Source organism: Carassius carassius, chromosome 20, assembly GCF_963082965.1.
Source record: "Carassius carassius chromosome 20, fCarCar2.1, whole genome shotgun sequence".
NCBI lineage: Eukaryota > Metazoa > Chordata > Actinopteri > Cypriniformes > Cyprinidae > Carassius > Carassius carassius.
Genome location: NC_081774.1, coordinates 32,882,995 through 33,027,173, shown reverse-complemented (window position 1 = coordinate 33,027,173; position 144,179 = coordinate 32,882,995). Strand labels below are relative to the sequence as shown.

The 144,179-nt window shown below is 40.8% G+C and overlaps 3 protein-coding genes and 1 pseudogene across 5 annotated transcripts; 1 reads left to right on the top strand and 3 right to left on the bottom strand.

The window, feature by feature from the left end:
• The first annotated feature begins 1,223 nt into the window (after nt 1–1,223).
• Nucleotides 1,224–4,264, top strand: cldn1 (claudin 1). Its single transcript, XM_059502610.1, has 4 exons — nt 1,224–1,519; nt 2,779–2,943; nt 3,886–3,970; nt 4,079–4,264. The coding sequence occupies exons 1-4, from the start codon at nt 1,297–1,299 to the stop codon at nt 4,233–4,235; spliced, it is 630 nt and encodes a 209-aa protein (XP_059358593.1). The 5' UTR covers nt 1,224–1,296; the 3' UTR covers nt 4,236–4,264.
• Nucleotides 4,265–34,444: 30,180 nt separating this feature from the next.
• On the bottom strand, nt 34,445–47,767 carry LOC132096919 (angiopoietin-related protein 1-like). The gene is made up of 5 exons (XM_059502609.1): nt 47,688–47,767; nt 43,505–44,325; nt 42,382–42,575; nt 35,706–35,976; nt 34,445–35,465 (listed from the first exon to the last, which is right to left on the bottom strand). The coding sequence occupies exons 2-5, from the start codon at nt 44,292–44,294 to the stop codon at nt 35,278–35,280; spliced, it is 1,443 nt and encodes a 480-aa protein (XP_059358592.1). The 5' UTR covers nt 44,295–44,325; nt 47,688–47,767; the 3' UTR covers nt 34,445–35,277.
• A 10,886-nt stretch (nt 47,768–58,653) lies between these two features.
• On the bottom strand, nt 58,654–63,265 carry LOC132096918 (insulin-like growth factor-binding protein 1; annotated as a pseudogene).
• A 12,205-nt stretch (nt 63,266–75,470) lies between these two features.
• On the bottom strand, nt 75,471–139,001 carry LOC132096917 (adenylate cyclase type 1-like). 3 transcript variants are annotated; one of them, XM_059502605.1, is made up of 21 exons: nt 138,095–139,001; nt 108,068–108,217; nt 106,206–106,324; nt 97,160–97,271; nt 90,291–90,418; nt 88,728–88,886; nt 88,496–88,637; nt 85,523–85,549; nt 83,455–83,610; nt 83,126–83,320; nt 80,159–80,256; nt 79,685–79,769; nt 79,182–79,271; nt 78,608–78,867; nt 78,354–78,480; nt 77,693–77,809; nt 77,469–77,615; nt 77,173–77,271; nt 76,976–77,090; nt 76,720–76,844; nt 75,471–76,131 (listed from the first exon to the last, which is right to left on the bottom strand). In XM_059502605.1, exons 1-21 carry the CDS (start codon nt 138,905–138,907, stop codon nt 75,892–75,894), a joined length of 3,504 nt encoding a protein of 1,167 aa, XP_059358588.1. In that variant the 5' UTR covers nt 138,908–139,001; the 3' UTR covers nt 75,471–75,891. The 3 variants fall into 3 exon arrangements, with proteins under 3 accessions (XP_059358588.1, XP_059358589.1, XP_059358590.1); XM_059502606.1 differs by lacking the exon at nt 85,523–85,549; XM_059502607.1 differs by lacking the exon at nt 85,523–85,549 and having other exon boundaries at nt 83,455–83,529.
• Between the last annotated feature and the right edge of the window lie 5,178 nt (nt 139,002–144,179).

Sequence of the window (144,179 nt, the reverse complement as noted above, 5' to 3'; positions counted from 1 at the left end):
TCTGGGGCTCTAGTTGTCCTGGTCTCCGCTGTCTTTCAGGGATGTAGAGGTCCTTTCTAGGTGCTGATCCAGCATCTGGTCTGGATACGTACTGGATCCGGGTGACTGCAGTGACCCTCTGATCTGGACACAGACTGGATCTGGTGGCTACGGTGACCTCGGAACAAGAGAGAAACAGACTAATATTAGCGTAGATGCCATTCTTCTAATGATGTAGCAAGTACATAGGGTGTTATGGGAAGTGTTTCCGGTTCCGGTTTACCTAATTAATGCAGCCTAAAAATCCTTTAACGGATTTGGATAATAAAAGCATATTAGTATGTTATGTGTATGCCAGGTTAAATAGATGGGTCTTTAATCTAGATTTAAACTGCAAGAGTGTGTCTGCCTCCCGAACAATGTTAGGTAGGTTATTCCAGAGTTTGGGCACCAAATAGGAAAAGGATCTGACGCCCGCAGTTGATTTTGATATTCTAGGTATTATCAAATTGCCTGAGTTTTGAGAACGTAGCAGACGTAGAGGATTATAATGTAAAAGGAGCTCATTCAAATACTGAGGTGCTAAACCATTCAGGGCTTTATAAGTAATAAGCAATATTTTAAAATCTATACGATGCTTGATAGGGAGCCAGTGCAGTGTTGACAGGACCGGGCTAATATGGTCATACTTCCTGGTTCTAGTAAGAACTCTTGCTGCTGCATTTTGGACTAGCTGTAGTTTGTTTACTAAGCGTGCAGAACAACCACCCAATAAAGCATTACAATAATCTAACCTTGAGGTCATAAATGCATGGATTAACATTTCTGCATTTGACATCAGGAACATAATGGGGGGGGGGGGGGAGCAAAGGGGGCGTGCCTCTAGTCTCTGGACCACCCCCCTGAGCACGGCCCTGATGGGAAACATAATAATAAAGTTGTTTGATTTCATTTTTCATCATATCTTCGCAAGATCGTGTTAAAATAATCATAGCAGTTGGTAATTTTCTCATATAGCATATGATATTATAGAGCATTTCATTTTATTTGATTATTATATAATTATTAATTAATATCATTATTTTTTTTATTTTTTTCCCACGGTCTAAAGAAGAATAAGTTAGTTATATTACTGCTACAAGCTTAAAACTCTGAGTGTATGTGTGTGAAAGTGTTTGGAGGAGGAGCGTGAGGATCTTCAGGAGGAGCTTCAGCGCTGGTGAGGAGGAGGAGGAGGAGGAGGAGGAGGATGCTGGAGGAGTTTCGTAGCGGCTCTCACTCACTCCAGCAGCTGTTACTCCACACATCACTCCAGCAATGGCCAACGCAGGGCTGCAGCTCCTCGGATACTCTTTGGCTTTTCTGGGTCTCCTGGGTCTCATCGCATCCACGGCCATGTCTGAGTGGAAGATGTCCTCATACGCCGGAGACAACATCATCACTGCGCAGGCCGTGTATGAGGGGCTCTGGCGCTCCTGTGTGTATCAGAGCACCGGACAGATGCAGTGCAAAGTCTACGACTCCTTACTGAAGCTGCCAGGTATGTGTGTGTGTGTGTGTGTGTGTGTGTGTGTGTGTGTGTGCGTGTGTGTGTGTGTGTGTGTGTGTGTGTGTGTGTGTGTGTGTGACCCGCTTCTTGTCCAGACAAGTCAAGCGAATAGCACAAATTCTTTAGCAGATGTTTAACACGATTACTGAAAAACCTCAAGATGTAAAAGTTAAAAGTTAAGATGGAGCTGTATTTGTGTAACAAAATGTGAATACAAAAAAATATGTTTTTATATTTTCAAAGAAAATATTTACACACTTCTCAGAGTCAGAAGATATGGTTACTGGCATCATGGACATGTCTTAAAATATAATATAAATCAGGTTATATCAGTTATTAGAGTTATCCAAAACTAAACCCATTAAAAAAAATTCTGATTTTCATTACTGAAATAAAATATGCAAACTTAAACTAATTTTATTTTAGCTAACTGTCAATGTAATGTTTCTCATTTAGTTTTAACTTGATGTACTTAAATTACTAATACTGAAAAAAAAACTATATAGACATTTAAAAACAAAAACAAACAAAAAAAGAATAAAAACAGAACTAAAACTTTAACTGCAACAAATAAAAATTAATAAAACAAACTATATAAAATAACTAAATCAAAATCTTAAGAACTATAATATTATAATAGTAATACTTTACTATATAGTAAAGATTATTTGTAAAGCATAGTATATAATTTGATAGACATTTTCATTTTAGAGAAACATTGAACATCTTTATGAATGTATCAAATATACACTTGTAAAATCGCTTTAAAATGATCATCTTTTGCATTTCTCCTATTTAATACAAAATAATGTCACATTTCATATTACTGAATGAATCGAATATCAAAATCACATAATTAGTGACAATCTTACTTTTGATTAAGCAGTGCATTTACATTTTAAACCCAGAGTGTTCATGAGTAAGCTGATGTGATGTTATTACATTGCTATGTTATGCTATGTTATGCTATGTTATGTCTTTTGTTGTGACATGAGGCCAAATATGGTACTCAGTATTCACACACACACACACACACACACACACACACACACACACACACACACACACACAAACACACACACACACACACCTGATGCCTCGCTCAAGGGTAGCCGTGTTATGGTTATTGAGGGTTCAAGAGAGCATTGTTATGTTATGTCATGTTGTGTTATGTTGTGTTGTGTTATGTTGGTTATGTTATATTGGTTATGTTATGTTATGTCATATTATGTTATGTGTGTGTGTCTCAGGAGAGGTTCAGGGGGCTCGTGGTTTCATGATCACCTCCATCTTGCTGTGTGGCATCGGTCTGCTGGTCGCTGCCGTCGGCATGAAGTGCACCACCTGTCTGTCTGATGAAAAGGAACAGAAGAACAAAGTGGCTGTGGCTGGAGGAGCTCTCTTCATCATCGCAGATATGTTGCTATTCATCTCTGTAGCATCTACGCAATAAAACTGAGGCAACCATTACCACTCGGTTTGTGAGGGTGGATTTCATCAGATGTGTTGAGTAAAGATAAAATATGACACACTTAATGAAATTATGCAAGACTTCCAAACATTATGGGGAAGTCATGGTTATGGGGCAAGTCGTGGCCTAATGGTTAGAGAGTTGGACTTGCAATCGAAGGGTTGTGAGTTCGAGTCTTGGGCTGGCAGGAATTGTAGGTGGAGTGAGTGCATGTACAGTTCTCTCTCCACCTTCAATACCACGACTTAGGTGCCCTTGAGCAAGGCATCGAACCCCCAACTGCTCCCCGGGCGCCGCAGCATAAATGGCTGCCCACTGCTCCGGGTGTGTGCTCACAGTGTGTGTGTGTGTGTTCACTGCTCTGTGTGTGTGCACTTTGGATGGGTTAAATGCAGAGCACGAATTCTGAGTATGGGTCACCATACTTGGCTGAATGTCATGTCACTTTCACTTTTTCAATGCATTACACAACTAATTATTTACTTAGTATTACTTATAAAAAGTGAGTAATGTGAAATCATTTTGGTTATTATTTGTTTCAAATGGCAGAAGATCCAATGAACAGGAAAGAAGTTACATAGCAGCACAGCTAATGCTGAATTTAGCCCAAATTCACATATCTGATCACAGCCCATCCACACACTCCAGTCTTCAGCACAATATAGCATTAAACATGACACAAACTCTTTTAAATGTCAGACCAGCAATTGAGTACCGACACTCATCAAAATGTCTACTTTTGTGTTTAACAGACGTTTTGAACTTGAGTAAATGATGACAGATTTTTTTTTTGGTGAATAATCACCTTAACAAAGTAATTAAACTATTAAAATAGGTTTATTCCTGTGCAGCATGTTTATGTCAGATCTCTTCTTTTTTTCTACAAGGGTTTGCGCTCTTGTTGCCACCAGCTGGTATGGAGACAATATAAGGCGTAGGTTTTTTGATCCATTTACTCCTACAAATTCAAGGTGAGTGTGAGGAGTTAACACTGTTATTGATGTAGTAATGTCTAATGTGGTGTGGTTGAATGCTGCGGTGAGGTGGATGTAGTGAGCTGATGTTGGTGGTGTTCACAGATATGAGTTCGGGAAGGCTCTGTACGTGGGCTGGGGCGCGTCGGCTCTGACCCTCATCGGCGGGATCATGCTCTGCTGTAACTGTGGGAGTAAACCCGTGGGAAAATCCTACCCGCCTCCTCTCGCCGCAGGAAAACCTGGAACCGACCGCGTGTGAATCCAGTCACTAGCAGCTCATGAACACTGCAGCATCTCTTTCTGCTAGTGATGTGCCAAGCAGCTTTGGCTTCCTTGATTTATGAACTGTTTAATTACTAAAACTTCTAATATGGTATTAAAAGACTAGATAAGCTCTATCAATGTTTTCAATATTCAATAAAATGTCTTGAAAAAATGCATTTTCTGCACTGATGTTATTGTAAAAAACATTATTGGGTAACTAGATAGTAAAGTTTGTGGTCAAACTTTAAGTTGGCTTGAATAAGCCTGGCCAGAAAGTTTGAAAAATTTAGAAAGTTTGAAAAGTTTAAAAAGTTTAAAAAGATTTAAAAGTTTGAAAAGTTAAGAAGTTTATAAAAGAAAGTGATAAACATATTGCTAGCATTAAAAGCAAGTGACTACCATGTCATTAACATGATTAGCAAAGTTGCTAGCATGTTGCTACCATTATTAGCAAGTTGTTAGCATTATTAGCATGTTGCTAGCAGGTTTCTTGTATGTTGCTAACATGTTTCTAGCATGATTAGCATGTTCCTAGTATGTTGGTAACATGTTTATAGCATGATTATCATGCGACTAGCATGTTGCTGGCATGATTAGAATGTTGTTAGCATTTTTCTAGCATGATTATCATGTTGCTAACATGTTGCTAGCATGTTTCTAGCATGATTAGCATGCGACTAGCATGTCTCTAGCATGATTAGCATGTTGTTAGCATGTTTCTAGCATGATTCAGAAGTGACTAACATGTCGCTAGCATGTTTGTAGCATGATTAGCAAGTGACTGGCATGCCACTTGCATGTTACTAGCATGTTCCTAGCATGACTAGCATGTTGCTAACATGTTTCTAGCATGATTATAATGCTGCTAGCATTTCGCTAGCATGTTGTTGGCATGCTTAGCATGTTGCTAGCATGTTGTTAACATGATAAGCATGTGGCTAGCATGTTTCTAGCATGATTAGCATGTGGCTAGCATGTTTCTAGCATGATTAGCATGTGGCTAGCATGTTTCTACCATTTTTCTAGCATGATTAACAAGTGACTAGCATGTTGCTAGCATGTTTGTAGCATGATTACCAAGTGACTAGCATGTCGCTAGCATGTTACTAGCATGTTCTTAGCATGATTAGCATGTTTCTAGCATGTTGCTAACATGTTTATAGTAGGATTAGCATGTTGTTAACATTTCGCTACCATGTTGTTGGGATGATTATCATTTTGCTAGCATGTTGTTAGCATGATAAGCATGTGGCTAGCATGTTCCTAGCATGATTAGCATGTGGCTAGCATGTTTCTAGCGTGATTAGCATGAGGCTAGCATGTTTCTAACATTTTTCTAGCATGGTTACCAAGTGACTAGCATATCGCTAGCATGTTTGTAGCATGATTAGCAAGTGACTAGCATGTCACTAGCATGCTACTAGCATGTTCCTAGCATGACTAGCATGTTGTTAACATGTTTCTAGCATGATTATCATGCTGCTAGCATGTTGTTGGCATGCTTAGCATGTTGCTAGCATGTTGTTAACATGATAAGCATGTGGCTAGCATGTTTCTAGCATGATTAGCATGTGGCTAGCATGTTTCTAGCATGATTAGCATGTGGCTAGCATGTTTCTACCATTTTTCTAGTATGATTAACAAGTGACTAGCATGTCGCTAGCATGTTTGTAGCATGATTAGCAAGTGACTAGCATGTCGCTAGCATGTTACTAGCATGTTCCTAGCATGATTAGCATGTTTCTAGCATGTTGCTAGCATGTTTATAGTAGGATTAGCATGTTGTTAACATTTCGCTAGCATGTTGTTGGGATGATTAGCATGTTGCTAGCATGTTGTTAGCATGATTAGCATGTTGCTAGCATGTTTCTAGCATGATTACCATGTGGCTAGCATGTCTCTAGCATGATTAGCATGTTGGTAGCATGTTTCTAGCATTTTTCTAGCATGATTAGCAAGTGACTAGCATGTCTCTAGCATGTTTAGCATGAATATCAAGTGACTATTATGTTGCTAGTATGTTCCTAGCATGATTAGCATGTTGTTAACATGTTTCAAGCATGATTAGCATGTTGCTAACATGTTCCTAGCATGATTATCATGTTGGTAGCATGTTTCTAGCATGATAAGCATGTTGCTAACATTTCACTAACATTTTGCTAGCATGATTAGCATGTTGCTAGCATGTTTATAACATGATTAGCATGTCTGTAGCATGTAGCTAGCATACGTAGCAAGTGACTAACATGCTGTTAGCATGACTAGCATGTATCTAACATGTTGTTAGCATGACTAGCATGTCTGTAGCATGTTTCTAACATGTTTTTTGCATGATTAACAAAGTGACTAGCATTTTGTTAGCATGAATAGCAAAGTGACTAGTATTTTGTTAACATGATTAGCAAGTGACTAGCATGTTTCTAGCATGACTAGCAAGTGAGTAGCATGTTGCTAGCATGACTAGCAAGTGACTAGCATGTTTCTATGCTAATCCAGGTAAAAACAGTTGATTCAGTTAGAAACAAGCTAAGACCAGCATGACAGTGGCCAAAACAACTTTAAAACCATGTTAAAAGCATGTTTCTAACCTTATTATCAAGTTACTAACATGTTGTTAACATGTTTCTATGATAATCTAGCTAATACCAGTTGATTCACTAAAGAAAACCAGCTAAAACCAGCTAAGACCACCTAAGGCCAGCGTGACAGTGGCCAAAACCACATTAAAACCATGTTAGAAGTGTGTTTATAGTCTGATTAACAAGTAACTAGCATGTTATTAACATTTTTCTATACTAAACCAGCTAAAACCAGTTTATTCAGTAAAGAAAACTAGCTAAGACCAGATAAGGCCAGCGTGACAGTGGCCAAAACCACTTTAAAACCATGTTAAAGGCATGTTTCTAGCCTGATTAGTGAGTAACTAGCATGTTGTTAGCATGTTTCTATGCTAATCCAGCCAAAACCAGCTAAACCAGTGGATTCAGTAAAAACCAGCTAAAACCCAGCTAAGACCAGCGTGAGAGTGGTCAAAACCACTTAAAAACCAGTTTGGGAGACTAGCCAAAACAACTGATCATCTTAGGCTGGTTTTAGCTGTATTCTCAGTAGAGAGTTTTTAAGGTTTGCTATGGTAGTAGACAGCTTAAATACATTTTAAGTCTTATTTTGTAAAAGTTTGTACCCCCTCAATGAAAGTCTATGGGATTTAAGGTGGTTTTGGTAGTCTGGTTTACGAAAACCATAAGTCGGATCAGTTAGAAAAGATATAGCAACCCGAGTCAGACCAGTCTGAAGGTCTGACCCGAGTTTGGTGGTTCTAGCTTGAAAGCTCTAGGAGTATGGGATTTAAATCCTGCCATGATTCAAAACTGAAAATAAAGTTCTGAAAGGTTGAAACTAAGTGTTCGAAAACTCAAAATCTTACAAAAAAAAGTTTTGCAAGATCGAAAAATAAGATTTGCAAGCTTGCAAAATGTAAAAAAATTAAAATATCTCTGCAAACGTTTTTCAGATTTCCTTCTTCAGAACTGCAACATTTTTTTTACGATGTTGTGCAATCATTTTTTCAGAGTTTCGAATTTGTCACTGTTCTGGCAGTGTATAGTTTGCTTTCAAGATTTGAAACCTTGTAAATAGTGTTCTGAAATCTGGTGTGCGAATAGGTGAAAAAAAGTTTTGAAACTCTGAAAACCGAGGTTCGAAAGGGCGAAACTTATTACATTACATTACATTTGTCCTCCTATTGTAGACAATTTTTTCAGAGCTGAGTTTACAACACCCACTTTGCGGAGATACGCCCACACAGTTGCGAGCTTGCGACTCACGTGATTTGTGGCAGCGTTGTCACGCAGCTCTGCTCTGAAACTCTGAAACTCAGACTGAGCGAAAATGAAGCTTCGCAACCTCGCAACTAAAAAAAAAGCCTGGAGGGAGGGCCTTCTGCTCTTGGCCAATGCTTTGCTGTCTGCTGACGTACAGTCCAATCACAAGTCGTATTTACTGGAAAGGTGGGATTGACCGACTGCTCCGCCAATGACAAAAGCGCACAGGATACGCAAAATAAATGGACCCAAAATTAAAAAAAAGGTTACCGACTTGTCGCTGGAATTCACCATACAATTGCGAGTAGCCACTGAGTTTACCACTGATAGGCCGTCGGTGCATCAGTATACACACTCACCTCACTTTCCTCAGCTGGCGACTCACTTTCCTCACGCAGCGAACGACTCACTTTCCTCACGACTCACTTTCCTCACGCAGTGGACCACTGACTCTCTCTTCATGTAGAGACCGAATATTACAATTAAAGTGACTTCTATAGTGCATCCAAAAGAATATTTAGATATTATATTTTAATATTCAGAAAGGTGTACAGTGTATTTTTTACTTTCATTAAAATATTTCAGTAAAATTATAAATAATTGCCTATTACAAATTTATGGATGCATGGTTAACTTTTTTCTGCAATCACTATAGGCTATATGTATTGAGACATTTTAAAATCTATATTTTGTAAAAATAATAAAAAATAAACCTGAATTATGATCTAAATATCTGTATTTTCATATATTATATAAGTAGTATATATATAAAATATAAGTATATATATAACATAAATAAATAGGCTAATAAATATATAATGTTTAAAATAAATGATAAACTATTTGTTCACCACCACATCACTAAAATGTATACTGTGTTAAGGAAGAAAAAAAAAAGTAATTTCCCAGCAGAAACATCATTCATGTTATATTGTGTTTCTATGGGAGTGTTGATACTGTGTGTGTGTGAGAGAGAGTGCTTTCTGCATTGAGGATATTCTGTAGTCTCAGACCTTCGTTTGGGTACATCTTTACTGGATTGTCTGTACTCAATCTTTATCCATCTTCAAGAATCAGCTTAAAACACATCTCTTCCAAATTTATTTGACACTCTAACTTTAACACTCACTATTCTTAAAAAAAGAATAATATTAGGCTTTCTAATCTTTTGTATTCTATCGGTTTTCTTTTATTATACAATTAACAAAGTCAAAAAAGACCTCTAACACTAGCTTGCTCTATTCTTTTTCTATTCTATCTGTTTTCTTTTTTTCTTTATTATATTTTTTAAAAGCCTTTGTTACGTGTAAGCTAACTTACTATAGCACTTGTATATCATTGCTCTTTTGTTGTTTTTTATTGCTTCCATTGTCCTCATACGCTGTTTGTGACGGATTGAGAGAGGATAGAGCTGACATTTTGAGTCACCGACTTTGCAAAAACCCAACAAAAACACGTCCTAAGAGTCCAAAAGCATTCACTGCGCAATGAAGCCTGTTAGAATTAATAAATACAGTTAGAATGTCCTTATAATTCAAGCAATGAAAAAAAATGTTTTACGTTTTTACATACATTGAACATTAAGCAATTCTTGAGTATCAGCACATGTGTGCGAGCACAAATGTGCTATTAATTTTATAGCTACAACAGTGCATAGTAAGGGGCCAAGTTCGCGCGCTCAAGTTCGTTATTTCCAATGTAGCTTCCATTATGCGCGCTCATAATGGAAGCGACGCTGTCGCGACGCGCTCGTTTTTTCCAGGCGCGTCCGCCCCGCATCGAGTTAAAAACATCTCAACTTTTCAGAATGCCGCAAGCGCACCGCGGGTCATGTGACAAGAACTAACCAATCAGCTTCATCCTTTCCCGAAAAAACGTTGAAAGCTCAGCCAAGATGAAGGAACAGCTGACCATAGCTGTGTATGGATTGCCATTTTGAAATAAATTTAGTAGCAGAGCTACTGCAAGCGACTTTTAGTGCTGCAAATTCATTTATCCTTTGCTGAAATTTACGCGTCTTCATGGAGAGAGCGCGTCATGGTTGCTTAGCAACGGCAGACGCATCAGGGGCGCAACTGTCCGAGCGCTTCGGATAGAAGGAGAAAGTGGCGCGACTAGCGTTTTCCACGCGTTTTTAGGCACGACATGTGAACGGCCCTTAACACGGTGTTTTGTTCCTTGAATTCATCAGATTTTCAACGAATCAAGTGAGCCAGTGATTCAACAGTCCATTCAAATGGACTCTCTTGTTTCCTTTCTAATAGAATCAGCCGTTTTGAACGAAAAGTTTGATTTGAACTAGGGCTGTCACGATATTAGATTTTTCATATCACGTTTATTGTGGCCATAAGAATTCACGATGTCGATATATCGTGATATCTATAGAAACCTTGGGGTGGGGAAGATATCAGTCAAATTATTTTTTACTTTGTTTATTGAGTTTTTCTTTTTCACCCAACGAGCATAATATTGATACTGAAAAACGCAGGGCACAAGACTCTGGCTTTCTCCGTCTTCTTTGAAGCTCTTATGAAATAACAAGAGAGAAAATACTGTCAAGTTCAACAGTATGATGAATAAATATTAATGGTAACACTTTACAATAAGATGCCATTTGTTAACATTAATGTATTAACGAACATGAATGAACAATGAACAATATATTTATTACACAATTTATTAATCTTTGTTACTGTTAATAAAAATCAAGTTATTCAATGTTCATGTTCATAGTACATTAATGTTTACAAACACAACTTGTGATTTTAACAATGCATTAGTAAATGCTGAAATTAACATGAACTAAGATTAATAAATGCTGTGGAAATATTGTTCATTATTATTTATGTTATTTATATATGTTAACTAATGTAATTAACTAAAGTTAACTAATGAACCTTATTGAAGAATGACCACAGATGAGGCATTAAGTGCATGGCACTGTGACCAACTTAACATTTTACAGAGTTTAATGTAGCAATGTGGTCGCTCAGTTTTTCAAGATCCATTTTAATCGTGTAACTGTTCATAGATTTGAACAAAGAAAGAAATGAAGTGTTACTACGCACAGGCCGTATTGATTGCAAATACAAAAATAAGACGAGTAAAGAAAACGCGGTACTTTTTAAAATAATCACCCTTTACTTAAGTATATGAACACAGAATATACTATTTTTATTTGCGAGGTTCGCTCAGTCTGAGTTTCAGAGTTTCAGAGCAGAGCTGCGTGACAACGCTGCCACAAATCACGTGAGTCGCAAGCTCGCAACTGTGTGGGCGTATCTCCGCAAAGTGGGTGTTGTAAACTCAGCTCTGAAAAAATTGTCTACAATAGGAGGACAAATGTAATGTAGGAGGACGAAGGGGGAAGTCGTGGCCTAATGGTTAGAGCGTCGGACTCCCAATCGAAAGGTTGTGAGTTCGAGTCCCGGGCCGGCAGGAATTGTGGGTGGGGGGAGTGCATGTACAGTTCTCTCTCCACCTTCAATACCACGACTTAGGTGCCCTTGAGCAAGGCACCGAACCCCCAACTGCTCCCCGGGCGCCGCAGCATAAATGATGAACACTGCTCCGGGTGTGTGCTCACAGTGTGTGTGTGTGTTCACTGCTCTGTGTGTGTGCACTTTGGATGGGTTAAATGCAGAGCACAAATTCTGAGTATGGGTCACCATACTTGGCTGAATGTCACTTCACTCACTCACTTAATGTAATGTAATAAGTTTTGCCCTTTCGAACCTCGGTTTTCAGAGTTTCAAAACTTTTTTTCACCTATTCGCACACCAGATTTCATAACACTATTTACAAGGTTTCAAATCTTGAAAACAAACTATACACTGCCAGAACAGTGACAAATTCGAAACTCTGAAAAAATGATTGCACAACACCATAAAAAAGAGTGTTGCAGTTCTGAAGAAGGAAAACTCAAAAACTAAATTATGTTTGCAGAGATTAAATTTTTTTACCAATTTGCAAGCCTGCAAAGCTCTGTTTTCAGAGTTTCAAAACTTTTTTTCACCTATTCGCACACCAGTTTTCAGATCACCATTTACAAGGTTTCAAACCTGGAAAACAAACTAATACAGTGGGAGAACACTGACAAATTTGAAACTCTGAAAAAATCTTTGCGCAACATCGTAAAAAAAATGTTGCAGTTCTGAAGAAGTAAATCTCGATCCCACTTTATATTAAGTGGCCTTAACAACTATGTACTTACATGGCAAATTAAGCATTTGATACAATGTACTTATAATATACTTACCTGTATTTACATTGTACTTACATTTTAAGTACCTGCTTGATTTATTTGTAGTTACTGTAGTGCAGTTACATTTGTAAGTACACACCATAATTGCATATTGTAACTACAATTGTTACTACGGAACACTTTCTGTTAATTTTTGGGGGGCTGTGTTTTTACACATATAAAACATTATTGTTCATGCCTACTTGTGTGTGGATACTTATTATTCAAACCATTTAATAGTCAAGGTGTTTGCCAAGTGCAATGTGTAAAGGCTTCATAATAACACACACTTGCCCTGCTCACTCTAAAGTCCCTACTTCAAGGGCGCCGTCCTTCCAAGGGAATAGGGCATAGGGATGACCACTTCCATTTGGAATTTGCCCATGACCCGTTCAGTACGAATAGACATACCTTCACACCTCTATTTGTACAGCATGTATTAATCTCAGTAGATGTTAGTTAAAATGCTCTCTTTCATGTTAATTCACAGAACATTAACCAAGGTTGTCAGATGCAACATTTGATCTTAAAAATGTATTAACTAATGTGTACTTACACTGAAAATACACAAAAACTGACCCCTTAAAATAAAGTGTGAAACCCAAAACAACAACAACAACAACAACAAAAAACTAATAATATATATTTGTATTTATTTATTTCATATAATAATATAATTTCATTTACTTTACTTGTGAATTTAATTTATTTTGTCTGTTTCAGAACACGTTTTTGCAGCTGAGCATTTACTATATGTAAAATTAAATAAAAATCTAAATACTTTGAACAATGCACATGTATGCATTTTATTTCATTTAAAAAAATACTTTACCTTGAATGTAGTTACATAACCCTTTCATATTTTCTAGCGGAAGTTCTCATAGCTGGGAAAACCTCTATAGTGGTGAATGAGAGACTACATTAAATATATGTTTTATCACAATAGTGTTTATACAAGAGGGTAAAAAATTGAACGAATTTGATACGATTACGATGCTGATGACCATTAATCAATTTTGATCTCTTGATTCACTATCAATTCACATGAATAGGCCTACTGTACTTACTTTTCTTGGGTTAAATTCCGTATTTTCTTGCATTAATATGCCTCTTTGCATTGAATTTAAAACCCTTTCCCCATTTAACCTTAAATACTACACTAATTGTATTAGGCTATACATAATAACAGAAAATAGGATACAATTCATAACAAAAACGGTTGATCTGCATGTTTGTCTTCCGCGTAATAATCAATGCATGTGTGTCTCACGCACAATTTGTGAGAGTTAGCAACCCTGCTTTGTCATCGTTGACACAAAAAAAGCCTTCACCTGATGAACATGTTCATCAGTCATAATGCCCTTAATTAAATTAACACTGTTTTTAAACAGTTAGGCCCTGTGTCCACCAAAGCGTTTTTAGGCAGTGAGCGCTTTACGAGTGAGTTTTAGACCTGTGAGCGCTTGAGGGCGCTTTTTGTTGACTACGCTTTTTTTTCAGTTGAGACCACTGATCTATATAGTATATCTATATTATAGATCAGTGGTTGAGATGCGTTGGTTGCTATGATACAGAATAAACGCTAAACTGTTACTTGTATCTGATTTGGTAAATCATTTTTTTCTGACTAAAATGCTCTGGATGGTCAGAAACCAGCAATATTAATTTATATAAAATTTTTCTCGTTGTTGCGCTTGTTGACACCATGGACAGTCGATGTAACAAATAACAGTTGTGACAGTTGATTGGTGTGGAATTTGCCCCGCCCCTCCTGCACTCTGATTGGTCAGCTGACTAGAAAGTGCCAGTGATGAGCGCATCGTTTTATCCAAAGTTGAACATTCTTCAACTCTCGGCGCGAGAAAAAAAAGCCCAATGCTCAGCGCTCAGTGCGAATAAGATGCTCAGCGCTTGGCACGCTCATGGCGTTTTAAAAAAACGTGGCACTCCCATTGAGAACAGCTGAAAAAATACTCTAGCTGCAGGGAAAAACGCTTTGGTGGACACGCGGCCTTAAGGTTACTAGATTTAAAATTATTTTTAATTCAGAATGGGTGCAATGCTAGCTTTTTTTAGTTAGATGGCTAATTTACAACTAACAATCCGATAGTGAGCTAGCATCATAAGATAAAAAAAAACAACTATTGACAGACCAAGATTATAATAAAAGTGACTGTCCGATTCTAGGATAAACACTTATGCAGTGGCAGTAAATTAGGTGTACCAAACAATCATAAAACAAATAAATATTATCTTACCATCGTGAGGTAAAATGATGAGGAAGGAACACTCTTTCAGCCAATCACACAGTGACGTTGCGCCCGCAGTCTGTAAATTCCTTCAGAAAACAGCGTGTGGCGCACTTGAGCATATTTTCAGATGCACATCTTATTTGAAGTAGCTTTTTATGGGAGCGGCAGCGCAAAACTTTGATAAAAAAATAGATAAGGCTATGTCAAATATTGTTTCTATTTTAGTTTTAATGAAAAACCATGGGACCCCCCAAGGTCATTTTTTGGGCCTTATGGGGGGTCCCTTGATGCTTATGGGGGGTCCCGGACCCCCCCAGCCCCCCCCTCAATTTGAACACTGCTTACACTGAAAATAGACAAAAACTGACCGCTTAAAATAAAGTGTGGAACCTGCGTTGGTACCCGGGAACTTATGTGTAGTTACACTTAAAATACAAAAAAAACTGTCCACTTAAAATAAAGTGTGGAACCTGCGTTGGTACCCGGGAACTTATGTGTAGTTACACTTAAAATACAAAAAAAACTGTCCACTTAAAATAAAGTGTGGAACCTGCGTTGGTACCCGGGAACTAATGCGAAGTTACACTGAAAATACACAAAAACTGACCACTAAAGTGTGGAACCTGCGTTGGTACCGAGGACCTAATGGGTACCAACGCAGGTTCCACACTTTATTTTAAGTGGTCAGTTTTTGTATATTTTCAGTGTAACTACACATTAGTTCCCGGGTACCAACGCAGGTTTCGGACCCTTTCTGTGAACACTTTACAATAAGTTTTCATTCGTTAACAATATTCCACAGCATTTATTAAGGTTAGTTAATGTTAATCTCAGCATTTATTAATACATTTTTAAGATCAAATGTTGCATCTGACAACCTTGGTTAATGTTCTGTGAATTAACATGAAAGAGAGCATTTTAACTAACATCTACTGAGATTAATACATGCTGTACAAATAGAGGTGTGAAGGTATGTCTATTCGTACTGAACGGGTCATGGGCAAATTCCAAATGGAAGTGGTCATCCCTATGCCCTATTCCCTTGGAAGGACGGCGCCCTTGAAGTAGGGACTTTAGAGTGAGCAGGACAAGTGTGTGTTATTATGAAGCCTTTACACATTGCACTTGGCAAACACCTTGACTATTAAATGGTTTGAATAATAAGTATCCACACACAAGTAGGCATGAACAATAATGTTTTATATGTGTAAAAACACAGCCCCCCAAAAATTTAAAATTATTTTTCAAGCCAACTTAATAACTCTTGGCCTTAAGCTGAAGTGTCACTGGCTTCCTGTTTGCCATTGGTCAGTCACACTGATAGCTCCACCCCCAACTCAAATCATTGGTTGAGTCGTTAGCTATGATTCAATTCAAATTAAACTTGTGTTCAAAATAGTTAAAATAATTTAACTATTAGGAGGCTTTTGTTACCGCAAATCTATGGCTAGGACAGGTCAAACTGAAGGCTGGAGAATGATAGGAGCAGTAGGCACATCATCGGAGACCTTCTGACTCTGTCTATCACTGCTGTTAGCAAGTTGTTTGGGAAAAGACTAAATAAACTACACTTTTGTCATAAGCAAGCAGTAGGCGGCAGGCAAAACATGTATTACTCTACATACATCCTCTGACTAGCATCAGACTGGCGAGTTTGTGATCGTTAGATCCACGTGAAGCTAGCGTGAGACTTAAAAGAGACATTAGGTCCCCAGTGAACGGATAATTGAAAGTATAGTGTGTCCGAGATAATCAAATATCAAAATTGATACATAATCAACCTTTGTGATCAGTGTTTAAATAGAAACATTGTCTAAATTTAATGATCACATGAAATTGGAGTCAGATTGAGCATGGAGCTAGACTAGGATTTAAACTAAATCCTGATAAATTCAGAAGCGCAAGTAAAAGACCGAATACGCATTAAACCTACGACCAGGCCGCTGGATTCTGCTATTTGGGCTGGTGGGTGGATCCTTACAAAATCATTACTTACTGGTAAATGGAGCAAATTATCACTGATAATAAAAAGTTGCTACATCCGATGAAGACTGTGACCTCTCCTCCCACATAATAAATGAAGAAAGGAAAATAAAGAAACAACCGCTGTAGTGTTTTCTTCTGTTTAGATGCCTGATGCTTGAACACAATCGTGTATAATTACACCAAATAATTTTAATGACAGACTCTAGCTCAGGCATGTCAGAATTATTATTTAATTACAACATTTGAGATGGTGTGTGATGAGATTTATTTGCTGGTTAGTCTAGTAATCCAATCATATAATTTGTTGAGACAAAGTCTCTTGAGCCTTTTGTTAAGCATCCAGCAATTTATCTGGTAAATGTTTCTGTAGTATGTCTATTTTTGTTAAATACAAGAATAATACAATGATGCTGTATTATTTTTTTAATAAAAAAACCATAACCCTCAGTTGAGTGCATGAGTTCTTTTTTTCATCTAGGTGTTTACACCATTCTTTTAAGCATGCATCATAATTTACATAAAAATATGTGGATGGAAACACAGTTAGTGTGACGGTGTTGGGCTGATCGTAATACAGAATTACAAACTACAAATGACTTTGAACATCAATCCAAGACAGAGGAAATGATCTGTACATCCAAAACTATGTCATCCTCTTCATGTTTTCACTCACTATCAGCAGATGTTTGGTTGATAAAGGTTCTCATGGAGTAGTCTGTGTTCCAGCTATTTGTTCTCTGACGTGTGTGTTTGTTTGAACATGCTCTGGATTGAACCTGCATAGACCTGCACCACATTCCTCACACAGTATCCATCAGAACTGAAGATCAACAGAGTTATAATGCAAATATGTTCTCCAGCATCTCTTCATGGACGCGAGACTGGAGGAACAGAACTGTGTTTCTGGAGAAACAGACGTGACTCAGGTCTATCCACACCAGAAACCACAGCATCAGCACAAACAAACAAAAGCACACGTCTGTTTGTGAATGTTTGTCTATCGGTGTGTTTAATGTGTTTGATGGCTTTAGATCACTCTCCTCTGACGGCTCTGGGACTCTTACCTGTCCATTACACTGACTAGACTCTGATTTCATCAGAACTAAATCTCAATCTGCTCGCACCAGTCAATTTTCTGACAATCATCCAAATGAGCCATGAGTGACATCTGATCACAGTAGTGTCTGTATTTTGTCTTTGCTTTTGCCAGTGTTTTCATTATGGATTAAATCAGGTTTCACAAACCCCCGGTGGCTGGCGACGGTACTGTAGGGGTTTGTGAGTTTATAAAAAGCTTATTATTAATTAAATGGGAAATTGGTGCAAAATGGACAAATGATCACAAAAGCAAATCTTACTATTAGAATGAAAACAAAATGTATATATATATATATATATATATATATATATATATATATATATATATATATATATATATTCATAAAATAATGTGGTGTTTGTGGACTCAGAGTATTTATTTCTATAACATATGTAGCCTGATGTTCTTTAAAACTTTGCATCTGTGTGATCTGATGTGTTTAATATCTATTGGGAAATGTTTTGTATACTCAGTTATCCCGTTATTATATTATCAGCTCACAGCTGCACAGCTTTCATGTTTCTGATAACAGATAAAACTGCTTCTGTTGCACACACACACACTAATGCATGCCACGTTAAAATCGTACGTCTACAGTGCGAGAAGCAAACAATTTCTCAGCGTGAAAGAAGCGAGAAGCGAGTGAAAGACATTATGGTAAGTAGAGATTCAAAAGTTATCATTCATTGTTTATGTTCGGGAGTTTTTGAGTTTCATGAAAGGTGAAAAATAAAAGAGCTCATATTGGAAAATACGCAACACGGTTTTCGCCTCAGAAACGGAGGTCTTAACTGCCTTATCTGCACTGTTTGAGGTGTTAATAGACAGTTATGGTTAGGGTTACAGTACATGTACGTATGATAATTTGTTATCTTATTTTTCACGGTTAAACTGAATGTACGTTAGTTTCCTAAAGGAAACAGCGTTAATTATTTTGACACTATTGAAGTGGTAATTGTTAAATTTAATGTTTTGTTTGAATATTTCAGACTTGTTGAGTTTGTGTCTTCATTGTGTCCATCCCAGGAGTTAACTAACGTTACACAGGAAGATGAAATTGTAAGAAGTTTTGCTTATAAGAGAGAATACAGTATTCTACATCTGAAACTGCTGAGCCTGGGAAGGATTTGGACTATATTACTGACCTGATACATTGTTCACATCATACTGTCATTCTTAAAAACAAAACAAATCATCATTTGCCTGTGTGTGTGTGTGTGTGAAATATTAACATTTATTGTTTTTCAGATCAGCTGCTATAGAAGACAAACTGAAATCTGAGTGCAGAGACAAGTAAAAGGAATATTAAGTATATTTTAATATCGTATCGTATCGTGTCCACCAGCTCTGTCTCCATATTCGGTCCTCACCTCGACTCTGTGTGTTGTCAGAACTATGATGCTCTGGGTGTGTGCCATGAGCCAAACACCACCATCATCATCATCATCATCATCATCATCATCATCATCCTCCTCCCATCACCATCCCTTCACCAGATCATGTCATCATCTCCACACTTCTGCCTCTCAACGTCTCCTCATCCACCTCCATCCCTCTCTATTCTGTTGCTTGAACTTTATTATCTTCAGTCTTTCACTTCTGCACTTTATCAGTAAAGCTTTTTTTTTTTTTTCAGAAAAAATGCATTGTAATTTTTATTTATTGATTGATGTAAAAATCTGGGCCCGGTTCCCCAAAACGTTCTTAACGCTAAGTAGTTCTTAACCTATTCCTTAACCTCTCTCTTAACATTATGGCACAATTCCCGACACGTTCGTACGCTAAGTATATTTTCTGTAAGTCACACTTTCGTAAGGTTGGTCTGGACCATTCGTAAGCTCTCTCTTAGCGTTGTTTGAGCTCAAGACGCTACTGTACAGCAGTCTTTAGAAATCAGCGCGGCGCAGTACAAGTCAAACTATGGTATGCTGACAATGTTGTAGCTCAACAATGCTTTTATGTAATGGACATTTTAAGACTAATAATAAAATATGTTCGCAATGGATACAGGCCTATTTATGAAGTTGACTTTATGTGGTATCAGAACTAATATGGTGATAATTAGCCTAGGCTATTTCGTAATGTCAAAGCCTTTAAATTGGCAATCACTTTTGATAATTAAAATCTGGCAAACAATTTGGCACTAAATGGCTAAGATCTATAAATGGGTAAGCATTGTGGTGTCCAGTAAACGATCAACTATGGCAGCGATCCAACGTGTCCTTGTATTGAATCAAAGATGGAGCCGGACACGGAGCCGTTTAGTCCATGTCAATTTTTATTTCTGCAAAATTTAAGACCTTCTGACATTTTGCCTGATGTGGCTATATTAAAAAAAATTTGCCTCCCAAGACAAGTCATTATGGAGCGGCTGGACCTTCTCAGACCTGTGCTTGCCAGGCTAATGCGGGGGTGTTTAGCTTTAAGCCCTGAAGCCCAGCTGCTTACAACGCTAAGGTTTTTTGCTACAGAGAGCTTCATCGAGGTCGTGGGAGAGGGCTACGGTCTAAGCTAGGTGCCATTTTATACGTTGCGTCCTGACCATATTCTGTTTCTAACTCTCTCTCTCTGTTCATAGGTTGCTTTTTATTGAAAACATTAACCAATGGCAATCAATACCGCATTAAACAAAAGGAACTGCAGCTGCTTGCCAATCAATTCTGATTGTAAAGTACCTTACCATTAATATAAAAGTGTAGTATATAATTTTTACAAGTCGTTAAACCCATGTCAAGAAGCGGCAGAAGTGGCACAATGGGATAAGGAGGGTGGATGATTAGCGAGGGATACCCGGTTCATCTAAACGTCACAACATATGAATATATTACTGACCATTTGATAATTTAATTTAATCCGAATTCTGCATTCATTATTGTGTGATGAACTGATTTACTGTTTGTGACATTGTCGTTCATTTCTCTGTCAGGGAGTTTGTGGGGTGGTCTAGAATCTCCCGCTAACGTGCTGAGCACTGTCATTATAGAGAAACTGGCCTGTTTGGCCGTGCGTGTGATTTTTATATGCTTCTTTGACAACCTTGATGTGAGAGTGCATGTTTCGTGTATCGTTTTTTTTGTATTGAATATTCTTTGTCTTTTCCCTTCAGAATCTGGGGCCATCCGTGGTTCCTGAAGTCTTCTGGGTGTGGTGGTGGTTTGATTGACAGTCTGCAGTGTTCACAGTGAGTGTAGTGTTGTGAGAGAGCACGAGTGGTTGCAGTGTTGATCTGATAGCCAGGACAAATTCCCCAGGTTCTGAAGTGGTGTGTGTGTGTGTGTGTGTGTGTGTGTAATGTGTGACGTGTCTGGTTTTAAGATTCTTTATTAAAAAGTGTGTTAAGTAAATTATGCTTTTTCAATAAACTGTACTTTCACCATTGTCTGGTATCTGACTCAGCCATTGCGTACCTGTGTGCTTTATGTACTCAAACTATTTCTGGGTTCCCGGATTACATCTGGGTGGCGTAGTCGGAATTCACCTAAAGTCTCAAACTGCCACATTTGGCGTATAGTCGGCAGGGTGTTGTGGCTGTCGGACAGATTCAGACACGGTGATTGTTTTTTTCGTTTGTTTTTGTGTGTGTTTTGTACGAGTGGTGACAATACAGTGGATTTGTCTGGTAAGTGCCCCCCCTATAGTATTTAATTATGGAGGCTGAATTACAGGAAATGAGAGAGCTTGTGATTCAGTTAAAGGCTGACAATGAGAGACTGCGACAGGAGCGGGCACCGGTTGAGTTGCTTGATCCTAGCGCAGCCTCTGGTAGTGCTTCGCGACCGGTAACACCTAGTTCCGTCGACTCAAATGTTGGTACCGTCAAACGCTTCGTGTTCGTGCCGCGAGAACGCCGTTGTCCAAAATTCAACGGTAGATCTGGTATAGGCGTTGAAGAATGGATCGAAGAAGCAGAGGCGTGTATGCGCATACGGACCATGACTGTTGTTGAAAAAGCTTTTTTTTTTGTTCGATCATCTCGAAGGAGAGGCTAGAGACGAAATTAAATATCGACCAAGTAGGGATAGAGATGACCCAATAAAAATAATTTCAGCACTGCGCGAGCTGTATGGTTGTGCAGTATCGTATGTTGCACTTCAAGAGGCTTTTTACTCGCGGCGACAATTGGAGGGAGAAACGTTACAAGAATTTTCCCTGGTACTTTTGGGTCTGTTCGATAAACTTAAACAACAGTCACCGCATGCTATTTTGAATGCAGATGTCATAGTGAGGGATCAATTCATTGAATGTGTGTTGGATAATGCGTTACGCCGAGAATTAAAACAGCTAGTGCGGCGTCAGCCTGCTGCAACCCTTTTGGAGGTTCGAAAGGAAGCCATTCGCTGGGAACGAGAGGGGATGTCAGGCGGTGCTAGGGGCCGGAGTCAATCGGCACCTTTGGTGCACGGGAATCAATTTGGGGTTCAAGGCGATATGGGGATAAATTCCGAACATGGGAAGCGTTCATCAGAATTAGGTGAATTACGGGAAATGTTGCAGCAGCAGCAAAAGCAAATTGATCAACTTACTCAGGTTCTAGCCCGTAGCCAAAGCCCCCAGTTTCGCGGTCGTTCACCACGTTTTGCATCTCTGGTTTGCCGACGGTGTCAGCAGCCTGGTCATTTTGCTCGAGATTGTACTCGGCAATTTCACCCTCCTGGCCCTCCAACTCATCCCCCCGTTGACTCGTTATCCAGCGGCATGAAATCTGGCTTCTCCAACCCGTCGGAAAACTAGTCCCCACCGGGCTGCAGAGCCACAGTCCGGTTGGGTTTACGAATGGCTCTCGTATCTTTTCTGATGGTCTCTCCACGTCGCGTCTCCTCTTGCCCACACCTTGTTGTTAAGATCGGGGGTGTCTCAGTGCCCTGCCTGATAGATACTGGCTCCATGGTATCAACCACTACAGAGAGTTGTTTTAGGTCGTGTTTTGAACCATGGGGCCAGGATCGGTTGCAGTCATGCCACTGGTTGCGCCTCAGAGCCGCCAATGGACTGGAAATTCCATACATTGGGTATATGGAATTAGACATTGGACTGTGTGGTCGCACCATATCCGGTTGTGGAATACTGGTAGTTCGCGACCCCCCAGGCGCTAATCCGAGTACTCCGGGTATTCTGGGGATGAATGTTCTTAGTCGTTGCTATAGTGAGCTCTTCGGACAACACGGAGCAGCCTTATTCGATCTACCATTAGTAGCGCGGGATGTGGGATTATCCCAGGCCTTCCAAGCCTGTCAAAAGGTGGATGGCGTTCTTCCATGCGAAGGTAATACCAAAATCCGTGGCCGTCGAGTGTGTCGGGTTCCCGGTGGCACTCTGAAATTTGTAGCTGCTACGTGCTCGTCCGTGTTTAGTGGTAAGACCGTGTTATTTGAGCCCCTTGAGACCGGGTTACCCGTGGGCTTATTAGCCTCTCCGTCTTTAGTGCGCGTGAGCGGGGGTACAGTTTTGGTACCCGTGGTTAATGTCAGTATAATTGACGCGGTTTTATATCCTACAACAATCCTAGGTAAGCTGCAGGAGGTGTATTTTGTGGATCCTCCGGTAGGGTTGAAGGAGGTTTCGACTGATACTGCTAGGCTCGTGACCTGTGATGGGATTGCTGTGTCAGAGGCGGGATGCGTTGACAAGGTAGAACTGCAAGGGTTGTGGGACGAAGAGCAGGAACAGGTGAGGGCTCTCCTTTGGGAGTTCCAGAGTGTGTTCTCCACTGGCGAGGGAGACCTTGGTTGCACTAACCTGTTGTCTCACGACATCCCTCTATTGGATGAAACTCCAGTCCGACAACGCTATAGACGAATCCCCCCATCTGAATATGAGTTGGTTAAGACCCATATTGGTCAGCTTTTGGATGCACAAGTGATCAAGGAGAGATGCAGTCCATATGCCTCCCCGGTAGTATTGGTAAAGAAGAAGGACGGTAGCCTGCGCTTATGCGTAGACTACCGTCAACTCAATTCTAAGACTCGAAGAGACTCGTTTCCGCTGCCCCGAATCGAGGAAACATTGGATTCTTTAACAGGGGCCCGCTGGTTCACTACATTAGATCTGGCCAGCGGGTACAATCAGGTCCCTGTTACTGAATCCGATCGCTATAAGACCGCCTTTTGCACACCCTTTGGGTTATACGAATGGAATCGTATGCCCTTTGGCCTGTGCAATACACCCGGTACCTTCCAGCGTTTGATGGAGCGGCTCTTTGGCGACCAGCGTCATCAGTCTGTCTTATTGTATCTTGACGACATTATCGTGTACTCCTCATCGGTCCAAACCCATCTGCAGAGGTTGAGGATGGTGCTGGCTCGCCTGCGAGCCGCTGGCCTCAAAGTGAAGCTGGAAAAATGCGCGTTCTTTAAGGAAAAGGTGCAGTACTTGGGACATGTCATATCGTCCCAGGGAGTAGCTACGGACCCAGGAAAGGTGGAGGCCGTAGCACAGTGGCCTTGTCCTAAGACTGTGTCAGAGCTGCGGACCTTTCTGGGGTTTGTTAGCTACTATAGGCGGTTTGTAGAAGGGTTTGCTCAGGTAGCAGCTCCGTTACATCGGCTGGTAACTGAGGCAAATAAAGGGAAGGGGAGTAGTCGGAGGCAGGAATTAGCGCCATGGTGGTCAGAACAATGCGATCAAGCGTTCCACACTTTGAAGCAGAAACTCACTACCGCGCCGGTTCTTGCTTATGCGGATTTTAAACTTCCGTTTATCTTAGAGATTGACGCCAGCCATGTAGGGCTGGGGGCAGTGCTTTCACAAGAGGTCGATGGTAAGGTGAGGCCAGTGGCTTATGCTAGCCGAAGTCTTCGACCAGCAGAGCGTAATACTGCCACATACAGTTCGATGCGGCTTGAGTTTTTGGCCTTAAAATGGGCTATGGGGGAAAAATTTCGCGAATACTTGCTGGGTCATCGATGTATTGTCCGGACCGACAACAATCCACTGAGCCACCTAGCCACTGCAAAATTGGGCGCCACCGAACAGCGATGGGCAGCCAAATTAGCGGCTTTTGATTTTGTAGTGCAGTATCGATCGGGTAGGTCTAATCAAAATGCGGACGCATTATCACGGTTACCTTCGGTGGAACAGTCCACTGGGGATAATAGCCAGTCAGGTATGCTGGTTCCTGAGCTGCTGCGGCGCGCAGCGGGTGTAGGCCCAATTGGATCCACTGCGGTGAGAGCTGTGCAGGCTATGCCAGCTCGATCCGGGCCAGAATTGGTGGCCCTACAGGAGGAGGACCCGGTTATTAGTGTAGCCCTTAGGTATTGGCGTCAAGGGCAAGGCCCAGGGCCTCAGGAGAGACGATTTTTACCTAATCTGGTGCTAATATTACTTCGGCAGTGGGACCGTCTACAAGAACAGGAAGGTCTGGTATTATATCGAAGGGTCCGTCGTCCCGATGGTGGTGAGGAGGTGCTCCAACTGGTGCTGCCCGCTGTGTTACAAGCAGAGGTACTGACCCAATTACATCAGGGCCATGGGCACCAGGGCATCGAACGCACCCTGGAGTTAGTGCGACAACGATGCTACTGGCCAGGGATGTCTGCTGACGTAACCCAATGGGTACAGCAGTGCGAGCGGTGTCAACAGGCCAAGGGGGCTGCACCAGTTGCTCGGAGTTATATGGCACACTTGTTGGCCTCTCGTCCAAATGAGATCGTGGCCCTTGACTTCACAGTCTTGGAACCCTCTCATTCTGGGCAAGAAAACGTACTTGTGATGACAGACGTTTTTAGCAAGTTTACGATGGCAGTCCCTACTCGGGATCAACAGGTAACACCACTCCCCACCAAGCCACTGGAGAAGCCCCTTACTATTTGATGTTTGGGCAGGAACCTAGATTGCCGGTGGATTTCCTGCTGGGTCGGGTGCAGGAGCCGGTGGCTGGTAGGGTCCATCATTGGGTGGAAGAGCATCAATCTCGGCTTCAAGTAGCTTTTGATGGCGCCCGTGAGCGGTTGCAAGCGGCAGCCCAACATCGTAAGGCTAAGCACGATCGCCAAGTAAGGGAACAGCCATTATCCAAGGGTCAACTGGTCTATCTGCGCGAGCATGGGTTCGTGGGACGTCATAAGATCCAGGACCTTTGGAGCTCGACGGTATATCAGGTAGTCAAGACTCCACGAGATGGCGGGTCAGTGTATACAATTGCACCGGTACAGGACCTTGAGAAGGTTCGTCATGTTCACCGGGCGTCCTTGAAACCTCGTAATCAGACCAATCCAGCCTGTATTGAGCCCTTAGTAGGGCAGGTCGAACCATCATCCCCCCTGGAGATAGAAGACGAGCTGGATGACGGGGACTTGGCCCGTGTGGTGGTAGAGGCCCCGTCGGGTACTCAAGGAGGTGTAGAGGGGGGTAGAGCCCGCTTGGAGGCCAGGGTCAGTCTAGCTCCGGAAGTGGAAGAATCCACTGGCCAGCCTTTAGTGGGAGGACATGGCGCTGACCCTCGGTTAGAGTTGGAGCTTATAGCTTCGGGGCCGTCCGCTTCATTAGGGGATGCCCCAAGAAGAATGGGCCGTGTTGGGGCAGTTCAGCACTCCAATCGGCACCACTTGCCGCGAGCGGCAGGAAGTGAAGTCCATCAGATTTCTGCCAGTTCTGGTTTGGACCTGGCCTGGTTCAGACCGTGGGACCAGTAGTTTTTTTTTTCTCATCGTCAGGACTACGATGACTAATGGGGGGGTAGATTCTGGTGATGTTATCAGCCATCACGGGGTTAATTCCCAAATATGGCGTTTCCGCGAGGATAAAAGGAGATGCGACGGACATCTGGGTGAGCGTTTATTCCGTTTCTGGGAAGTGACGTCACTTTCGGGGCGCCGGTTTCGGTTCAGGAGGTAAGGGCTTTTTGCATCTAACGCATCTTGAATGTTCGGATCAGGAAGGGTGATTTTGGGACTCGTTTACCTTGCAGTGCGGCAGAGGAGACTAGCAGACACGAGAGGCAAACAGATATCACTACGAGTTTTTCTTTATTAGCACGTTATTGAGTGCATCGAGCACCGCGAGTCATTTACCACAGGTATGTGATATTCTCTTATGCCTAAGCTAACGATTAAAGTGGGAGGATCATCTCCTTAACTTAATGTTATATTTTAACAGCGATACAAGCGTGGAGGTGTTGCAGCAGGCTTGGCAGACCTTGAAGACTGACAGACGCTGTCGGCTCGCTACTTACTGACTGTTTATCTATTTGTGATACTAAACGACCCTGAAGTGGATGGGGTGGCGTTTCACGTATAAATTACCGTGTTCGCCCTCATTTCCGTCTCTTGCTCCAACTGTCTACTACTATCTGAGACGCTGTATTCTATTTCAACAGTGTGACTGCTTCCATCCGGTTGCGGACTGTATTCAAGCCGATCGAAGCACGCGTCGGATATTTCTAAAATCGATCCTTAATGTGACAGTATTCCTCGACTGTTGAACTGAGGTTGGGGGGAAATAATTGCACACTGACAAATTCTCTACGTCACCCTTGTATTTATTTAGTTTATATATGGGTGTTTAATCCGAATTCTGCATTCATTATTGTGTGATGAACTGATTTACTGTTTGTGACATTGTCGTTCATTTCTCTGTCAGGGAGTTTGTGGGGTGGTCTAGAATCTCCCGCTAACGTGCTGAGCACTGTCATTATAGAGAAACTGGCCTGTTTGGCCGTGCGTGCGATTTTTATATGCTTCTTTGACAACCTTGATGTGAGAGTGCATGTTTCGTGTATCGTTTTTTTTTGTATTGAATATTCTTTGTCTTTTCCCTTCAGAATCTGGGGCCATCCGTGGTTCCTGAAGTCTTCTGGGTGTGGTGGTGGTTTGATTGACAGTCTGCAGTGTTCACAGTGAGTGTAGTGTTGTGAGAGAGCACGAGTGGTTGCAGTGTTGATCTGATAGCCAGGACAAATTCCCCAGGTTCTGAAGTGGTGTGTGTGTGTGTGTGTGTGTGTGTCTGTGTGTGTGTGTAATGTGTGACGTGTCTGGTTTTAAGATTCTTTATTAAAAAGTGTGTTAAGTAAATTATGCTTTTTCAATAAACTGTTTGTACTTTCACCATTGTCTGGTATCTGACTCAGCCATTGCGTACCTGTGTGCTTTATGTACTCAAACTATTTCTGGGTTCCCGGATTACATCTGGGTGGCGTAGTCGGAATTCACCTAAAGTCTCAAACTGCCACATAAAGAAGAACTGCACCCGCTATTAGCAGCATTAGAGCTAACGTTAGCATCAAGCTACATCAGACAATTTATGAAATTATTAGTACACTCTTTCTCAAAACTCACTTTAAACCCCGATCGAGTGTTTGTAATAACTTCCTTTTGATATCTCATGTGGAATTTGGTCATTTACTGTTGTTAAAATATGCTATTTATAGCCTTTTACATCGCTGCACAAGTTAGCATTTCTTATGGTTTTCAAAATGCCTCAAATCTCAAGCAAATCACATAGAAAGCATATCCTTTCATAATTGTGAGTTTATTATCTTTGGTCTTTGTGTGTAAAAGTGTTTATCTGTGTTTGTTATATGTACACAGAAGTAAACAGGAACTGCATCACTAGATGACGGGGCGTGATGAGATGTACAATATGATTGAGATTTTTACCAACTAATCATCTTCTGTCTGAGTCACAGCGTGAGCACGGAACAGTGTAAACACACAGAGAGCCCAGGGAACTGCTAAACTTCATCAGATCTCGTAAATCAGTGGAAAATAAATATAAATTATGATTCTGTCTGAAGAAATATGAAGTAAACATCAGTAAATATATCCATATATCTCCGCGGATATGCATCTTTGGTCTATAAATCCTTATTAACGCTGTTCAGTCTATGTGAACACAAACTGCTGCAGACTTGACTGAATATGAATGAGTGTTGAATTTCTATTCAAAATGTGGCATAATACAGATTTATTATTTTGCACTCCTGACATAAATTACTAAATAACTATCACTGCAACACTGTTTTATCAAAACATTGGTCAAATATCGAAGCTAAGGTCTTTAAACTTTCAATTGATGGACAGTTTGTCCAGATCAAGTAAGAGAGTGATGTTTAACGTGCTGTGAAAGTGAAACAGTAATAATCCGGGGCCGTTGACGATCTTTGACCGAAAAGGGGTTTTAACAACTACCATACTAACTATTAATAAGCAGCCAATTTGGAATTTATGGAGGGAAAATTCATACTTAATAGTGAATAAATGTTCCTTTTTCTGAAGTGTTACCCAAACACAAGAGGGCAGCAGAACATTTGCTTACTGTGCTCAGCACATTTGTTTGAAACACACTTTTAAACATGAATAAAAATTACAAAACATACAAATAAAAATAAAGAAAATATGGCTGCATGTGGCATAGATTATGATCTGTTAAAAGTGTTTTTGAGAGATTATATTGATGGCAGGCCTAGGTCTATCCATCATTACTACTTCCAAAATTGGAGAAAGGCATTTCTTTCACATGCTTCTACTGCACTATATTAGCACAATAGTCAGGCATTGTCTTACTATGTATAACACAAGTGAAACGTTCATATATTTAATTTCTCTGGTTACTGATGAGTGCAGGAAAGGAAGGACACCAGACTGTGTTTCTTATTCTTCTGTCATCAGATATCAGAAGCTTTACGACCAAAGTTCAAGAGTGAGCTAAACTGATAAGCGTCTCTGCGTACACATGCAGAATTAATACAATATTTATTTATAAAGCACATTTAAAAACAACCAAGGCTGACCAAAGTGCTGTACATAGCAGAGAATAAAATGCAGAGCAGTACAGGACAAAAGAAACAACTGAAAGAATAAAACAAAAGAAAAAATAAGCAGTAATCGTATCAGAATCAATGAGCATCAAAAGCAAAAGAAAACAAAAAAGTCTTTAAAGAAGATTTGAAGATGGAAACTGAAGGAGCCAGTCTGATATAGAGAGGCAGACTGTTCCAAAATTTTGGGCCTGCAGTCGCAAAAGCACAGTCGCCTCGTTTTTAAGCCTGGATATAGGCACGATGAGAAGGCAGTGATCGCTGGATCTCAAAGTACGAGAAGGAGTGTACGGACAGAGCAGATCAGTCAGGTACTGAGGGGCCAAATTGTTAAGAGCTTTATACACAAAAAGTAAAATTTTAAAATCAATTCTAAATTTAACAGGTAGCCAATGGAGTTTGAATAAGATAGGGGTGATCGACTCATACTTGCGTGCCCCAGTGAGAAGTCTAGCTGCTGCGTTTTGCACTAGCTGTAGGCGAGAGAGAGAAGACTGAGATAGACCAAAGTAAAGTGAATTACAGTAGTCTAGTCGTGATGTTACAAATGCGTGAGTCACTATTTGAAGATTACTCTGAGTTAAAAACGGTTTCACTTTAGAGTGTTGGCGGAGCTGAAAAAAGCATGACTTTACATCAGCACTGATCTGTTTCTCAAATTTTAAGTTGTGGTCAAACAGAAAGCCCAGATTTCTTGCGCAGTGGGTTTCATACGGTGCGACAGAACCACGCTCAACAGCAAACATACAGTTTTCCTTGGCCCCCGAAGATAATTATTTCAGTTTTATTTTCGTTTAGGTTTAAAAAGTTACTTGAAAGCCAAAGTTTAAGATCACTTAAACAGGCAAACAAGGGTTGTAGACCATTTTTATCATTATGTTTTAAAGGGAAATATATCTGAGTATCTTCGGCATACAAATGGAAGGATACTTCATATTTATTAAAGATGGAAGCCAGAGGTAACAGATACAGAATAAACAATATGGGGCCGAGGATTGATCCCTGTGGGACACCGCAGTTCAGAGGTACACTACTGGAAGATTGATGACCAATACGGACAATAAAACATCTGTTGTTCAGATAAGAGCGGAACCACTGCAAGACAACGCCTCGAAAGCCAACGGATGTCTCCAGACGTCGCAACAGGAACTCATGGTCAACTAAGGCAAATGCAGAACTCAAGTCTAATAAGACTAGGGCCATTGATTTCCCAGAGTCAGTTCCAATGAAAATATCACTTGACACTCTAAAAAGAGCAGATTCAGTACTGTGTAGAGCTTTAAAACCAGATTGAAACGTTTCATGGAGAGAATTTGCGGATAAATATGATTGTAGTTGAATCAGTACAACTCTCTCAAGGATCTTCGAAATAAAAGGTAGATTAGAAATAGGATGATAGTTAGAAAGTGCGGAAGGATCGAGATTAGTTTTTTTAAGATATGGCGTCACCACAGCAACTTTCAGACTGTTAGGGAAGGAACCAGTTGACAGGCATTTGTTAATTAAAAGTAACAGGCCCGGTCCAACTGTGTCCATAATTTGCCTATTAAAAGAAGGTGGAATAATATTCTGTGGACAGATAGTGGGTTTTAAGTGACCAACAATTTCATTACATGTGTCCAGATCAATCGAATCAAACTCAGACCAGATGGAAGAACATAATGGAACATCATGTGTATACACATGAGTTAGACAATTGAGATCTTAAAATTGTAACCTTATCAACAAATAACTTTGCAAAATTGTCACAGAGAGCAGTAGATGGCTCTAAGATGGGATGCACAGAGGGATTTAAAACAGAGTTAATAGTAGCAAAGAGAACTTGAGGTTTATGGCAATTATTAGAAATAAGTTCAGAAAAATGTTTGCATTTTGCAGACTTTGCAGCTTTCTGAAACACCTTATAGGCATTTTTCATTTTTCATACGAAACCTGCACATGGTCCTTTTTCCATTGGCGCTCCGCCTGTCTACATACCGGTCTAAGGGTATGTGTAGTGTCAGTGTGCCAGGGCACAGGTGCAGGCTTGTGACTTTTGTACCTCAAAGGTGCAATAGAATTCATGATATCTGCGCAGGTGGAATTAAAAAGATTAAGATGTACATTAGCATCCAGGTTATGCAGGGTAGAGACAGATTCCAGGCAGTTACGTACATCATGATAGGCTGTGGAAAAATCTTCACTAGAGCGTTGGGTAAGACAACGAGTTAAGCGTGCCAGCGATGGATTTTTAAGTGTGCGTCCAGTGAGAGGAACAGTAAAAAGTACAGGCATGTGGTCAGAGAAAGATGCGCTGTTGATTTCTATATTCAAAATAGAGAAACCATGGGTTAAAATCAAATCAAGGATGTGGCCATGGATATGTGTTGGACCAGAAACCCACTGAGTAAAGTCAAAAGACTCAATCATATTTAGAAATTCAGCTGAATATGGTTTGGAAGCACAGCAAACATGAATGTTGAAATCACCCAGCAGTAATATTTTGTCATGTTTGATAACTAGATCACCCATTAGAGCAGCAAGCTCACTTAGAAAGTCCTTATTTTGTTGAGGAGGACGATAAATTAGAGCTATGGCAATGGGGTTAACTAAGACTAATTGTAACAATTGCACCTCAAAACTGTGATAGGAGTCAGTAGGTAGAGATCGACAGTGAAGAGTGTTTTTAAAAACAGTAGCAAGACCTCCACCGCGGGCAGACAAACGCGGGGAGTTTAAGAAGTGACAGCCGCGAGGCACCAGTTCCGAAAACGGAGATAACTCGCCGGGCTTTGTCCAAGTCTCAGTAACACACAAGAAATCCAGGGTTTGAGAGGCAAAAAAGTCATTTAAAATGAAAGTTTTGTTTACCAGAGACCGGGCGTTAATGAGAGCGAACTTCAGCCACGATGAAACAGATGCTGGCTGTGTTTCTCGGCACAGCGAAAGAAGGTTGTGAAGATTAGCTCCACCACGGCCAAGGTGACTGTAAATCCGAGCAGGTGCAGAGAGGAATCCGGGTATAATAGGGCGCAGCCATCGAAGAGGGCCAGCAGTAAAACTGCGTGCAAACTCAGATCCCCGCCGAAGCAAGGCAAGCCGCGGATGGCGAATCGGCAAGAGGGCTGATCTGAGTCGTACAGAGATGCCTCCGCGTTTGCCGCGCCTTCTCCGGCGTCTCTGGCGTGGTAGATCGACCTGGAGCTGGCACAGGTATGCAGGGGGGAGAGATGGACAGGGTGGAAGCTCGAAACGTGGTCCACAAACATCGTACCTAACGTTAGGCCAGGCAGTGACCTTGCTACGGATGTTTAAAAGTGATAAACGGTCATAGACCAATATAGCATTACAATATAAAACTAAATGAGACATATATAAAAACATAGCAGGTACAAGAGATAGCAACAAGGCGGTCTGCAGACGGCATGCCAAAGACATCGGCGCCATCTTGTTCCTTCAATTAACAAATGTCTCGTTGGACTTTCCAGCTTCCAAAGAGACCAGGGGGAATTTTGACGTAAGGTTTTTCGCAGCATCTTTTTCAGATTGAGTTCTTTTCCACTCTGAGCTCACAGAATGACTTCCTTCAGATGTCCAGGACAGGTGTGTGGTCTCTGAATGTGGGCCAAAGATGTCACCTTCACCCACAAGCACCTCGTGAGAGAGCAGTCCCAGCACATGAACCGCTCTACAGGTCCTGGTCAAACGGTGCGACCGCCAGTCAGACTTCAGGCCCGGCTCACGCTATGCCAGCGCTGAAAGAAGTCTTTTCCTTCAGGCCGAGAAACCAGAGGAGTTTCTGGAAACGTTGAATCACACTGGCTCCCTGTGTGCTTCAGGGAGGTGCTAATGCACCCAACACGTTTATGTTAATTTGAGGTTTGTATTTATGGATCTGGATGCTCTATACGGCTGTGAGAGTGATTTAGAGTATGTGCTGCATACAGACAGGAGGAACATGACTGTGCTACAAAATACAGTTTACTGCTGTGAATAAGTGAAAATGTATATGAACTGTGCATTTAACTTGATGCTTTTACCAAGTGCATCGTTTTTCTCCAGTCCTACTTCTGCTACAGCACTAAGTGACCAGATGGACCGTTTTCATTTGTTGAACCAGAAAACAGAGTCTCATCTACAGACCAGAAGACCAGGAGTTACTCTTTTAATGCCAGACTGGAGGGAAACCACCCAGAATGACCAAAAACATACATGTTCCACACAACGAGATGAACAAACACTGCGATGAAAAAAGGCAAATTAAAGAGCAGAATCTATAAACATTGGCTAATTTTTTTCTTCATTTATATGGCAATAAACACTCCATAAAGATTTATTAAAGTTGTTATGGTGGTGCGCTATTGGTCTCTTGGCTGTTTCTTTGTCTATTTGTTCATCATTTTGAGAAGAAGCTGTTAAAAGTTTTATTGTGTGGCTGAACTGAAAGTATTTGTAGTTTTCCACTCGTTGTTTGTCCATTCAGACACTGGGATAGATGTGGAGAATGATAGATGGATGGACTTTAAATCTGTGAGCCTTCCAGAAGACAAACAGCTGTTATTCTTGCTCCTTTCTGTTAGAGGAGCATTTTTTAGACCACAAACTGAGGTAAAAAAAAATGGACCCACTTTATATTAAGTGCCCTTAACTACTATATACTTACATTTTAAATAATATTTTAGTACAATGTACTTATTGTGTACTTACATGTTTTTACATTGTACTTATATAAAAAAACTACATGTTATTACATTTGTATTTAATTTCTGTAATTACATTTATAATTACACTGTTGACCCATACTTTACACCTTAACCCACCCTTAAACTTACCCATACCTCCAACCCTCTCCCTAACCTTACCCCTATCCCCCTCAATAGCAGCAAAAGTGTTTTACAATACAATATGAACACAATAAGTACATTGTACTTATTTTTTTTTATGTAAGTAAATAGTAGTTAAGGCCACCTAATATAAAGTGGGACCAAATATATATATATATATATATATATATATATATATATATATATATATATATATATATATATATATATTTATTTATTTATTTTTTTTTTCAAATGCCTTTTGTATCATGATTACAGCAGCAATGAAGCCAGCTAATTAACTGCAAAAGCAATAGATCCACAGTTTCATGCACTGATGAAGCAGAAGCTAATCTCAGCTAAAGTCAGTTAAACGTCTGCACAGAGAACATTAGCCAGTAGCTGGAGGAGGAAAAACACACAACAACCACAGACATTTGGCCTGTTTCCATCCAGCGGTCACTCTCACCCGCTCTCTCCCCATCCAGCGCCGTCTGGAGCCCAGCAATATGTTTCTCATTGTGCTTCTGTGCTCTGTTCTTCTGCCCCGTAACGTCTAAAAAGCCACCAAAATAAACGTGAGGTGGGAGAAACTGTGGTGTATGGAGGGCTGTGTTTCACCTAAATGTGTTTTAAATCCATGTTTGAACGAGTCTCGGTGTTTGATCCGATTGAGAGAATGATAGAAAGCGGCAAAACCTTTAAATTAAGCTTCCGATGTTAAATCAAAATCTTGTTAAATTACGTTCCCACTGGAAAGCTCATGATGCATTGCAAAAAAAATGCATTACTGTAAATACATTCATTTATACCAACAAACTTATTTTTTATGGGTTAAATTATGTAGAAATACCTCTTTAAAGTAGCACTTAGATGTAACACTTGTTGCCATGTAGTCATCACAGATGTCTTTTTAGGATTTATTTCTAATCATAAAAAAACCTTATCAAACATTGTTGTGGACATGGTTTGCTAAAATGTGCTCAAAGCATGACACTGAGAACATTGAAATAAAGTTTCAGCGATGATACACTTTCATTTGTTTCTCTGTCACATCATTTGTAAATCAGTCAGCTTCAGTCGATGGGTCTGATCATCATCCGCACAGACTTCATAGAGTAAAAGCCCCCTCCATAATCGGCCCAGAAGATGCCGTCCTGGAAGCGGCTGCGATAGACTCCTCCGGAGTACCACACACCGTTCAGATTGGTCTGACCGCAGGCGCTGTACCACCAGCCAGCCTTGTGGAAATGAGCACAGTTACCTGAGAGACAATCGAGAACCAGAGTCTCAGTCATGCTGCCTCTCAGTTAATGTACACTATATAGCCAAACATAGCCTACAGTAGTTAAACCTGTTCATTAGAAGGGGGTGTCCCAATACTTATAAATGTATAGTGTTTTCCTTGTAAACATGTCATTCTGAATGGTATGTAACTCAGTCTGAATGACCCATATTTTATAACGAAATGCCATAAACAATCTCACGTGTGGTGAAGGATCACCTGAGAAGGCGTCGTTGTCGTGGTCCAGTGTGGTGAACTGTTTGCCGTTGTGGCTGCTCAGTGAATCTCCAGCGTTGCCCTGATAGGTTCCCAGACGCAGACGGTACGACTGGCTCTCGGGCTCCAGGTAGAAGCTGCTATAGGACGCGTAAACCTTCTTCCCCATCCAGTCCTCCAGCTCCACCAGCAGCTTGTAGTCTTCCTGTTTACCCAGGTTATAGATGGTTTCCAGACCCAGCCAGTGTTCCCCGTCCACATCACCAAAGCCTTTCTGGAGGACAAGAAAAAGAGAGCTGAATGTAGCTTTTTACTGCTTTTACCACTGCATTTTACCTTGAAAATACCAGAAATACAAAGTAACCTCAGGCTTCATTGAACAACGGGGCTTTGGGCTGATGAGGGATGATAAAGACATCCCTGCTGATTTCAGCACATACTGCAGATGATTGTTATTATTTCACTACAGCAATAAGCTTGCGTGAGTTTAGTTACAGCGCAAACACACCTGCAACTGGAAAGTGTGTGATGTTTAGGAGGCTTTGCTGTGCGTGTGTGTGTGTGTGTGTGCTTGTGTGAGTGTGTGTGTGTGGGGGGCTCAGAATGAAAGAACTATTGGCACACGGGCATGAATGCAATCAAAACAAACGGACGTGACTCGCAGATCCTGAGAACGAGATCCAGCTGTTTAGGGGCTCCAAAGTCTTCTCCCTCCTGAGACACGTTCACCAACAACGTCAGTCTGATTCTCTGAGAGCCACACACAGAGGTTTGCTTGCTGAAGAAAATCATAGAGGTCTAACTCATATAATCGTTCAACTGTCTGTATAGAGTGCTGCGGGTATGAGATGTTTTTGTATGCCAAAACTTGGATACCAGTTGCAGTTTAGCACCTCCAGTTCCATCATCATGAAGTCAGTGTTTTTCTTTTTTCTTTTTTTTTCTTTTAAATTATGGATTTTTGGTTAAATGCCTGAAATGAGGTCTGTGTTGAACACAAGATCAAGATGTTTCCATGTTTTATTCTATGACATAAAATACATCATGATTTTTTAAAGATTTTACTTGTCTTAAGTGTCTGAATGCCATACAGATTAACTTATCTACTCTCTAGTCACTGTGTTTCAAATCAAAATATTCTTACACAAACTTCCAGAAATATTTGTCAAAGTTTAATGTTGGTGATGTTGAAGTCATGTGACTGTGGTGTAGTTTGTTTGATTGTTGTTTAGCCAATTGCCTTTAGGCTTAAAAAGTTGTGTTCATTTGTGAATATTATAATGTTGAACAAGCAACCCAGGTTCACTGAAAACATGTGCTTGTGGCAAAGTTTCTGCAGCATTGAATGTCTTATAGCATGTTTTGTGGAAGTTTAAGAGTTTTAGAGTAAAAAATTTTAAAAACATTTTAAAATGAAATGTCTCGTAAGTTGTGCTAAAACACGCACTCAATATGTGACTGTGGCCATGTTTTGAGCTGTTTTGTTGAACCATAGTTTCACATCATACCTACTACGTTAGTAAAGCCATACATGAGAAGCTGGATTGGCCATGCTTATGTTCAAAACTGCCTGTTTTCAAATTTTGCAGCATGCTAAAATCATAATATAGGTCATAATATAATATTTTGCATGGGACTGGGTAAAATGAGGCTTTATTAATAAAAAATTTGGACCTTAGGGGTTAGGGTTAGGGTTAGGTTAGGGTTAATTGTACCCTTGTTACCTGAGAAAGCGGAATGAGATGCTGCGCTGCTCAGCGCATTGGGAAACGTCTTATTTGTGACCAGCTGTGAATAATGTGTGTAACACGTCAATAAAATTGACACGGTGGTAATATATCCTCGGTTGATGATGTCATCGGGGACTCAGAGAGAAATATAGGGGACATTGCGCTGTCTGATGGGAGGTGAAGAGGTCCACCTCTGCTTTGTAAAAATTTTTCCAAATCTGTTTCACTACCTCTGGATGGAGTTTCCATTCCCCCATCGCTAGTGTCTGTTCAAACGCCCTGGAATGTAACCTGGTGTTGTCCACCCATACTAGGACATGACAGCCAGTCAAATTTCGAATTTGCGACACGACAGTCTTAACGATTAACATATTTCACTTGAACGCTTTGACTTGTACGGTTTAAGCCTCGAAGACCCAAGATTGGGTGCACTCCGCCACCCTTTTTGGGAACCAGGAAGTATCTGCTGTAATAGCCCGACTCTCTCCTTGGATGAGGAACATGTTCTATGGCCTCTTTGCCCAGAAGAGTCTGTAGCTCTCGAGACAGTACCTGCATCAGCTACGGTTTCACGGAAGTGGAGACCATGCCGTTGAAACGTGGAGGCTGGCGAATAAATTGGATCCTGTATCCTATCCGTACTGTGCTCAATACCCACGCAGAAATGCCTGCCAGAAGTTCCACGCTGCCAGACTCTCTGAGAGTGGTAACAATTTTAACATTTCCTTTTAAGGGGATGTTAGATGTTCCGTGTCCTGAACGACGGCAGGAAACACTGGAACATCTAACATCTTGCTGGAAAACCACCGCCCCCCGAAGCACAAGAAGTGGCGGGGATGGAGAGGTTTTGTGATGGTAACGGGGAGGGGCGAACACTCCCTTGTGCACCTAGAGCCACTAGCTCAGTGCCCTGAATCACCGGACCGGCAGGGGAAGACCGTACTAGCTGCTCTAGAGACCTCCGTAGAGGTAGTGAGCCCCTTAGCACTGCTAGTTTCCAGGCGGTAACTGAGGGAATTGCTCGCCGGAGATTGCTGCGCCCTGAAACACAGACAGGGTTGGCAGAACGATCTGTGGTGCCGATGGCCCCTCCCCTTGAGTGCGGTGAGGGAGGAAATGACGAATGCCTCTTCAGTGCCCATCAAATTAAGCCACAGATGCCTCCCCGTGCTGACTAAAGCTGACATAGAATGGCCGAAGGCACGGGCCGTTTGCTTAGTCGCACAGGGAGACAAATCTGTGGCTCGACGAAGCTCAGTGCGCCTATAGCCACTAGTTCGGTATGACCGTCAATTGCTTTTAAACATAAGAGACTCTATTGAGGCTGTATCAAACACTGATTTGAGATTTGAGAATTTTAACAGCCCACCCCCTCCCTTCTTGACGAATGTCCCGGCCTTTCGAAGCCAGCTGCCATGGAGCTTTCCTGGAAAGAAGCGCAGCAGAAGAAGGGGGAAAAGAGGGGGTATTGCGGTCAAATTAAAGTTGCATCTAACAAGCTTACATCCATCATGCCATGGCTTGGGTCGCTTTGAGTTGGGATGTGGCCGATTTGCATCATGGCGCTCGCTCGAAGTGGCGTATTATTGGATTTTACCTGTGACTCAGGGCAAGTATTCCAGCTCTCCTCGTCTCCGGACACCACGTCTTCGCCGCGGGGGTGTAAATCTCAACAATCTTCGCTCGCTGTGCTACACAGACGAACTGCAATTCGGTACAGGTAAAGATGGCTTTGGTAAATTCAAGATCGTTGATCAACAAGACATTCATCTTGCGAGATTTCTTTACCTCAAATAAATTGGATTTTTTGTTAATTACTGAGACTTGGCTGACTGCGGGGGATACAAGCCCCTTTTCCGAACTTGTGCCAACAAACTGCTCATTTTTAAACTGCCCTAGAACTTCTGGCAGGGGCGGTGGGCTTGCGTCGGTGTTTAAAAGCCGATTTTGTTGTCATACCCTAAAGACTGAATCCTACTCAAGCTTTGAAATACTACTCTTTCAGCTAAATAAACATCAGTTATCGATTGCAGTGGTTTATCGTCCTCCGAAACCAAACAAGGACTTTTTAAAGGAGTTTTCAAATTTTTTGAGCGAAGCTGTTCTTAAATATGATAGGCTTTTAGTTGTGGGGGATTTTAATATTCATGTTTGTTGCGAGTCAAATTCCCTGGCTAAAGATTTTCTTAGTCTGGTTGACTCTCTGGACTTCATTCAAGTGGTAAATGGTCCCACTCACAAACAAGGCCATACCTTAGTTCTTGTATTATTGCATGGTATTCCAGTTTGCAAACTTGAAACTCTTGAATTGAGTTTTTCTGATCATATGCCTATTATGTTCACTTGCTCTCTTCCAAATGGTAAAACTATGAAATCTAAGAGGTTATCACAGCAAACTGGGCTTTTTAATCCTTCATCTAATGATGATTTTGCTGTTTATTTTAAGGAGGCCTGTTTGATGTACAATCTTGATTCCTCCTTAAATAATTCAAATGTAGATGAACATCTTTCATTGTTTATTTCCATTTCAAATGATATTTTAAATTCTGTGGCTCCTTTGCGAGAAAAACGACTAAAATCTAAACCTGAACCCTGGTTAAACAGTACCACACAAGAACATAGACGAGTTTGTCGTAGAGCTGAACGGAAGTGGAAAAAAGATAAACTACAAGTATCTTTTGAAATTCTATGTGAACCATTAATTGGGTATCAAAAATCAGTTAAACTGGCAAAATCTCAGTATTTTTCAGATATCATTGCAAAAAATTGTCATAAACCTAAAACTCTTTTTACCATTTTAAACTCTGTTTTAAATCCAAATAGTGCTGTTTCTTTGAATGCCTCAGCTGCAGTATGTGAAGATTTTCTCAGGTTTTTCACAGATAAAATAGTTGACATAAGACAGCGTATAGTATCTTCAAATTATGACCTATCTGTCCCGCATCTCTGCACTCCAATTTGTAATGAATTCCAGACAATCTCTTTAAGCTCCTTTCAAGACATAATTAAGCATTTGAAACCCACTACATGCCCACTTGATATTGTTCCCACTCAGTTTTTTCTTGAGGTCTTTGATGTTGTTGGACCAAGTATTTTAGCTATAATAAATAAGTCACTTCTTACAGCAACCGTTCCAAGATATTTTAAACATGCAATTGTTAAACCACTGCTTAAAAAACCTAATCTCGTCCCGGCCGTCTTATTAAGTTATAGACCGATCTCAAATTTGGCTTTCATTTCTAAAGCCTTAGAAAAGGTTGTTTTAGTACAATTACAGAGCTTCTTAGAATCAAACAATATATTTGAAAAATTTCAATCTGGTTTCAGGAAGCATCATAGTACGGAGTCTGCACTTTTAAAAGTTTTAAATGATATTTTATTAACTGTTGACTCAGGGGACTCAATGATACTTCTACTTTTAGATTTAAGCGTTGCTTTCGATACCGTTGACCACAAAATTCTTATATCGCGCCTAGAAAAATATGTGGGTATTCAAGGTCGCGCTCTGGACTGGTTCAAATCATATCTCGAAGATAGGACTTTTTCTGTTTGTCTTGATGGTTTTTCTTCATCCAGCTGCGCCCTGATGTTTGGAGTTCCTCAGGGCTCCATTTTGGCTCCTGTTTTGTTCTCATTATATATGCTTCCTTTGGGGTCTATTTTTACCAAGCACAAGCTGTCATTTCATTTTTATGCTGATGACACCCAAATTTATTTGCCCCTGAAGCACAACGACAAAACAGCTTTGAGATCCTTAGCTGCATGTCTGGCTGATATTAAGTCTTGGCTTTCTTCAAATTTTTTGCACCTTAATGAGAGCAAAACAGAGGTTATGGTTTTTGAGCCTTCAGGCACCTTTAATTATGATTTGGGAGACTTAGTTTCCTAATGAATGTTGTTCAGTTGCTTTGACGCAATGTATTTTGTTTAAAGCGCTATATAAATAAAGGTGACATGAAAGAGCCTCTACAAAAAAATTGGGTGTCATTTTTGAATCCTCACTCAAATTTGACAAACAGATAAACTCTGTAGTTAGATCTTGTTTTTTCCAACTACGATTGTTATCTAAAACCAAGAGTTTTTTAACCTTTTCTGAGTTTGAGAGAGTAATCCATGCATTTGTGTCATCTCGGCTGGATTATTGTAATTCTCTCTATGTTGGAATTAGTCAATCTAATATAAATCGACTTCAGATGGTTCAGAACGCAGCTGCCAGACTTTTGACTGGTACTCGCAAGTTCGAACACATTACCCCTGTACTGCGCTCCTTGCACTGGTTGCCGGTCCACTACAGAATTGATTTTAAAATTGTACTTTTTGTTTTTAAAGCTTTGAATGGTTCAGCCCCTACTTATCTTTGTGACCTTGTGAACCCAAAAACCTCTGTTAGATCTCTGAGATCCTCTGAACAAAAATTACTGATGGTCCCTAGATCTAGATTAAAGCTGCGAGGTGACCGGGCCTTTTCTGTTGTTGGGCCAAAGTTGTGGAACAGTCTCCCGGTCTCCCTCAGATCAGTTTCATCAGAAGCTGAATTTAAATCTAAGCTAAAAACATACCTTTTTTCTCAGGCATATAACTGTTCCTAGACTTTTTAGACCATTTATCAGTGTTCTGATTTACTCATTCTCTTTTTTTTTTTGCATTGCGGTCTTTATTATATTTATGTATGTATGTATGTATGTATGTGTTATGCATGTTTTTGTGTATAGGTGTGTACTGTGTGTATATACGCATGTATGTATATTTGTGCATGTGTACATGTGTATGTGTATATATGCATATGTGTATATCACTTATTTTATACCTTTTTTAGTATGAAATTGTACAGCACAGTGGTCAACTATTGTTGTTTTTACTGTGCTTTATAAATAAACTTTGATTTGATTTGATTTGATTCAAAACAACTGGTTCAAAAGAGTGATTCGTTGTGAATCAGACATCGCTACCTTATAGCTGTCCCAGTTCCTGAAGAAGTTGACAGATCCATCTTTCCTCCTCTGGATAAGTGTCCAGCCACCTCTGTCCACGTCATGCTCACACCAGGTCTGTACAGCTGTCTCCGTCCCGTCCGGCTTCAGAAGATACGTCCCGCTGGTGGAGTGTCCAGCCTGCATCACCTGAAGACAGTCCCGAAAGGGACCTCGAGACACCAGCACACACAAGTGAGTGAACACACGCCACTGATCAGCATCAGTAGAGCTCTTAAATGCTGACATATATCTTCAGTAATGGTCTTCTGCCTTTCAGATTTAGATTATCAGATATCTGTTAATGTGTTTAAGGTTAGCGGCTAACTAGAGAGAACTAGCTCAGTTTTCTTGACTGAGTAATATTCTTCACAGGCCTATGGTTTAAATGTTTTATTGTCTTATTGGGCTTTTGTATGTTACATATTGCACATTACTGATATGCTCTTGATTTACATTTATTCATTTGGCAAATGTTTTTATCCAATACATTCAAAGTAAACATTTTATTCGTTTTCCCTAGGAATTGAACTGATGAACTTGACATTGCAAGCAACTTGATATTGCTCTCCTCTTTGAGGTACATAAGTTTGCAATTACTTTATATTGTCTGATTATTTAGCATGTCTCAGAACACTAAACTTGTGGAACAGCAAACATCTTTACAGAGTTTTGCACAGCTAAAATAACTGGAAGCTAGAAACATCAAAAGCCTTGCACATCAAAGTAACAAATGGCTGTGCTGCTCTTACATAAAGAACAACAAAAGAACTACAAAAACAGAAATGAGATGAGAAGACTATTTAAAATATAAAACTAATGGGTCTTGTCTTTGCACCTGTTTGTTTCAGGTTAGAAACAGGACTGATGGAGTAGAATTGACTTGGTGGCACTGTTACAAATAAACACGGGTCCTAGAAATACAGTCCTGATACAGCAGCCTTTGGTATTTCAGGACGATTCTACTGCTTAAACTTATTCTTTAAATGTGATGTGTTAGGTGTGTTTTAATGTTCAATACATTTTCAAATAGTGGAAATGATGAGAGTGTCGGTTGGCAAACACAGATGCTGTGTGTTTTGCTGTGTAATATCTTCATTACCTTCCAGACTGACGTTCCCCTGAGGAGAACCTCCTGTGGGTGCCGGAGCCGTTCTGGGATTCCTGTCCTCTGGAATGGGCCAGCTTTGACTCTTCTGGATCTCATTGGAGACGCGAGGCACATACACAGGGATGTTCTCAGGTACGACCTGCACAAGAGGCGGAGGCAGCGGCTCTCGTCTGTGATTTCCATACACCTGCAGACATCGCTCCTCCAAAGTTGCGATCAGCTGTGACTGGCTATTGACCAGCGCGGCCAGCGAGGAGAAGCGCACCTCCAGCTCCCTGTAGAGAGCAGACAGCCTCAGCGCCTCGGCGGTGCTGTTGAGGATCCGTGCCTCCAGCTGCGCCAGCTCCAGTGAATTATCACGCTTGCGAATGATTTCGTGCAGCAGCTGCATGTACAGCTGGGTGACTCGGGAGTTCATGTTGCGTGACTCTTTGCGTAAAAGTTTCATTTCGTTAACCATGTTTCCATCCACGTCCACAATCATCCGGAGCGTGTCCGTTTCACGTCTCTGCTTGCTCAGGAGCTCCCGGATGTCAGCTATATCCAACTTTGTCACACGCTCTTTATCTGGCAGAGAAGGGCCCTGGCTGGCACAGATCGGCCCCGTGATCTTCTGCTCTGGGACCAAGAATGTATAAGAGCACTTCCTCTGGGCCCCATCGGCTGCATCCTCTACCAGTCTCCGCTTTCGGCTCAGGACAGGCCCTTTATATGCACTCTTGCTCCGTTCAAAAGTGAGGACACAGAGAAGGGCACAAAAGATCCAGGCATGAGGACTCATAGCAGCAGAGAGGAGATCTGACCCATGAACCCTGAGACAAAACAACAGCACAGAGTCATATACAGTAGACTGTGATTTGACAGGGTTGGATGGTAACACAATAATTACAATCATTATCATAAATTATAAATCATCATTATACATTTAATTCCAAAAATTAATGTCTGTAAACAATATTCATGCTATGTTTTCATGCAATGACAACATTTTTGTCAAGCTCCAAAATTTGCGACTTGTGCTAACAACCAATTGATTCTTGGGGATTTTAACACCAGTCTAATTGTGGTCATACACTAGATCTTGTGTGTTAGGGTTTGTTTTTTGAGAAGATTTTAGAAGGTTATTGAGCCATATATGTTTGACCACTATCCAGTTGTGTTTGAATCTGACTGCTCTCACCCTTTCTCTCTCTTAATCCAACAGTTCCCAACTTTGTGCTATTCTGAATTAGATGTTTAACCTCTATCTCCTGTTAGTTATCTGTCTCATTTCCAACCTGTCCAATTAGTTAATGCTGTCTAAGTGTTCTGGCTCCAAGTTTGATATTGTTATTGTTGGATATTAAACATGTTTATTCTATTATTAGTCATACGGTGACATCTGTAGTAAAGATATATCTCTAGTCAAAGTTTTTGTGCCAGCTAGATTTAAACATGCAGTTGTGTACTTGATTCTGCAGCACAAAGAAATGTGTTTGAAAATATTTTTGTCTTTTAAAATTCTTCTAACTTTTTGGTTGTTTCAATCTGGTTTTAGATTCCTATATAACCACAAATTATATTTTGATTGCTCTGGATTCAAACTCATGCGCTGCTTTAGTTTTGTTGGATCTGAGCATGGCATTTGATACCACTGACCTTTATATTCTTCACTAATGTCATATGGTAGGTATCTAGGGCATTGCACAGGGCTTGCTTTTTACCTTGAGAACAGGACCTTTTTTGTACATTTACCTCATCATCTGCTGTATTACTGTGTGGCTTACCCCAGGGATCCATTTTGGGACCTTTATTATTCCCCCTTTATATACTTCCTTTTTGGCTACATTCTTCAGTAAAATTATTTTGATTATCACTGTTATGCTAACGATTCCCAATTGTACCTTCCAGTAAGGTCTGGCACTACATTTTCATTTAACTTCTTGTTCAAATGCATTAATGATATTGAGAGTTGTATGGTGAACAATTTTTGGCAGCTTAATGAAGATAAAAGAACTGTATGATTTTAGGTTGTCCCATCTCTTCTTTCCCCTTTCTTTCTTTAGAGTTAGTTCCACTCTAAATTTAGCAAAACTGGAGTGATCTTTGAATTCTTTGACATGAATCTATTGCAAAACTAAAGCATATTCTGTCAGGCAAAGATTTGGAATTAGCCATTCATTACTGTAATCCAATCTATATCATCTTACTTGCAAGTTATTCAAAATGCAGCCACAAGGCTTTTGTCACATTCTAAAAACAGGGAAAACATATTATTTTTTTATTAATGTTCCTCCACTGGCTTAAATTCAGGGTTGAGTAGGCCAGATTTTCTAATTAAGTGTTAAAGTGTTTAGCATCATTAACACTAGTGTAAGTCTGAAAATGCTCAGGCACAAATGAGATCTGACAGCTGCGTTGGATGGTGTTATTTTTAGTTTAACAAACAGAGACATCTTTGCACAACATCATCTTTTGTGTTTCACATAAAAACAAAGCTCAAATGATGACAGAATGTTTATTTGAACTATTTGTGTTTGAGGGTAGATTTTGGTGCCAGACAGTTCTGCAGACTTGATTCTGTGGTTTGTTTACCGGTCACGCCACACTCTACCTCACAGCTCAGGGTCAGGTGAATTTGCTTTCCATCTCATTAGTGGCTCAGTTTTTCCCTTCTATGCCCCTCAACCATGAATAGTTGGGTTTCTCTATAATAAACTGAGTGACACCTTCAGCGTACGTATGGATTGGAGTCTTTCAAAAGTAGAAATTTGTCTTCAAAATGATTCCTAGTTCATATACTGTATGTAATATGCAATATTCAAGTGCTGAATGCTGCTTCACTTATAAGAACTGGGTTTTAAACGTCAGTAGTGATTTAGCATCTATAATGCAGCTTTACTTAGAGATTAATTTAAAAAGCATAGGCTCACTGAGACTGAGAGAAATGAGAAAGGAAGAAGCTGATGTAGTTGCAAGCAGAAATGCAGCCTTAAATAGAGCAGGACTAGCATGACTGATGATTCAGTCCCAATGTTACAAACACTGAGCACCATTATTCCTGTGGTTTAGTGAAAATGTTCAGGACTGGCTGCTTTAGCATTTTCCATTATATAAACTGCTTTGGCAGCAGTGTGTGTTCTTACACAAATTAAAGAAAACAGAAGGAGTGAGGAAAATGTTCTGTTACCATCTTGGGTCAAAGAAAATAAGTTAGGTCAAATTTTCTATATTGTATTTCTCTGTCCTGGGGCAGTAAATCAAAAGCTTCTTAGCTTATAGGAATACATGAACTATTAAAGTGTTTCTCAGACATGAACAGTTTGAGTCTCAGAAGCTTTAGTAACACGATCATTAAGGATGTTTTGGAGCCTAACTGCTGCTGAATTAGGACAATCACTTGAAAAAGGCCATATTTGCAATACTTGAAGGAGGGTTGTGGATGTCAGCAGTACAGCACGTATGGGGTGGATATTATAGGACTACTATGAGAATATGAACAAAATTCAACATGAACACTGACTTTTCAGACTTTGTTTACACTAGTTGAATTTGACAGATCTCTGATGGAAGCTAAACTGTGATTCTACCAAACAGCACAAGACTTTCAGAAGTTTGGTAATGGCACTTTTTTTATATTCAACAATACCAGAATGCAAACAGACTTCCAAACAAAGACAAAACCTTGGAAAAAGTTACTCAGAGTAACAGAAGTTGAGAATTAGATGAAGAATCTGCGGTCTCAGTGGAAAATACCCGATCGGATAATATTACATCCTTCTGAAGCCACTTTCTTCTGATTTCTGAGGATCATGCGATATGACAGTTTGTTTAGTAACACTTCAGCCTAGATTGAGGCTTATACATAATACCCTCACAGATGTTTTAAATGACTAGTGCAAACTGATCAGCTGATGCTGATCAACATTTCTTTGAGTATATGCAAATTTGAACTTAATAGTGCATAATAGTTATAATGCTTTATCAGATTTTTTTCTATGTATTAAAGTCATGAAGCATGAACTAAATAACTACTAATAAATAGAATTAAGCTATTAATGAGTAAATGTTTTAGCTCTTACTAGCATTGTAGATATACAATCTTTAATTTCTTTGTCTATTACAAAAGCGAAAGAAGTATGAATAGACCAGTTGTGTAAAATAAAATCAGCAGAATAAAGTTCCAGTCACTGACCTCTGCGTTCTTTCTGACAGACTGACAATCCTACGACTGTTGGAGTCTCTCCTTCTGCAGATGAACGGCAGACGCCTGCCTCTTATACTGCTCTGTGTGTGTGTGTGTGTGTGTGAGAGAGAGAGAGAGAGAGAGACCTTTCTACATCTCTTGAATTACAATCCATTAATACAAAAACATAATTAAAATCTAATTATTTAAAATGAATAAAAATAGCTTCTTTTATAGCAATATTTCACAGCCTCCCTCTTCAGTGGGTTGACACAAAATATTTCCAACACCCCATAAAGAAAAGAAACATTCAGTATCATTCACCAATTCATAATACTTATACTCCATAACCACTCTACTTTTTACCAGAGTTCTACACATGTTCAAAGGATCAGTATCACTGTTAAGCAGCATTTTTCTCCTTCTTGTCAGCCAAACTGCCATTTTTGCCTTACCAAATGAATAACTTAATCAAAACAATTGCTCTTTTGTTTGAGGCACTATATTTTGGTCTAAAAATGAATAAACTATTGGTAAAAAATAAAACCAAAATTATTTCTCAAGTCTCTCAACACACAAAGCATTCTTAATAGCCTTGAACATCCAATGAATATATGAAATACTGTCCTCTGTCCTCAAAAGCGTTTTGTGACCTTAGGGAGCGTGATGGCTTGTAACGTGGTAGAAGGCTAGTTAGGTATGCAGGAGCTAAACCATTTAGGGCCTTATAGGTGAGTAATAATATTTTGTAACTGATACGTAATTAAATAGGTGCAGAGGCTGTAAAATTGAGGTAATATGATCATATTTTCTTGACCTGATAAGGACTCTAGCTGCTGGATTTTGGACTACCTGTAGCTTGTTTATTAAAGAAACAGGACAACCACCAAGAAATGCATTACAATAGTGTCACGGTTCATGAATTCACTCTCTCTCTTTCGCTTAGCGTGCTGTTGCGTGTGTGTGTGTGGGCGTGGTCACTGATCAGCGATGATCAGCAGCACCAGCTGGGTTCAATTGTTTGTCCCTATATAAGTTCAGTAACTGGTGTTTCATGTTGTCAGATTGTTGTTTTCTCCCCGGTGTGCTCCCGTGCTGTTCCTGTGTCCTTGTTCCTGCCTAGTCTTCCTGTCTTCATCGTTCGTTCCTGGATCGTCACGCAACACTGGATTACAGCTTCTTCACTTGGATTACTCACTCACCAGGATTCAAGGGACCGTCACTGGATCGAGCACCACCACCAGTTGTCCACCGAAGTCCCTGCGTCATCTGACCATCAGCCTTGTGTCCGCCCGCCTGTGTCTCCTGTGATCTTGCTCATTAACCTGACCTTCTTGCTGTTTGTCAATAAATACGCCTTGTGTTTACATCCTGTATCTGTCATACGTTACAGAACGATCTGACCATTATGGATGTAGCAGGCGCTTCTACGTGGGACAAGTTTGCGGCTCGAAGTATCGCTAGAATGGACTCCCAGGAGGAAAACATCTCCCTCACAGGGAGGGCGGTCCAAGCCACCCACACCGCCGACTCCACCCCCTCTTCCAGAGCCGCAGCGCGAACCGAGACTACCGACAACCGAAGGTTATTCAGGTGAACCAGAGTTTTGTAGAGCTTTTCTGACCCGATGTTCTATGCACTTTGCATTACAGCCTCAGACGTTCAACCAAGAGCGATCCAGGGGGCTTTTGTGCTGACGCTACTCTCCGGCCGGGCGGCTCTCTGGGGAACGGCGTTGTGGGAGAATCAAGACCCATGCTGCGCCTCGTTCCAGGCACTCTCCGAGGAGATGAGGAGGGTTTTCGATCGGGCGGTGGCGGGTAGGGAGGCCGCCAGACTACTCGCCGATCTTCGCCAAGGTCACGGTTCGGTGTCGGAGTATTCCATCCAGTTCCGCACCCTGGCTGCAGAGGGCCGATGGAACGATGAGGCGCAGTGGGACAGATTCCTGCATGGGTTGGCTGACCGTATTCAGAGAGAGATTTACATGCTGGACCTTCCTAGTCTCAATGGACTTATCGAATTAGCACTTCGAGTAGATGCTCGGCTGAACAGAATGGGCCGTTTCCAACAAGATCATCCAGTTCGCGGCATGGAGAACCGATGTTCTGAATTCCTGGATACGGTCAGCCCCTCTTACGATCCGGAACCCATGCAGGTGTGTAGAGCTCGGCTTTCCCCGGGAGGAGAAGGAACGGCGGAAATCCCATGGACTGTGCCTTTACTGCGGGAGGGCGGGCCACTTCATCCACTCATGCCCGTTAAAAGACCAAGCCCGGTAGTGACTATGAGGCTACTATCGGGCGGGATCTCCACCGGGAAGACCTCATCCTCAACATCATCGTCTACTCTCCTTCCGGTAAGACGAAGGTGGGCAACCAACACTCACGACACCCAGGCTTTATTGGATTCAGGGCAGAAGGTAATTTTATGGATACTGAACTGGCTAACCATCTCCACATTTCCACCACCCCTCTCACCTACACGATCACTGTCAATGCCCTCAATGGACAACAGCTCTCCAACATTACACATGCCTCTGAACCGATCACTCTCATCACGTCTGGCAACCACACTGAGACAATAACATTCCTCCTCATAAGCTCACCTCTGGCACCCATCGTACTTGGTCATCCTTGGTTCACACAACACAATCCCAGATCGATTGGGGGCACAACACCATTTCTATGTGGAGTAATAAGTGTCATGAGTCATGTCTGGTGTCTGCGTGTTCGTCTGTACCTGTGTCTGTTTTACAGAAGGAGGTGGTGAATTTATCTAACGTGCCCGAAGAGTACCAGGACCTGAGAGAAGTGTTAAGTAAGTCTCGTGCTGCTTCTCTTCCTCCACATCGTCCCTATGACTGTGCTATAGACTTAGTACCAGGTGGGTCTCCGCCCAAGGGCAAGTTATATTCACTTTTTGTTCCAGAGAGGGAGGCTATGGAGAAATATATTTCTGATTCTCTAGCATCCAAATTCATTAGACCTTCCTCATCTCCAGCGGGGGCGGGGTTCTTTTTTGTGGGGAAGAAGGATGGGTCTCTGCGACCGTGCATTGATTATCGAGGGTTGAACAACATCACAGTAAAGAATACTTATCCTTTGCCATTGATGTCTTCAGCTTTCGAACGATTGCAGGGAGCATCTATCTTTACAAAATTGGATTTACGTAACGCTTATCATTTGGTTCGCATAAGGAAGGGAGATGAATGGAAGACCGCATTTAATACCCCCAGAGGGCACTTTGAATACTTGGTTATGCCCTTCGGGCTCTCCAACTCGCCCGCGGTCTTCCAAGCACTCGTCAATGACGTGTTGAGAGATATGGTCGATCAATTCATATATGTTTACCTGGATGACATATTGATCTTTTCCTCTTCTCTCCAGGAACACGTTCAGCACGTCAGACGAGTGCTTCAGAGGTTGCTAATGGGCTTTTTGTCAAGGCGGAGAAATGCGTATTTCATGCACAGTCCGTCCCCTTTTTAGGGTACATCGTCTCGTCTGAGGGAGTGCGTATGGATCCTGATAAGATTAAGGCTGTGATAGATTGGCCAAGTCCAGATTCCCGTAAGGCCCTACAGAGGTTTCTGGGATTCGCCAATTTTTATCGACGTTTTATTCGTAACTTCAGCCAACTAGTCGCTCCTCTGACCGCCTTGACCTCCCCCAGAACGACGTTCAGGTGGTCCGATACAGCGGAAGCTGTATTTGCCAAACTCAAGAGCCGCTTTGTTTCGGCTCCCATCCTCGTTGCCCCTGATCCATCACGGCAGTTCGTGGTGGAGGTCGACGCGTCAGAGGTGGGGGTAGGAGCAGTTCTTTCTCAACGTTCTGCCACAGACGATAAGGTTCACCCTTGCACGTTTTTTTCTCATCGTTTATCACCTGCCGAACGTAATTATGACATTGGTAACCGGGAGTTGTTGGCAGTCAAGTTAGCACTGGGGGAATGGCGGCACTGGTTAGAAGGTTCTGGGGTACCTTTTATCGTTTGGACCGATCACAAGAACCTAGAATATATTAGAACTGCTAAAAGACTCAACTCTAGGCAGGCTCGGTGGGCACTTTTTTTCGGCCGTTATGACTTTTCTCTTTCGTACCGCCCGGGATCCAAAAACATCAAACCCGATTCCTTATCTCATATTTTTGACCATTCCGAACGCCCGTCTACTCCCGAGTGTATTTTACCCGAGACATTAGTGGTCTCCACTCTCAGATGGGAGGTCGAATCGAGGGTTATGAAGGCCTTAGAAGGGGTAACGCCTCCGCCCGATTGCCCACCGAACCGGTTATTTGTGCCTGAGGAGTATCGGTCTGAAGTCATTCAGTGGGGTCATTGCTCCAGTATAGCTTGTCATCCAGGAGTCAATCGTACCAGTTTTTTGGTTAAGCAACGATTCTGGTGGCCGTTAATGGCTCGTGATATCCGTAGTTTTGTTTTGGCTTGCTCTGTTTGTGCCACTGGTAAGACGTCCAACCGACCCCCTGATGGGTTACTACAACCGCTGTCAGTCCCTTCGAGACCCTGGTCCCACATCGCGCTAGATTTTGTCACCGCCCTCCCGCCCTACCAGAGCAAGACTGTCGTTTTGATGGTCGTGGACCGGTTCTCGAAGGCGGCTCATTTTATCGCCTTGCCCAAATTACCTTCAGCCAAGGAGACAGCGGTTACTGTCATAGATCACGTCTTTCGGTTACATGGCCTCCCGATGGACGTGGTCTCCAACAGGGGTCCCCAATTTGTGTCCAAATTTTGGCAAGAGTTTTGTAGATTATTGGGGGCAATGGTTAGTCTCTCTTCGGAGTTTCACCCCCAAAGCAATGGTCAATCAGAGAGAGCCAACCAAGATCTCGAGAGAGTGTTGCGATGTTTGGTTTCAAAGAATCCTTCCTCTTGGAGCCAACAACTTTCTATGGTCGAGTACGCCCATAACTCGTTACCAGTGTCAGCTACGGGCCTTATTCCGTTTGAGGGTAGTTTAGGTTACCAGCCACCAGTTTTTGCCAGTACTGAATCCGAAGTAGCGGTCCCCTCCGCTCACGCCTTCGTCCAGAGGGGTCACCACACTTGGACTAGAGCCCGGGAGACTCTCCTCCAAGTGAGGGCGCGCACCAAGGCCAAGGCCGATCGCCACCGGTCAAAGCCTCCCGTATACGTTGTTGGTCAAAAAGTGTGGCTTTCTACTAAGAATATTCCTCTCCGCTCCGTCTCTAATAAACTTGCCCCAAAATTTATTGGCCTGTTTCCTGTCACCAAGATCATTAGTCCGGTGACAGTCCTTCCTCCTACGTACAGGAGAATTCACCCTGCCTTCCATGTATACAAAATCAAGCCCGTGTTTTGGGCACCTATTAATCTGCCTGTCCCGGTTTCTCCCCCGCCGTGTCTCGTAGATGTGGAACCTACTTATTTGGTTAGTCATATTCTGGACTCGAGAAGGAGGGGACGTGGATTTCAGTACCTGGTGGACTGGGAGGGTTATGGTCCGGAGGAGAGAAGTTGGGTTCCCGCTAGAGACATTCTGGATCACTCTCTGATCGATGATTACAATCATCAGGTAAGTCCGCCAGGGAACGCCAGGAGGCATTCTTAGGGGAGGGGGTACTGTCACGGTTCATGAATTCACTCTCTCTCTTTCATCTAGCGTGCTGTTGCATGTGTGTGTGTGGGCGTGGTCACTGATCAGCGATGATCAGCAGCGCCAGCTGGGTTCAATTGTTTGTCCCTATATAAGTTCAGTAACTGGTGTTTCATGTTGTCAGATCGTTGTTTTCTCCACGGTGTGCTCCCGTGCTGTTCCTGTGTCCTTGTTCCTGCCTAGTCTTCCTGTCTTCGTCGTTCGTTCCTGTATCGTCACGCAACACTGGATTACAGCTACTTCACTTGGATTACTCACCCACCGGGATTCAAGGGACCGTCACTGGATCGAGCACCACCACCAGTTGTCCACCGAAGTCCCTGCGTCATCTGACCATCAGCCTTGTGTCCGCCCGCCTGTGTCTCCTGTGATCTTGCTCATTAACCTGACCTTCTTGCTGTTTGTCAATAAATACGACTTGCGTTTACATCCTGTGTCTGTCATAATTTACAAATAGTCCAGTCTAGAGGTCATGAATGCATGAACTAGCTTTTCTACATCAGAAACAGATAACATGTTTCGTAGCTTAGCAATGTTTCTAAGATGGAAGAATGCTCTTTTTATAACATGGGAAATATGGTTTTCAAAAGACAAGTTGTTGTCTAATATAACACCCAGATTTTTGACTGTAGAAGAAATAACAGTACATCCGTCTAGTTGCAAACTGTAACCTACAAGATTCTGTGTACTGTTTTTTGGTCCAATTAGTAATATCTTTGTCTTCTCAAATTTAATAGGACAAAATTATTGGTCATTCAATCTTTTACATTTTTAACGCACTCTGATAACTTATAGATAATTTAGAAGTTTCATTTGGTCTCGTTGAAATATACAGTTGAGTATCATCAGCATAACAGTGCAAATGAATCCTGTATATTACCAAGGGGCAACATGTATATTGAAAATAGAAGAGGACCTACAGTAGGACAGATACTTGTGAAACTCCATATGTTATTGGTGATAAATGACATCACTCCCCATTTAAATAAACAAAATGGTAGCGATCGGACAGGTAGGATCTAAACCATCTTAGAGCCTGCCCTTGAATACCTGTATAGTTTTGTAATTGATCTATGAGTATGTCATGATCTATGGTGTCGAACGCAGCACTAAGATCAAGTAAAACTAGCAATGCGAAGCAGCCTTGATCTGACGCAAGAAGCAGGTCATTTGTAATTTTAACAAGTGCAGTTTCTGTGCTATGGTGGGGCCTGAACCCTGACTGAAATTCTTCATACAGATTTTTTTTTTTGCAGGAAGGAGCAGACACAACTTTTTCAAAAATTTTAGACATAAATGGAAGATTTGAAACGGGCCTATAATTGGCCAGTTCACTAGGATCTTGTTTTGGTTTTTTAATAAGATACTTAATTTGTTTTGGTAATTTTCAATGAGTCTGTGGATATGCTCATCCCTGGCAGTTTTTAGGGCCTGTCTATAGCTGGACATACTGTTTTTCCATGCAATTCAAAAAGTTAGTTTTTCTCCATTTGAGTTTCTTTCTTGAGAAAATAGTGCCCATGTTGCCAGTCATTTCGTCTAGTTCATGTGTATTTATGGGAACACATAGCATTTGAGATAAATCAGGCATATTATTTGCGAATCATTCTTTGGTGGCTGGAACAATAGTTCTTCCCAGACGGTAACACTGAGCCATATAGTTAATATCAGTGATACGCAGCATGCACGATACAAGGAAATGATCGGTAACATCTTCATTTTGAGGTACAATATCTAGATCAGTAAGACCGATTCCATGTGATATAATTAAATCTAATGTATGATTAAAACTATGAGTGGCCTGGTGACATTTTGCTTGACTCCAAAAAAGTTTATCAGGTCAGTAAGCACAAGTCCTAATTCATAATTTGTATTATCAATGTGAATATTAAAATCTCTGACGATTACCACTTAATCAACAGTAACCAGAAGGTCTGAGAGGAAATCTGCAAATTCTTTTAAAAATTTGCCCTGGTGGTCTACACAGTAGCCAGAGCAAGAGACACAATATATTTCTTTTGCATGTCTGACAGTGTAACATTAAGCAGAAGTATTTCGAAAGAGTTAAACCTGTATCCTGTTTTCTGGGCAACATTGAGAATATCACTATATATTGTTGACCAGTCTGACGGGGTTCATGCTTATAACAGTAGTTTAGTGGAGTACACTCATTTAGACCAATAAAATAATTTGGTTTTAGCCAGGTTTTAGTCAAGCAGAGTACATCAAAGCTATTATCTGTAATCATTTTATTTACAATAACTGCTTTGGTTGTGAGTGATCTAATGTTAATGAGCCTAAACTTAAAAAAAAAAAAAAAACTTTTTGTTAATTTATTTTACTTTTTTTGGTTTAATCACAATAAGATTTTTTCTAGATCCTACATTCAATTTATATTTTGACCTCACTATTCGGGGAACAGACATAGTCTGATAGATTGGACAGTGCAAGTACTTCTATCATTTAAGTGGGTAGAACAAAAGTCATCATAATTGTTATTTGAGAATTGGCATACTAGTCACCTGGAGTAAAGTGTCCTGGAAATGTTGTAAGAGAGAAGTTCCGCTCCGACTCAGCACGGAAAAAGCCTAGGACACTCCCAGAAAAGATTCTTTACACCATGACAATAACCATTTAACGAAACAAGTCTACTGAACCTTTCATGTCCTCGTCGATACGTGGGCAGTGGTCCTGACACGATGATCATCGCCGCGGGCGTCGTGTTGTGAACTGTCTCGATCTGGCTGCTGAAGTCCCTCTTCAGCGTCTCCGTCTGCCGTAGCGTGGTGTCGTTAACCCCGGCGTGAAACATGACCGCTCTTGGGCTCTCGTATGCCTTCAGGATCGCGGGTATCTGCTCAGAAATATCGAGAACACGAGCACCAGGGAAACAATGAGTGTGCACTTTACCTTCGGCTAAAGTAGCACGGACGTGTCGGATGATGGAGTCTCCGATGATCACAGCGTCGCGACCTGTCTCGCGGAGGGGAGTGAAGCGGTTCTGGATGGAGATCTCGAAGGCAGGAGGGGGAGAAGTCGTCGCCCGGGGCCTGGCTCGCGTCCTCCTCTGGTTTCCATTCCAGAGGTTTCCAGTGCGGCTCTCTGCTCTCTCAGCTAGGCCTGTCTCACCTTTACGTCACGCACGAGTCCTCACCTGCAATCAAAGGTAGACATACATCTGCCATTAAAGCAAGTAACAGTAAGTAAAGCAATGGTAATGTGTGTGGATAGTGTATTAGCAATGCAAGCAGGATTTGCGGCAACCACGCTGGCAATTTTCTCATCTCATCAATTTGCTCATCATCATTTCTAGCATTCTCTTTATTTTCTGATTGCTTCTTATGCGGACATGTGAACTTCTTGTGCCTCAAATCAACGCATTCAAAACAATGTAAACTATCTGTCGTTGCAAAATTTACATTTACATTTAATCATTTAGCAGATGCTTTTATCCAAAACAATAGTTGCAATTAGAACCAACAAGAGAACAACAACAGTATACAAGTGTCCTGACAAGTCTCAGTTAGTCTAGCACAGAACCCGTAGCTAGTTTTTTTTCTTTCTTTTTTTTCAAGAATAGGATAGACAAGAAAATGTCCTGGAAGGAGTTATGGTTGACGAACCCAGCTGTATAGAGAAGTTGTGATGAAATGATGGGTTAGTTGGAACCACCAGCAGTTCTGTCTTAGTAAGGTTGAGTTGAAGGTGATGGTCATTCATCCAGCTAGAAATGTCACTCAGACAGGCTGCAATGCGAGCAGCTTCCATCAGATTATCTGGTTGGAATGAGAAGTAGAGTTGAGTGCCATCAGCATAGCAGTGATAAGAAAAGCCATGCTTCTGAATGACAGATCCTAACGACATCATGTAGATGGAGAAAAGAAGTGGTCCAAGTACTGAGCCTTGGGGAACCCCAGTAGCAAGTTGTTGTGACTTAGAAACATCACTCCTCCAAGACACGCTGAAGGACTTCAACCACAGGAGTGCAGTTCCAGAGATGCTCATCTTTCTGAGGGTGGATAGTAGATTCTGGTGATTAACTGTGTCTGAAACAAAAGACAGATCCAGCAAGATGAATACTGAGGATTTGTAAGCTGCTTTTGCCAGTCGCAGGGCTTAAATTGTAAATTTCTTTTGTGGTAGTATGATGTTTTAGCAGTGAAGTCATTTGTAGATAAGAGAGGAGAGACTGATACACACTGAGGTCGGTAGAGTTTCTTGATTTATGCCATTTCCTCTCTGCAGCCCTGAGTTTAGAGCGATGTTCACGGAGAACCTCGGACAGCCAGGGGGCAGATGGGGCGGTGCGTGCTGGTCTAGATGACAGTGGGCAAAAATCTGATAGGAACCGTCACTTTGTTGAATAAGAAATGAGATATCCAAAGACTCAGACTGCGCATTTAAAAACATGAAAATTTGCGTTTGAAAAGACATGTTTTAAAATGGCGTTTTTACATCTGAGCAGAACCATCTTAATGGTTTCAGCAACCTTTCCAAAACGAATCAGTTCTTTTTGAATTTGCTCATTAGAAATGAATGTAGGCACGTTTGAAATGGTGACCTTAGTAGCAGGTGCACACAAATGCATTACTTGCAGCAGTGTATCGGAAACAACAATTCCTTTTTTAGCAAGGTTGTTTACGAGTTTCTCATCTCTAAAATAACACCACCACTGCCTTGTTCATTCTAGAGAGCAACACTATATTTGCATGCCCGACCAACTTGCCCATTGCTAGAAGCATGTCTTCTACTGTAACTGCTTAGAGAACCCCAGCATTCCCTCACCTGAACGAGATACCATGGCTTACCTTAGAAAGAATGGAAAACACACTGGTGTTTTTCTTGAACTAAATAATAAACCAAAAACTTGATAAATTAACCCCCCCCCCAAAAAAAAAATAAAAAAAAATAAAATAGAAATAGAAAAACAAAAGATATTAACCCTGAAAGCCAATTCAAGCGTGCCACTGCTTGCAATCCACACACGAGAGAGAGAGAGAGAGGGAGAGATCAGAAGAGAGATCACACCAGGATAGGTAATATCATTTCATCCAGCGATCTTTGTGTTTGTCTTATGAGGTGTACTGCACAATGACTTGTGTTCAAAAACTATGAGACCACTGCGACTGCTGAACTCACAGCAGGTGAAATGAAAGGAATGATTTCATCAATATTTTCATTAATATCTGATGCTATTGACAATTTTATAATAATTGCAGTGGTACAATAGTTTATGTTTGTGTTGTGAACACTGCATATCTTCTTAGATCATCTAACATGTATTTCAGAACGAATGTAATCTACCAAAAAAAAAAATAAAACTTCTGTGCAATCTGTACAATCTCACACTTTATTGAAATAAACTCATGGGGTTATATCTACACATTACATTTATAGCCAATAAATTAATAGTTTGAGAATAAATAGAGCAGCACTCTTAAATATGTGAAATGCATACAGGGAGTCCATAAAGACATCATGTCTAAAGTGAGGTAGACAACTTTTTTTAAACACATAGTCAAATAAAATAGCAATTAAAACTGAGTTTACAGAAAACAAACAGATGAAACTGTTTACAGACTATCCATGTCCAAATAGGTTCACTCTGGACATATGCTGTGCAAAAATGGTTATACAGAACTAAAGTGGTCAGGAAAAACCACAGCGAACAAAGACTGAGACAGAATCACAGATTTGTAATAATATATCATACTGTTGAATAAAAGTCATCGTGGAGATACAGATTTAATCTCTGAGTTTGTCAAGTCCCAGATCTGAATCTTGCTGAGGTGGAGTTTGAAAAACATCATGTTTTCTAGTGTTTGTTTCATTCATTCATTCTGGTAGAATTCGGTCAAAAACTAGTTCAGAAATATTCATTAGGTAAGAGCCATATATATAATAAATATGGTACATGAGTGAAGTGGGCTGCAGTTTGGGTTCAGTGCGTGAGCTCCTGAGGACACTGGGACTCAGACGCCAGACCCTCATGGATTCTCTTCCCGTTCCAGGACGACACACACCAGCAGCGGGGGGGCTGGCCCACCAGAGACGTCTCACACTGACAGACAGACAGAGGAGAGTTAGTGTGCGGTTTCAGCTCAGGTCGAGTCGGTCGGGACACACACACACCTGTTTGGTCTTGTAGAATCCGTGCTGGTCACAGTTGGGCAGGTAGAAGCTGGTGAACTTCTCTCCTAACGTCTGCTGGGATTCAGTGATCAGATTCAGAGACGCTAGCAGCTCGGTGTGACACGGACCCTAAATCACACAAATACAGCACGAGTCAACCAATCATACAAACCTGGGAACAACTGGAGGAACACAGATGGCCAGTACACTTAAATATATCTGGCCAAAACTCAAGATCTGTGTATCTGAATTACATATCCAACAATCTGGAGTTACAGACTAATTTCTTCAGCAATGAGTTCTGTAATAGTACTAATGAACTGAATAGTTTTAAATACACAATAACCAGGTTTATGTATTTATCATCAATAAATCAAATTTGTTTGCATCTCATACATTGTAGCTAATTGACCTCACAATGAACATTTGTTGATTCTTAACAAATTAATAAATGAATTTAGAAAATATGATTTTAAAACTTTATATATTTTAAAGATTAATAATAAACTATGCCATATTTTTGGCATGACTGACTAAACAGTGCTATGTTAATATATAACTATAGATATTTAATATTTGAATTAGATTTTATAAACAAATAACAAAGTTTAAAGTAATTTTGTTTTTGTCATTTTTATTATTTGTGGTTTTAAAATGTCTATAGTTATTTTTTATTTCGGTTTCAGTTTTTTTTATTGTAGTTTATATATATTAGTGGTAGTTAACTGTAGTAACCCGGTGACAAAAGGTAACATTTAAGTTTATTCGTGTATTTTAAAACTGTGTAATTCAAATGGATGAACATTTTATATATGACTCAGAAACTGAACAGTGCATGTGAGGCTGTTCCTGAAGCATTACTGGATCTGCTGGTTTCAGTACCTGTGGGATCAGTTTCTTCCGGATGGCGTTGACTTTGGCCGTGATGCTCTCCTGAGCCTCCGCTGCGTCCTGCGGGTCCAGAGGCCGGTTGAGCCCCAGCAGCTGTAGCAGGGAGCCCTGGTCAGACCTGATGTCCAGCTCATCTACAAACAAAACATGAGTCCTGTATCAGCATCGTGAATACTTCATTTTTAATTTACATACATAACCAGTCATAAGAGTCATTTATGGAAATTGAGATTAATACATCAATAAATACATGAATTAATATCTCCATTGATGTCTGTCTATTTGAAAATCTGCAATCTGAGGGAGCAAAACAATCTAAATATTGAGAAAATCCTCTTTAAAGTTGTCCAAATGAAGTTCTTTGCAATGCATATTACTAATAAAATTAAGTTTTGATATATTTACAACAGGACATTTACTAAATATCTTCATGGAACATGATCTTTACTCAATATCCTGATGATTTTTAGCATAAAAGAGAAATGTATAATTGTGACCCATACAATGTATTGTTGTTTATTGCTACAAATATACGTCTGTGACACTGATGACTGCTTCTGTGCTGCAGGGACACTAACTGTATGTGCAAACAGATGACGGAGTTGCTGAAGCCATGCGGTTTTGTTTGCAGTTGACCCCTGCCACACGTGTATGTTGTCGCAAAATACAGTGAAAAGTCCTACACGACAGTATTCGTGTGATTAAGGTGTATTCAAGTCTATACTGCACTTCAATAATGCGACGGAAATAGGAATCTTCCACTTAGTGTGTTTACTCGGAGTATGACTTTAGCCGGATTGAGGTAATCAAAAATCTGTTTACATGGTAGATTCTTAATCAGAGTATTGTCTTGATGGTGATCAAATCTGAATATATTTGTCCATGTTAATGCACTGGCTGATGAGAAACGCACCTTCTGTCGGGTCGTCCTCAGTGCAGACGGCGTGTCCGCGGGTCAGAGCGTGCAGCGGACGTGCGTCACCGGGTCTCGGGACACAGCGCAGGCCAGCGCCGCAGGGAGCCGTATAAACACCGCAGGACTCTGCTTTCTTCAGCGCACAGGACATGCAGCATCCACAGCCCGGCTCTCGCAGCACCTCTGGACAGTCCGAGGACACGGCGGGGCAGGAGTCCAGCTGCTCCTGAGAGCATGGAGCGCAGCGGATGGGTTCAGGCCCGATGACCGGAGATAGATCCGCCGGACAGATGAAGACGCTCACCAACAACACAAACACACACAGCCTTCTCATAGCAGAACCAGAGGTGTGCTGAAGCCGATATCTGCTGCTGTGTGTCAGATCTGCTCTCGGTGTGTGTGTGTGGTGTTTTATACCCTGACATGATGACCTCAGAGGAGCACAGGTTTGCTCTAGTTGCGCAGACATCAATATTTACTCTAGATGACTCAACATCTGTGACCGGTTTCACCAGAAACAGGTTCATGATGCTGCTGTTTATCATCTGCAATCTCAGAGAAGGTAAAAAAGAAAAAAGAAAAAAAAGTGCTACTACAGTAATATGCACCTTTAGGGCTTAGTAATGTACTAAGGTGTGTCTTTTGAAAATGTTTCATCCCAGTGACAGCTTTTGTAGTCTGATTTCTGAGCATATATAACAATAACGTAGCATGTAAACACACATTTGCTGGTCACACAACAGGAGTTATGTGAGCATATCTCAACCATGTGTTTTTGACCACACTTTGAGTTGGGTCACAAAAACAAGGTCATGTGGTCATTGCATAACAGGACGGGTTAATCTGAGGTCTTCAGCCATCATAACATGTTTATCTTCAGATGCCTGTGCAGTTATTAAGAGTTCCTGGTGTAGTATTAGTCCAACTTTGGAGCTCAACCAATAGTTCAGGTCAGTTTATCAGACACTACAGAATTGTGATTCCAGAAGCATTAATAATTAAATCAAGCTTTAATGGTGAGCACATCTTATGAAATCAAGCTTTGTTTGCCTGCTCGAACAAACACGGCCGATGTTCTTCAGGATTGCTGTAGGTCCATCGGTGCCTATACTCACACGCAACGAGCAAATCATTTACATCCCACCCACACAAGTCCAGCCATAGATTGTGCAAGAAGAACAAAAACAGACCACCGGAGATGGAGAACTCAACTTCAGAAAAATGCATTTAAAAAAACAACTACAAACACCAACGATGACCTCAGGTGTTGAGAGAGGTGAAGATGTGCAGGCTGTTGAAGCTCACTGTCTGAGGGATGTTCACTCAACGGTCAGCTCGTGTGTCGTGGCCTCCTCGATGTCTCGCATCAGATTCACCAGCCACTGAGACAGATTCAGCTGCTGAGACACAGAGTCAACCGTGATGCCCAAACCAGGACAATGCCATGATAGCACAAGAGCAGAGGAAATACATACATTCTGCATTATTTTTTGCATTTAGATACATATATATATTTTATGTATAAAAAATAGTATAACATTTGTTTTTCAAATATGTTGTAACCTCTAAATAGTATTTAGAATAACAACAGGAAAACTGGAAATGTAGTGTTTTATAAAAATTTAAAAATAATATTCCTCACAGCATTTGGCTAAGCTGTACAGTCTGTACTTTAACAGAGGTGAAGCTGTTGACCTGTTGGGTTACGTGTGTTTCTATATGAATGCTAGCGCAGCTGGTTGTAAACTCTTCACCTTATGAGACGGTGACTTGCTTGTCCATTTAGTTGTCTGTCTATCTTGGTGTCTAGTAGGCACTCGAAGCTCTTCGAGGGTTAAACCCCAGTCTGTGCTGGTCTGATGGATGCTCTGAGCTCCAGACACAAGCTCCAGAGTCTCGTCAGGCTCCACCAGCTCTGAGATGGTGTGTAAGGAGCTCATGAAGAACCCAGTGAGTCTGTTCTTCAACAAGAACCTCCTTCAGCCACTGAACAGATGCTTTGAGCTAAAAGAACAGACGGATAAAATCAAAAACTTCAGGGTGAAATGACTGTCCTGAAATGATCGAATTAAATGAAATTCCTGAGAATGATAGAATTTATAATCATTTATTTTCAATTATTGAAAAAATCTAATAAAAGAAAAAAAATAATGTTGCAGACTCAAAGTCAACTACTGCAACTACTTAAAAGATGCTTAAAACAAAGCATGCACAAAAAGCGATTTGAAGGAAAAGAGCTATTATGACTTGGCAAATTTAGCTCAGTTAAGAAGGCCGTGCAACATTTTCTTAAAAATGTTATAAAAGCATTTCAGAACCACAATGAAAACAAAAAGTGCATTTCTGAGAACTTGGCACATAAAAAGGATCCAGTTTTAGCATGGAAGCTTTTATAAGTCACTGACCGGTTTGCTCTTTGTTTAATCTTGCTTCTGTCTAGAAGAAATAATTGAGATAATCCAGAGATACTTTTCCACCAGGCCACACAGATTCTGGATGTCCTGTAGGTTACTCTGTTACCTGCTACTAACACACATCACCTGACATCACCTGATGACCGTGGTCACCTGTGGATATCATCAGATGCAGACAGAAGAAGAAGAAGAAGAAACACTGCGTCCACTGGCCTGGATGAAGGAAAACACACAGGTGAGTCAGGATTGTGTACATGTTTTAGATGACTGACACAAGATACATTTACAAATAGCCTTTTCTTCTGTATTTATTTCAAATTTAATAATGCATGCAGAATCTAATTAAATGTGACCCTGGAGCACAAAATCAGACTTAAGTGTCAATTTTTCGAAATTGAGATTTATAAATCATCTGAAAGCTGAATAAATCATCTCTCCAGTGATGTGTGGTTTGTTCGGAGGACAATATCTTGTCTGAGATACAACTATTTGTAAATCTGGAATCTGAGGGAGCAAAAACATCTAAATATTTCATCTTTAAAGTTGTTCAAATGAAGTTCTTAGCAATGCATATTACTAATCAAACATTAAGTTTTGATATATTTACCGTAGGAAATTTACTAAATATCTTCATGGAACATGATCTTTACTTATGACTTTTGGCATAAAAGAAAAATTGATAATTTTGATCCATAAGAGTTTTTATTTTTATTTATTTATTTATTTATTTATTTTTACTATTTCTACAATTATACACCTGTGCTACTTATGACAGCTTCTGTGCTACAGGGACACAAATATCTGAAACATCACAGCATGATTATTACTGATTTAGTGCAGTGGTTCTTAACTCTGTTCCTGGGAACACATCTCTCTGCATGTTTTGCATGTCTCTCTAATAAGACACTCCTGATTTAGATCATCAGCTCGTTAGGAGAGTCTCCATCAAGTATAGGTCTCTGCAGGAAAGTAATGGGAGTTACCAGATCAGGGTGTTTTTACACCATGACACCTGATTGGCTGAAGTCATAGTGATGTTAGGTTTAGGGGTGGGGTTAAACACCCACAAGGTGATTAACGCCCACTTCTGCTCTGCACAGACCTAAGTCTCGTCTCCATGAACTGATCTGAGTGTGTCAAATAATGGAGACCTGAGCCTTGTCCATATACTCACACTTGCAGTCTCTGCACTTGACTCCTTCTGTGATGTATTTCCTGTATTTGACCAAGTGTTCAAGTGAGCATGAAGACCACAAGTGTGTGTAGAACAGTTCATCACCTGATGGGACGCACTTATAGTACTGTAAAAATGCAAGTGTCTACATAGCTTTACTTTAATTTTAATTCTAAATGTCTGTTCAGTAGTCCCTATAACATGACCATTTTAATTTGTGGTGCTTTGAATTAAATGATTAAAAGCAGTTCCAAATTGTTGTAAAAAAATAAATAAATAAATAAAGCAATAAAATGTGTAGCACTTTGTTTTACTACAAAATTATATGTAATACCTAATTGTTATTAATATTTAACAAATAATGGAAAGGTTTCGTGACCTCTCGCAATCTTGGCAAAAAGTCTCACAATTTATTTCCACAGTATGATGCATGATGGGATACACTAAGCCTTGAATACCGCTCCGGAGATAGTGTGGATGTAGTGTGTGTTAAAGGGTTAGTCTACCCAAAAATCAAAATTATGTCATTAATAACTCGCCCTCATGTTGTTCCAAACCCGTGAGACCTCCGTTTATCTTCAGAACACAGTTTAAGATATTTTAGATTTAGTCCGAGAGCTCTCAGTCCCTCCATTGAAGCTGTGTGTACGGTCTACTGTCCATGTCCAGAAAGGTCAGAAAAACATCATCAAAGTAGTCCATGTGACATCAGAGGGTCAGGTAGAATTTTTTGAAGTATCGAAAACACATTTTGGTCCAAAAATATCAAAAACTACGACTTTATTCAGCATTGTCTTCTCTTCCGTGTCTGTTGTGTGAGAGTTCAAAACAAAGCAGTTTGTGATATCCGGTTCATGAACGAATCAATCGATGTAACCGGATCTTTTTTATAGATTTTTTATTGTTGCAAATTGCATTTTTACATTTTACACCACCCCAACCCCCCTATACAACCATACCCAGCCCCAACAATTAATCCCCAATTAGAACACAATGACATCCGGGAAGAGAAAAAAATAAAAAATAAAAAAAAAATAATAATAATAAATTAATAATAATAATTAAAAAAATAATGATAATAGAAAAAAATCAAATCTTTGAGCCAAACTGAAATAGAGGGGGGCTGAGGGGAGGTCCAGGATAACAGTATTCTGCGCCTAGTAAGAAGAGATGCAAAAGCTATGACATCAGCCTGTCTCCGGCTTAAAGGCTGACAACAAGAAGGAACACCAAAGATTTCAATTAAAGGGCAAACAATTAACTCGAGCCTTAGGACATCAGAAACTATTTTAAAGAAAGAATTCCAAAAGTTTTGCAACTTGGGACAAAAGGCAAACATATGACTAAGATTGCATGGTGAAAGTTTACATTTATCACACAAATATGAAACATTGGGATATATTTTAGAAAGTTTTGTCTTCAAAAGATGAGCTCTGTGAATTGTTTTAAATTGTGTAAAAGTAAGTCTAGCACACGAAGTGGTGGTACGTACATTGTTTAATACTCTACTCCAGTAGTCATCCTCAAACTCGAGGTCAAGTTCCTCTTCCCATGCTCTGATTATTTTAATGCTGTGAGAATTATCCTTTGACAGGATAATTGCATATATTTTAGAGATAATCCCACCCATATGAACATTCAATTTAAATGCCTCCTCCCATGGAGACTTTGTAGGCAGGGAGGGAAAACCAGAGAACAGAGAGGAGGCACAGTGCCTAATTTGAAAGTACCGGAATAGGTGAGAGGAAGGCTAATTAAATGATGATTATAATTCAGAAAAACTTGCAAACACATTATTAATGAAAAGATCTCCAAAGCATTTCAGACCTTTCTTTTCCCAGAAAGAGAATACAGAATCTGAGAAGGGAGGAAGAAAAAGATGATTATTATGTATTGGAGTCATGGTTGATGCCGAGGTAAATTTAAAATGATGTCGAAATTGAAAGAATATTTTAAGAGAAGAGCATACTATTGGATTATCCGTGTAATGTGAAGGGGACATGGGGAGAGAAGAGAACACCATAGCAGAGAGAGATGTTGAAATACAAGACTTAGCTTCTAAGTTGCACCATGGAAAAGAGGAGGCCTGTACCCAGAACACCAGCTTCTGAATATTTGCTGCCCAGTAATAATACATAAAATTGGGCAGGGAAAGCCCTCCACTTAATCGACTTTTTTGAAGCAACATTTTTGAAACTCTAGGAGTTTTACCTGCCCATATAAAGGAGGAGATTAATTGATCTATATTCTTGAAGAAAGATTTAGGTAGAAACAAAGGAATAGCTTGGAAGAGGTAAAGAAATTTGGGGAGAATATTCATTTTTACAGCGTTTATTCTACCTAGTGGAGATAATGGAAGAGCCGCCCATCTTGAAAAAGCTGACTTCATGTATGAAACTAATGGCGTAAAATTTGCTGCTTTTAAGGCAGGATAAGAGAGAGTAACATTAACACCAAGATATTGAATTTAGAGCTTTCCAAGTGGAAAGGTATGTCATTCTGTTTTAATTTTTGTGCAGACTGATTTATCGGTATACATTCACTTTTCTGCAGGTTTAGTTTATACCCAGAGAATTTCCTGAAATCATCTAATAGATGTATTATCTCAGGAATAGATGCAATTGGATCGGTAACGTAGAGTAATAAGTCGTCAGCGTATAATGCTAATTTATGTTCGATTCCCTTGCGGGTTATACCTTTAAATACAGGAAGTGTTCTAAGCATTATTAAAAAAGGGGCTCAATTGCTATGGCAAAAAGTAATGGGGATAAGGGGCATCCCTGGCGTGTACCCCGTGATAAGGTAAAGTAATCAGAGTTCACACTGTTAGTAGAAACTGAAGCTTGTGGTTCAGCATATAGTAGACGTATCCATGATATCAATCCCCTCCCAAAACCAAACTCCTCTAGAACTCTAAACAAATAAACCCACTCTATCCTATCAAATGCCTTTTCGGCGTCTAACGAAATGATCACCTCAGAGGAAACACTATTTTGTCTCGAGTATAAAATATTAAAAATTAATATCGTCCTTTAATAAAACCAGTTTGCTCCTCTGAGATAATACTAGGAAGTATTGCCTCTAAATGAGAGGCCAAAATCTTGGCTAAAATCTTAACATCAACATTGAGGAGGCTAATAGGTCTGTATGAGTTACATAATGCTGGGTCCTTGCCGTCTTTAGGCAATAGAGTGATAGATGCTTGTCTCAGTGTTGAGGGCAACATACCAAGATCTAAAGATTCCTCAAATACAGACAAAAGCAGCGGGGCCAATTTGACATGAAATTTCTTATAAAATTCGGAAGGCAACCCGTCTGGGCCAGGGGATTTCTTAGATTGCAACGAATTAATTGACTTAGTGATCTCCTCTAAAGTGATGGGTCCATCAAGTTCAGGCACCAGAAGAGGATCAATCCTAGGAAAGTTAATATGCCCAAGAAATTGGTTCATTTCTTCTGAATGGTCAGAAGCTTCAGTTTTATACAGAAAAGAAAAAAAGTTTTTAAAAGTTGAATTAATCTCCACAGGATCTGAGGTTAATGCTCCATCGGGCTGTGCCATTTGAGCAATAAATCGCGAAGCTGCCCGGTTGCGAAGCTGATGGGCTAGTAGGCGACCAACCTTATCCCCATGTTCATAGTAATTACCATGCATGTGTAACAAAAGTCTCTCCGCCTCACCTGTGGATAACAGATTGAATTCTGCCTGCAAATTAAGTCTTTGTTTATGTAGCTCAGGAGTCGGACTATGAGCATATTGGTCATCTAAAGCTTGAATACTATCAGATAACTTTTTAATCCTATTACTCCTTTCTTTTTAACATAAGCGGAGTAAGAAATTATCTGTCCTCTTAAAAAAGCCTTCAAAGTTTCCCACAGTAAGGAATAAGAGATCGAATCACTTTGATTAGTAAGAAGAAAGTCATCTATTGAATTAGAATATATATTCACAGAATCCTAAATCAGATAGAAGTAAAGAATTGAACCGCCAAGGTGGTTGAGAAGTGTGAAATGAAAATAAAAGAATGTCAAGACTTAGAGGGGAATGGTCTGAAATAACGATGGGCAGATATTCAGAGTTTACAACCTGAGAAATTACAGAATTATTGTTAAAAAAAATCATCTATACGAGAGAAAGACTGATGGACATGTGAGTAGAATGAGTATTTCCTCACAGTAGGATTAAAGTGTCTCCATTGGTCAATATAACCATTCTGAACCATAAACCTTTGACATGGCAGAGGGAGCTTTTAAAACAGTTCTTGATTTATCTAAATCAGGATCAATAACACAGTTTAGATCTCCTCCAAATATCAAAAGATGTGTATTCAGAGCTGGGATCTTTGACAACAAATCCTGAGCAAAGAGAGCATTATCAAAGTTTGGGGCATATAAATTTACCAAAACTATTGGTGTTTGTGAGATTTTCCCTTTCACAATTACATACCGTCCATTCACATCAGAAATAACTTTGTCAACAGAACAGTGCACAGCGAGTTTGTAGACTGCATTGATCCTTACGGCGCAGATGAGTTTCCTGGAGGAATACAATGTCAGGTTTTTGTAGTTTCAAATGTGCTTAAACTTTAGATCTTTTAATGGGACCATTCAGTCCTAACACATTGCAACTCAAGAATCTAACTGAGCTTATGATATTGTCCATAATGTTAGGTTAATATATAAGAGAGGAGGCCACAAGCAAAGAAAGAAAGAGAAAAAAAAACAAAACAAAAAAAAACACCAAAAGGAAAAGATAAATAAATAATAATAGGGGAAATCCCTACCATCACTCCCCCCACCCCACCCCACCCCACCCTGAACATCACTCAATTTCTTCTCTCCATTCCCAAACAATGGAGGCAGAACACCAAACCTCGGGAACCTCCGATGCTCAAAAGCCTTATCTATTTCCGTCTATGTTGTATGAAGTCACCCCCGAACATATGAAACAACTAGAATAGTTATTTCAGACAACCTGAAAACATTTATCTAAACCTACCTAGTTAACCGTTATCATAATATAACCGTTATACATAATACCTAGGAAGTTGAATACCATTTGTTGAACCATTGTTGTGCTTCTTTTGGACAGTCAAATTGAAACTTTTCCTCACCGAGGTCAATCAGCCGGCGAGCGGGGAATTTAAGAGAAAATCTCCCGTTCTTCTCACGCAGGTTGTTTCTCACAGCTGAAATTGCCGCCCTCCCCTTAGCCACGCTAGAGTTGAGATCAGGAAAAATGAAGACCTTACAACTCTGATAGAAGAGCTGGTTCCAATTCCCATGCTGGACAGAATTTTCTTTATCGCTGAAGTAGTGAAACCGCACGATCATCACTCTAGACCTTTGATTCTCTCGGTCAGCCGAAGGCACGGGACCAATCCGGTGTGCTCTATCCAGCAGCAGAGGAGTGGGGAAAATTTCTGACCCGAGCACGTGGAAAAATTGTGACATGAACATAACTGGATCGCTCCCTTCTGCTCGCTCGGGGATGCAGATGACCCGGAGATTGCAACGCCGAGAGCGCGACTCCAAGTCTTCCACTTTATCAGTGAGTTGCTTGTTAGCCGAAGTCAACTTTAACACCGTCTGTTCCAGTGCTACAATGCAGTCGCTGTAATCGTTCAAGTGCTGATCAAGTTCGTTAATGTGCCGTCCTTGCGATTCAATGCTCGATTTAAAACTCTCAAAGGACGCAACAACCGGGGCAAGAGCAGAGTCGATGGCTGATTTCACCTGTTCTGTGATGGTAGATGACAGCTCGGAGATCAGAGTGACACGGAGATTTTCCAGATCCAACGGCAGCTTGTCGCCATGACTCTCTGTCACGGTCGCTGAAGATTTAAATTTTCATTGCCTTTCAGAAGCCATAAATCCTTCCTGTCTACAATCGTTGAATAAGTAGTTTTAAAAATAAACCATCAAGTGTGCCTAAAGTTTCAGGCAGCCTGAGAGATATAATAGAACGACAAAGTGCTCGGGAGCTAACTTCAAACGCGTCTTCTCACTCACATGCTCAGCCGGAAGTTCGAACTGAATCGTTTTAAACGGTTTGCATCTCTAATAAGCATTAATCCACAAATGACTTAAGCTGTTAACTTTTTTAATGTGTCTGACACTCCCTCTGAGTTCAAACAAACCAATATCCCGGAGTAAATCATTTACTCAAACAGTACACTGACTGAACTGCTGTGAAGAGAGAACTGAAGATGAACAGCGAGCCGAGCCAGATAATGACTCGTTCACGAGTCAAGAACCGTTTCTGTCGGACGTGTCCAATTCGAGAACCGAGGAGCTGATGATACTGCGCATGTGTGATTCAGCGTGAAGCAGACTGACACACAGAGCGTCTGAACCGAACTAATTCTTTTGGTGATTCATTCTGAACTGATTCTGTGCTAATGTTATGAACCCAGGTAAACCAAAGGCTTGAATGAAGGGCAATCATCGCCAATGGCGCCATTACGTCGAGCGCAAAAGAACCGGTGAACCGTTTTCTTCAACCGGTTTATTGAATTGAACTGTCCGAAAGAACTACTGGTGATCCGAAAACCGATGCAACTGGTTCTTGACTCGTGAACGAAAGTCGTAGTTTTTGGTATTTTGAGACCAAAATGTATTTTCGATGCTTCAAAAATTCTACCTGACCCTCTGATGTCACATGGACTACTTTGATGATGTTTTTCTTACCTTTCTGGACATGGACAGTAGACCGTACACACAGCTTCAATGGAGGGACTGAGAGCTCTCGGACTAAATCTTAAATATCTTAAACTGTGTTCCAAAGATAAACGGAGGTCTTACGGGTTTGGAACAACATGAGGGTAAGTTATTAATGTCATAATTTTAATATTTGGCTGAACTAACCCTTTAAGGGCACTGCGCTTTGGAGTTTTTAAGATCTGGACAGTCTTGCACACTCACTTCCTGTCGCAAGCAAACACACTCTCAAGTGGCCAAGAGCGCAAGTGTGGGTATTTGGACAAGGCACAGGATTAAAAACCACTGACTTAGTGTAATCATGTTCTCATTAGGAATGTGGAAGGATGTTATCTAATCACTAGCAGAAGAATCCCTGACATTAATGCAGAGCAGATGACGAAATGGAGCTGGAGGAGAAGATCAAGACAGATCCTGAATGATCAGAAAAGGTGACTAGGGGAACTCCGGAGAGACCTCAAGATTTAGGATTGCTGGACTGGGACCTCACCCCCCCCCCCCCCCCCTTTAGAGAGACAGCACATAAAAAAATTCAAATACAATGATCAACAGTTGAGAACAGTTGTACTTCAATACTTTCTTTATTACAAACTTGTATTGCTCAGGTTTACACTGTACAAAGACAGTATATAATACATCGCTGTATTTACAAATACACTTCTGTATATCAAAGAGCTAAAAGGCAAATGACTTTAAGCACCACAAGCAGGTCAAATAAGGCAAGAATACTGTTTCGACAGTACAGAGAGTGACTGAGAGATCGATTCATACCCGGAAGAAGAAAAGCATCATGATTCAAAACATCAGAATGAAAATAAACATTTGCCATAGAAATATAGAAAGAGTCATTGTTTCTCCTCAAAAACAGTCTCAGAAATGTATAGAATCAGAGAATGAGTTTGTGCTTGTAAACAAACACCAGTCTACAGAGATCAATACACTGTGTGTGTGTGTTTTCCTCGTGGACGGGTTGTTGACCTCCGTGTCAGTAGATGGTCACTGTACTCTTGTGCCCACATAGACTACACATTACTGACCTCTTTAACATCAAACCATCCGCCTGGCTCAGATAGAAGCCCCAGAAACACACCACGCATTCATGAGTGAAGTCCTCTTGTGCACATAGAGTATTTGATCGTGTCAGTCATGTGAATGTCACACTGATATTATTACAGTGAATGCTAATGACAAAATCAGGTCCAATCAATACACTTACATTTACATTTAGTCATTTAGCAGATGCTTTTATCCAAAGCGACTTATAACAAGTCACAGTTACCTTAAACGCAGTACACGTAGCAAGGGCTTTTAAATAATAAACAAAAAACAGATAGAATAGAAAAAGAATAGAGCTAGCTAGTGATAGAGGTCTTTTTATAATTGTATAATAAATGAAAATAAAATAGAATACAAAAAGGTTAGAAAGGTAGTTAGAATTTTTATTTTTTTATTTTTTTATTTATTATTATTTTTTTTTTAGGAATAGAATTATAATACTGATTGCTAAAGTTAGAGGGTCAAATAAAGATGGAAGAGATGTGTTTTAAGCCAATTCTTGAAGATGGCTAAGGACTCAGCTGCTGGGATTGAGTTGGGGAGGTCACTCCACCAGGAGGGAACATTTAATTTAAAAGTCCGTAAAAGTGACTTTGTGCTTCTTTGAGATGGCACAATCAAGCAACGTTCACTTGCAGAACGCAAAATTCTAGAGGGCACATAAGTCTGAAGTAACGAATTTGGGTAAATGGGTGCAGAGCCAGTGGTAGTTTTGTAGGCAAACATCAATGCCTTGAATTTTATGCGAGCAGATATTGGTAGCCAGTGCAAATTGATAAACAAAGGTGTGATGTGTATTCTTTTCGGCTCATTAAACATTAATCTTGCTGCTGCATTCTGGATTAATTGTAAAGGTTTGATAGAACTGGCTGGAAGACCTGCCAAGAGGGCATTGCATTAGTCCAGCCTTCACAGAATAAGAGCTTGAACAAGGAGTTGTGCAGCATGTTCTGAAAGAAAGGGCCTGATCTTCTTGATGTTGAATAAAGCAAATGTCTGGCGGATCGGACATTTTTTGCAATTATTATCTGAGAAAGTCAGCTGATCATCAATCATAACTCAAAGGTTTCTAGCTCTTTTTGAACAAGTTATGGTTGATGTGCCTAACTTGATGAAACAACGGGTTTGCTGGAACCAGAAGCAGTTCTGTCTTGGCAAGGTTGAGTTGAAGGTGATGGTCCTTCATCCAGCAAGTATGAAGATGCGAATAGCTACCGTCGGATCATCAGGATGGAATGAGAGGTAGAGTTGAGTGTCATCAGCATAGCAGTGGTATGAAAAGCCATGTTTCTGAATGACAGAACCTAATGATGCCATGTAGACAGAGAAGAGAAGTGGTTCAAGAACTGAGCCCTGAGGCACCCCAGTAGTTAGATGTTGTGACTTGGACATCTCACCTCTCCAAGATACTTTAAAGGACCTATCTGATAGGTAAGACTCAAACCACTGAAGTGTGGTTCCTGAGATGCCTTTTGTCAGTAGGGTTGATAGGAGGATCTGGTGGTTGACTGTGTCAAAAGCAGTGGACAGATCAAGCAGGATATGTACTGAAGATTTGGTTTCCGCTCTTGTCAGTCTTAGGGCTTCAACAACTGAGAGCAAGGCTTCACACTTCAGACTGAGATTTCATTTCATTGGCACATATTCAGCATGTGGAGGTTTTTCCCTGTTAATCACACACTTTATCACAGCACACACACACACACACACACACACACACACACACACACACACACACACACAGTGGGGTCCACATGCCTGACACCACACTGACAGTCTAAGACACAAAATAGAGTTTAAATCTGCAAAGAAACATTGTTTAAAATAAGTAAGGACATTTAATAAATCGCCAGCTGACAAAAGCTAACTACATCTCTGTGACGAGTGGGGCGGGGCCGAGAGCTGTGGGAATGGTGCGAGGCCAGTGGAGTGATTGGAAATGAGCGACACCTGCTCGACCCACCGGTCTCGAGTGGAAGGATATAAAACAGGAGCAACGACAGTGAAGGACGAGAGAGGACCAGACCTGGATTTTAGTTGTGTTTTGATTTTGTTTGTGCGCGGCAGTCGTCCATAGGGGGATGAAGCTGTTATCAAACTCCCTGAATTCTCTAGTTCTATATACACACATGCTGCTTTGAAATAGTGTATTGATATATAATATCAGTATATGATATAACTGCTATTTTGGAATACCATGAATATGAATTAAAATGTGCTTTTAACATACCATCTCTGTATTTAAAAAAACTGTATTTAGTCACACTTGAGTGTACTTGTGTATGAAAGATGGTTCAAGTGTACTACAAGTGGTAAATTATTATACATTTTTTATTAAATAAAAAGATACTGGGCCCTATCATACACCCGGCGCAATGTGATGCAAGGCACAGTGCAAGTGTGTTTGCTAGTTTCCGTCCGGCGCCGTTCGCATTTTCCTGTCCAGAGCCACGTCGTTTAATTAGCAAATGCATTAAACAATGCAATGCTAAAAAAGAGGTGCATTGTTATTTTAAGGAGCTGAAAATAGACTGCGCCATAGACCAACTCAAACCTGGTCTAAAGTCAATGGCACAATATTTTTTTGCTTATTACACACAGGGATGCGCATCACACAAACATGCCAAATATTAAAAACAATATTTATTGTGTAGGCTACATAAATATAAAAATTATGGACAGACATTGTGTGTATTAGAATTAGGCTACCTATTTGCAATTCAGCCTATTACTACTTATAATGATGAATGAAATTCTATTTCATCCTACAACTTCTTCACCTTGGAAAGCTTTGGTGGATTCCTGCTTGTCCCGTATATGATCTGCTCGAGCGCTTTAACTTCGCACGGACCGTTTTTCCGTCGTTAAAATAGCAAAAGTGGATTTGGACACGGCCTGAGTGGACCTGCGCCGTGCGCTTTACACTTTGCATTTATATCGGTAAAATAGGGCCCACTATGTTAAAAGCACATTTTAGTTCATATTCATAGTGTCCCAAAATAACACAGTAGAGTACACTTAGATGACCTTAAGTTTATAATAAGAAGTGCTAAAGAATCATTTTTTAGTATATTAAGTACAAAATTATTGCATAAAGTACATTATGGAAGTGTACTTTTTAAACATAGGTGTTCCTGAATAAAGGGAAGAGGGTTCATTCTTTCCTCCGGCAGATGATTGTTCCTACATCCCCCACTTGACCTCCTGTTCTTCTCTTAGCATAGGCACGTTAGCGGTGGTGCTTCATGACCCCGGAGTGCTGCTGCTCACGCTGACCCAGCCACGGACACGGTACTGTCGTCTTTGGTGTGTGTGCTGCTGGAGCGGGCGATGGCGTGAACCCTGCGCTCCAGGCCCCCGGTGTGATGCGGCGCTCGGCTCCCCGGGTCCTGAGCTTTACCCTCCAGGAAATATGTGAGCATCTGACCTTTGCCCTTCACGCTGACATTGCCACGGCATACCAGATCATAGTCGCTCTGAAGCAGACGGTTGACTTCCTCTGTCACCTGGAAGATCAGCCATGCTCAAATCAATATACTGTACATACACATTTATTTGTGCATGCATGTGTAATTATGTAGGCATATTCTATAACATAGTTATACACAGGTTATACACAGTTATTTAGCACATAATTAGCACAAGTTCTCCACTGTAATAGCTGTGTACATCTGACTGAAGTTGTTAGTATCATCAATGGTTAAATCATCACAAATGAAAGAAGGTACAGACTATGCTACAATGTGCATATACATGTAATTAAAAAGAAATTTGATTAAACTTTTTTTATAAACCATTTTAGGAGGGAAATACTTTATTGCTATGACATCAAATAAAAAAATGTAAACAGTCCTAAAAACAGGCTTTATATTTTCATATAAAGTTTTTCATATATGTTTTTTTTATGTACAGTATGTACATTTATAACACTATTATTTGTATTATATTACCATTGCATCAAATTGCATTAAAAAAAAAACTAGTTAAGACTTATACAAGGATGTTTCTAATGCAATAACAATCACTTGCATGACATTCAGAGAGTGTATGAATTATTGTGATATTTGGACAGTCAGAGAATTATCTAGGAGTACCTGTATCTTCCCAGGCTCTCCGGTGCTGTCCATGCGGCTGGCCACATTCACAGTGTTTCCCCAGATATCATACTGGGGCCGACGGGCCCCGATGACCCCGGCCACCACCGGACCCACATTAATACCTGAACAATTAGAAATAAATAATCAGAAAGCATCCACCACCACTTCTGTATTCACTGAGAATAAGACATGACGACACAGAGCTAGAAACAGGTTCGGAGTCAAACACAGCAGTACATGTGTGAAAACATACCCACTCTCAAGACAAAGTCATTATATGACTGGTAGTTGATTTCATCCAGAACGTCAAACATCTCGATGGCAAAGTCTGCGATGGTGCTCAGGTGCTCTGATGTGGATTTCTTTTCCTGTAAAGGAGTAAACAAATGCTGTTCTCAGATGCTCTGTATGTATTACTCTCATCGTGTCCTGTGTCGCTGGTTTAGTGACCTTGGTTCCGATGGTGGGCACCAAACCCACCGCTGCCATGTACGTGCTGCCGATGGTCTTGATCTTCTCAATGTCTTTATAACACTCTTTATCCAGGAGCTGCAATAGGGAAGAAATACAAAATAAAAAATCGACTCAGATTGGATCGTCACTGCTTGAGATAAAAAAAAGCAATAATCAAAACTTTTATAATTTGTAACTATTATAATTTGTAATATTTTGGAAAAATATATATATTTGTATATTTTCTGCTTCATGTTAAATTTTAGTTTAATTTTAAGTTTAGGAGCAATGACCTCGTCGAAGTCGGCGATGATCTCGTTGAGCAGCCGCAGACACTCGACACCCATGTTGTTTCCATCCAGCTCGATGTAGAAGTCATTAAAGTTGGGGATGGAAGCGAACAGAACCCCAACCTGAGCATAGGACTGGTAATACAGATCCTGTAACACCAGAAGCACACCGTCAGCTCGTGTTTATGACACACATCACGTCACACAGCGCTGCGGCGAGCTCTCACCATGTCTCTGGGGTTAGACAACAGGAAGTGTTGAGCCACGTGAACCGGCAGCAGGTTGAACAGGATCCTCTTGTTGTCCAGTTTAACTTTCTCCATGCCATCTCTCTCCTCCTCCGCCTGAACACACACACACACACACACACACACACACACACACACGTTTGTTTTTGTGTAAAGTGTGTTCATCCCATAGGTGTAATGGTTTTTATACTGTACAAACTGTATATTCTATGGCCCTACACCAACCCTACACCTAACCCTAACCCTCACAGGAAACTTTGTGCATTTTTACTTTCTCAAAAAAACTCATTCTGTATGATTTATAAGCGTTTTGAAAAATGGGGACATGGGTTACACGCACACACACATGTTGGTTTTTATGGTTTATGAGGACTCTCCTTGGCGTAATGGTTGTTATGCTGTACAAACTGTATTTTCTATCATTCTATACCAACCTGTTCATTTTTAGTTTCAACTATAATACCCTTGTTTTTACAGAATGTTTGATCAAATGATTACAGCCTTGATAAGCATAAGAGACTTCTTTTCAAAAAGATTCAAAGATATTAATGTCCCAGCGACCCTACAGAGGATGAGTATGGCGGCGGTGGGAGGTTGTTGCTGTGACTGCAGTATCAGGGTCGGTGATGCTCTGCTGTACCTGTGTGGCCCAGAGGAAGTCCAGGCGCAGCTTGAGCTCCATCTGTCTGGAGTGAAGGGCGAGAGTGCTGAAGAACAGCAGCAGAGAGAGGATGGGCTCCAGACCGCGAGCGCTCATCAACACCGTCCTACCCTCACAAACACACACCATCACAGAGAAAGGCTTATATTCTGAGCTTATCTTTCACTGATAGTAGTTGTGATGGTGTGTGTGTGTTTCTCAGTGTATCCAGTGCTCTGTGGAGTGTCTCTCACCCCGAGGAGCGTCTGAATCCGCTGAGCTCCAGCACGGTGATGTACAGCACCAGCAGCAGCAGCAGCAGAAAGAGTTTGGACAGCCAGGACACTCGCAGGAACAGCACCACGGTCAGCGTCCCCAGCATGCAGCACAGCAGGGCGTACTGCGCTCCTTCACACGGCAGCTCCGCCATGGTGCGGTTCAGCCCGGTGGACACGTCTATGATCACGATGGAGTGTGTGGAGTTAGACGGCCAGAGCCACGGCATGCAGCCCACCTGACACACACACACACACACACAGAGAAGGATTTAATGCACTGAGAATGAGAAGAAACTGCGCTCATCAAGATATTTCATGTGTTGTGAATCTCTGTGATTCTTCAGTCTGGATTAACTGAACCTGAGTACTAATGTTAAGTCAAGTCACCATTATTTATATTGCACTTTTTACAATGCAGCTTTACAGTATTAAAGTGGTAAATAGTGCCTCAGGACAGACGAGACCAGCAGTTTAACTCTAGGTTTAACAACAGATTCATTCTGAGTATGCAGCAGGTTTAGCTCCAGTCAAGTGATGTTAGAGTGATTACCACACAGGCCTGGGCCACGGCGTGTATTAAGAGCATTATAGACACACACAGGACGGTGCGGATCCGTACGGTGAGGCACCCTGGAAAACACTGAGACACACAGAGACAGAGATTAATGACGACTCGCATAGTGGAAGATCAGCTTACAGATAGGAATTAGTCAGCTTCTGAAAAAAATAAACAATTAAATAAAATAAAAAAACTTTTACCACAATACATGGTAAGGAAATCTTAATATTTGCAAATGTTAACATATTTATGGCCAGATTTACTAAGAGCATTCTCCAGAACAAACCTTCTTTTGGTGTTAAAAACCCACTGTCCGGATTCACTGAAGACACACAGTGAAACATCAGTGATGAAGAGACGTGCACACAGATTATTGCTTGTGCATATGTAGGGGTCTCCCTTTCAGAGGAGAGTAAATCTGGCTCATAAGTGGTTAAAATGAGGTGAAACTGAAGATGACACATGATGGTTCAGCTGGTGTTGAGTGATCTTACCTGAACTCTAGAGATGTGCAGGTACATGATGCACACGACCAGGAAACAGATGCAGAAGACCAGCAGCACCAACACGAGCCTCCGCCTGAGAACAACAACACAAGAGAAAAGACGATAACAGTCAACACTCAGAAGAGTGAATGCTGTGTGATGAGGACACCTGCTCCTCACGATCAGCTCTGACTGTAGGTGTAATAGTACATTTTTATCTAAAAATTCTGACTTTTTTCTCTAACCAAATTATTACTTCACATCATGCAATTTAGTTTTTCTTTCTTTCTAAACATGGATAAAAAAATACAAAAAAAGAAAAGGTAATCCTCTGAAAACTACGGTTTGAATGTCTGAAACACTGCATTCTCTAGAATATCACTGTACAGTATGTGTGTCTCGTGTATTTTGTGGGTTTTGTTTTTGTTCTCCTTGATGCGGATCAGGATCCGGTGTGATGGAGAGACGCTCTGCTGTACGTACTGTGGCATGATGAGCAGGTAGAGGATGGCGATCAGAGCCGTGAGGACAAGAGACAGAAGCACAGCGCCGGTGAAGTACTCATCATTCAGCTGATGATACTGGAGAAACACAGCACACAGCACACTCAAACACTCACATATCCACAGCTTACACTGCTGAACAACCCTGAGCTGTTACAGCAGATCAAATACACACGCTCATCCCAGCCAACATTCCCATATGGTTATTTTTTGGGAACCAAAATGGGATGTTCTGGGAACATTCTCTGGAGCTTCTTTTAATTTTAACCTAAAACCAACATTTCCAGAATATTGCAGGGAGCTTGTCTTTAGATTTGTTGTTGTTGTTGTTTTTTTTTTTTTTTTTTTTAAATATTAAAAACCCATACAGAAACTTCCCTACAGGTTATTGTTAGGTTTATTTTTATAACCTACAGTTCAAACACTGTAGATGGGAATGTTCTGCACACCTGAAAATAACATTTAGCCGGGATGTTTTTGTTGTATTTACAATGCACAAACCAGAAGCAAGAACATCTGCAGAGAAGGGTTGGCCATTCTCAAAACATAAAATATAAATTTTATTTTCGTTTTTGTGTTTGCACATGCATTGCCACAAAGCACAGGGAGAAGTAGCCTAACAATTGTGAAAAAGGAGACATTTTAATTATTTTTTAACCCTTATGCGTTGTTGGGGATGTTTTCGTCCACTAGGAGGTAAAGTTGAGTCTTATTTTAGCCACAACTTTCTTTGTGATTCAGCAAATGGAATGATTTTTGGTGAAACATCTTATTTTGACACATATTTTGGGAAAATGCTTTAAAAAAAAATCAAAAACTTAATTCATTGTGGGCAAATTCACTACCCTTTCTTTATGCTAGTGGATGAAAACATCCACTAAATTAAACTGCTGTAAAAATTTATCAGCTAAATATTTGATGCATTGTTAGTTTTTTGTGCAGCATTAGATTCTCTCCCTCGTTTATTGTTGGTGGCTGTTTTTGCCCCATTGACTTCCGTTGTAACAACATTTTTTGATTGCAAAGCCATGACACCATAAAATCATGCATTCTTGATTGTTTGTGGTTGTCCCTTTTGGGAAGAGGTAACATTTACAGTTGATCACTAGGTGGGACCATTAACCCTTTACATAGGCCTGTGCAAAAAAAAAAGGCTTAGTTTCTGGCTTGTATATGGAGTTATATGGAGTATAACAGCAAATTATAGTGTGTGTGTGTGTGTGTGTGTGTGTGTGTGTGTGTGTGTGTGTGTGTGTGTGTGTGCGTGTGTGTGTGTGTGTGTGTTTGTGTGTGTGTGTGTGAGAGAGAGAGAGAGAGAGAGAGAGAGAGAGAGAGAGAGAGAGAGAGAGAGAAAGAGAGAGTGTGAGAGAGAGCTTTGTGCACTTACCTTGATGTATCTGAAAAAAATCAAAGCATCTCATCTCTCAGAACTACATGGGGTAAACAATAAAACAAGATGTCATGGCTTTGCAATCAAAAAATGTTGTTATAATGGAAGTCAATGGGGCAAAAACAGCCAAGAACAATAAATGAGGGAGAAAAAAAATAAAATCTAATGCTGCACAAAAACTAACAATGCATCAAAGCCAATGTTGTTACTAATCTTTGACATGCTCAAGACTGATAAAAAGTAAAAAAAAAAAAAAAATCCAGCCACAATTACTTTTATATTGAAAATAAGTCTTTTTTTTTTTTTAATCAGTGACATCATTTATGAACTTGGCAATTAAAGAGTTAAAATCTTGGATTTAAAAAAAAAAATGGTAGTTTTTGCTCAGGACTGAGGTTGTTTAATAGATTTATGCAAAAAAATATTTATCTGATACATTTTTACAGCAGTTTAACTGAGTTTTCATCCCGGTCATAACAAAAGGGTAGTGAATTTGAACAATGCACAAGGGTTTAAAAAAAATGTTTTCTCGCCGGCTGCAAGATGAAATTCACAGTGCTGGCTCTCTCCACATGGACGCACCTTTAGAGAGAAACGCAACCTTCACAAATTTTTTACATTCAATTATCCAAAATAAAACCAAAACAAGATTTGTAATTAAGATAAAATATTTACACAAATAAGAATAAATGCTGCGAGTGCACGGTAACGAATAACAAAAGTAGTGCATGACAAAAATGCATGTTGTTTTATTAAAGGAATTTTAAAATATACATTTAAATATAGGCCTAATATGTGAGAATATTGACATTTTGCATATTAATCCATGTAGCCTAGCTCACTAAAATAGGCTAACACTTTTCATGCTTGATGCAAAGTAAACCACAATTTCTTTAGAATAATATAACACATAATTCATATTATATAAATAATACTGCACACCTATTAAATGTGTCAAATCTAAAATATGGTGTAATACTGTGTAGTTTAGAGAAAATATAAGCACAGGCTCATAGGCTTGACATTTATCCTGCTTGAATTCGTTCTAAGAAACGTACATAGCTTCATAAGTACTAAACTTTTATCTGTGAATATTAAAAATTTTAACTACAGTGTTTTTCTTTCATTTTCCGTGACTGAAGCCGTTAAACGTAACACATCAGTGAGGCAAAACTGACGTCTATTTGCCAAAATGTGCTTTGATGCGTTTGTTTGATAACTTGTGGTTAAAGCGCCACTCAGTGGTCAAAAGCTGCAAATGCACTTTACAGACGCCGCGGCACTCGTGGCTGCAGAAAGCTCTTTTTGGTTGGCCATCTACTGTATGATTACACATTTAGCAGATGCATTTATCCAAAGTGACTTACAGTGCATTCAGGCTATAAATTTTTTTACCAGTATGTGTGTTCCCTGGGAATTGAATCCACAACCTTTTGTGCTGCTAACACAATGTTCTGTGGTCCATTGTCACAAATCATCACTGCGTCATACACTGGGGTCAAAACCAGCCCTGTTTACCACAGTAATTCCAGATTAAGCTCAGCACAGGACTCTCACCCTGCGCTCTCGCTCCAGGTCTCTGTAGGTGAGCGTGAGGTAGTGCAGGTCAGCTGTGTGGGATTCCGTCTGCCGGGCCTCGATCAGACGGCTGATGTAGCGGTTGACCCGTGTCCTCGGGCTGCTCTGGGTCGTGTAAGCCGTCGTGGAGGTCCGGTTCCTGAGCTTCTCCGGCACCGAGCGCAGCACCCTCCTCTGTCAATCACAGACACGATCACATGACCACATGATGAGGCTTTGAGAGTGACAGCATCAGCTGCAGATCTCAGACACATCAGTATCAGCATGATTCATTCAGCATGATGTGTTTTCTCAGAGTCTCATCATACCTTGTCCCCGTCCTCACAGTTCATGACATTGGAGAAGGGAATCTCAGCCTTGAACATCTTGCGGCAGTGCATGAGCTGCACCAGCAAGAAACACACCGTCTTAAACTTCATCTTTTTGGCAGGTTTGATGTCCGACAGGATCAGACCAGGAATAATCTGGAAAAACACACTCAAACCGCTCAAATTATGTCAGCCATGTTGAACAATGGCATATATTTACAATAAAAACAGACTGTAAAGCGCTGCTATCATTTATAAATACATGCTGTATTCTGAAATGACAAATTACTTTTTCATAGAATTTATAATAAAGCCAAATGTGTCCCTGGAGCACAAAAGCAGTCATCAGTATCACAGGTATATTTGTAGCAATAGACAACAATACATTGTATGGGTCCAAAAAATAATAATAATAATAATTTTATGCCAACAATTATTAGCATATTAAGTAAAGATATTGTTGTTATTTTGTAAATTTCCTACAGAAAATATATATCAAAACTTATTTTTGATTAGTAATATACATTGCTAAGAACTTCATTTGGACCACTTTAAAGAATTTTTTTTTTTAGATTCCAGATTTTCAAATAGTTGTATCTTGGCCAAATATTGTCCTCCTAACAAACCATACATCAGTGGAGAGATGATTTATTCAGCTTTGAGATTATGCATAAAACTTAATAAATAAATAAATAAATGACCCTTATGACTGGTTTTGTCAAGGGACACAAACAGGGGCGTCATGCACTCATTATTTCAGGGGGGGGGGTGTCAGCAAATAGTATAGAGGACCAAGGGGCGAAACGCTGATGTTTTTTGGGTAACAGCCACTAGGAGACGCCTCGGTAGCACGGGCGCCATTCTGGGGTGAAAATTCCAACTTGACAACAGCACAGATACAGATATAGAAATATAATAACAATGAAAGAGAGGTCAAATTGGAATATAAGAACACAATGTTGGGCAATCCACTGCAAAAACTATCAGTGAGACACTAAAAATCTTGCCTTTCATCATCTTCCCAAAGACCCTGACAGGCAATTGTTCACAGTGTAAAGAATATTGTGTTTTGAAGTGAGACTGTCTTATGCACCTGCTAAGTTTAACTGTTTTTAGTCTAGAAGTAAACTTAAATCCTTTTAGGAACTGCAGGTACTAGCCATAGAACCCATTATAATGATTTATATGGATATGACACTAAGTAATGAGCTTCCACAACTTTACAGATTCACGAAACTGACATGGTTTATAGACAGCAAAAGGTTTTATGAAAAAAGGGAAGCTCTTCAAATAAAGTCTGTAAAATAAACTGTTAAAAGGATTAGATGATCACTAGTCTAGTGATTGTACGTTATTGTTGTCATTATTCAGACTGTATTTCAGCTTCAATGTACGTGTTTTTTAAACAAAGCAGCTGATATTTGCCATAGCGACAGCTAGTATCTCGTGGAGTGCCGAATCGCTTTCACTCCAGAATGGCGGAAGCGTAGGGCTGCTGCTGCGCACTTTCACTTGGCTTTCATTTCTTGTCAGTATAAGTTCTTTGGGGTCAGTGGCTTGTCATGCATGTCATGTGACACACAACAGCCATGATAGCAGTGTATAATTGATATAGGCTTATGTTTTATTTTTATTTTTTTTCCTTTTTATTCAAAATATTGCCAAATGTGTTAACTATTTCATGAAATATCTCAATTCTGTGTAAGTACATTTTGCACCATTATACATTATTGTTAGTTAATATAGCCTAATATATAATGGGCGATGGGCAAAGTAGCCTAATACTGTAATCTATAAACTACACATAAAAACCCGTCTTTCTACTTGAGTACCAGATATGGGTGTCATGCCATAAAATATTTTTAATAAGACTGACTTTGTATTTAATGTGAATTTAATAAAAACTTTGTAACTAATTAGAACACTTTCATTGAAAAGAAAGAAAGCAAAGAATGTTTACATTATCAAACAGCATTTTCATTCATTCTAGCCAAAGTTCAAGCACTCTCAAAAACTCCTATTATAATCACTAAAGCTGTGTACAGTGTGAAATGAATATCTTACTTACATTCGTACGCACATCTGCACTTTGTTTCTGATGAGAGAATTTGAGTCAGAGAATTCAGTCAGCGAGCAAGTGAACAAAACAGCGGCATTTCAGCGATGACTCATCTGAATGCCTCTGATTGGTCATTGCATTCATAAGCTTAACAGTATCATGTGTGATTGGTTATATTGCAGAGCACTGTAAAAACACCTGTGTTTCTGGCTCAACGCCAGTCAGCGAATGCAGTTTTTAATTTAGCAGCTGGTGATGAATGTTCTAATCACACCAATGTGATTGTAACAAATATAAATAATATTATTTATAATATTTTTTGTCTTTTGAAAGCTGCATTCAAAATGCACGCAGGCCCCTCAGTTCTAATGGGAATGACGCCTCTGGTTACATATGCACTGTACATTTAGTAGTTCTTTGTAATTTTTGTAGTCTATGTATAGTTGACCGTTGTTAATTTTGTAGTTTGTTTGGTAATATACTATGGCATGAATAAATGCACCCAAGTGACAAATTTTGATTATAAAAGCATTGTGAACATTGTTTTAAAAAATTACAGTCACACTTTTGTTTATGCTCCGATTCTCACTATTGACTATGACTTTTGCCTCAATAAAATCCTAATTTGCTGCTTATTAATAGTTAGTATGGTAGTTGTTAGGTTTGGGAATGGGTTTTAAGGATAAAGGGATCTAAACTATGCTCATGCAGAATAAAACATTAATATGTGCTTTATAAGTTAGTACTAATAATACCTATGCTAGTAATATTCATGCTAGTTAATAGTGAGAATTAGTCCTTAATAAAACGTGTAAAAAATTATTAAAATGTTAAAATGTCCAGTTTCCTATCAATACTTCACTTGTGCTACGTCTGCTAAGACGCTATTGGGAAAACTCCATTTTCTTCAATGACTGAAGCCTTTTCAATAAGGCAGTGTAACTGCACAGCCATTGGTTCATGCAGTGAATTAAAAAACGAATCAATGGCTTGGTGGCGGAGCAGCACGAGCTTATAGTGACGAAGCCCACCAGAATGGGGGGGGGCATCTAGCTATATAGGGGGACATATCGCCATAGGATCATCAGATTTCTTCTCCTTCAGCAAGGACAATTATATTTGCTGATACTATGAGACTTGAAGCTTCGCTGTGGAAACACCTCGCAGTGGATCAAGATTCAGCAGCGCTGGTCTTCCAGATCCAGAAACCGACTCCGCCTCTCACACCCTCCCATTTTATTCCTCCAAGGAACCTGCTAGGAAAAAACAGCGGGGCAGAGGACCTTGGTGCCCTGAGACGAGCGATCTCATGCTGACCCCACTCCAGACGGTATGTAACTTTCTTCCCAGACCACCTCCTGGTCAGATCAGACAGCATGATGGTAGTGTCCTGCATCGCCAGGGATGACGCTCCTCAAAGCGCTTCTAGGTTCTAGTAGAGCTCCTCTTGGAATGGGCTCAGATCAACTTGCGTTTGCTGAGAGCGACGCATGTGCCGGGCAAGGTGAACCAAGGAGCGGATATGCTGTCTCAGACCAATGTCCCTTCAGAAGAGGGGATGCTCCACCCACAAACAGTTTAGAAAATCTGGGAGATTTTTGGCAAGGCGGAGGTCGACCTCTTCACCTCAAAAGACAACTCTCATTGCCCAACTTATTTCTTGAAGAGACCCGCAACTGGCCCAACCTCCTCCTTTACGCTTTACACCCAATCACCCGGGAAAGGATGTTCATGACCAGAGGTGCACTTGCTGCATTCAGAAAAGTTTAGATGTATCTAATTTAATTTTCTGCCTGTTGGATTGTGTTTTATTTACGTCTACACCTAGATAGCTGTAAACTTACCCTTTACAATAATGAAATACTAATTAATTTTGTACAGTATTACAAAAATTTAGCTGTATTTTTGTGTGCATGCCCAGTAGAGCCAAACTTATCCCTTCTAGCCTTAACCGTGTGCATTTGTCATATCCCGAGCTTTGTGTGTGTGTGTGTGTGTGTGTGTGTGTGTGTGTGTGCTGTGCCATGACACCAGTGATTTTAATTTTGACCACAGACATAATGACAGCAAACTGCAGCATTATAAAGTAAATAAAATGTAAATAAAAATAATTTGATCCCACAGCTCCAAACTCCCAGTGTGGTTTAGAGTTTAGCTCGAACCCTAATTAAGCACACATGAAGCAGCTAATCAAGCTCTAAATAGACACACTAGAATCTTCCAGATAGGTTTGTTAAGGCCAGTTGGAGCTAAACTTTTCAGGACATTGGCCCTCCAGGGTCTAGTTTGGAAACCCCTGTCCTACAGAGTTGTTAATTTGCACATGCTTTTTGATCATTACAAATAATGTAAAATTATTTTCTTAGAATAGGAGATATGCTGTCTCTCGCATCACATACATTATCAGTAGTTTATGTGGTCTTGAAGAGGATCCTTTTTTTCTCTCATCTGGATTCGGTCTCGACTTGGACTCAAAACTTTCGGTCTCGACTAATCCTGGTCTTGGACTTGTCTTGGACTTGACAAAGCTGGACTTGACTACAGCTCTTTTCGTTAGTTACCGAGTTAGTTAGTAAGCTAGTAACTACAGAGTAAGTTAGTAACTAAACAGGTAAGTTAGTAACCGAGTACATTTTTATTGTGATTGTAACTTTATTTAAAACTTAGAAAATAATTCTTAAATTATTCTTCTAACTTTATTTTCACCCAAAATCTAAAATTATTTGAGGGTTTATGTTTACTATTCTAAGAGTGTTTTCTCTAAACATTGTGAATGTTCATTAACTAAAAAACAACATCATTCATTGAGTAAAAATAGCATCATAAAGCCGTTCAAAGAATGTTGTTTTAAGAATGCTTTTCTCTACATTATGAGAATGCATATGAAACATTAAAGAATGTTTACTAAACAAAATGATTAAAGAATTTCTTGAAATATGTTAGTGGAACTGTGGGAATGTTTCCTGTTATCTGCACACACACCTTCCTGCGGTGAGATGGCACTATGAAGAAGGTCTCGATGTTGTGTTTGAGCAGGAACGAGTGTCTCTCGCGGCCGTTTCCCGGCTCCACCTCGTATTCTCCATTCAGACAGTCCAGCGTGGAGCGCGTGATGTGCACCTTCCTGTAGAGCGAGCAGACGAGAGGAGAAACAGCTCTTAAACAGCTCAGGCTCCTGGAGGAGAGTGTGATGATGAGTGTTTGAGCTCCTCACCCCGGCAGTCCTCCAGCCTCCATCATGTTGGCCAGCGTCACATCATTGGACCACACGTCATACTGCCACTTCCTGAGGCCCAACACGCCACAGAGCACCCTTCCCGTGTGCAGACCCACACGCATGTTCAGATCCACCTCTGTAGCTTCAGCCACCGACCTGAACAACACAATCATGCTCACAGCTCTATAAAAGAAGATTTACATGGAAAGTAGTTTAAAGAGCCTTAAAGCAAGCTGTTTACAGTAGCTATCAGAAGCCTGGAATAATTCAGATTTTTTAAAAGAAGTCTCTTCTGCTCACCAAGGCTGCAATTATTTGATCAAAGATACAGTAGAAACATGAATACTGTAAAGTATTTATAATAACTTTTTTTTTCTGATTATTGTCAGTGTTGAAAACAGTTGTGCTGCCGAATAATGTTGTGGAAACTGTGATACATTTGATTTTTTGATGAATAGAAAGATGAATAGAAAGTTCAGAACAGCATTTATTTGAAATAGATATGTTTTGTAACATTGTAAATGTATCTACTGTCACTTTCTATCAATTTAATACATCCTTGATCACAAAAAAAGGAAACAAAAAAAGTATTTTGAATGGAAATGTATCCCAGTTTCCACAAAAATATCATGCAGCTCAACCATTTTCAACATTGATAATAATCAGAAATGTTTCTTGATTAGTAAATCATCATATGAGAATGAATGTGACACAGAAGACTGGAGTAATAAAAAATGAAAATACAGTTTACCACATATTAACATAGAAAACAGCTGTTTTAAATTGAAATAATATTTCTCAATATTACTGTTTTTACTTTATTTTTGATTAAATAAATGCAGCCTTGACAAGCAGAAGAGACTTCTTTCAGAAACATTTAACCCTGATTACAGTACTACAGACTTTTGGCCAGTTGTGTACAGTATATTGTAATGTGTTTATGTCTAACTGTAACCAGTAGGTGGTGATGCACGCATGCAATTTTGTGTGATAACTCCAGAAGATGCAGAGTTGCACCTTTTTGTTGCTTTGCCATCGGATTTGTTGTTGGGTTAGAGAATAACTTTAAAGTATATCAAAATAGTTATGAACAAAATATGTAAAGAGTTCCTGGAGGATAAAGTGACACTACTTTTTATAAATCATGACTGTAGCGATTTGAAATAAAAAATCTAATCCACATACAGATGTGTTGTGGCCAAAAAATCTTCGTCAGGGATAGTTTACCCAAAATAATTTTGTTGCACTGTTTATTATCCGACATATCCCTTCAGAAGACATCCAGGTAAGGGACACACGAGGGAGAGTGAAGTTTTATTTCAAAAGTTCAAATGGTTTTCATCAGACATCTTTAAACAGTTTTGTCCACATGGGTCTGATGATGATTTGGTGAAGATTCAATTATCACTAGGAAAAGTACATAACATTCATAATCATAATTCAGATCCAGAACCAGTATATTCCTCAGCACATATCCTCACAGGAGGGACTGGGGAAGCAGTGCTGGATATAGTACACACTCGTCATCCAGACTTCATCAGCTCAGCGACCCACACTCACGTGATGGTGTCGATCATGTCCAGACCCATCTCCACGCAGCAGTGAGCGTGATCCGTCTTGGGCTGCGTCAGGCCGGACACACAGTAATAGCAGTCGCCCAGAATCTTGATCCGCCGACAGTGATTCTCCTGCAGATGAGGAAAAGCTTTATAGCAGCGACTCTACATGAAGCATGAGGCCTGTTTCACACAGCCCAAACCCCATCCCAATCCCTACCCCTAAACCTAACCTTATCCATAATTTATTCCTCAAATCAGTGGGAAATAATAGCTGATTAACAAGGGTGTAGAAGCACCTAACTCTGATTGTAAGCCTAAAACAGATATTTTCTGAAAAGTTATATCTCAGTTCTGATTGGTTGAGAACGGCGTCACTCCTACCCTGCCAAACCTCGCCTTTAACATTAAGCCTTGATTTTTGGGGGGTTGCAAATGTACATATCTGGCTGATTTCCTTTTCTAATTGCATTTTTGGGGAGTGCTTGGGTACGGGCTAAACACAGAGCGTGGACCCCTCTCCCCAGACAGCACACCAAATACTCATAACCCTTTACTCTGTTTGTTATATGTAAGTGTGAACTCGGAAAAAATAAATAAATAAATAAAAAATTGTGTCATTATGACTGGTTTTGTGGTTCAGGATAACAAATATGCATTCACTCTACATATACCTGTGCTTTTAAAGCCTCTGGACTATTGGCAGTTAAGTCTTGGGTTTCTTGTACAGGGTTTATATGAGCGTAGTTTGACCGTTTGTTTGAGCAAGCTCATCTGCTTGCATGTAAACAGTACATATTTTTAATGCATAAAATAGCATATTTGTTCTTTTTTTATCTTCATTAAGCTGCATTAAGCGTTTAATAAATCACTGCAAGCTGTAGGCTATAATAAACAGGAAGTGTTTGTCCAAACTCAACTGGTTTTGCAAGAGAATGCAAAATATCTTTTAGAGAGAGCGCAAAAGGTTTCTTGAAGTAATGCAAAAGTTTTGCAAAAAAACACGAAACATTTGTAAAAAATGAGTAAATGAGTAATGATTAAATCTCTCATTCACATCATGTCTGGGGCTGGTTTATTATAACCGAAGAGCTCTAGCTCTTTCCTTTTACTTGACGTGTTTATTAGGTGTCACACAATCTACATTACAATCCAGTCCAAAATAAATCCAGAGCTTTTCACTTGATTTCTGCAGCTGAGGTTTTCATTTTCAGACTCATCAGGATGGCTTTCATTACTGAAAATGTGAGACTGGGCTGTCATTCCCGAAATCTTAATGCTATGTCATTATTAAGTTATACATTAAGTTGTACCTTACAGTAAGTTAATACATGTTTCCCATATGCTCTTAGTTAAGTATACCTTCTGTAAGTCATTAGTTTGTAAGGTTAGTCTGGACCACTCTTAGCTGTACCTTATCACTGTTCTCAGTTCAAGCCACTAGTGGCCACCACTGTGAAAAAAGCTTCTTCACATTTCAGTCGATTACAGTTCTGTGGCAAGAAAAAGTGCAAAACCAAATAAATATTACAATTGTAAAGTTGTAATACATCCAATGGTCAATTAGTGTTCAGTTAATTAAAAGTGTTTTATGCAAAGAATTAAACTGTCATTAAACTGATGGCTGTTAGTTTTTCCATTCTAATATAAAAAGGCACATCGGCTGGCAAACCATTAGGCAGCACACAATTAGGAGTCTATTTAAAGTGAATGAATGTGATCGGGAGTTTGGTCAAACTATGGCAATGAGACAGCAAATAGTTGTCCGTGTCCTAAATCAAAGACGGCTGCGTCTGCAGATCCAGCTAATGTACTGTATATGCACTTGCATAATCATTTCTCATAATAGTGTCAGAATAGCTATTGTGTCAAACGATACAGTTCTACAAACATTTTTGCCTGCCACAGGAGCAAATTCAGCAGCTTTTTACATCTTGTTGGTCCAGCTGAATATGACCTCGGTGTGGAGGTGCGTGCATTCACACAGTCATAAACATAGTCCTCCATCACGCCAAGGAATATATAGCCTACATATGCCTTTTGCCAGGCACGAAGTAATGGAGGCACATCAAGGCTCTCATTTATTGGATATTGAAGCAGATTTTGTTTCAGAGCTAAACTAAACGATAAAAAGAAGAAAGTGGATCCTTAATGTCCTAGATCAACATGTGTCATTGCGCCAATAAAATGCATATGCTTTACAGTAGGAACATGTCAAACCTTTACAATAATCACAGGTCTTGAGTATGCTTAGTGAAGTAGTCTTGTGAAACACATCCTCACTCTAATTCTGATCCATAACTGATCCAGGGTCAGCTACAATCACAACTGCTTTCCCATAATGCAAAGTCGGTGAGTCTGCACGTCACACCATATAAACTCTTAATTGGATTAAACTGAACCTTCTGAAGTGGTTTTGCCCAATGAAGAGCGTTCCACTCCACAATCCTCTTACATGTCTTATTATTGGCATCTTTCCCACAACTTGATTAAGCTGATGACTATACTATATCGTTGACTTGATTGCAAATAAATGCACAGACACTATTTAAACTGAACAGAGATGACATCACTGAATTCAATGATGAACTGCCTTTAACTATCATTTTGCATTATTGACACTGTTTTGCTAATGAATGTTGTTCAGTTGCTTTGACGCAATGTATTTTGTTTAAAGCGCTATATAAATAAAGGTGACTTGACTTGATTTGACTATATAAAACAGTACTTAACCCTACTGATCGGTCCCTCTCCTGTCAAAACTGTGTTCATTCAACTCTCTCTTTTTTCTTTCATAAGACATTCAGGAGAGGAGGAAAGGAGCAGCTAAAACTCTGCAGCTGGCATAAGTTCACTCCAAATCATCACACTAGACCTGACCACTGCCTTCAACAGGGGGAATCATAAGATGCTTCTTGCTGTCAGAGGATCTATAGTTCACTGACATAAGCAGATCCTTTAAGGGTTTGTTGAGGCAGAGGGTGAACAATGGGGTACCACAGGGTTCAGTGCTTGGTCCCCTCCAATTGTCCATATACACAACCTCTACTGTCACTACACAGATGATACACAGCTCTAATCAGAACTGATTAAATGAGCTTATCTCATATAACCATTATAACCAGGTCAAAACTACAATATTAACTCTTTCTGTGCCTGCAAAACACCACCAGACCTGCTGAGACCATCACAACTCTCAAGAGCCAGCTGAAGATACTCATCTCCCACAGGCACTTATTCACCCACACAACCACCAAAAATACAGGCACTGCTCATGTTTTATATTTCCATAGTAACCTGCTTTGTCCTTCCTGTTTTATTCACTTCTAAACAAGTTCAGGTTTATCTTGGAACTACAATAAAATGGTTCTGTTAATACTGTTGACATCTCTAGGATAAATTGCTTCTGTTTTTTTTTTTTTTTTTTTTTTTGCCTCTCTCATTCATAAGAGTGTGTTTGTTTTGGAAATTTGGAGAAAAGCATTGTTTAAGGTGCTTTTAGTACATTTTTCTTGTAATTAAAAAAAATTGTACACTTAAAGAAACAGTGCTATGGGATATTTTATGTCAACCCCACTTCAGAAACTTCCCTGGCTAAAAATATGTGATTTTGATTTAGATTTTTTCCCCTGAATGAGGACAAACATAAAGACTTCATGAAAGCTAACATATTAAAAATCTACTATATTGTAATGGAGGGTCAAAATGACAATTTTCACCTGAGATTCGGAGCAAATACCTTAGGGAAAAATGACTTTAGAAATATAAGAGCATCATTATGTTATTTTCACACAGAGAACTTTATGAAAAGTTATGTGTATACTGTACCCCTAAAAAAATGACACTTTTTTTTTAAATATCAGTAAATATTATATGGATGAGTATGTGTGAGATTCAGCAGACAAACACAAGGAGTATAAGTGGATCAAACGAAACATGGAACTAACTGACCTGCAAGGAAACAAACTCACACCACAGATCCACAATCACATTGAAAAACTGAGCACAGACCTGCTGAAAGACCTTCTGACGCTGACAGAAACATGTCTGTGTAATCCATGGATTAAAGGATTTCATAGGCACATGTGAATGTAAGCTTTTCTAATGTCTAGATTACATTGAGATACATCTACATGTTTACTTGAACAGGCACACGTCTTCATGTTTGAGCACCTTCACAAACCCTAATGAAGACAGTAAGGAGAGATTTAACTGGTGAGAGCATACAAGACACTGAAAGCGACCCTGAATGAAACACCCTGATATTTATCACTAAATAATATTCAGAGAAAAAAACATCCCCAAGAAAGAAAATATCTGACATTCCAATATTATTATATATATATATATATATATATATATATATATATATACATATACATATATATATATATATATATACATATATATATATATATATATATACATATATATATATATATATATATATATATATAAATCTGCTATTTTAATACTTTTATAATGAACAGTAGGCTATATATGCCAAAAGAAGCCCACATTCTGAAAAAAAACACAGGTCCCAGGCACTCAAAAAGAATTCAGGTGGAGAAGGTAAACGTTAAGAAGCCTTTATTGTGGTATGGCCAATATTAAAATTAAAATGCCGACATGTTTCGACCGCAATGGTCTTCCTCAGGGCAAGGTGATAATCACAATTGGTGTGCTCACACATAAAAATACTCCAAACCACTCCCATCATCAATAAGCAATTAGTGGACTAATTAAGTTCAATATCAACATACGGGTAATCAGGTGTATGAGATCAGGAACCAAAAAAGTAAAAGACAAAAAAGGGACAATGCAAAAAGAACAAAAAATAATATTAACATATATATACATATATACATATATATATATATATATATACACATACATGCACACAAACAGAAACCTTAATATAGTAATATTAAAGTAACATAAAATAAAGCAATGATAAATGTAGTAAATACAAATTAAATGTATACCCCAGACTATATCATAAAAAACATTTGAACTCTATATCCTCATTCAGACCTGGGTAATTAAGTGCATCCAAGCGATGGATCCAAAATGACTCACGTTGGCTCAATTAGCGAATCCTATCACCACCTCTATTTTCCACATAATGTACATTATTGTTTCTCCTCTATGCCCCCTCTTCATTCTGAAAAGTAAGGTGTGCTCTGATTGGCCAGCTATTCAGTGTGTTCTGATTGGCCAAATGTTTTAAGCTTCTGACGGAAATGTTACGCCCCTCAACATATACTGTTATGGCGTGTCCCGGTCAAAACACCGGCATGACAGGACAAGAAAACAATAAAACTCATTACAAACGCAAATTCTTTAAATATGAAAACTTGCGTACAGACTGTGAGTCAATAGCGCCTCTGACTCTCCTTGCAAAGATTGAGGAATGGCCCACGGATTTGAAGAAGGACCGGCCGGGGGCTTGCTGTCACCACACGTGACGACCCAGGGCTGGACTCTGCTTCACCCACTATGAAAGCCAATTCAGTGATCCACAGTGTGAAGTTAATGTATTTCCTCAGTGAACAGCACGGATCAGCTCCAGGCATGACAAAGCAGATATTGTGCTCTTTTGGATGGCCAAACAAAGTAGTTTAATTTTCACAAAGAAACACAAAGCTTCTCCACGAAATGGCACTGAGAGAATAAAAGGTACGTCTTCTTTTTTTTTGCGTGAACATTTGGACGTGCGTTATGCAAATCTCCCCACATAGTGACGTAGAGATGTGGGGCATGTTTTATAAAAAATATCTCTTTGGATTTGAGACTTTGGTCTTTGCCACTTTAGATCTTCTAACACTCCGAAGAGAAAGTGATTTCAAAACATTTCAGCCAGTTTATATATATTGCGGATATATTATTTACCTGATATAAGATGCATTCAAGCGCTTCATACTACGGTGATTATCTCTTCAGCGCGCAGTGCAAGCAGGACACACAACAATGCAGAATATTAATGACTATGACTGGTACTGTCATACACATAATTATATATAATGAGAACACCATTCCAATAAAACCTGGTGAGTTTTTATAGTTTAGCTGCCGGTGTTTCTGCACGTCATTCAGAGCCCCGCGGATTTGTTCATGTGCATTCGGGTCCTTTTTCCAGATAGCCTATAATCCTAATCTTAATGTTATGTTGTATAAATAACAAAGTGTATTCTACATGAAATTATGGGTTTAATCCCGTTGATTAAAAACTTGATATAAAAATAACGTTATAATGAGAGCACTATTGTAAAAAACAAAATAAAAAATAATAGTAAATAAGTGTAAATTGTTAGAATTTTGCTGACATTTAGTGTTAACTATCTTTTAAGCAAAACATAAAAAACATTATTTACCCCGTTTGTATCTGTGAGGCGTTCCTTACATGTTTTCTGTGTGTTAACATCAGTAATTCTGGCTGTCGAATGTCTGACTTGACCTATACGGTCTATTAGACTTGACTCAATGTATTTTCCCCTGCACCCAGACATATGATTTCACTATCAGTCGAATATCAGCAAGATTCGAAAATCCTTTCTCGGGGACACCCCTAATATACATAGAAATAGAATAGTAGTAAAATAGCACTTGTGTGCATTAACAATATCATATTGACAATTAATTCCTAAACCCCCAATTTTTATTTATTTATTTTATGAAAACACTTGAAGTTCATTTACAAATAACATTGTAATTGTTCTTTTGAATAATGATAAATCTCCATTTATAGAATACTTTATTGAATACCGCATTATCACCAGTAAGATAAGTGATTACACAGCTATATTTGTTCACACGTAATGCAGAGAAAGCCAGAAAAGCCTATCCTAAAATCTGAGAGAATGTGCAACTCACCGTGGCGAGCTCGTCAAACTTGCCGAAGAGCTCGTTGAGGAGTTTAACGAGTTCCTGCGCTGTGCACTGCGACGCCAGACTCGTGAAGCCCACGATATCCGCAAACAGGATACTGGAGGGGGAAACACACAGAAAACCATTAGACACTTCCTAACACTCCACATGAGGAAAAACACAGACATGTATTTCTCTCTTAAGAATCTGCTGTTTGTTCATCAGGACTAAAAGAGATGTCTTTATATTTATACTCTATATGTGCAGTTTTATTTGAATCTGGGTCTCAGAGTTTTATTGATTGCTCATCTGATTAAGATTGCAGTGAATTGTTTAATGTAAGAAGTGTACTGTCAGGAGACATCAGCTCAGGTGTGTGTGAAGGTTCAGTCACAGAGGGTCTGTCCCGTAATACATGATCTAAACCGAGTCATTGTTGAGTTTCATTCAGTTGAGTGTTGATTAAGTTCAGTTTAATATCTGAGTAGATGTTGAAAATTTCATGAATTATGGTCTATACAATGAATGATTGTTTTAAGTATGAACTCTCTTAACTGTATGTTTTTTCTCAGAAAACAAACGTTAATATGAATAGATTTAAGTAAGTTAGTTAAGTAAGACTTAAGTAACTCCCCCTCGGTTTCACAGACAAGGCTTAAGCCTAAATGTAAGTTTGAGCTATTTCAACTGAAAGAAACTTGCACTGATTGATCTTAAAATATGTCAGTGCCTTTGTATTGTCTGAAGATGCACACCATTGATGTTTTTATCAAAGGCACTTTCTTAAACATTACTTAAATGTCCTAATTGAACTACGGTCTGATCTTGGCTTTTCTAAGCCATGTTTTGTGAAACCAGGCTTTTGTTTCTCAAGTAAATATATCTTGATATAATACGATCATGCCGAGGACGAGGACGAGGACGAGCAGAATCATTCAGTCAATCAAGATGCTGAGTGACAGATCATGTGATCGCTAAGGTGTTTAAGTGATTGTTAACCTGTTGCTGTGGTTGCTAGGGTGTTATGAATGCATCTGATCAGGGAGTGAAAAAGTTCAGTATTGATTAAACGGTTTGTTATCAGTCACACACACACACACACACACACACAACTCTCGCACACACATACACACACACTCTCACACTCTCACACTCTCTCACACACACACACACACACCCTCTCTCTCTCTCTCTCTCTCTCTCTCTCTCTCTCTCTCTCTCGCTCTCTCTCCCGGTGCATGCTGGGGGTTTTGGGTGCGTGTGAGGGTTCTCACGAGGGGAGGGTAGACGTGCATTTGGTTCAAACTTTTCTAAAACTTTTGTGTCATTTTCCTGATTAAACTTAATTTCGTAGTGATAAGAGTATTTTCAGGATCAGTTGGGAAACGGAATGGCATCTTTTACTCCACCTGTTTCCCTCCGCCATGGAATTAGGTGTGTGACGGCGACCGGTGTGAATGTGGAGGGAGTGTTACTAGCAGTTGGAAAGGAGATCGGCTATAAAAACATTTCATCTGCTTCGCTAATGAATAAAGCTGTGGTTGTGTTTGTAAAAGAAGAGAACCAAGTGAATCGTCTTATAAGCAGCGGAATAGTGGTAAGTGGAGATTGTATTACTGTTTTGCCGCTGGTTGCTCCGACTATTAAAGTCACAGTTTCAAATATGCTGCCTTTTATCCAGAGTCATGAAATAGAACGAGAGCTTTTGCGTTATGGTAAGTTAGCTAGCGCGATTAAAACTGTTCCTCTTGGATGTAAAAATGAAGCGCTGAAACACGTTATGTCGTTCAGAAGGCAGGTTTTCATGTTCCTAAATGAACAAGAGCTAGACGTGTCATTTAAAGTTTGGCATGAAGGAAGAGCGTACATGGTTTATGCAAATACTGGGAACATGAAGTGTTATGAGTACATGCCCACATAAAGTCCAAGTTCAAGCTGCGGTAGAAGACGCTAGACAAACTGATGAAGTTGATCTTGTGAATGATCCTGAAAACGTGCAGTCTGTAGATGTGGAAGAGAAAGAGCCTCAGGGAGCTGAGGAAGCTGTTGAATTAAATGAAGAAAATCACAACCAAATTGAGGAAAGTGTGATTGTGAATAATGAAATAATAGGAACGGTTGTAAACAATGTAAGGAGTGAATGCATCACTGGTGATGCAGAAATGAGAGATGAAGATGCACTTTCTGAGTTTTCAGACATTGGGTCACAAGTGATAGAAGACATGTATTCTTTAGAGGAAATTGATGATTTTCTTGAGACATCATTTGGTAGTAGAGGTAGAACAATTTTTTCCAGATGTGGACAAATTTATAACATCAGTGTTGTGGCTGCAAAAAAAAGTGAGCTATGAAGTTTTGGATAAAAAGAAAAGATTCTGACTGAAAAAGATGATAACGAAATTAAGGAGAAGTAAGGTGACTGTTTCAAAAAAAATGAAATTGAAAAATCACAAGTGGGTTTCTTTACTCTGTGCGTTTTCTTTTCAGTTTCTGTCTATTTCTTATTTCTCTATATGGATGTGTGGAGAGTGGGATCATTAAATATTAATGGAGGTAGGGACAAGAATAAATTAGCACAGATTTCAGAGTTTTTAAGAATAGAAAAGGTTAATGTTTGTTTTTTACAAGAAACGCATACAGACACTGATAATGAAGTGGAATGGGGATTATGGTGGAAAGGAAATTTTGCTTTGAGTCATGACACAAGAAATAGTGCTGGGGTAGCTATTGTATTTTCTGAAAGTGTGAATATTTTAAAGGTAGAAGAAATTGTTAAAGGAAGATTACTATTAACACAAATTGAGTATAAAGGAATAGAATTTGTATTTGTTAATGTTTACGCTCTTAATAATGGTCCAGAAAGGCTGGAATTTTTTATGGGATTACGAAATGTGATTGAAAAATATGATGATAATGCTTGTCTAATACTTGGAGGTGATTCGAATTGTACAATAGACTTCGTTGTTGATAGAAATGGAGAAGAGCCCCATAATAAGTCAATTGATGCATTAAAAAAAGTTATCAATGAATTCCAGTTAACAGATGTATGGAGAATGAGAATGGGGGAGTAAAGCAGTATACATGGTTAAGAGTGGTTGACAATAGAATTAGTGGAGCGAGACTGGATAGGTTTTATTTAAAAAAGACATGGAACAACATGGTGATGAATACTTTTATTAGACCTAATGGTTTTTCAGACCATCACATGGTTATATTAGATGTTAATTTGAAGAAGACACCCAGATCTAATTATTACTGGATTTTTAACATTAAGTTATTACAGGATGCCTCTTTTTGTGAAAAATTTAAATTGTTCTGGGATATTTGGAAATTGAAGAAAAATTCATTTGAAAGCCTAAGTCAATGGTGGGATGTGGGCAAGACAAATATAAAAATGTTTTGTCAAAACTATGCATTCCACTCTTCAAATATGTTGAAAGCAACAGTGAAAGCTTTACACAATGACAATGAGTTCGTTGAAAGACAGGTTGTAAATGATAATGAAGCTGTAAACTGTAATGGGTTAAATAAGAAAAGACAAGACCTGAGCTTTCTCCTACATGAGCAAGCAAAAGGAGCATTGATAAGATCAAGATACTCTTCCATAAAAGAAATGGATGCTCCAAGTACTTTCATTTTTAACCTAGAAAGAAAAAATATCCAACAAAAGATGATGTGCCATCTTCGTCGTTCGGATGGATCCATTACATCAAATCCTACAGAGATGAGGAGACTGGCTGGAGACTTTTATAGACAATTATACAGAGCTGAGAGTTGTGACATTGACTGTACTGAAGACTTGCTTAAAGAGTTACCTAAGCTGGGAGAAAAACTAAACCAGGCATTGTACAATTTAATCACATTTCAAAAGTTTACAGAGGCTATGCGGCAGCTGTCTAAAGGGAGATCGCCTGGAATTGATGGATTACCGGTGGAGTTTTATCAACAGTTCTGGGACTTAATAGGACCAGATTTATATGAAGTAATTTTAGAATGCATCAAAAATAATTCACTTCCAATAAGTTGTCGTCGAGCAGTTTTGTCATTGCTTCCAAAAAAAGGAGACCTCGGACTGCTAAGAAACTGGAGACCAGTATCTCTGTTGTGTCTGGACTATACGATTTTTTCGAAGTATTTAGCAAATAGACTAAAGCACTGTCTGGATTTGTTGATAAAAAATGACCAAACATATTGCATTCCTAAGAGGTCTATTATAGATAGCCTTTTCTTAGTATGAGATATAATTGATTTTAATCAGAAAAATAAGAATGATATAGGAGTGCTGTCATTAGATCAAGAAAAGGCATTTGATCGTGTTGCTCATGCATATCTATTTAAAGTGTTAAAGAGTTATGGATTTGGTGATGTTTTTATTTCTTATATTCAGTTGTTGTACTCTAATGTTGATGTGATGGTGAAAGTAGGGGGTGGTTTAAGTGCTCCAACACCGGTGACGAGGCATAAGACAAGGTTGCCCAATTTCTAGACAATTATATAGCCTAATTATTGAAACCTTATTATGTAGGTTGAGGAAGAATTTGAATGGAACTTTAATCCCTCATGGTAATAATGGTCATTCTAAAGTGGTTTTAGCAGCCTATGCAGATGACATTACGGTTTTTATTACAGGACAAGAAGACATTGAAATTTTAACAAAAACTATTGAATTATATGAAAAAGCCTCCTCTGCTAAGGTTAATTGGAAAAAAGTGAATGATTTGTGATTGGTAAATTAGAAAATTTTTAAAAACTTCCAGGAGGGTTGCAATGGAGAAGAGACGGACTAAGGATTTTAGGTGTTTTCTTTGGAAATGAACAATTTCAAATAAAAACTGGGAGGGCTTGATAGAAAAGGTCTCTGCCCGATTGTCGAAGTGGTGTTGGCTGTTACCACAATTGTCATATCGAGGAAGGGTTCTGGTAGTAAACAATCTGGCTGCTTCTGTTCTGTGGCATAGGACTGCTGTCATGGAGCCACCAGAGGAGTTGATCTCCAATATACAGAGGACAATAGTGAACCTTTTCTGGGATGGACAACATTGGTTGCGTGCTGCAGTATTATATCTACCAGTACAAGAGGGTGGCCAAGGACTTGTGGATGTGAGAAACAGAATCAGTGCTTTCAGGCTACAAGCTGCACAGAGATTTCTGTTTGATAAAGATGTGCTTTGGGGAAAAACTGCAAGTGTGATCATGAGGACAGTTGGTGGCTTTGGACTTGATAAGCAATTATTTTTAATGAAGCTTGAAGAGATTAACCTGTCTGAGCTCTCTGTTTTTTACAGAGCTATGTTGCAAACATGGAAAACTGTTATAAAAAAAGAACGGAGTATGGACTATCTGGAACTTTGGGCACCAGAGGAGCAACTTTTTTTAATCCACTGATTCAAACTAGACTGCTGTCTTTTTGTGACTATACGACAATGTTTATTAAGGAATGGAATCGTGAAGCTGGATCATTTATTGAATGAAGATGGATGGAAATCGATTGATGAACTTAAAGAAGCAACGGGCTTGAGATCTCCACGTCTAGTGTCAAAGCTAAAGGAAGAAATCCACAATGTACTACCAAGTGGATACAGAACATTTATAGCACAAAGACATGAGAATACACAAGACATGGGGAATAATGTGCAGTTTCCAGAACTGTAAATTTCTTTAGCAATAAAGGAGGATGAAGAAGAAGTGGTGGATGCCATTTTATCGTTCCAGAATCCTCAGTTTTATTCCTTTAAAAGCATATCAAAGAAAGAACTGTATAACGTCACAGTAAAAACCATCCATCAAGACTCTTTGAGGAAACAAAAAGTGTCCGAGTGGCCAGATTTGTTGAGCCCAGACTTCTTGATAAGAGACAGGTGGAGAGCCCTATATAAACCCCCTGGGAATTTTTCAGATAAGGTGTTTATTGGAGGAATACTGTCTGTGGCGCTCTAAAGGGGGGGGTAAACGATGACGATTCTCGGGGCCCATGACTAAGAGGGGGCCCAGAGAAACCCCCAATAAAGGGAAGTCGTGGCCTAATGGTTAGAGAGTCGGACTCCCAATCGAAAGGTTGTGAGTTTGAGTCCTGGGCCAGCAGGAATTGTGGGTGGGGGGAGTGCATGTACAGTTCTCTCTCCACCTTCAATACCACGACTTAGGTGCCCTTGAGCAAGGCATCGAACCCCCAACTGCTCCCCGGGCGCCGCAGCATAAATGATGCCCACTGCTCCGGGTGTGTGTTCACAGTGTGTGTGTGTGTGTGTGTGTTCACTGCTCTGTGTGTGTGCACTTCGGATGGGTTAAATGCAGAGCATAAATTCTGAGTATGGGTCACCATACTTGGCTGAATGTCACTTCACTATCACTTTTTTTCACTCCAATAAAATTGTGGTGCTAAAAAAAAATATTTGATAGTAAAAATTATTAACTTTAAATTATTCTATTTGATCAGCAGAATCAGACACAGTGGACTGCTGATTGGAAAGGCAATGTTTTGTTAAGCCATGGAACAAACCTTAGTGCAGGTGTTGCCATTCATTTTTTCTCCATCTAATAGTAGTCAGCCAGATATGGCCGAGGTTGTGCCCGGTCAGATTTTGAGAGCCGATATTGCTTTGGGTGATGCACATATTTCTTTTTTCAATGTGTATGCTCCAAATATTGGTCAAGAACGTATTGAATTTTATTACAATATTCTTGTCCTTGGTGGTGATTTTAATTGTTCTGTTAATCCAGATCTGGATAGAAATCATGATGAACCTCATCCACCTTCTGCTGAGAGCTTAAAGAAATTACTTAATGATCATAATTTAGTAGATTTATGTTTAAGTTATCTGAAAGGAACATGATGACTTGGACAGTCCTTTATCATTTGGAGAACTTTCTCAAGCTGTTCAGGAGATGTGTTCTGGGAAATCACCTGGGTTGGACAGTCTTTCAGAAGAGTTTTTCAAGTCTTTCTGGAACTTAATTGGAGAAGACCTATATGGTGTTTTTCTTGAATGTATTGAGCAAAGACCTCTTCCTTTGAGTTGTCGAAGAGCAATTTTAACCTTAATGCCAAAAAAGGGTGATCTTGGGTGTCTAAATCCGGTATCATTGATCTGTGCTGATTTTAAGATATTGTCAAAAGCACTGACTAATAGACTTAAAAATGTATGGCATCAGTCATTCATAAAGATCAAACATTTTGTGTTCCTAAAAGGTTGATTTTTGACAATCTCTTTTTGTTGAGAGATATCATTACTGTTGCTAAAATGCATCATTTGGCCACTGGTTTTCTTTCATTAGACCAAGAAAAGGCGTTCGACAGGGTGGACCATCAATATTTATTTAAGGCCCTGGAAGCTTTTGGTTTTGGTCCTTATTTTGTTTCTCTCATTAAGATATTATATAATGGAATTTACAGCATGTTAAGACTGAATGGTTACCTAGCTAGGTCTTTTTCTGTAAACAGGGGAATAAGGCAGGGGTGCCCTCTTTCAGGTCTCCTGTATGCAATGAGCAGATTCTCCTGTATCTATTGAACCTCTCCTAGTTTCACTTAGGAAGCAGCTGCATGGTGTTAATATTCCCATTTTCCCCAGTGTAGATCCAGCTAAAATTACAGCTTACGCAGATGACATAACAGTAGTTGTAAAAGACTCGGAGGATGTTTCAAGATTGATCTCTTCTTTAGATAGCTTTCGAAAAGCTTCATCTGCATGTATCAATTGGGGGAAATGTGTATCCTTGCTGTTGGTATATAATATCCAGTTACTTGCAGATTAAACCAAACAAAACTCAACTCTCGGTTTAAGACTCATGCTCTGAGTGTAATAATGCTATACAGAACAAGACCAGACATGATCATCCAAAGATCACAGGCAATGAGGAAAAGAAGACAGTTACAAACACAATAGAGCCAATGAGTAAGGTTTGGTTCAAATCTTATATTTTTATTTAATATTAATCAAAAAATACATACTGTATTTTTCTCAAAAACAAAAACTTTCATACAAAGAAAAATTTGTATTACTTTTTTTTTTTCCAGATTTTACGTAGTTCTATGTAACAATATATATATATATTTTTTTTATTTTATTTTTTTACTTTATTAAAGTAGAATTCTGACTAAAAGTAAAGATAAAAGTAAAACTTTTTAAGTAAATATTTGATTTAGTTCTCTTAATAATTAAAGGCAACTTTCAAAAGACTTCAATGTTTATTTTGATGTCTTTTTTAATAAGCATAATCTGTTTTGTTTAGTGCTGTCCATCAATTAAAAATAACTAATTAATCAGGATTAATCCCACCAACATTAAAACAATTTATTTGTATTGCAATGATTTCACATTAAATCTTCAAATTAATATAGAAACATCATAAAGACTGTGTGTGTGTGTGTGTGTGTGTGTGTGTGTGTGTGTGTGTGTGTGTGTGTGTGTGTGTATATATTTTTTTTTTAATGGCATCTTTTCCATGACTGAAGGCGAGTATCACTGATAACAATACTACTGATGTCTCTAGGAAATAATTTTTCCCTAATATTTAACTATTGACTACTCATTCAACATTACAGTATAATTGAGAGATATAAATTTGAACATTAAGTAAACTTTAAAAAATAACAGCTTCTAATTTATGTGAACTTTAAACAATTTTCACATAAATCCATTATAATAAATGTCATAACTAGCCCCGCCTCTGAATTAATGGTGTTAAATATTTTTAACGCAGTTAAACTTGAAAAATGAATCGCCTGTTAACGTGCTAATTCTGTCATCACTAGTTCTTTTATTTTCTGATTCTGTTATTTTCCTGTTTATTTCTGTGAAGGTTTTTTTCTATGTGAATGTTGTTGTTTTTTAAAACGGGTTTAAACTGGAAACCATGGTTTTCCATTAGATTTGTGTGATTAGACTTGTTTGACTGTGTACTGATAAATGAAATGAAAAATCTCTCCTGATCAAGATTCTCGCTCAGACAGCATCTGTGATCATTAGAGCCGCTGAAGCAGCTACTCCTCTCACAGGAAACCATCGCATTTACACAGACCCTAGAAATGGAGCGCATCAGTCCATGTTACCTGACGTGATCATGCCGCTGGATGTAGATCTTGTGGAAGATCCTCTCTGGAGGTTTCAGGAAGTCCTCCTTCATCTCCATGGCCACGTTTCTGGGCAGCAGACTCATCAGCAGACGCTCCTGCATCATCATCATCACCATCATCATCATCATCATCATCATCATCATCATTATCTCCATCATCATCAACATCACCATCATCATCATCATCATCATCATCACTATCATCATCATCACCATCATCATCATCATCATAATCATCACCATCATCACCATCATCATCATCATCACCATCATCACCATCATCATCATCATCTCCATCATCATCATCATCACCATCATCACCCCATCATCATCATCATCATCATCACCATCATCACCATCATAATCATCACAATCATCACCATCATCATCATCATCATCATCTCCATCATCATCTCCATCACCATCATCACCATCACCACCATCATCATCATCATCATCACCATCATCATCATCATCATCATCATCATCATCATCTCCATCATCATCTCCATCACCATCATCATCATCACCATCATCATCATCATCATCATCATCTCCATCATCATCATCACCATCATCTCCATCACATCATCATTACCATCATCACCATCATCATCATCATCATCATCATCATCTCCATCAGCATCATCACCATCACCATCATCATCATCATCATCATCATCATCATCACTATCATCATCTCCATCATCATCATCATCTGCATCACCATCACCATCATCTCCATCACCATCACCATCATCATCACCACCACCATCATCATCATCATCATCATCATCATCACCATCATCATCATCTCATCACCATCATCATCATCACCATCATCATCATCATCTCCATCATCATCTCCATCACCATCATCATCATCTCCATCACCATCATCATCATCTCCATCATCATCATCATCATCATCATCATCATCATCTCCATCACCATCATCATCATCATCATCACCTTCATCATCTCCATCATCATCATCATCATCTCCATCATCATCATCATCATCATCACCATCATCATCATCTCCATCACCATCATCATCACCATCATCATCATCATCATCATCACCATCATCACCATCATCATCATCATCACCATCACCATCATCATCATCATCATCATCATTATCATCACAAACCTTTCCCAAGAAATTTTATTAATTTGATACACTCTACAGTGATGTTCATGGGACCTGTTACCATAAATAAAATTATTGCATGATTGCTAGTTTACGAATTAAAATTTACTGATTTAATTATAGATAATATACTGAAAACAGTTCTGTTGAAATAATATTGTTGATCATTACATTAACTTAATATTGTCTGTAATTCAAATGTAAAATTCTGTGTTGATTGGTTTTAAATAAACAAACAAATAAATAAAAGTTAGTAACTTAATTAAATTGTCTTGGTAACTTTGTAAGTTGATCAGTGGATTTAAAGTTTTAAGCATGCTTTGCAGTAGGGTAGAACAAGGATAATAAATATTGAAATTAAGTGTTATTTGATGCAGTTTTAGTAAAGGGAAGGATCTGCTGTTGAACTCATCTATGTTTATCAGAACTAGATCAGATTCATTGGCTCCATTGTCATCACTCAGTTAAAACAACATACCTCTTGTAAGTAATGAACTGAAAATGTATTTATGCTAATTAAGTTTCTCTAACATGATTGGAATATTTCATTAGTTGTCGTAAATCTAAAAGATTGATGAACACTTTAGCATGTTTTGTTTAATGAAACAGTGTTTTTAGAGTGCAGTTCTATGTATTTACAGTGAGGTTTTGATAGTGTTTATTGTGTATCTTCTGAATGTGACCTGTTTCTCGTTCTCGTCCTCCATGCGCAGTTTCTCCTCGAGGCAGTCTCGAGCCTGCAGGAAGGATCTGCGCTGCGCTCTCTCCGTCAGGATCCGCACAAACAGACCCGACAGATTCACTCCGGTGAAGAGCAGCGTGTTCACAACCATCTGGAAAACACAAACACTACAGCTGAAGCCACACACTGAACACAATACATGCTCACAGGATACGCTTCTGAGTGACTGGCTCAGTATAAATGATGAGCATAGATCACTGCTGTCCGTACAGATATAGTACACTCTAAGAAAGGCTGGGTTAAAAACAACCCCAGCTACTGGTTAGGTTAAATGTTTGACCATGCTACTTGGTACATTTACATTTAGTCATTTAACAGATGCTTTTATCAGAAGTGACTTACAAATGATGATAATGGAAGCAATCAAAATGAACAAAAGAGCGATGACATACAAATGCTATAACAAGTCTCAGTTAGCTTAAACACAGTACACATAGCAAGGCTTGTGCAAAACTCATTCCAAGCAACACAACTCTTAATACATGGCTCAAAACAGGCTCAGTGCGGCCAAACACTACACACAACCCTAACTGAGATAACACACACCATCACTCGGAACACGTCGAGAGGAGAAACACCACACACGACCCTCACTGAGATAACACACCGTCACTCGGAAAACGTCGAGAGGAGAAACACCACACACACCCCTCACTGAGATAACACACACCGTCACTCGGAACACGTCGAGAGGAGAAACACCACACACAACCCTCACTGAGATAACACACACCATCACTCGGAACACACCGAGAGGAGAAACACCACACACGACCCTCACTGAGATAACACACACCGTCACTCGGAACACGTCGAGAGGAGAAACACCACACACGACCCTCACTGAGATAACACACACCGTCACTCGGAACACGTCGAGAGGAGAAACACCACACACGACCCTCACTGAGATAACACACACCGTCACTCGGAACACGTCGAGAGGAGAAACACCACACACGACCCTCACTGAGATAACACACACCGTCACTCGGAAGACGTCGAGAGGAGAAACACCACACACGACCCTCACTGAGATAACACACACCGTCACTCGGAACACGTCGAGAGGAGAAACACCACACACGACCCTCACTGAGATAACACACACCGTCACTCGGAACACGTCGAGAGGAGAAACACCACACACGACCCTCACTGAGATAACACACACCGTCACTCGGAACACGTCGAGAGGAGAAACACCACACACGACCCTCACCGAGATAATACACACCGTCACTCGGAACACACCGAGAGGAGAAACACCACACACGACCCTCACTGAGATAACACACACCGTCACTCGGAACACGTCGAGAGGAGAAACACCACACACGACCCTCGCCGAGATAACACACACCGTCACTCAGAACACGTCGAGAGGAGAAACACCACACACGACCCTCACCGAGATAACACTCACCATCACTCGGAACACGTCGAGAGGAGAAACACTACACACGCCCCTCGCTGAGAGAACACACACCGTCACTCGGAACACGTCGAGAGGAGAAACACCACACACGACCCTCACCGAGATAACACACACCGTCACTCGGAACACATCGAGAGGAGAAACACCACACACCGTCACATCATTTGAACACATCATCTTTACAGTTTGAACGAACTCAGTGACTTCATACAAAGTAATATTTTCTTCAAAGAAAGGAGTGACATTCTTTCACATGATTTATTTACATTTTTAGAACATAATTCTTTAAGGTAAATGAAAATTAGGAGTTTGCTTCAATAGTCTGTAGTAATTTACGGAATTACAGTAATGAGAAAAAAAGGTAGAAACTAAAAGTACATAACTGTAATTCGAACAAATAATTGAGGGGTTAATCCTGAAATTGCAGTCAGCAGTGTTTGAAATCTCTTCTGTTTTGAATGTGTGCTTCACAGTTTTGACAGCAGTGTGTTAGCATGTGAACAAAGTGCTGTAAATCCACGGTGTTGTGCAGGTTGTGGTTAAAGTCGTGGGATAAGTGTGTAGAGTTTTGAAAACTGTGTTCAAGCAATGAAAAACGAACTAGAGTTTGGTCACATGAACTGCTGCTGTGTGCTGTGACTGTAGTTAGAGTTTTACAGTATAATGATCTGTGACAACTAGCAAATGCAGAGAAAACACCTTAGGTACCCTAGCAACTACCAAAAGTACCCTAGCAACCTCATGGCAACACCCCAGAAACCACCCCAAGTACCCTAGCAACTGCATAGTAACCGCCCTAGCAACCTCTCCAAGTAAACAATCTGTTTGTTGCGTTGTCAAGGAAAAAACAGCAATATACTGTAAAATGTAAGAGTCAGATTTACAACCCGAATTCCGGAAAAGTTGGGACGTTTTTTAAATTTTAATAAAATGAAAACTAAAAGACTTCCAAATCACATGAGCTAATATTTTATTCACAATAGAACATAGATAACATAGCAAATGTTTAAACTGAGAAAGTTTACAATTTTATGCAGAAAATGAGCTCATTTCAATTTTGATTTCTGCTACAGGTCTCAAAATAGTTGGGACGGGGCATGTTTACCTTTTCTTTTCAAAACAGTTTGAAGAGGTCACGTGACCCGGAGCAAGATGGACGCTTGAGACTTCGCTCCTTGCTAAACCAAGGTTTAAAGTTCTTTTTCTCGCTTGGCAAACGTCACTTAATCAGTTATTTTCTATCTCAAGTATGCCTAAACCTCCTCGTGACAAAGATTTTCCTATATTTTCGTCGTCTGGCCCGTCCACCGGGAAAAAGAAAGCGACGACTCGACTGACCGCGTGCTCCACTGATGAAGATGAGCATGGTGAAATTGACACGGAGGCCACCTGCTCGACTACCATGGATCAGATTTTGATTGAAATCAAATCCGTGGCCTCCCGTGTTAATAACATGGATGAAGCTGTCGAAGCTCGTTTGAATACGAAAAACAGTGCTCTGGGTGATATTAAAACATCTATCACGTCAGTTGAGCTTTCTCTTTCCAATCTATCTAATCGAGCAACAGATTTGGAAAAACGAATGGATGAAGCCGAAACTCGGATCTCAAATACCGAGGATAGTCGCGACAATTGCGAAGCCCAAATATCAGCTATGCAAAAGATAGTGGATATGCTGCAGCTGAAGGTTGATGACCTGGAGAACCGCGGGCGTCGGAAGAATTTAAAGATCGTCAATCTCCCGGAGAAAGCGGAAGGCTCCACTTTACTCGCGGACTTTCTCCAAACTACCATTCCAACTTTAGTCGGCCTACCTGCTGACTTTCCTCCTCTGGAGATTGAACGCGCCCATCGCGCTCTGGTCCCGAGCCCGGACGCGAATAAGCCACCAAGAAGTATTCTTGTGCGATTTCTCCGGTACTCTCAGAAAGAAGCGGTTCTCAGGGCAGCTTTGAAGAAGCGCGACATCCTCTACAATGAATCCAGATTAAGGTTCTACTCTGACCTTTCGGCGGAGGTCCTGCGCAAACGTCGTGAGTTTGACTCCGTGGGGAAATTGATGGCCCGTCGGAATATGTATCGTGGCTTTGCCTACCCTACTCTTCATAACGGGCAAATTCGTCTTTTTGATACCCCCGAATCAGCCGCTGCCTTTTTGGAATCTCTTACTTGAGGTATTTTTGCTGCTACTCTCGTTTGTTAAGGAGGATTATTGACTTGATCTACAGCGAGTCACTTCATTACTTTCTAGTTTTTAAGACTAAAGGAGCCAACCTGTTTTTATTTACTCACTTTTTTGTATATTTATTTATTTATTTTTAAAGCCTACCTGATTTAAAGTAATTTGGAATAACTAGGAGGTTTGATTAATCTTAAGTATAGCTTCCCATTTATAACATAGTTTTTATTTTATTCCTAAGGGACTCTCCTTTCCTTTTCCTCGCAGTGTTTTTTTTTCTTTCTCTTTTTTTTTTTTATTCAGTCTCTTGGTTTGGCCGTTGTCTCTGGCGACTGAATTGTTATTGTGGTCACTAGTTTGAGTTTGGATTTGTACTGATTATTACGTTCGTTGACTTCATTATGGGGGGTTTTACTCTGTCGTTTGGGGACAGAGTGGGGGTGGGTACGTGCTGCAAGGTTTTCTTTGATGTTTTATGTGTTTGTTGTAAGCCAACTCTCTGTTGCCTTTTTTCGCCAAATAAAATCGCTTTATCTTCGCGATTAATTCACACCTTTCATGGCTGGTTCACTTAAACTTATCACTTGGAATGTTCAAGGGATTGGACATGTAATTAAAAGAAAAAAAATTCTAACTCATTTGAAAAAACAAAAACCTGATATAGTATTGCTTCAGGAAACAAAATTATCCGACGTAGAACACTCAAAGCTAGGGAAAGACTGGGTTGGTCAAGTCTACTTTTCTTCTTACTCACAGAACAAAAGAGGGGTAGCCATTCTTATTAATAAAAATCTACCTTTTATTTTAGAATATAAAGAATCAGATGCTGAAGGGAGATTTATTATGATCACAGGATCGATCCTCAAATGCCATGTAACAATTCTCAATCTCTATGCTCCAAATTCTGATTCGCCTAATTTTATAACACAGATGATTTTACTGTTCACTCATCATTGTAAAGGCTTAGGTTTTCTAGCTGGAGACTTTAATTGTATAATGAATGCCTCTCTGGACAAATCCTCATCTGCAAACGTATCAAACCCTAAATCATCTAAGGTGCTCAATAATTTATGTCCTGACTCCGGTTTGATAGACGTATGGCGTCAATTAAATCCTAAAGTGAGGGATTATACTTTTTTTTTCTCACCCCCACAATTCATATTCCAGGCTGGATTATTTCTTTCTCCCTAAACAATTTTTGCATGCAGTTCAGACTTGTCATATTGACTCTATTGTCCTATCAGATCATGCAGCAGTATGTTTGCAAATTGACCCCGCCTTCAGTATACCTAGATCTTCAAATTGGAGATTTAATACATCTCTTTTAAACAGTGATCATTTTTCATCTTTTGTTTCAGATAGTTTGTCTCAATTTTGGCTCGACAACAGAGATTCTCCTGTGTCTTCTGCCATAATTTGGGATGCAGCCAAAGCTACTCTACGCGGTCATCTTATTTCTTATACTTCCCACCTTAAAAGAGCCAAAGACAGTAATAGGAAAAATCTTGAAAAGGAGGTAACTAGATTGGAACAAATACACAAGCAATTCCTTACAGTTTCAAATTTAAAATTACTGGAGAATGCAAGAACTAAACTAAATATGGATCATACCTCCCATATTCAGAAGCTTCTTCTCTTTACTAAACAAAAATTTTATGAATTTGGCAATAAATCTAGCCGGTTACTGGCATACCAATTAAAGAATCAAAACAACGACAGGTCGATTAATATGATACGGAATATAAATGGTGTCACTTCTAGGAAGGACTTTTAAGGAATTCTATAAATCGCTATAATGTTCTGAATCAAAAGCGACAGACTCTGACATTGCTGCCTTTTTAAGTAATATCACATTACCGTTATGTTCTGAGGAGGACCGTTTTAACCTAAATGCTCCTTTTTCAGTAGAGGAGGTTTGGGCAGCAATTCAATCCATGCCAAATGGGAAGTGCCCCGGTCCAGATGGTTTCCCACTGGAATTTTTCAAAAAATTCTGGCCCAATATCCATCCGATTTTTATGCCTGCGATCAATGATATCTGGAAAGGTGAAATCCCCCCATCTTGGAGACAGGCTTCAATTAGTTTACTCCTAAAAAAAGATAAAAATCCTCTAGATTGTTCATCTTATAGGCCTATTAGTCTCCTTAATGTAGACTATAAGATAATGGCAAAAGTTCTGGCCTGCAGACTGGAATCAATTCTTCCTAAGGTTATAAATCCTGATCAAGCAGGCTTTGTGAAATCCAGGCATGGTTCGGATAATGTACGTCGTGCTCTTAATGCTATACATTATTTTAATACTCAGAAAAAGATATCAATGATATTATCTTTGGACGCCGAAAAGGCTTCTGACCGCGTGGAGTGGCCTTTTTTGTTTTTAGTTTTGGAAAAATTTGGATTAAGCTCTAATTTTATTAATGTTATTAAGCATCTTTACTCAGACTCTACTGCCTCCGTCAACACAAATGGTTTGATGTCCGAAGGTTTTTCAGTACGTAGAGGTTGCAGACAGGGATGCCCCTTATCGCCCTTATTGTTCACACTATTTATTGAACCTTTGGCAGAGTCTATCAGGACTCATCCTGAGATATCTGGAATTATAATTAACGGGAAAAAACACGTCATCTCTCTGTATGCAGATGACGTCCTTTTATATTTAGAAAATTTACAGACATCTACTCCTGCAGTTCTGACTTCCTTGGCTTTGTTCAGTACTGTGTCGGGATACAAAGTTAATATCGAAAAGTCTGTTTCTATGTCTTTTAATTACTTTAATAACCCTACAATACAATTTCCTTTTGAGATTTCTAAAAAAGGTTTTAAGTATCTTGGCATTCTCCTCACCCCTGATTTGAATAATTTATTTGAAGCAAATTACTCCCCTTTAGTTCAAAAAGTTAAAAAAGATTTAGAAAAGTGGACCCCTCTGCCAATTTCTCTTCTTGGGAGAGTTAACGTCATAAAAATGAACATACTTCCTCGACTTAACTATCTTTTTCAAAATCTCCCATGCTATTTAGCTACATCGTTTTTTAAAACTTTGAATTCTTACATATCTCGTTATATCTGGAATAATAAGCAGCAGAGAGTTGGTCTTTCTAAACTTTGTAAACCAAAGGACCTTGGGGGTCTCTCCTTACCCAATTTTCAGCTTTATTATTGGGCTGCTCAACTCAAAATGATAACAAGCTGGGTTATGAATAAGCAGGATGCTATGTGGATTGATTTTGAATCTTTATTTTGCCATCCAAGAAGATTCGATTTCCTGTGGTTTATTAATAATATAACTCAGATAAACTCTCTTAATGATAATGTGATTGTCTATAATACATTACTGGTTTGGAATGATGTGAAAAAACATTTGAATATCCCCCAAACTATATCCATACACTCCCCTCTGGCTTTGAACCCAGACATTCCCATTCAGATTAGGAGCATTGGATTGCTGGATTGGAGTTTTAAAGGCTTGTCTGACTTTTCAGGAATGTTTACCTCTGAAACTTTGAGATCATTTGAACAAATTAGAGAAGAGTTCGATATTCCCTCCGAAGACTTTTTCAAATATCTTCAAATTCGGCATTTTATAGAGTCTCTTTTAAAACAAAATAGATTCCGATTTAAATTATCAGAATTGGAAGAAACCATACTATCAGTTAAATCGTTCAAAGGACTTATTTCAAAATTTTATGCCTTATTAACTCATTCTGATTCTTCAGTGTATGATTCTTTGAAACCACTATGGGAACGGGACCTAGGAGTTCTGTTTAATTCTGAAAATTGGACCAAGATCTGCGATGGTATATTTCCAAAATGTACCTCAATTTCCATACATGAACAAAATTTCAAATTTTTCCACAGAATTTATTTTACACCTGTTCGACTGTATAAAATGTTCCCAGGTTGTTCCGACCTCTGTTTTAAATGCAAAGCTTGTAAGGGCACATTCTTTCATGTATTTTGGTCTTGTGTTCACATCCAACCATTTTGGAGAGGGGTCCACTCTGCAATCCAGGAGATAACAGGGAAACGGTTTATGTTATCCCCCTCACTTTTTTTGTTGAATGACATTCCTAAAGACCTTTTTGACTCGGACCTCAAATCTCTGTTTACTACCCTCATATTTCTGGCTAAGAAATGTATATTACTAAAATGGTCTACATCTCAGATCCCTACAATTTCCATGTGGATTTCTCAGCTGTCAACCTTTCTTCCTTTGGAGAAATTAACTTATGACCTCAACCACAAACAGGACAAATTCAGGAAACTTTGGGAACCTCTCCAATCCTTCCTACACAAAATTTGAAATTTTATTTTTTAGAGATTTTTGGCTTCTTCTGTTTTGATTTATTATGTTTTTTGTTAACAGATACACTTGTACATTTTATTTAACTTGCAGCACTTGGGGTTTGTTTGTTTGTCTGTTTGTTTGATTGTTTCTGTCTCGGTTGTTTGTATTATTTGAAAATCTCTAATAAAAAATAAAAAATAAAAAATAAAAAAAAACAGTTTGAAGACGTCTGGGCATTGAGGCTATGAGTTGCTGGAGTTTTGCTGTTGGAATTTGGTCCCATTCTTGCCTTATATAGATTTCCAGCTGCTGAAGAGTTTGTGGTCGTCTTTGACGTATTTTTCGTTTAATGATGCGCCAAATGTTCTCTATAGGTGAAAGATCTGGACTGCAGGCAGGCCAGGTTAGCACCCGGACTCTTCTACGACGAAGCCATGCTGTTGTTATAGCTGCAGTATGTGGTTTTGCATTGTCCTGCTGAAATAAACAAGGCCTTCCCTGAAATAGACGTTGTTTGGAGGGAAGCATATGTTGCTCTAAAACCTTTATATACCTTTCAGCATTCACAGAGCGTTCCAAAACATGCAAGCTGCCCATACCGTATGCACTTATGCACCCCCATACCATCAGAGATGCTGGCTTTTGAACTGAACGCTGATAACATGCTGGAAGGTCTCCCTCCTCTTTAGCCCGGAGGACACGGCGTCCGTGATTTCCAACAAGAATGTCAAATTTGGACTCGTCTGACGCATTCATGCCGATGAGTGATGCAGTGTCCTCTGAGAGCCCGAAGACCACGGGCATCCAATAAAGGTCTCTGGCTTTGTCCCTTACGCACAGAGATTTCTTCAGTTTCTTTGAATCTTTTGATGATGTTATGCACTGTAGATGATGAGATTTGCAAAGCCTTTGCAATTTGACGTTGAGGAACATTGTTTTTAAAGTTTTCCACAATTTTTTTACGCAGTCTTTCACAGATTGGAGAGCCTCTGCCCATCTTTACTTCTGAGAGACTCTGCTTCTCTTAGACAAAGCTTTTATAGCTAATCATGTTACAGACCTGATATCAATTAACTTAATTAATCACTAGATGTTCTCCCTGCTGAATCTTTTCAAAACTGCTTGCTTTTTTAGCCATTTGTTGCCCCTGTGCCAACTTTTTTGAGACCTGTAGCAGGCATTAAATTTTAAATGAGCTAATTAAGTGGATAAAAGTGTAAAATTTCTCAGTTTAAACATTTGCTACGTTATCTATGTTCTATTGTGAATAAAATATTGGCTCATGTGATTTGAAATTCCTTTAGTTTTCATTTTATTAAAATTTAAAAAACGTCCCAACTTTTCCGGAATTCGGGTTGTACTAAATGAAAAAAAAAGTTAATTTGACCGAAATATTTGTGAACATCCATAGAAAAAAATTTATGCAAAGTCATACACTAATAAGGAGAGTAAATACTGGACTCAACTGTATTACAGTTTTTTCCCATTGCTTGAACACATTTTGCAAAACTTCGCTCATTGTGCCAAAACTCTACACACAAGTAAACATGACACAACACTGGGAAATATACCATTCACATCTGTGTCAAATTGAAACTCTAATATCAAAAACTAACATTCCTTTGTCAAAATGTAACTCTGATGACAAAAGGACACATACTTGCATCATATGCATACACTTTCAGATCAGGGGGAACACACTAGTCTACTTTATATAAAACACTGCAGTCTTTGATTTTCACTGTTTATTCAGAAGGCATATTTCAGGAGGCACATTTTCAAACAACCAAAAAAGCAAATAGGCCTACTCAATATTGTACATTGTAGCACTGTACATTGCAGTAACATGAATTCAGATGAAGTAAAAAAAAATAAAAAATAATAATATAAAAAACACTATACTGTAAACACAGAAAATCATGGCAATTGTGCATTCGTGGGCTCATGGACCCCGCCGTCTGTTGGCCTCATCGACATCGCAAGCAATGTCTTCTCCCGCTAGGCACAGGGGAAAATATCCCCTTGCATGTCGAAAGCATCCATTGCTGTCAGCTGAATGTCGTCACAGGTCTGTTCCATTGCCTGCAGAAGAGACATGCGGGCGTGTGGGTGACTCTCTGCCCAGCTTCCCTCACAGTCAGGCCATGGTTGATGACATGGTCCACCAAAGTTGCTCTTATATCATCAGAAATAGGAGTCCGTGCATGACCTCTTCGACCTCCTCTTCCTCTTCCTCTTCCTCTTCCTCTTCCTCTCCCTCCATTCATGCTTGCAAAGTTCTTGAAATGGCTAAACTGAGGGCTTTTTGTAGCTGGCTGATTGGTGTTCAGTTTTGCAAGTAAGTGCCTTCAGTTGTGTATTTGAGTGGTAGCAGTTACCCGATGTGTATTGTATTTTGGATACATGTGTTTTCCAAACGGCACTCTGAGATTTCATTTTTGAATGAAGTGTCTTATGTATGAAATAGAGTGTAGTATGCAGGACCAAATGTGTTGCATAAAGAAGTAAGTGTGCAGAATTGCATCTAGAGTGCAAAGCAGCGCTTTTGTTTAAGGTAAATCAAAAGCTTCAAGTTGTGTTACTTTAGTCTAAGCATGGGTCTATAGTGTTCAAGCAAGGGGCAAAAACTGTAATGTGTGTTTGTACAAGAGAGATCTGTTAGTTTAATGTAGTTTTGTGGTTCACAATTGTGCTGGAGAGTAGAGCCTGTGCTTCAATGATGAGCCACAAACACTGATCTTCTGCTGCTTTATTTAAAGACAGTGAATGTGGAGTCGCTGATACAGTAATGATCTCTGTGTTAAATACTTCAACACATGCATGTGTGCTATAGCTGACAATGAACTTGTTACAGGTACCGGCTGGCACCACATAAACAGCTTATATGCTCTCTCTGGAAACAGGAGAAATAAATGAGACCAGGCAAACTCTGCGTCCGTTTTTCGTCTCGCTCAGCAGAAAGAGGAAAATCGCAAAGCGGCAAAACTGATGTAAAGCCCAGTGGAGCACAATAAATGCCACACTACCCCCTGCTGGCGAACTCCACAATTACTCCTTGCCTCTATATAAAATGTTTTAGTCCAAGGATGGTGGAACCCGGTAAATTACCTCTGCACAAATATTCCAAAAACATTCAATTTAAAATTTCAGAAACTACCACAAATGTGATAACACTTTAGTGGGCATCACACGCTCCCTGACAGAAAAGAATGGCTCCCGACATTTCCAAAAATCTTTATCTCAAAACAGTTTAACTATTTTTCAATTTTTAACCTTGATTCTCAAACCTCTATTCAACAAACAAGCATAGTAGGTGGAATGTATGTGGCTGGTGCTTGGTAAGGGTATGGCATGTATGCTGTCTGGGAGTAAAGGAGTGGGTGTGAATATGGCATACAAAGAGGCGGGATGTATGGAAAGATTGAGGGTGCATGTGTAGTGTGATGTGATGCTTCTATGACAGGTATATAGGGTGCTGTGTATCCAGGCACTGAGTTAACTGTGGCGTCCGTCTGGACTGATGGCTCACCTAATGACTCATATGTGAGAAAACGACGTGGCCTTTTCTCACGAGCTGACCTTCTGAAGTCTGACTGAGTGTGATCTACAGGAGGAGTCAAAGGTTGAGCTTCTTGAGTTGAGAGTCTTGGTGCCCATTGTTTTCCTCCCCTTCCACAGGTACAGTGAGTAAAGGTTGGTTTTCACCAGTAGGATCTGGTAAGTGTTCAGGTACAGTATTATTTTCTCTCCTTACAGGTGCTGGTTCTGACCACCGAATCTCTGGATACCTGGTGAGTTGCTCCTGGTAAGTAACAGGTCTTTCCTCTATCCTTTCAGTCGGTCTCCTTAACCAGTATCCCGAGCCAGAATCATTATCTGAATCATTTTCACTGTCATCACTGGTGTCTGCTCGTCTTTGGGTGTCTGTCATTCTCTCTTGGTTTTGTCTGTTATGTGTTTTCTTCTCAGGAATAGATCTGGTGTCAGATGGAGTGACATCGACAGGTAAGTCATTCACCAGCAAAAGGAGATTACGGTGCAGTGTTCTGCTTTTCTGTTTGTCTCCAGTTTCAGGGCAGACAACGTACACTGGGATCTCAGTGAGTCGACGTTTGACTATGTAAACAGTCTTCTCCCAGTATGCCCTTAATTTTCCCGGCCCTCCACGTTCACTGAGGTTCCGGACCAGAACTCTGTCCCCTGGTTGCAGTACAACCCCCCTTGCTTTCTTGTCATACGTCACTTTTCCCCTTGCACTGGACTTTTTGCTATTCTCACCAGCAATGCGGTAGGCTTCTGACATCTTTTTAGCCCATTTTTCTGCAAATCCTGTAGGTGAATATGATTCCCTTTCTCCAACCAATCCAAACAGCAAGTCGACTGGGAGATGTGGGTGACGTCCGTAGAGGAGGAAAAACTGTGAGTAGCCGGTTGACTCATGTCTGGTGCAATTGTATGCATGTATAACATGCGGGAGATGATCCTTCCATCGTAGTTTCTCACTATCAGTCAATGTTCTTAACATCTGGAGAATGGTGCGGTTCAGGCGCTCCACTGGGTTGCCTTGTGGGTGATAGGGTGACGTCCGCAAGTGGCCAACCCCTGACAACCGCTGTAATGATTGGAACAGTTTGTTCTCAAATTCACGACCCTGGTCATGATGTAGTTTGGATGGATATCCAAACCGGGGTATGAAATCATTGAAGATGCGCTCAGCAGCTGTTTTCCCACTCTTGTTCTTCGTGGGATATGCCTGGGCAAATCTAGTGAAATGATCAAGCACTACTAGAATATATTCATATCCCCCACAGCTGGTTTCCAGATGCAAATAGTCAATACACACAAGCTCTAAAGGGAAGTTAGATGTGATGCTGCCCATAGGGGCTCTCGTGTGTGTCGTGGGTTTCTTAGACCTGATACAGGGACATTTTTGGGTGACATAGTCTTCAATTCTTTAGCCATAAAGGGCAAGTAAAATCGTTCCCAAGCAAGATGGAGCACTCTTTCTGTGCCTACATGACCCATCTCATTGTGTAGGTACTTCAGAGCAATCGGCCTGTATTTCAGAGGGAGGACTAACTGCTTTACCTGGATCGTCCTTCTGTAAAGGAGGCCATCTTCAAGCTGCAACTTACTCCAATCATGCAGCAGCTTTCTGGTGGCTCCACTTACAGTTCGGCGTATGTCATCTGTCAGTTTTGTGTTTGACTCCTTTAACTCAATAATCTTGCCTATGGCTTGATCCTCTCTTTGAGCCTTAACAAGATCATCATGGCTGATAGCTGGCAGATGACAATGAGGTTGTGGTGGAGAATCCAGTGAACACGTTAAGTGCTGCAATCCAGGCCACATCCTTCCGTTCTGCTGCCTGACTCCCATCCCATGTGGCACGCACTGCCTCGTTCGAGAACTCCTCTGTACAAGCCACCTCATATTTCCCCATGTCCAAGGGGAGCCGAGAGAGTGTGTCTGCATCAACATTTGATTTTCCAGGTCTATACCTGATGTCGAACTGGAAATCTGAGAGTTCTCCTGAAATGGGGAGCATAGTACAGGTAGTCCCGGAATTTTTCACACACAGCCCATTTCAATGCGAGGAACTCCAGTTTTCCACTGTGCAGGTGGTAGTTACGTTCAGCAGGTGTCAAAGTCCTCGAGCCATAGCCAATGACTCTTAGCTTCCCATTCTGGCGCTGATAGAGGACAGCCCCCAGGCCCTGGTCTGAGGCGTCTGTATGCAGCGTGAAAGGTAGGTTGAAATCAGGATACGCTAAGACAGGTGGGGTTATAAGAAGAGTGACCAATTGCTCTAAAGCTTCCTGATGTTGAGTGGTCCAGTCAACAGGCTGTCGGGAAGGCAGCTGTGGGCGTTTGGTAGTTTTCCCACATGTTGAAATCTGGGCTTTTCCTTATTTAGTTTGGAGAAGCTCATAGATTGGCTTCGCGATCCTGGAAAAATCCTGGATCTAGGAGCGATAATATCCCAAGAAGCCGGTCAGTTTCCTTACTTCACCAACTGTCTGTGGTGTCTTGCTTGTCAAGGTTTTGACTGCTTCAAGGTCCTGTGGGTCTGTCTTGATACCATCAGCTGACACAAGGCGCCCCATGTACCTGACTTCTTGTCTGAAAAGCTCACACTTCTCAGGTCTCAGTTTGACTCCGTGATGTTGAAGAGCCTGGAGCACTTTGCGGAGGGCCTCCACATGTTCATCGAATGTTCTCGCGTAACAGAGCACGACGTCCAGATAAGGGATGCAGCATTCATCCCTGAGGGGGCCTAGCACCTCTTCCATGCTCCGCTGAAATGCTGCTGGGGCATTTGAGAGTCCGAATGGGATACGGACCCATTCGTAGAGGCCCCACAGGGTGACGAAGGCAGTCAGGTGACACGAACCCTCGGCGATGAAACCCTGATGGTAAGCTTTTCCCTGGTCTAGGATGCTAAACCAGGTGTAGCCCCCCAGTGTGTCTGTCAGGTCTTGTATTCTGGGTAGTGGATGTCGATCAGGCACAGTCTTTTTGTTCAGGAGCCGATAATCGATACAAAGACGTAGACTGCCATCCTTCTTCCTAACACAGACAACTGGGGCAGCATAAGGGGACTTAGATTTAACAATCCAGCCTCTCATCAGCAGCTCCTGCACGTACTCCTTTACCTCTTTAAACAGTGGCTTGGGGACTGCTGAGTATGCTCTCTGTACAGGAATCTCATCTGTGAGGGCAATTGACATTTGTAAGCTTGGTATGCATCCAATATTATCGCCGTCACGTGCGAAAGCCCCGGCTTCTTCACACAGCAATTTGTTTTTTTTTTCCCTTTGTTTATCATCAAGGTGACTGAGGTTGATGGGAGGTTGCCATGATGATGGATGGGCGTCAAAAGATGTTGATACAGCACTGTTAACAGTCACTGTGGGCTCGGGTCCTTCAGGTGAGTCTGTTGCGATCACTTTTTCAACACAGTGGATGCCACCAAGTGCTGTCTTTCTTGGAAAAGTTACTGCATGTTTAGTGTTGTTACCCACAGGTACAGCTACATAAGGTTTTCTTGGATTTTGTACCTCCAACAGACCTTCACCCACATCCAGTTCTGTCAACTGCACATTGTCATCATCAGGCTCAAATAGGAAGACTGTGTCAGATGTACTCATGAGGGGAGGGACTTGGCACTTTACCCAGGCTACCTGACCTGCTGGGATAACCATGTCCTGTCTGCCTGGCCGTAGGAGCCCGCACTGCACAGAGGGTTTGCTGGCTTGGATGAAGCTCACCATTAGCTCTGCCTTCTCTGCTGGTATACATAAGGCATTACAGAGTAGAACGACAAGGGTTGGAATCAGCTTTTCAGGTTGTTTTTGTATCATCTCTTCCAGCACGTTGAAACCCAACAGTGGTCTCTCCAGAGCAAGACTGCTGACAAGAAAAGGCACAGTGATTGACAGATTAGGGTCCTCATTCCCCATCAAATTGACTGTAAGGGCAACCCAGCCATCAAAAGGGAGAACGTCACCATTCACTGCATACACCCTTAACTCGTCTTCGTCACCTATAATGTCGCTGAGTGCCCTAACAGGAGTGTCAGGAGACTCTTCCAGTCTCTATCAATCATACTGACTTGAGCACCAGTGTCCAGCAGAGCACTGACTGCTAATCCATTAAGGTTACAATGGGTGAGAGCTTTCCTTCCAATGAGTTTGGCTAAATGTTCCCCTTTGCTGTGAGGTAAGTCATAAGTGAATGGATTGGTTGTCTTGTTTGTTTCTTTCCTTCTCTTTTCCATTATTTTGTTTTTTTCCAGTCTTTCAATTCCAGGTTGATCAGTGTGACAAGTGTCAGGTTGGGACGATCGCTGAGACCCGGTCACTGTTTGTCCCTCGGCAGAGACCGGCTCCAGTTTCCCTGCCGTATTGGTCTCTTTAGACAGCGCACTGCCCGGTGACCTTCTTCACCACAGTGGAAACAGTGAGGGCAGTCGGGACGATTTTGCTCCACACACTTGTCACAGCCATATGGTTTCTCTCTCCTGCGGTCTCCTCTACCTTTTCCATTGTGGCTGAACTGTCCTGCCACCTGTGTCTGCATTGACCCTCTCATGAGCTCAACTGTACTTGTAAGCTGTTCAAGTTTCTCTGTTAACTGCTGGATCACATCTGTTTTTGGCACCTTCTCCTTTACACTAGGACACTGTGCAGCATTAATTTCAGACTGAGCACTGTGCACATTTGTTAGTCTTTGACGGGTGGCGGGACCTAGCCTTCGCTGCCTTTCACTTTCATCACACATCACTTTCTTCATCTGTTTTAAGATCGTCTCATCCGATACTCTGGGGTCCCCAAGCAATGGCTTCAGCTCTTTGTGGACATCATCATGTTTATGACCTAGGCCCTGATATACGGTGTGGAGAAATACATCCTGCACTGTGCTTGCACTATACTTGACATCTGTGTCAGCATGTTTGGAGGCGAGCTTGATCTTCTGCTTAAGTCCTATAACTCGGTATAGGAACTGTTGGGGTGTCTCATTGTCTTTTTGTTTGGTGCACATGAGCTCCTGGAACAGCTCGGTATTACTTTGCTCACCCAGGTGGGAGTGGAGGAACGCTTTTAGCTCTTCTACAGTCAGATCATCCTTATTCATCAACATGTCTTTAAAAGTTCCTGGTCTTGATGACTTTGAGGACGGCTCTTACAACCTCTGCATCACTGAACTGCTCCTTTAAACCGTCTTCCATCTGCCGACAGACACTGTTATAGCTGAGATCTGACCCCTGGTCCCCAATCTGACCCCCCTGTATCTTCAGTTCCCTGCGATGAAGGTAAGGCAACTCTTTTAAGCAGAACAACTTGTCATGTGTTAATGATGTCGTGTGTTCACTTAAACCTCTGCTGCCTGCTACTTTACTACTCTGTGTGGTGCATCCTATCTTTACAGATGACTGAGGTACAGACTGTGGAGTGGGTGTGTGTTTGCACTGCATAATTTTCTTACTCAGCTCCTCATAAATAGGAAGTATTTTCTGTAGCTCTGTGTCATGTGTGTCACTAGCCGTAGATAGTGTCATGTGAGTTGTATTAGTAATCCCAATATCGGTAGTATCACTATCATCAGTTGGGTTAACATTATCATTAGCATGACTTGCATCCCCGCTGCCAGATACATCAATTGTTACAGCAACTTGTGAAGCACGACCCTGAATGACTGTGTCAATTAATTCCCTTAAGTTTAATAAGTGTGCCATCCCAGAATCCTCTAACTCCAGTAAAGGCTCACTGGACATGAAACTGCAAATGTACTCAAAACAACCCTCCTCATCTGTCAACTTGACGCGAGACTCGTCAATTCCTGGCACTGGACCCACTGACTTGGCAATCTGGAACAGTTCATCTACAGAGCTTTTTCCGCTGGCTGCAGCTCGCCGGTTGCATCAGGTCACTTTTGGTCCAAGGTTGCAGTATCACTGGATCAGCTTCCGGCTACAAGGTGGGAGTGATTCCAGGACGAGCCCCCAATAAACTGTTACAGGTAACGGCTGGCACCACATAAACAGCTTATATGCTCTCTCTGGAAACAGGAGAAATAAATAAGACCAGGCAAACTCTGCGTCCGTTTTTCGTCTCGCTCAGCAGAAAGAGGAAAATCGCAAAGCGGACAAAACTGATGTAAAGCCCAGTGGAGCACAATAAATGCCACACTACCCCCTGCTGGCGAACTTCACAATTACTCCTTGCCTCTATATAAAATGTTTTAGTCCAAGGATGGTGGAACCCGGTAAATTACCTCTGCACAAATATTCCAAAAACATTCAATTTAAAATTTCAGAAACTACCACAAATGTGATAACACTTTAGTGGGCATCACAAACTGCAAGTGACTTCAGTAAAAGTCGTGCTTTTAGTTACTTTAATATTAATGTTACTTTAATACATATTAAGACTCATATGAAATAAGTTCACAGTACTAACATTGTATGAATTCTAGTTTTTAAATTTACGGTAAAACAAAGAATTGAGAGTTGTAAATTAACGGTTGAGAGCGGTAAATTATCAGTACCTTACTGGCACCCCTGCTGCCAATAAATTACTGTTATTTAACAGCACAACCCAACTTGGGTTGTTTTTAACCCAGCAATTTGAAAAACTCGAGAGTGTGACTGATAGATGTAGTTTAGTTGTGTCTACAGCATAAAGGACTTCCTGCTAGAAAGTGTTTTACATCGCAGCTGTCCTTTGATTTCCATCACAGCCGTTCTGACACTAGTACAGTTTGTGTGTGTGTGTGTGTGTGTGTGTTTGAGTGTGTGAGTGTGTGTGTGTGTGTGTGTGTGTGTCTAGTCCCTCTACTGACATGTGTTTGTCCTCTCCAGCGAGGATAGAGCAGGTTTGGGTTCAGGGACGTGAGTATATCTGCTCTTTATTGGATTAGATTTGTCAGAGGACACGCACACGCAGAGCCTTTATTTAGCCGGCCTTACTCTCTCTCCCTCTCTCCCTCTCTCCCTCTCTCTCTCTCTGTCTCTCTCTCTCTCTCTCTGCATGCTGGGAGTGAGTGGGCGGAGCTTGGTGAGTGTGGATGTGAGTGGTAGCCGACTGTGGCTGGTAAGAGTGCTTTTTTCCAAACTTTTTCTTGTAAGTGTTTTTTTTTTTTGTTTTTTTTTTTTTGAGTTATTTAGTTTATCTCAATTTCGTGAGGATAGTCTGCTTCCAGCATTTATGGAAATGGCTGCTTCCTCAGTTGTCTTTTAAAGGACGCACACTCATTATTAACAATCTTGCAGCTTCTTCCCTGTGGCATAGACTTGCATGTGTTGACCCTCCTGATGGTCTCCTAGCAAAAATTCAAGCAGAAACAGTGAACTTTTTTGTCCAACTTGCACGGGATCCCTCAAAGTGTTTTGTTTCTGGCTAAAGAAGATGGAGGCCAAGGTCTGGTGCATTTGGCAAGTAGATGTGCTGCTTATCGTCTCCAGTTTTTGCAGAAGTTCTTTCTAGGATCTGAACGACTGGTATGGAGGTCGGTGGCTCAATGCATTCTACGCAGAATAAGTGGACTTGGTCTGGACAATGTGTTGTTTTTAATGGACTCTAAAAAATTTGATTTCTTTAAAATATGGAGTCTTTTTAAGCCTCAATGGATGAAACCATTAATGTCCCTGCACTGGTTGTTCGAAGAGCCCATTGTGTGTGGAGCACGTTTCGATGTATCTAGTGATGAATTGCCAGGTCTAAAGAATTTGTTGTACAGAACTGAATCTCTGCAGTTGAAACATATTATAAATAATGCAGGTCCTGATTTTAAAGATGTAGAAGCAGTTTCAGCCTTTTTAAAGGTAAAGTCTGCTCGATACATTTAACAGTTTTTAGATAAACTGCAGGGGGCTTTGAATACAGTCACCTAAAGGATCATTAGGAACACCTGTTCAATTTCTCATGAATGCAATTATCTAATCAACCAATTACATGGCAGTTGCTTCAATGCATTTAGGGGTGTGGTCCTGGTCAAGACAATCTCCTGAACTCCAAACTGAATGCCAGAATGGGAAAGAAAGGTGATTTAAGCAATCTTGAGCGTGGCATGGTTGTTGGTGCCAGACGGGCCGGTCTGAGTATTTCACAATCTGCTCAGTTACTGGGATTTTCACACACAACCATTTCTAGGGTTTACAAAGAATGGTGTGAAAAGGGAAAAACATCCAGTATGCAGAAGTCCTGTGGGCGAAAATGCCTTGTTGATGCTAGAGGTCAGAGGAGAATGGGCCGACTGATTCAAGCTGATAGAAGAGCAACTTTGACTGAAATAACCACTCGTTACAACCGAGGTATGCAGCAAAGCATTTGTGAAGCCACAACACGCACAACCTTGAGGCGGATGGGCTACGACAGCAGAAGACCCCACCGGGTACCACTCATCTCCACTTCAAATAGGAAAAAGAGGCTACAATTTGCACGAGCTCACCAAAATTGGACAATTGAAGACTGGAAAAATGTTGCCTAGTCTGATGAGTCTTGATTTCTGTTGAGACATTCAGATGGTAGAGTCAGAATTTGGCAGAATGAGAACATGGATCCATCATGCCTTGTTACCACTGTGCAGGCTGCTGGTGGTGGTGTAATGGTGTGGGGGGATAATGCACCATGTCACAAAGCTCGAATCATTTCAAATTGGTTTCTTGAACATGACAATGAGTTCACTGTACTAAAATGGCCCCCACAGTCACCAGATCTCAACCCAATAGAGCATCTTTGGGATGTGGTGGAACAGGAGCTTCATGCCCTGGATGTGCATCCCACAAATCTCCATCAACTGCAAGATGCTATCCTATCAATATGGGCCAACATCTCTACAGAATGCTTTCAGCACCTTGTTGAATCAATGCCATGTAGAATTAAGGCAGTTCTGAAGGCGAAAGGGGGTCAAACACAGTATTAGTATGGTGTTCCTAATAATCCTTTAGGTGAGGGAATACAGGAAAGAATTTTACTTGATGAGTACAATAAGAAATGCATGTTTCCAGATTGTGAAGATTTCTTCCCAGATATAAGTATTGTACCTGATCTTTCTTCATTTAATGATATTAACCCCTTGTTGAAAAAGGAAATTGATGTGCAAATTGATTTTTTTTAAGTTAAAGGGAAAGCATTGTACAGAAGTATTGTGAAAGTGAATATAAAATGTGAATGTGAATATAAAATGGTTAAATAGAAATGATACTGTATGGAGAGAAATATTGCAGATGACTGAAACAACAAAACCAGTGTTGAGGATTCTGTACAAACCTCCATTACCTAAAAGACTTGGTGACCTTCAGTGGAGGATACTCCATGGGGCTATAGCAGCTAACTCTTTTGTGGCAATGTTGAACCCAAATGTAAATGAGAATTGTCCTTTTTGCAATGAAAGGGAGAGTGTGTTTCATTGTTTTATGTTTTGTAACAGACTTAGGTTTTTGTTTAGTCTTTTGGAGCTTCTTTTGAAATATTTTGAGGTTTGATTCACAAAGCAGGATTTTATTCTTGGTTGTATGTATACCATTAAAAAAAATTTAAATGTAATTTGCTTAATTTTATTGTTGGTATTGCAAAGTTAGCCATATAAAATAACTAGGAGAAATAAAATTGAACAGAAAGGGGAACAAGAACTTATAATAGCTTTTAAAAAAAATGGTAAAATCACAACTTGTAATTGAGTTTAATTTTTATAAATTAATGAGTACATTGGATATCTTTGAAGTTGAGTGGTGCTGTGATAATGTGCTGTGTTCATTAGATGAAAATGAACTGGTCATTTCTGAATTGTTGATGTAAGATCTTTAATAGTTTGAAAAGTATGTGATTTTTTTTATGATATTTTTGTAATAAAAGGATTGTCAAATTCTCTCTCTCTCACACACACACACATGCTGAAAACGCACTGATGTACAAACAGACCATCAGAAATGAAGTGATTAGAGTACAGAGAAGTTTGCTTTCACATGTCTTCTGACTTCACATGGAACGTTCAACCATTCTTTTCTATTGTTTTTATTTTTACACACACACACACAAAAAAACTCTTTTTTTTTACTCAGTTGTCATTTGCATTAAATTTTACTATGTTAAATGAAATTTCATCTGTAAAAGGTTAACTTAAACCATTTGTATACATGAATCATTTATGTTGCATTGACTGAAGCTGGGCAGTGGATTTCTAGCTCCCAGCATGGATGCACAGTGTGTTGTTCAGTTATATTTGACATTTACAGTTTTTTTTCGATTGCTAAACTGGAGTCACACGTGCAAAACTCTAACTACAGTCTGCACAGCAGCAGTTCATGTGACCAAACTCTAGTTCGTTTTTCATTGCTTGAACACAGTTTTCAAAACTCTACACTCTTATCCCATGACTTTTTAACAACAACCTGCACAACACTGTGGATTTACAGCACTTTGTTCAAATGCTAACACACTGCTGTCAAAACTGTGAAGCACACATTCAAAACAGAAGAGATTTCAGCCTTGTGCCTTTCAAACACTGCTGATTGCAATTTCAGCTGAAAGATGTCTTGTTTTAGACTTGTTAGTGAACACACACACACACAGATAGATAGATAGATAGATAGATAGATAGATAGATAGATAGATAGATAGATAGATAGATAGATAGATAGATAGATAGATAGATAACAACAACTATTGCTCAAGTCCTAAAGAAACACCAAGTTACAATGAAACAGATATACACTGTACCGTTCGAGAGAAAAAGTGAATGGGTAAAAGAGCAAAGATACCAATATGTCCAGATAAGACGTCTGAGGTTACATACACAGATATAAAAAAAAAAAATCAGAGAGTAATGGAGGTGGAAGCACTGGAAACACCACATTCATTTGTATTTATCGATGAAGCAGGATTAAACCTTGCCAAAACACAGTGCAGAGGAAGGAATGTTATAGGTCAAAGGGCCACTGTGGAGGTTCCAGGCCAAAGGGGGGGGGGGGATATCACCATGTGTGCTGCAATGGCCAATGATGGTTTGCTTCTCAACACAGCACTCATTGGCTCATACAACACAGAAAGACCTATACTGCTTACTTACACTCCTCTCTGGTGTTTCTCCTCTCTGTGTGTTCTGAGTGACGGTGTTTGTTATCTCAGTGAGGGTTGTGTGTGGTGTTTCTCTTCTCGGTGTGTTCCGAGTGATGGTGTGTGTTATCTCAGTGAGGGTTGTGTGTGGTGTTTCTCCTCTCGGTGTGTTCTGAGTGACGGTGTTTGTTATCTCAGTGAGGGTCGTGTGTGGTGTTTCTCCTCTCGACGTGTTCTGAGTGACGGTGTGTGTTATCTCAGCGAGGGTCGTGTGTGGTGTTTCTCCTCTCGGTGTGTCCTGAGTGACGGTGTGTGTTATCTCGACGAGGGTCGTGTGTAGTGTTTCTCCTCTCGGTGTGTTCTGAGTGACGGTGTGTGTTATCTCGGCGAGGGTCGTGTGTAGTGTTTCTCCTCTCGACGTGTCCGGAGTGACGTTGTGTGTTATCTCAGTGAGGGTTGTGTGTGGTGTTTCTCTTCTCGGTGTCTTCCGAGTGACGGTGTGTGTTATCTCAGCGAGGGGTGTGTGTGGTGTTTCTCCTCTCGACGTGTTCCGAGTGATGGTGTGTGTTATCTCGGTGAGGGTCGTGTGTGGTGTTTCTCCTCTCGGTGTGTTCTGAGTGACGGTGTGTGTTATCTCAGCGAGGGTTGTGTGTGGTGTTTCTCCTCTCGGTGTGTTCCGGGTGACGGTGTGTGTTATCTCAGCGAGGGGCGTGTGTGGTGTTTCTCCTCTCGGTGTGTTCCGGGTGACGGTGTGTGTTATCTCAGCGAGCGTTGTGTGTGGTGTTTCTCCTCTCTGTGTGTTCCGAGTGATGGTGTGTGTTATCTCAGTGAGGGTCGTGTGTGGTGTTTCTCCTCTCGGTGTGTTCTGAGTGACGGTGTGTGTTATCTCGGTGAGGGTCGTGTGTGGTGTTTCTCCTCTCGGTGTGTTCTGAGTGACGGTGTGTGTTATCTCAGCGAGGGTTGTGTGTGGTGTTTCTCCTCTCTGTGTGTTCTGAGTGACGGTGTGTGTTATCTCAGTGAGGGTTGTGTGTGGTGTTTCTCCTCTCGGTGTGTTCCGAGTGACGGTGTGTGTTATCTCGGCGAGTGTCGTGTGTAGTGTTTCTCCTCTCGGTGTGATCCGGGTGACAGTGTGTGTTATCTCAGCGAGCGTTGTGTGTGGTGTTTCTCCTCTCGACGTGTTCCGAGTGACGGTGTGTGTTATCTCAGCGAGGGTTGTGTGTGGTGTTTCTCCTCTCTGTGTGTTCCGAGTGATGGTGTGTGTTATCTCAGTGAGGGTCGTGTGTGGTGTTTCTCCTCTCGGTGTGTTCCGAGTGACGGTGTGTGTTATCTCAGCGAGCGTTGTGTGTGGTGTTTCTCCTCTCGACGTGTTCCGGGTGACGGTGTGTGTTATCTCAGCGAGCGTTGTGTGCGGTGTTTCTCCTCTCGGCGTGTTCTGAGTGACGGTGTGTGTTATCTCGGCGAGTGTCGTGTGTAGTGTTTCTCCTCTCGGTGTGATCCGGGTGACGGTGTGTGTTATCTCAGCGAGCGTTGTGTGTGGTGTTTCTCCTCTCTGTGTGTTCCGAGTGATGGTGTGTGGTGTTTCTCCTCTCTGTGTGTTCTGAGTGACGGTGTGTGTTATCTCAGCGAGGGATGTGTGTGGTGTTTCTCCTCTCGGTGTGTTCTGAGTGACGGTGTGTGTTCTCTCAGCGATGGTTGTGTGAGGTGTTTCTCCTCTCTGTGTGTTCTGAGTGACGGTGTGTGTTCTCTCAGCGATGGTTGTGTGAGGTGTTTCTCCTCTCTGTGTGTTCTGAGTGACGGTGTGTGTTATCTTAGCGAGGGTCGTGTGTGGTGTTTCTCCTCTCGGTGTGTTCTGAGTGACGGTGTGTGTTCTCTCAGCGATGGTTGTGTGAGGTGTTTCTCCTCTCTGTGTCTTCTGAGTGACGGTGTGTGTTATCTCAGTGAGGGTCGTGTGTGGTGTTTCTCCTCTCTGTGTGTTCCGAGTGATGGTGTGTGTTATCTCGGTGAGGGTCGTGTGTGGTGTTTCTCCTCTCGGTGTGTTCTGAGTGACGGTGTGTGTTATCTCAGCGAGGGTTGTGTGTGGTGTTTCTCCTCTCGGTGTGTTCCGGGTGACGGTGTGTGTTATCTCAGCGAGGGGCGTGTTTGGTGTTTCTCCTCTCGGTGTGTTCCGAGTGACGGTGTGTGTTATCTCAGTGAGGGTTGTGTGTAGTGTTTCTCCTCTCGGTGTGATCCGAGTGACGGTGTGTGTTATCTCAGTGAGGGTTGTGTGTGGTGTTTCTCCTCTCGGTGTGTTCTGAGTGACGGTGTGTGTTATCTCGGTGAGGGTCGTGTGTGGTGTTTCTCCTCTCTGTGTGTTCTGAGTGACGGTGTGTGTTATCTCAGTGAGGGTTGTGTGTGGTGTTTCTCCTCTCGGTGTGTTCCGAGTGACGGTGTGTGTTATCTCGGCGAGTGTCGTGTGTAGTGTTTCTCCTCTCGGTGTGATCCGGGTGACGGTGTGTGTTATCTCAGCGAGCGTTGTGTGTGGTGTTTCTCCTCTCTGTGTGTTCCGAGTGACGGTGTGTGTTATCTCAGCGAGCGTTGTGTGTGGTGTTTCTCCTCTCGGTGTGTTCCGAGTGATGGTGTGTGTTATCTCGGTGAGGGTCATGTGTGGTGTTTCTCCTCTCGGTGTGTTCTGAGTGACGGTGTGTGTTATCTCAGCGAGGGTTGTGTGTGGTGTTTCTCCTCTCAGTGTGTTCCGGGTGACGGTGTGTGTTATCTCAGCGAGGGGTGTGTGTGGTGTTTCTCCTCTCGGTGTGTTCCGAGTGACGGTGTGTGTTATCTCAGTGAGGGTTGTGTGTGGTGTTTCTCCTCTCGGTGTGTTCTGAGTGACGGTGTGTGTTATCTCGGTGAGGGTCGTGTGTGGTGTTTCTCCTCTCGGTGTGTTCTGAGTGACGGTGTGTGTTATCTCAGCGAGGGTTGTGTGTGGTGTTTCTCCTCTCAGTGTGTTCCGGGTGACGGTGTGTGTTATCTCAGCGAGGGGTGTGTGTGGTGTTTCTCCTCTCGGTGTGTTCCGAGTGACGGTGTGTGTTATCTCAGTGAGGGTTGTGTGTAGTCTTTCTCTTTTCGGTGTGTTCTGAGTGACGGTGTGTGTTATCTCGGCGAGTGTCGTGTGTAGTGTTTCTCCTCTCGAGGTGTGTGTTATCTCAGCGAGCGTTGTGTGTGGTGTTTCTCCTCTCGGTGTGTTCCGAGTGATGGTGTGTGTTATCTCAGCGAGGGTCGTGTGTGGTGTTTCTCCTCTCTGTGTGTTCTGAGTGATGGTGTGTGTTATCTCAGCGAGGGTCGTGTGTGGTGTTTCTCCTCTCGGTGTGTTCCGAGTGACGGTGTGTGGTGTTTCTCCTCTCGGTGTGTTCTGAGTGAGTGTGTTATCTCAGCGAGGGTTGTGTGTAGTGTTTCTCCTCTCGGTGTGTTCCAAGTGACGGTGTGTGTTATCTCAGTGAGGGTTGTGTGTGGTGTTTCTCCTCTCGGTGTGTTCTGAGTGACGGTGTGTTATCTCAGCGAGGGTCGTGTGTGGTGTTTCTCCTCTCGGTGTGTTCCAAGTGACGGTGTGTGTTATCTCAGTGAGGGTTGTGTGTGGTGTTTCTCCTCTCTGTGTGTTCTGAGTGACGGTGTGTGTTATCTCAGTGAGGGGTGTGTGTGGTGTTTCTCCTCTCGGTGTGTTCCGAGTGACGGTGTGTGTTATCTCAGTGAGGGGTGTGTGTAGTGTTTCTCCTCTCTGTGTGATCCGGGTGACGGTGTGTGTTATCTCAGCGAGGGTCGTGTGTAGTGTTTCTCCTCTCGGTGTGTTCTGAGTGACGGTGTGTGTTATCTCAGTGAGGGTCGTGTGTAGTGTTTCTCCTCTCGGTGTGTTCTGAGTGATGGTGTGTGTTATCTCAGCGAGGGTCGTGTGTGGTGTTTCTCCTCTCGGTGTGTTCCGAGTGACGGTGTGTGGTGTTTCTCCTCTCGGTGTGTTCTGAGTGAGTGTGTTATCTCAGCGAGGGTTGTGTGTAGTGTTTCTCCTCTCGGTGTGTTCCAAGTGACGGTGTGTGTTATCTCAGTGAGGGTTGTGTGTGGTGTTTCTCCTCTCGGTGTGTTCTGAGTGACGGTGTGTTATCTCAGCGAGGGTCGTGTGTGGTGTTTCTCCTCTCGGTGTGTTCCAAGTGACGGTGTGTGTTATCTCAGTGAGGGTTGTGTGTGGTGTTTCTCCTCTCTGTGTGTTCTGAGTGACGGTGTGTGTTATCTCAGTGAGGGGTGTGTGTGGTGTTTCTCCTCTCGGTGTGTTCCGAGTGACGGTGTGTGTTATCTCAGTGAGGGGTGTGTGTAGTGTTTCTCCTCTCTGTGTGATCCGGGTGACGGTGTGTGTTATCTCAGCGAGGGTCGTGTGTAGTGTTTCTCCTCTCGGTGTGTTCTGAGTGACGGTGTGTGTTATCTCAGTGAGGGTTGTGTGTGGTGTTTCTCCTCTCCTCCTCTTTTGTTGGCTATTAGTTCTCATAAAAGTAAATTAAATAAATCAGACTGAAGGACAGCACATGATTTACAGAGTATATGTGATCAGTGTTTCTAGCCTTCACAATCAAATGATCGTGGAACATTTATGTGAGTGAATGACAGCTACTGACAGACTAAGCACAAGCTCCACTCTTCACCACAATGGTAACAAAAAAATAATAATAATAATATTAATTATATATATATATATATATATATATATATATTATAAACTCATTTAAATGCTCAAAATAACTAAACATTAAACACTTTGTGGGAATGCAAATTTGTATATGTTAAATCTAGTCTCCAATATTATAGTATGTACATTGGATTATGACATTCTGAGATGATCAAGTCAAGCAGCCCAAGTTTCTGAGACATTAACCTTTTGTCTTCATGCACTTCCTGACTATAGGGCAAGGTCCCAAGATGCCTGCTAAACTCAAGGTACAGCTGTGTCTTTGTTTCTATGATAATGTGAAGGTATGGGAGATACTGTCAGGCACCTCTGTATTTAAATGACACTGTTATACTGATAAGATCAAAGATGGGAAAATGGCCAGCATCAGGCCAATCCCTGTATTCAGTTTGCATGCTTTGTTTAAATTGCCTCCACCTCTACTGTAGGTATCCCTTCTCCTTGGAATGTATATAAACTACAATGTTTTAATGACTAGTTAGATTTTTAGACTACAGCGCCACGCAGAGCGTTCTCAATAAAGTATTCTGCTGAAGATTACCCAAGAGTCTCCTGGTCTTCGTTTCTGAGTTCCCATCAACTTCAACTCTAGCAGGTCTTTCCATTTTCATAAAAATGCAGAAAACTCACACACCTCTGCACAATTTTACTCATCAGTACAAATGAACTTAAGATCAGCTAAATCAGTTCATCTGTGTGGAAAAGCGTGTAATAATTATATTACAGTTTTCCAAATTAAACAAGAGAGCTGTAAATTTTGAGTGATGTGTGTAATGTAGAGAAATGTGTTTTTAGTTATGCAAAAGATTTGATTTACTCAGCAAACTGAGTTGAAAGCATGTAATGTGCTTATAGTTATGCAGACTTGGTCTAAATATTAGGAATATGAGTGAATGGTTTCACTAAGTGGGCCTTAACTATCACTTTTAGTGTCTAAATTATAAAAAGAAAACTGTTTGCTAGACCAACAAGGTATTTTTGAGGGTATGTAAACTCACGCTAGATGAATATCTTTGATCATTGCACTCACATCTCGTGTCTTTTGCAGTGCCTCAGGCATGCGTAAGATTTTCCAAAGCAAAATGTGTTCTGTGTGAACGGCCCTTACAGCAGAAGTGTGTTTCTGTCTCTTTTGTGAAGGCATCAGAATAAGATCAGAAGTATATGTCATGCAAACACACACATGAAGATTTGACAACAGACTAAAAGCGCTCAGTCCCACATACTCAACCTGTTCTCATTCCTGAATAAAACAGTCAAAACTAGCCATCCACAGCGATTTAAAGAAGACTTCCAGTAGCTGATGCAAACATGTGAGCTAAATAACTTGCTCAGTGAGATTCTGCTTTTCCATCATGATACGGTTGATCTTTTTCTTCTGGAGCATCTGTGAGTGTTTGAACCTTCTGTAATAGTTGCATGAGTCCCTCAATTGTTCTCAGTGTGAAAAGATAGATCTTAAAATCATACAGTCATTGTTGGAAAGTGTTTGAATTCACAAAAATACTGGAAAACCAAAGAATTTGTGTGGAACTGAAGGTTTTTTTCTGAAGAACAGCAGGTAGTTTAACTGTTCAGGATAAACAAGAGACTCATGAACAACTATCACTAAACACAAACACAGCTGTGGATCATTCAGCTAACAACACAGTATGAATGCTGCGTTCCAGGCAGGTCTTGAGCCCGTACGTCACAACTTCAAACCACGACTCACGACTTTGTAGCGTTCCAAGCAAGTCACGCCAAACTTTGTAGCTAGATTATTAATTTTATTGCAGTGTTATATTGTCCTAAAATCTATTTTTAAATGTGTACCTCTTAAATAAACACTGCATCCATAGGCAATATTATCCGTAGGGGCTGTCATTGTTGTGTGACGTCAGAGCTTGGAACTGGGAGTACATCGATCTAGTACGAGTTCACGGGTTAAAAGTTTAACTGCTTTTCCAGTGCACTTTCACGGGGAGAAGGTTGGAAAAACGCGGGTTATGGGTTGCCTTTAACGTGGCATAAGAGTCAAGGGGATGTAAACTTTTGAACAGGGTCATTTTTATAAATTCAACTATTATTTTCTCTTGTAGACTATATGTTAACAGCTTTTATGTGAAATATCTTATTCAGGTCAGTACTAAATAAACAATAGCATGTGTTTTGTGTGATCCCTTTTATTTTGGTAAAATAATTAACATTTTGCAGATTCTGCAAGGTGTATGTGAACTTTTGACTTCAACTTTATATATGAGCCTGAATGCTCTTCGTGACTGATTGCTGATTGCTGTCCAGTGCTGAAAAACAGTACACCGTTTTGAATGCATTATGAGGGTTAGATGTGTGTATATGTGTCCCTGGAGCACAGAAAAGGTCAATTTTTTTAAACTGAGATTTAAACATCATCTGAAAGCTGAATAAATCATCTCTCCATTGATGTGTGGTTTGTTCGGAGGACAATATTTGTCTGAGATACAACTATTTAAAAATCTGGAATCTGAGGGAGCAAAAAAATCTAAATATTGAGAAAATCATCTTTAAAGTTCAAATGAAGTTCTTAGCAATGCATATTACTAATCAAACATTAAGTTTTTATATATTTAAGGTAGGAAATTTACAAAATATCTTCATGGAACATGATCTTTACTTAATATCCTAATGATTTTTGGCATAAAAGAAAAATGTATAACTTTTACCCCTACAATGTATTGTTGTCTAATGCTACAAATACACCTGTGCTACTGATGACTGCTTCTGTGCTGCAGGGACACGTGTGAGTCAGCTCGCTCTCTGTGTGTCCAGTGCTGAACTCACCGCTCTCCACAGCCGCTGTGTCTTCGCCGTCACCGACGCAGCTGTGACGATGATGTGCGCCAGGGACACCAGCACACCGAACAGCAGCGCGAGCAGCGTGCGCACCGGCAGCAGCGCATACGCCACGAACGTCAGCAGCAGAAGCTGCCACACACCGTGCTCCGGAGCAGAGGCGAACGGGCAGCACAGCAGCGAGAAGCTGAAGCAGAAGAGCAGGCTCAGGTGCGCGATCTGCTGCAGCTGACTCGCCCGCAGGTACTTGACGTTGGTGACGACGAAGAGCGAGACGAAGACGACGGAGTGCACCGGGTACGAGCCCTTGGCGACGGTGAGGCTGGTGCCGGACAGCAGCAGCTCCAGCAGGCTGAGACTGGACGCCAGCAGCGCGAGCACCGTCAGCGCCGTCTGCGTGCGCGTCTGCTCCAGCTTCAGGCTGTAGCTGCGGAAAAGCGACTCGAGCTCCTTGCAGTCGAACTCGTCCTCGCAGGCGATGACCCCGGGCGGGCAGTGGTTCCTCCTGCGCCGCGTCTTGACTTTCTGGAACGGCGTTTCGTCCATGGCGGGAGGGCCATTCACGCGCCGGGCAGAGGCGCGGAGCGTCGCTGGGGTCCGGAGGGCATGTCCGGCAGGAGAGGTGGAGCTCAGGATACGGAAGATACGCGCTGCACGAGTGACTGGCCTCCAGCTCGCGCGGCTCAGACTGGATAACGCCTGCGCGCCGCGATAATTCTGCTGATCTCCGAGGAGCGCGCGTCTGACGCACTGAGCTTCAGCAAAACAAACACCTGAAGAGTGTAAATTACTGCATGCCATTCAGAAACGAAATGCATTAGGATGTGTTTGCACTAAGGATCATTCAGAATTACACCTTCGTGGTTTCAGTTGCATCGTTTTCCATCCTTGACCCAATGACAATAAATCAAGATTTAAGTTTTGTATTATGACATGTAATGTGTAAGTCAAATAAAGTGTTACCAAAAAAATAAATAAATGTAATCCTGGATCACAAAAACAGTCATCTCTCCAGTGATGTGTGGTTTGTTAGGAGGACAATATTTGTCTGAGATACAACTATTTGAAAACCTGGAATCTGAGGGAGCAAAAAACATCTAAATATTGAGAAAATCATCTTTAAAGTTGTTCAGATGAAGTTCTTAGCAAAGCATATAATTGCTACAAATATACCTGTGATACTGATGACTGCTTCTGTGCTGCAGGGACACAAATATGTGAAAATAATACAATAATTTAACATGTGTCATGTAATTCACCATGACTTCAGATGAGATAAATGGTAATTTGATGATTTATAATAGCATCTATATCAGCACAGGTAACACTTCATGTTAAGGTGACATTTGTTACACTGTAATTACACAAATAATCCTGAGCAATTCTGATGAACTACATGTGTGGTTAATAGACTTTGGGTTAGGTTAGGATTAGCTGGATATGATTATGCATAATGGTCATTAAAGTTCATCCAACATGTAACTAAAAACAGTAGATCTAAAATAAATTGTTGCTTGTTATATATTTCTCAACATGTAATAATCCGCTTTGTTATAAAATCACGATGAAACCACACCTGTTAAACATTGGCACTGATTGTGCATTAAGACTCTTTTCCACGTGTTGGAATAATAGTGCAGTCATGTGGAAATCACACAGATGAAGCTCTGCAGCAGCAACATTACTATGTGAACAGTGAGTTCATTAAAACAAAAACTAAATCCTAACTAAAAAACTAAAAACTAAGTTTGTCTACAAACCCAGTGTTCAGGCAGAAGCTTTCAGCTGGTTTTCTGCACTGATGATCAGAGGACTGAAGCTCAATCACTGATAAGATGTGATATTGATATGTGTTCAGGGCTAAGAGCACACTGTGTCTGTGTCAGTCTGTGACTGTCACCTGTTCTTACACCTGCCTTATCTCTCCTGAAAAAACAGCTCAACAGGTTCAAGTGATGCACTGAAGAGATGCTATGAATAGAGCTGTCACTGCAGCCTGTGTAACATGTGACATGAGTGCAGACCAGTCAGTTTTATTCCCTCTGTTGCATAAGAATGATTTCTGTTGCTAAACCCACACCAGTCAACTATTTTTTATACCAGGTTTTTTTTTGTGCCCCTTCGAGGAAATTGTGCAATATATTTGAAGGTAAAAAGAATATATATATATATATATATATATATATATATATATATATATATATATATATATATATATATATATATATATATATATTGTTACCGCCAGCTCGTTTCGACCGTACATAAAGTATACAAGTACACTGAAGAAATGACTTGCAAGATTTTATTAGTCTTCAAAAACACAAATAACTTAATATAACGAAGTCTAGGGATCAAAATCAATAGGGGAAAAATCATAATCCTGATGGGGAGGAGAAAAGGTTGGTATGGACTGTAAACAAATAAAGGTTCGCAAAACAAGTGACTTCTCCGGAGGGTGTCGATCCCCTGGACGAAGCGAAGAGGAGTGGTTGAGTCCAATGTTCCTCTCCATAATTAAGAGGTAACAGGGGTGTGCGATCTCCCAAGCTCTCCTGGAAGAACACCGCCACCAGCAGGCGAGCAAGTAGAACACAGGGTCGTAACACCTCCCTCCTAAAATAAAGATTCGGCAACGAATCTAAAAAAACAAAGAAAAGACAGTTAAACACTACCCAGAACGAACACATTAAAAGTTCTGGTGATCCAAAGGATCGTCGTCTTCTCTTCATTCTACAACACCTCTGGGCCCTAGAGATGCAAAGAAAAAGGAACGGACAACGCAGAAATGATGTTACGCTCTAGAAAGTGTGTCAACTATTACGTTATCTTTTCCTCAAATATGTTTAATCTCGAGATGGAAAGGTTGTAAAATGAGACTCCATCGCATTAGTCGCTGATTTCGATTCCTCATCTGATTCAAGAAGACCAAAGGATTATGATCCGTATAAATGATAATCGGTGTGTTCCGAGTGACGGTGTGTGTTATCTCGGCGAGTGTCGTGTGTAGTGTTTCTCCTCTCGGTGTGATCCGGGTGACAGTGTGTGTTATCTCAGCGAGCGTTGTGTGTGGTGTTTCTCCTCTCGACGTGTTCCGAGTGACGGTGTGTGTTATCTCAGCGAGGGTTGTGTGTGGTGTTTCTCCTCTCTGTGTGTTCCGAGTGATGGTGTGTGTTATCTCAGTGAGGGTCGTGTGTGGTGTTTCTCCTCTCGGTGTGTTCCGAGTGACGGTGTGTGTTATCTCAGCGAGCGTTGTGTGTGGTGTTTCTCCTCTCGACGTGTTCCGGGTGACGGTGTGTGTTATCTCAGCGAGCGTTGTGTGCGGTGTTTCTCCTCTCGGCGTGTTCTGAGTGACGGTGTGTGTTATCTCGGCGAGTGTCGTGTGTAGTGTTTCTCCTCTCGGTGTGATCCGGGTGACGGTGTGTGTTATCTCAGCGAGCGTTGTGTGTGGTGTTTCTCCTCTCTGTGTGTTCCGAGTGATGGTGTGTGGTGTTTCTCCTCTCTGTGTGTTCTGAGTGACGGTGTGTGTTATCTCAGCGAGGGATGTGTGTGGTGTTTCTCCTCTCGGTGTGTTCTGAGTGACGGTGTGTGTTCTCTCAGCGATGGTTGTGTGAGGTGTTTCTCCTCTCTGTGTGTTCTGAGTGACGGTGTGTGTTCTCTCAGCGATGGTTGTGTGAGGTGTTTCTCCTCTCTGTGTGTTCTGAGTGACGGTGTGTGTTATCTTAGCGAGGGTCGTGTGTGGTGTTTCTCCTCTCGGTGTGTTCTGAGTGACGGTGTGTGTTCTCTCAGCGATGGTTGTGTGAGGTGTTTCTCCTCTCTGTGTCTTCTGAGTGACGGTGTGTGTTATCTCAGTGAGGGTCGTGTGTGGTGTTTCTCCTCTCTGTGTGTTCCGAGTGATGGTGTGTGTTATCTCGGTGAGGGTCGTGTGTGGTGTTTCTCCTCTCGGTGTGTTCTGAGTGACGGTGTGTGTTATCTCAGCGAGGGTTGTGTGTGGTGTTTCTCCTCTCGGTGTGTTCCGGGTGACGGTGTGTGTTATCTCAGCGAGGGGCGTGTTTGGTGTTTCTCCTCTCGGTGTGTTCCGAGTGACGGTGTGTGTTATCTCAGTGAGGGTTGTGTGTAGTGTTTCTCCTCTCGGTGTGATCCGAGTGACGGTGTGTGTTATCTCAGTGAGGGTTGTGTGTGGTGTTTCTCCTCTCGGTGTGTTCTGAGTGACGGTGTGTGTTATCTCGGTGAGGGTCGTGTGTGGTGTTTCTCCTCTCTGTGTGTTCTGAGTGACGGTGTGTGTTATCTCAGTGAGGGTTGTGTGTGGTGTTTCTCCTCTCGGTGTGTTCCGAGTGACGGTGTGTGTTATCTCGGCGAGTGTCGTGTGTAGTGTTTCTCCTCTCGGTGTGATCCGGGTGACGGTGTGTGTTATCTCAGCGAGCGTTGTGTGTGGTGTTTCTCCTCTCTGTGTGTTCCGAGTGACGGTGTGTGTTATCTCAGCGAGCGTTGTGTGTGGTGTTTCTCCTCTCGGTGTGTTCCGAGTGATGGTGTGTGTTATCTCGGTGAGGGTCATGTGTGGTGTTTCTCCTCTCGGTGTGTTCTGAGTGACGGTGTGTGTTATCTCAGCGAGGGTTGTGTGTGGTGTTTCTCCTCTCAGTGTGTTCCGGGTGACGGTGTGTGTTATCTCAGCGAGGGGTGTGTGTGGTGTTTCTCCTCTCGGTGTGTTCCGAGTGACGGTGTGTGTTATCTCAGTGAGGGTTGTGTGTGGTGTTTCTCCTCTCGGTGTGTTCTGAGTGACGGTGTGTGTTATCTCGGTGAGGGTCGTGTGTGGTGTTTCTCCTCTCGGTGTGTTCTGAGTGACGGTGTGTGTTATCTCAGCGAGGGTTGTGTGTGGTGTTTCTCCTCTCAGTGTGTTCCGGGTGACGGTGTGTGTTATCTCAGCGAGGGGTGTGTGTGGTGTTTCTCCTCTCGGTGTGTTCCGAGTGACGGTGTGTGTTATCTCAGTGAGGGTTGTGTGTAGTCTTTCTCTTTTCGGTGTGTTCTGAGTGACGGTGTGTGTTATCTCGGCGAGTGTCGTGTGTAGTGTTTCTCCTCTCGAGGTGTGTGTTATCTCAGCGAGCGTTGTGTGTGGTGTTTCTCCTCTCGGTGTGTTCCGAGTGATGGTGTGTGTTATCTCAGCGAGGGTCGTGTGTGGTGTTTCTCCTCTCTGTGTGTTCTGAGTGATGGTGTGTGTTATCTCAGCGAGGGTCGTGTGTGGTGTTTCTCCTCTCGGTGTGTTCCGAGTGACGGTGTGTGGTGTTTCTCCTCTCGGTGTGTTCTGAGTGAGTGTGTTATCTCAGCGAGGGTTGTGTGTAGTGTTTCTCCTCTCGGTGTGTTCCAAGTGACGGTGTGTGTTATCTCAGTGAGGGTTGTGTGTGGTGTTTCTCCTCTCGGTGTGTTCTGAGTGACGGTGTGTTATCTCAGCGAGGGTCGTGTGTGGTGTTTCTCCTCTCGGTGTGTTCCAAGTGACGGTGTGTGTTATCTCAGTGAGGGTTGTGTGTGGTGTTTCTCCTCTCTGTGTGTTCTGAGTGACGGTGTGTGTTATCTCAGTGAGGGGTGTGTGTGGTGTTTCTCCTCTCGGTGTGTTCCGAGTGACGGTGTGTGTTATCTCAGTGAGGGGTGTGTGTAGTGTTTCTCCTCTCTGTGTGATCCGGGTGACGGTGTGTGTTATCTCAGCGAGGGTCGTGTGTAGTGTTTCTCCTCTCGGTGTGTTCTGAGTGACGGTGTGTGTTATCTCAGTGAGGGTCGTGTGTAGTGTTTCTCCTCTCGGTGTGTTCTGAGTGATGATGTGTGTTATCTCAGCGAGGGTCGTGTGTGGTGTTTCTCCTCTCGGTGTGTTCCGAGTGACGGTGTGTGGTGTTTCTCCTCTCGGTGTGTTCTGAGTGAGTGTGTTATCTCAGCGAGGGTTGTGTGTAGTGTTTCTCCTCTCGGTGTGTTCCAAGTGACGGTGTGTGTTATCTCAGTGAGGGTTGTGTGTGGTGTTTCTCCTCTCGGTGTGTTCTGAGTGACGGTGTGTTATCTCAGCGAGGGTCGTGTGTGGTGTTTCTCCTCT

What these genes read in the sequence shown, in the direction of transcription:
- LOC132096919 (XM_059502609.1), bottom strand. Translation starts at nt 44,294, where the DNA reads ATGAGTCCTCATGCCTGGATCTTTTGTGCCCTTCTCTGTGTCCTCACT. An exon ending in GGGGAACGTCAGTCTGGAAG is followed by an intron (nt 42,576 to 43,504) that starts GTAATGAAGATA and finishes TGGTGTCTCGAG; the next exon opens with GTCCCTTTCGGGACTGTCTT. An exon ending in GGAACTGGGACAGCTATAAG is followed by an intron (nt 35,977 to 42,381) that starts GTAGCGATGTCT and finishes CTTGTCCTCCAG; the next exon opens with AAAGGCTTTGGTGATGTGGA.
- cldn1 (XM_059502610.1), top strand. Translation starts at nt 1,297, where the DNA reads ATGGCCAACGCAGGGCTGCAGCTCCTCGGATACTCTTTGGCTTTTCTG. An exon ending in CTCCTTACTGAAGCTGCCAG is followed by an intron (nt 1,520 to 2,778) that starts GTATGTGTGTGT and finishes TGTGTGTCTCAG; the next exon opens with GAGAGGTTCAGGGGGCTCGT. An exon ending in AGCTCTCTTCATCATCGCAG is followed by an intron (nt 2,944 to 3,885) that starts ATATGTTGCTAT and finishes TTTTTTCTACAA; the next exon opens with GGGTTTGCGCTCTTGTTGCC.
- LOC132096917 (XM_059502605.1), bottom strand. Translation starts at nt 138,907, where the DNA reads ATGGCATGCAGTAATTTACACTCTTCAGGTGTTTGTTTTGCTGAAGCT. An exon ending in TACCTGCTCATCATGCCACA is followed by an intron (nt 79,770 to 80,158) that starts GTACGTACAGCA and finishes TGTTGTTCTCAG; the next exon opens with GCGGAGGCTCGTGTTGGTGC. An exon ending in TGCCCACCATCGGAACCAAG is followed by an intron (nt 77,091 to 77,172) that starts GTCACTAAACCA and finishes ACTCCTTTACAG; the next exon opens with GAAAAGAAATCCACATCAGA.